This window comes from Chenopodium quinoa, unplaced genomic scaffold, assembly GCF_001683475.1.
Source record: "Chenopodium quinoa cultivar QQ74 unplaced genomic scaffold, ASM168347v1, whole genome shotgun sequence".
Lineage (NCBI taxonomy): Eukaryota > Viridiplantae > Streptophyta > Magnoliopsida > Caryophyllales > Amaranthaceae > Chenopodium > Chenopodium quinoa.
In genome coordinates this window covers 1,446,132-1,578,357 of record NW_018744874.1, presented here as the reverse complement: position 1 = coordinate 1,578,357, position 132,226 = coordinate 1,446,132, and the positions used below count along the sequence as shown (strand labels likewise).

Genomic DNA, 132,226 nt, shown 5'->3' with positions numbered 1-132,226 from the left:
GCTTCAGGAGCTAGATTAATGGCGGTTCGATCAAAACCCTCTTCTTTTTCTCTCACTCCAAAGCAGCTTTTAGCTTCCTCATCTTCAAACAGACCCATTTCTTCCGCTTCTAGGTACCCCATTACTTCACTTCATTCATTGGATTTTTTAAAATTTATTTTTAATTTTTTGTGTAATTTTATTTATTTATATTGGTTGGTTTGTTACTTTGTTGAAGGTTGGCATCAATGTTGGGAATGGTGGAGTCACAGAAGCCGCTTCATAGTGCAATTGCTTCGGCTCGTCTTACGTCGATTCTTGCTCTTGATTCCAGCTGCTGGAGCTGCCTTTCTCTAGGTGATTTGATTTAATTTTTGAATTTGTTATTGAAATTTTATGATTGAGTTTAGAATCATAGATTATAAAATGTGGGTTTGTGGGCTGATCTTATATTATGGTATTGATGTGGAAGTTGTTAGTTATGGTTTAGGCTTGTATGAATGTAATTTGCTACTTTGATTCTGATTCATGTGTGATCTCTGGGATATATATTTGATGAAAAACCGTCCGATACTAGTTGATTCTATGGTAAGATTGATTGCTGTTGTAACTTGCAATTGTGTTATTAGTCAATGCCTTGACTCTCGATGTTCCTTTGGGTCTCTCTTTGATTGGTTGGAGTGGGGGGGACGGGTAAGTTTTAAATTGAGATCATATACGCCTATAGTGGTGAATTACCATGGATGACGGAATGAGAAGGAATGAAACTTGATAACATATGTAAAGTGAAGAGAGGAGTGACCGAGTGAGGAAGAAGAGGGATTGTTGGAATTGTACTAAGTGTGGCTACTTGTATTTTTGACATAACTGTTGAACTAACATTATGTGATAACAAATTAATAGAAGTGAAGGGAAAGGGAGGCGAAGGAAAAAGAGGGAAGGGATAGGAAGGTGAGGGGAAGGAGAAGGTTACCTTCCATTTTCCTTCCAAATCTTTCCAACAATGGAGGCATTTGGTTTATTAAATAGGGAAGGAAAGTGGATCCTTCCAATTCTCACTCCTTCCCTCCTTACATTAGATATCCAAGCAAATGATAATGCATCCTTCCTTTTCTCTTCTCTTCTTTTCCGTCCATTTTTTTCTATCCAAACATAATTGGTTAGCAATTTAGATTATTACAAGCAATGTAGTTTGCTTGAGAGCGGAGAAGAAGTTGTTAAATGGATCTTCTAGTTCACTTTTTAGTATGCATTAAGCGAGCAGCTGCAACATACCTTCTAGGAACTTGTAGCAAGTGAAAGACAGTCAATCTCCATATGCACGTCTTTCTCTTAGAAAAAAGGTATTCTTTATCCTTGCGTAAAGCAGAATGTTAGATTCTCATTATGAAAAAGATTAGGTTTAAAGATTTGAAGGTCAATTCTTCCAATACATGATCAACCATGTAATTCTCAGAGATACGTTTACCATAGTTCAATTTTCTGTGATTGTGGAAGACTTGTCACTTGTGCATAGCACTTCTCCAGTTCTATTTTCAGGATTCCCCAGTGGACCTTCACCTCATAGAGATAGTATAAGCTCCATCCTGCCTGTATTAAAAGTGCTATCTCAACAGATTGAGACCCTGTATAAGATCTGAAAGTGGAGAGCTAGCATCTAATGTATGAGGGGTTGGTAGTGGAAATGTATAAAGAAAGATCAAGGGGCAAGGAGGTGATGAAGATCCTGCTGTGCCCAGGCGTGCTTTGGTGTGACTCTTTGATGTAAGGCACTCATTTTAAAACTTTTAAAGAAATTTGCATATGTATGCCTCAAGTGTGCCTCGCCTAGAGCTAAAAAGGCGCTCTACCCTAATTGCTCAGTGCCTTAGGTGCACCTTTTTATACACTTCGGTAACGGAGGGTGCAAACTCATTTAATATAAGTATACCACTTTCATGATTTAGCTCTTTAGCAAACTTACTGTGACAATATCTACCATCTCCATTATATTCAACCTATAACCCTAGAACATGTTGTGTATACTATATGCTTGATGCGTTGTATTTAATTTAAACATTAAGATTCCACTTTATATGTGTACAGAGTCACAGCCAGTCGTCATATTGTCATATACCTAGTTTGCTGCAATATTCTTTAGAGTAGTGATCATTTCCAGAGTGGACATACCTTGTGACAGTAACCTAAGGGCTCAGTTTACCTGGAAAACCAAGGGGTAAATTGTATTAGTAGTGATCAATTCTAGACTGTACATACCTGGCAATCCATGACTGCCTTTTCCTTTTTTTTTTGCCCCTCTTCCGAAATTCAGGATTAGGCACACCAGGTAACAACTCCATGAAAATCTCTTCACACAAATTGGCATGTAAAAAGGCAATTTTAATTGATGGAATATCCTACCATTAGTTGCTTCGAAAGAAATGAGTTCTGATGACAGTCATCTAGCAAGCGCTCGCTGTGTAAAAAGTCTATGAAAGTCAACCCTACCTTTGAGAGATTCTTTTTGCAACCAACCTTGATTTTGAATCTTTCCAAGAAGCCATCAGCCTCAACTTTACTTTGTATACTCACTTGCCGGCGTGCAGCCAATGGCTCTTTATACTTAAGTTCAAATATTATTTCATGAATTAGGCTTCTAATTTTTGTCTATAGCAGTAATTTGGTCAAAGATTTGTAAGGCCTCTTTTTAGGTTATTATTAATTAGAGTGACAGGTAAATGGTGAAAGTAGACTAGACTACAATGTCAAATTTTTGTGGGGGTGCATATATCATTCTGAAGATATACGGGTGCTTTAATCCTATATGTCATTCTTAAGATATATGGGTGCTTCAGTGGATCTATAAATATGTGTGGCATGATAAGATAATTGTTTGTGTGAAGTTGTGAACCTAAACAGTGTTTTACTGAAAGCAACTGATGGTTAAATGAGTTAATTCCTTGCATTTATATTTTCTTAAATGATTACACCTATACACCCTCTAAGTAGAGCCCTTATTCATGTTGGGGGAAGAATAATTCTTTATGGTGCTGAGCTGCTGGCCATACACAATCTTAATTTGCTGCTATTCTAATAATTTCAGTAGAAAGGGTATTTTATGCTTTCTATGGAGAATAAACAATGAAAATACAAGAAGAAGAATATTAATGTTCCACATACTTGAATTTTAAGCCTGTGTGTTTTACTGGTTTTGCAAGGAAGATGATGGTGTTCTTTTTCCTTCAGTGCACTGACTTGGTTCATCTCTTTGTTGCTATAGGATTTTCTTTGCCTTTGTGACGAGCTCTACAACACCTTTAATGGAGCAATTATATGATTAGGTGTTCATGGATCTTTTCTTGTAATAATTGAAAGAGTTGTGAGGGATTCCATGTCTGACAATTTGGACTTGTTCCTTGAGTCAACCAGTTACTTTTTCTTTTTATTTTTACAAAATTTTGAGCTCTGTATGATATTATTATCCAATTTCAATGGATTTAAGCCTGTCATAATTTTGCAAAAATACTATATTGCTATCTACTTATCTAGGTAGCTTGATTTCCTAGGTTTGATACATGCTGTGCTTTGTTGAATCTTCTGTGCTGGTCTTTTGAGTAGGAGAAGAGGAATACTTTAAAAAAAGGGATATGATAATTATGTGTACTTTGAGGACTGAGCTATGTGGGAGTACTGTGGTGCGAAAAAGAATTTTCAGGCTTGAAGTTTTGAGTCTGACATGGTTTTAAATCATGTATACTGAAGTACCATGATCTTCAAGAGATCCATATGATCTCAATATTCAATCACCATTCACATACTGCTCTAGGAGTTATAGGTAAATAGTCTGACATTAGTGAAGATAACCCATAGACAGGAGTGGCATTAGGCCTTTTTAGCCTTTCTTTAGGATACAGTATCTTATTTAACCACTAGTTCCTTTCATAAAAGCATCAATTGATCCAAATTGTTAGATGTTTGTTCTAATAGTTCCACATTTTATCGTAATATCTTGTTATTGTCTTGCCTTTTTTCTCTGTTATAGTGTATTTTCTATTCCTTTCCCTTGGTGTTAAGTCTTAGCTGTTACTGTAAGGATGGTCTCTCAAGCAGTCCACTAATTTTCTGTTATTTTTCTTTTCTTGGGATTTTAGACTTTGCAGTTCCTCGGTGACCAGAATCAAGATGATGTGTTAGTTTGTTTCCCTTGCTGGTGGTTCAATCTCTTTTATGAATCTTGGTTTAGGCTCCCACCTTTTAAGCAGTTTTGTTTCCTTCTTATTTCCATGTCCATTCTCCCATGTTTGTTGATGTAAGTCATCCAAGCTGGCTAAAAGCTAAATAATGCATTTTTCTCCCTTGAAATTGTTTTATTATGGGTTGGGAGCAAAAATTACAGCTGTACGGAGAATTTTCTTTGTTTTTTTCTTTTCAGAATGATTCTCTTTCTTGCTACTCTCCGCCATCGTTTTTCCATGGCCATTTCAGTTTAGTATTAACATTTCTTATACTAGGTGAAAACTTATGTTTAGCTGTATATTTTCTTTGTGGTTTTTGTGCTTGTGGAAGCTGAGCCTACAGTCCTTTTCTGTAAAATCACCTTTATGGTAACAAATACTCCGTATGCCTTTGAAACGGGGTGGTCATTGTACACTTATGTTAGTATGTACTCCTTACACGGTTCTTTCAGCCTCACATATGTGGCGAGTTTGATTACTGAGCTCTGAACTCTAATGAAAGTAGGGGAACTTATGGGGGCTTAGAAGTCTTTTTCTTTTTATGGATTGGAAAACCACATAGAGTTTAAAAATGGATCTTTTGCTGTGCAAGGTAGCATGTTGTGCCATGTCTTGCACTGAGATAGGCCCCATGAATTGGGGAACTTGAATTTTATTGGTTATGAGGCCAATGTTTGATCCTTTGATTTACATAATGTCTAAAAATGAGGGGCCGGACCCCTTGAAGGCTAAACAAATTCTGTCGTTGGGCTCCATGACCTCCTACGATTCACTCATGCATACTATGGTCTTGTGTTCAGAGGATCCCAACGACTGAGAAGAGAATGACAATGCAATTGCGCATTGCCGTTCCCTGTACCATGTTTATGTGAGGTGTGAAAGCACTCGTCATGACCTTTCTAATGCAACCGACCATTACCGCTCACTGTACCATGTTTATGTGAGGTGTGAAAGCACTCCTCGCAACCTTTCAAAAGTGTATGATGTATTGTTGCTATCACTTCCCAGTGGATGATGTAGAGCACTTGAACGGAAAATTCCAATAGGCACAAAGACCATCTTCAGCCACAAATTTAGTACATATTTTGTAGAAAATCTTGTGGGGTTAGGAAACTAATGGTCACTAGATTTGATGTTATAAGGAAACTTAAGCTGTGGTTGAGAAGGTTTTCTTTGTCAAATACTTCCAGAGTACATCTTTTTCTTTTTCTTTCTTTTCTCTCCTTTTTTTATTATTTATTTTTAGATTAATTGATAAGGGGTAGTTGTTTTGTTGGCAAGACTAATTCAGCTGAAGTGTTATTAGTGGGTAGTTTGTTTCTAATTAAGAAGCTTTTAATGTCATTTTCAGAGTGATTAACATCCTTTATACCAAATCTTAACTAGATTAATTGATAAGTTCGCCAGCATACGAAATTGTCAATGTTGTCTATGATCAGGTTATATAGGCGAAAAATTAATTGATGTTGCAAGAGAAGTACGACTTGTCAATAGACAATTTATATAAAGTAGTCCATATTACATTGAACTTTTTATCGTAATCAGTTTAACACAGTAAGAAATTATCCAAGAGTTAAAGTTTCGAGCTTTCCTTTTGGTTTAAATATTTTAAGCGAACGTGTTATTATTATTATTATAAAAGAGGTTTGTTTATCTCCCCTTATTGAGGACTCTATTTATGCTTGTGTTTAAGCAGAGTTTGCTCCTAAATTGGGGGCAAAGAGGCTTGGCTTCTCCAACCTCCATGTATGTCTCACGTGAACTACTGTTACGATCCGTGGACTTCACGTGACATGGCGAGGGATTTTTTTTTCCCCCTAAAATTTTGTTCCGAGGATTTTACTGCCAAAAGTACAGAACTCTATTATCACTGTCTGAAAGCAGAAAGCATGGGCTCAAGTTGCCAAAATACATTGTAATTTCATCTTCCATGAAAAAAATTATCTGGCTAATTTATATATTGTGGTTATTTCTTTATTCTTTCACCAATAGGGGAAAAAAAAAAAGGGAAGAAGAATTTTTGTTGATCCATAATGAAAAACTGCCAAGAAAAGGAATTAATGATTTTACATAAATGAAAGATGATTTACCAAAGATGTATACTCTATTAATAATGACTTGTGAGGATATTTAGCACTCGTTCTCATGATTATCCTCCTAAAGTCCTATTATTCCTAACAAAGAATGTGATGTTGACAATTTTGACATACTAAAATTGACGTTTAACTTTCCTATTTTATATGTAAAAATGTATCCAAGAGCTTAAATAGGATGAAGAAATGAAATCTTTAATATTATTAAAACTCAAGGGGAAAATATGTTACCATCATGTGTCATCATTTCTTTAATATGATTTGGTGCTATATGAGCGCTATGTGTCATCACTCACCACCCTAAAACTTTTCATATGTGTGACCTTCGTATTTGATTTTCCCATATAATGTAACTTCTAAGTAATTGCACAATAATCTTCATTTTAATTGACATTAATCACACATACACTAATGGTTGTTGATTCCTTGGAAGCTGTTTTCCTAGATTGTATACCAGTTAAATAATTATACAAAGTAATATTTACATAAGTTATTAAGTAAAATTAATAAAAATTAGCACCCATTAGTCTTAAATTTATCATTATTTTACTATCCACTTATAAATGCATTATTGTTGAACACTACACTTTAAATATAACTTTGATCAAAATTACAAATTATAGTGATCCGGGACATCACCCGGTCAATAACTAGTTAAATATTGAAATGCGTACCATAAATTATACTTCATATGAAACAATATTGATACATGATTTGAATGAATGCGGTTAAAACAAAAGTGCAATAAATTCATTATAATTATCGATGTATCAATTGATTACAAGGAATAATCACAAGTCCACAATGCCCTTAATCTACAACCATAACTATTTTAGTGAACATTGTTGTAATTTTGTTCTTATGTTCATGTAAAATTGGACATTAATTTTATTTTATCGTGACATTAAGAGTCTAGTATAATAACAGGAAATAAAATTAAGTAAAATATTAAAGTACCAAGAAATAAAAGTGTGACCTATTCTAAGACATTTTTTTCCCCAAAATACATTAATTTAACAAAACTCAAAGTGTAATCAAACTACAAAATTATCACTACTAGTATATTAATAAAATAATTAATTGTCAAACTTTATCAAAAAAAGGGGAAGGGTCAAATATCATCCATGTACGTAATCTAGGAGCTCCTACAAGTAAAACACATGATTTTTATTTTTTTTTAGACAAAACATATTTTTTTACAAAAATTAAAAACAACAAATACAACAACCAAATTACCAAATTCAGGATCTGGGCACTTTCTATCCAATTCCCTCTTTATCTGTTTCATTGAAAAACCCTAACTCTTAAAAAATCAATTGCCCAAAAAAACTTCAATTGGGCGCAAATACAAGTCAATTGAAGAGTGGGTAGAGCTCAGGAAGCACCCAAATCCTTGATATATTTGGTCAGTTTCTATATTATTTATTTGGGAATTACTGAAATTTCTACTGTTTTTTTTTTGCTATTTAATTATTGTTTTGATTTACCAATTGATCACACCTATGCACATATCGAAATTTGTCTCTTTATATGACGCTGGATGAGTCGGCAAAATTGTTGATCGTATAACTGAATTCAATGGTGGATTTTGTTTTGATTGATTAAATTGTGGTAATTGATTTGTACCAATTTTTCTGCTGTAAAATTCAGTTAATAATCAATTTTATTTATCTGGGTATAATATATGTCTTTCTTTTTTTTATTTAAATATAGTTGAAAATTATCTGGGTTTTTCCATTTGAGGTTGATTTTACATTTTTCTCTATTTTTGGATTTAACCCCACATCAAAATTTGACACTTTTTCCTCTTATTGTATTTTTTCTGCAGTTTCCATTCTTTCTTATCTTCTTTTGCAGGTTTTAGCAATTGGGGTTTAACTAGCTCTCTATATCACTATTTATCTAGATTATTGCAATTTAAAATGTGTATTATGAGCTGAATAATCCAGTTTCATCTCCTGTTGGGCTGTGTGAATTTGGAATTGAATAGTTGTCTCTTGTAGTCTGAATTGGTTAGGGGGTAAGGTTGCGTACATTTAAACCTCGCTAAGCTTTTGAGAGGTTTTATGGGATTGTTGGTATTGTTGTTGCTGTTCTCTTGAGCTTTTGAATTTACTTTCTTCTTGTTTGGTGTTTTATTTGGTTTTGGATGGTGTTATGCTTGATTTTAATCTTAGAGTATGTGTTCTTACTGTGCTTTACTTTATTGGTATTGCAACAGCCTACAGGCTTCCTATGTTTTCACAAATTTCATCTTCACTTTATGGTGTATCTCGAGTCATTCCATCCAACATCCTTGAAGGATTTCAAATAGCAAGAAGGATAGTACCTCTCTGGTTTTAATGGATGTGACTGTGAATGGAAATGGGTTCTTGGGCAACAATGGTCACTTGACTTCGAGACACTCGCCCCGTCTATCTTGGCTTGATTTACGAGTCTTTTATGTGAGAATTAGCAAGTGTGAAATTGATGATTCGACCCCTGAGAACCTCACTTTGAACCATATCCCATTGGATCCCAACACCCTTCTTGAAGTAAATGGAGTTAGAGCTAGTATATATTCTGATGGAGTATCAACTCTTCTCCGAAGGGATCGACTTGATAAGAAATCTGAAGAGGCTACATATGTGAGCACAGACAGTATTAGGATAACAGGTAGCGTGAAGTTTGAGGTACTTGATAGGGATGCTCTTGTCCTTTCTGGGTATTTAAATAAGTGTGAGAGCAATGGTTATATTGATGGTAGTGAATCTGATCATGTATCTCGGATGTGGAGCATGAATTGTGAAACGGATGCAACAGTGGGGACTGGCTTTTTAAAAGGGAAACAGTTAATTGGATCCGAATTAGCTTCACCGACCATAGAAGTGTATGTTGCTGGATGTTTCTTGGGGACACCTATAATGTTAACTAAAAGTTTGCATCTTAATTCTCGGAGAAAGCAAGTAAGAATGGCAATGCTAAATTCAATTCCTGAGAATGACTCAACTGAAAGTGAGAAAGAGTCTCCACCTCGGCTTCCTGTGCAGGTATTTTTTTGGACTAATTTAGGGTTTATTGATTTGTTAATGAACATGTTTCTCTTCAGGTATCTTTTCCATGAATTTAGTATGACCCTGCTGTAATCACATTACAAATGTGTCATATACTTGCATGATAGTGTTTACTCTTGTATAAAAAAAAAGGTTATTGTCGGTCTGTAAAATAAAGATCCTTATTTTTAAGGTGTCGATGTGATATGGGCTCTAGCACATTTTATATTTGTTATGATATGGGGATGGTGTAATTCTCTTTGTTCTCTGTGACAATGGGCAATTTTCTAATCCTTGTTATTTATAAAAACTATATGTGACTTGAATTGGGTACGGTGGAATAGGAATGGTTGTATATGCCATATGGCAATTTGGACACTTGGTATCATGTTGGAACCTGGCTTATATGGGTTTCTAGCACATGTTATGATGTAGGGATGGTATAGTAATCTCTTTGTTCTCTGTGACAATGGACATTTTTTTCCTTCATATCTATAAAAATTTTCTGTGACTTGAAGTGGGTACTGTGGAATGGAATAGGGATGGTTTTATATGACTTTTTGGTTACATGCTGAACTCTGGTTTACATGGGTTTCTAGCATATGTTATGAGATAGGGATGGTATAGTAATCTCTTTGTTCTCTGTGACATTGGTCATTGGGCATTTCTTTCCTTAATATTTATTAAAACTTTATGTGACTTGAAGTGGGTACTGTGGAATAGGAATGGTTGCATGGCAACATGGTTTCATGTTGAACCCTGGTTTACATGGGTTTGGGTCTTTGAGATCATATATTCCATCTTGTGCCCCACAGCCCACCTCCTTACATTGACATGTCACCAACTTAAAACCGATCGGAAATCTTATTGGTCACTGTGGATGAGTGACATTGCATAATCAAATATCATGGGTCATAAGATGATACATAGACACCTAGTGCTTGCTTGGTTGGTATAAAAGAATCATGAGAAGTAGATTTTCCAAGGAAGGGAAAGATTGTGGTATTGTTTGGTTGGCAAAACCATGGAAAGTCACACTTTCCACAAAATGGAAGAGTTGCAAAACTAGGCCCCCTCCCTAGGTTTGTGGAACTTTTTACTGGAAGTTTTACTTCCTATTCTCAACCGAACAACATTTTTTTACGTCCAATGAAATTTCACTTCCCAAAAAATTTCACTTCACATGTTCAACAAAACTACCACTTAGTACGGGATAAAAGTCCCTTTTGGATGAAATGTTATCTTATTAGCTGGATCGGGAATATATGCCTTCTAATTATACACTATATAGCTGTTGATTGTGTGCTTGGAGTGAGGGTATTGTATCAAGGGTAAATACATGAATATATGAAGAGAATGAAAGTGGGGGAAGATGAATTGAGATATTGATTGTGTTAGATGGAGGGTGGGGGAATATTTGAGGGTAATAGCTACCCACTATCACACTACCTGAAACTGAGGGTGCTTGTTTTTCTTCCCTCCTTCTCTGCCTTTCAGTATGAAAAAAATGAAGAAAATAAAGGTGGATGAAGGACTTGGAGGTGGTGGCTGATGAATTGAGATAATGATTGTGTAAGATGGAGAGTTTTTTTTTTTTGTTGTGTGTGTGTGTGGGGGGGGGGGGGGGGTGGGTGGGAAGGGTAGAGGGTAATAGTTACCCAGCACTACACTAACAGAAACTGAAGGTGATTATTTCCCTTCCCTCCTTCAGATTATGACAACATTAGCACTTGACCACCTCTTAAACCTTGTAACTTCTCTATTACTTTATTAAGGCCCTGATAAATTAGATGGTTTTATCCTTTAGAAAAGAGGGTCAACGACACTTAACCTTTTCCTTTACGTTTTTAGCTTGAACATGTACTGCTAGATGGTTATTAGAATATAAAGATTTGACATCATGTTTCATAATATGGTTATTTCTCCAAAAAAAAAAAAAAAAAAAAAAAAACACTGCTGAAATATATGTTTTCTTTAAATGCCTCAAAATTGGTTTTCAAATAGTGTCTTCCATTCTACTTTTCATTTTGTTTTATTTTTTTGGTAATTTGGGTGGATGTTTGTTGACCTCAACTATTGATTTTGTTTCTGGTTTTACTCTCCTCATTGTGAGTCTGAAAATAGACTGCAAATGCTGATTGTAACATGCTTAATCCTTGTATTTGCTTTTTTAAGATGATAGATCACTCCATGTTGTGTTTATTGTTTTTTACAGGTGGAAAATGAAGGATACAGCAACTATTATCCAGGTACCGAGTATTTTGAAGGCGAAGATGGTGAACTCTCATTTTTCAATGCAGGAGTAAGGGTTGGTGTTGGAATTGGCCTTAGTGTCTGCCTTGGAATTGGAATAGGCGTTGGATTGCTGGTTAAAACCTACCAAGGAACAACACGGACTTTCAGAAGACAGTTCTTCTGATCCATGACCCCCCAATGCTCAGTGATAGGTCTTCTCTCATTTGCCCTTTCATCGAATTGCTGCAAACTTATGTTTTAGATCGCACAGCAAGTAATGTTTCTGCTGTGACAATACATGGTAAATCGTGCACCAAGAACTTGCATACAAATGGCCACCCGCTTTGAGTGCTCTAAGCTTGCGGCTCAGCTAATGAAACACTATTTGGTTTGTATAGGTTTGTTAGCTTGTTTCATTGTGTAACACTCAAAATGCATAGTTATCTTACAGTAAGACGCAAGTTTTTCAATTGCTCCAGAATGTCAATTGCTGACAAGTTTTGTTGATGAGATTGGAAATGTGTAAAATTCCATGGACATGCTTTTTGAGTTGTAGATTTCTTAGTTGTGTGTATATTATGGTCCAGAATAATCAGTTTCTACAGAATTACTTACTCCTAAAACAGTCTTGTTATCTTTTGTATCATTTGCATTTTCTGTGGATTTTCAGTTCAGATATCAATTCACAATTCATGTTTGCTGGTTCATAGATGATTTACAAATCCAATTAGGTGTTGCAGGTGACGATGACAAATTGCCAAAGTTCATAGTTTTTATCACAAAAATATGGCATAAATTACAGGATTATACTTTGAACAGTTTATCGCTGCATGTTCCCCGGCCCATACACGAGTTGCCGAGCCAATGTAGTAAGGAGGGAGTCGTATTTTAAGTCAAGAAACACGGAAGCCCTAAATTCGATATACCTTGTGATACTGATTCGGATTAAAAAAAAAATGATTACTTGTGTATAAAATAACAACATGAAACATACAAACCTCCAGATTGAATAAATCCTTTGGGGTCGGGGTGAGTATTTGACATGCTAGCGAATTTCATAGTTTTGATTAGAAATTATACTAACCGAAATTAGATTGTGTGTTTGTGTTTTTGTTGGCCTTGTCTTTACCTTGACCCTATGATGACCCATTTTTAATGGAGAGTAGTGAAAACAGGTAGAGAGAAGTTTTTCAGGTGATGAAACATATTCATGATGGGCATGAGTGAAGAGTGAATCATGCTAGTTTCCATAAGTTTATGATTTGTTTATTGCTTTAATTATTTTATTATATTATGCTTGTAAGACTAACACAATGGTTTTAAGTTGGTTGGTTTTGTTAAGGGCTTACAATGATTCGAAGTTGTAGGTTGACTTCGTTTTACTTTGGTTTCACTTTACTTTCGTTTGGTTGACTTTTTAAGTTGAATCGTTTTGAATGTTTTTAAAAGTAGTCTTCCGCTGTGTGTCTTAGATAGTTGCCTTAGCCATTTTCAAGGTGGCAGTAATGTCTTAGATTTCCCTATTTCGAGTTTTAAACAGAGCAAAACAAATATTTTACAAGAAAAGAATTTTTTAGGGTGATACAGTTACGGAGTACGGACTAGTTCACAATCAATAACCGTAAAATGAACTAAACATGGCCTATTCCAGAGTTAAGGTAAAATACTATCCCTGAACTACTTTGGTATTTGTAGCATTTTAGTTTCTCAACTTTTGAACGAGGGAAAATGGTCCCTCAACCACCAATGACTCGCTTTTCAGGTACAAATTATCTAACTAAGCATAGTTTAGGGACCTTAGTGCACATGTGGCAATAATTTAATGATTTTAAAATAAATAGGGACTTTCAGCTGATGAGTTGGAATTAATTAAATTAGAAATAAAAGTTTAGGGCCCTATTGGGTGAGGTGGCTAATGTAATTATTATAAACCAAAGTTTAAGGACCTACGAGAATACATGATGCTCCCATACAAGAGTGGTTATAAGTTTTAACCCATAAATGTAATTTAGTTCTACTCCGTGTTAAATTAATTTGATTTCAACAAAACCAAATTAATTTTAGTAAAATTATTAACTTTATAAAAATATATAAGTGAAAGATATTTTAAGTGTGAAAATCATAGTCACGATTTACTTTCTTGTACTAAAATATGTTAATAAATCTCGCTAAAAAATCTAGCTATAATACGAAATTTTTTTGTGAAAGAAAATTTCCTTCTTAGCTCTTACTCATTCAGCTAAACACATTTAGTTAATAATGTAGGGCAATTATTATTTTCTCCTTTTTTTTTTGAATAGAATTATTATTTTATCCTAGAAATTAACACAAGATAAAAACAAAAAAAGAACCTTAAAAATTGTCACATGAATTGAATTTAATTAATTACATGAAAAAAATTGAAACCATTTTAGAAAATAAACTCATGAAAATAAATTGTCAGTTTGAGAGAAAAGTGGGGTGGTATTATTTTTTATTCTAGTTTTCAATCTTTTCATATTTCTATTTAGTTTTATATTACAAAGTTGGGTTTTATCATAGACACTCACTTTGAGAACACATAATTTTTTTTTTTTTATTATTTTTTTTTTTTTTTTTTTTTTGTGTGTGTGTGTGTGTGAAATATATAAGTGGTAAGGACTTAGAATTTGAGAATGTATGGTTAATGAGTTTAGTTGAGATATATTGTAAAAAAAAATATGATTATGAAAAAAAGTTAAGAAGAAAAGGAGTGATAAGAAATAATAAATATATCATGATTATCAAAATTTATTAGGAATTTTTATTCTTGCCAACTCACTTTATAATTATTTAATTGGTAAAAAAAAAAAATCTCACTTTATAAATCCCTAAGCTTTAATTTACTTTATATTTAATTTAATTATTTGACCGGTGAATTATGATCTAACAAGTGTTTAAACTTTTGCTTGAAAATAAAAATAAAAATAAATGACACATCATATTAAATGGTCCCTAAACTTTGCTTAGTTGGTTTGGAAGTCTCTAAACTTTGCTGATTAAGCTTTTCCTCCACGAGAAATGGTGAGGCTTGGGTGATTGATTCTGTCTCAATTAAAAGTTTAAAATACAACAAATACCAAGTTTAGGGGCTGTATTTCACCTTAGCTCGCCTATTCCACGTGTCAATCCTTTCATACTGTTTCTAGATAATGCTATCAGCACCCAATTATAAAGTTCGAAACCATATCTTCATTTCTCAATTTTTTTTCTCTCTTAAAACCAAAAAAAATCATTTTTCCTCTTCAAATCCCTCCAAATGTCACCCTACAACAACAACAGCAACAACCCAATCCCAAAGAAACGACACCGTATCAACAGCTCCACCCGCCTCTCCTCCCTCTCCTCCGCCGCCGATTCCTCCGTTCAACTCCTCTCTTCGCCGATCTCCGGCGGCTTCAACGATGCTCCCACCGCCGACATCCTCCTTCGCCTCTTCCACGACTCCGATTCTCTCTCCTCCATTGCCGAAACCTCCGATCCTTCTTCCTCCGATGAACTCCAGGTTTACCTTCATTCTTCTGCACTTTGTAGGGCCAAGTATTTCTCCGCTTTGTTCTCTGATCGATGGAGCAAAAACGATGATGATCGGAAGAAATTGAATTATCAGAAGGTAAATCTAGCGGTTTCGCCGAAATCTGGCTCGATTAATTCTCATTTGGTTGTTCTAAGGTTACTATACAGTGAGGATTTGTCAAATGCTGTTAATTCTGCTGCTACGGCGATTTCGATTTTGCCTGTTGCGATGAAATTGTTGTTTGATGATTTGGTTAAGCAATGTGTTAGGTTTTTGGAAGCTGTTCCTTGGAGTGAGGAGGAAGAAGAGGAGATTTTGAATTTGGTTCCATTTTTGAGTGAGGAAGAATCGAAGGAGCTTTTAGCTAGGGTTTCGACATCGAAATCGGATTCATGTGAGCAAATGCTTGATAATTTGCTGGTTTCAGCGAAGCAGAATCATCCGAATTTGGCGCCGGTGAAGGCGTTTGTTGCGAGGTTGTTGAGGGAGTTTTCGTCGAGGGAGTCGGCGAGGAGAGCGCTGGAGAAGGCGTTTCTGATGAGTTTGAAGGTGGTGAAGGGATCATTGGAGGAGTATTCGAGTCCAGACTTTCGAGGGGATCATGCTGAGACTGAGGCTATTCAGAGGTTGAATTTGCATACTGCATTGACTAATGGGAAGCACTTGGTGTGGCTTGTGGAGAGGATGATCGAGCTTCGAGTTGCGGAGATGGCTGTCAAGGAGTGGAGTGAGCAGGATTCCTTTGCTGCTGATTTACAGAGGGCGTTTCGCGATGATGCTTGGAGGAATATCGTGCCTGGGCTTCCTACGGTTGTGTTGAAGTGTACGTCGAAGCTTGCCTGTGCTGTGGCTTCAGGGAACATTTTAGTTGCTCGGCAGGTATATACTCTTTTGGATTAAGGTTAATGTTTGATACAATGTTTGATTTTTCGAAGATTATTGCTATGCCTAGCTATCTAATATCTATGACAGACTTTCAGTAGATGATCATTCATTATCGAACTTGTGATGTGAAGATTAAGCACACGAACTTAGATGAATAGACCTTGTTTAACAATACTTGCTTTTCTGGACCCTGTATGTCGGATGCCTTTGGTAGTTGGATTGAGATGACATCGGTTCTAGCTTTTCTAGACCTTGTTTCTAATGCTTATGGTCATTTGTAAGTGATTTGGCCAATTCTAACTTTTTCAGACCATGTTTCTTAAGCTTATGGTCTTAGGTTTGTAATAATGTGATCGTTTCTAACTCTTCCCGACCTTTTTTACCTCATACTTTTGGTCGTTGATCAAGGTTGCAGTTAGTACGTATTGAGTTGGCCTAATCTAATGTCAATGCTAACTAGTCACTACTTTTGCTTCTATTCGCATTTATGTGATCAATACTGTAATTTGGAGATGAAAGTGCTTGAATTGAAGTTTTCCCAAGTTTAGTGATGCTTTTGGTTTTTGGAAGTCCAGAGTTTCCACATGCTGAGTTTGTTTGTATGGAGTGACTGATTTTTATTGCTTCATTGTGACTGAAGGTATGATTAACATCAATTATTTGTGTTTTTGAGTCCTAGACTAATCTTTATTGCCTTGGCTAGTGTGTGCTTTAGTTTGTTTTGAATAAATGGGGTATGAAGCTGAAACTGCTTTGTATATTTAAACCTTGGAAATAAGACTAGTCTGCTAGAGAGGGACATCAGAAGTTCTGATTTCTTTTGTTCGTGAGAAATTTTGATGGCAACTGGACAGGGTTTATGACAGTTTCTTGAAAATTTTGAGGTGAGAACGTTCAAAAGAGATTGCATGCTGATATACTTGTATGTGCTTATAGACTTGTTACATACTTACATGTGATGATCGGCTGGATAAAACATAGACTTGTGTGTGCTTTTAGATTTGTATGATTTCTGTTTTGCTGGTTATTTTTAGTATATCTGCTGCTCTTGTGTTGGATTGCACTTTTATGTACTCGTTGGCTCATTGCATCCCTTTTAGGGGGCGTTTGGTTCGCAAACTGATATGGGTTTGGAATCAGGAATGAAACCATAGTGGTATGGGTTTGGAACTTGATTCTTAATACCATATGTTTGGTATGCTTATGGAATGCAATATTTTTCTTTTATTTGATACCTAAAAGTATGGGAATGAGCCAAACCCACCTCCTCCCAAGGTTTCTAAACCCCATACCTTGGGGGTTTGAGGTATGGGTTTGAAACTCTTAAAATCATAAAACAAACATAAGGTATGGGTTTAAATCATTCTAAACCCATACCTTGTACCTTAATTATGTGAACCAAACGCCCCCTTAAAGATTATGGCTTTAATTTGTTAGCTTAATATCTCATTGATGTTTATATTGTATATCTTTTCTTGGCTATCTTTTTAGGTTAGAAAATTTGTTAGCTTAATATCTCATTGATGTTTATATTGTATATCTTTTCTTGGCTATCTTTTTAGGTTAGAATGAAATTCGTGAAAGATTGGCTTCCTGTGCTTATTATATGCAAAGACAATGCATCTCCTGTGCTTCCCAGCCACAAGCCAGTTCTTCACAGTTCTACTACATTATATTTAGAACTTGAAGAGATATTCTTGAAGATAATCTCCACATTGCCCATGGACGATGCACAAGAGCTACTGCAGCAATGTCTAAGTTTCTCAACCCGAGATTCAGAAGACTGTCCCCATTTAATTACAGCCTTCAATACCTGGTTTCGGTGTGCAACCCGACCATCTTTGTCAACAAGTTTCTCATAGAATGCTTTACTCATGCTTTTCTTTTGTCGTAATGCTCTGTGTGGACTGGACTGGCTAGGATTTCGTGTGTTGATAGTCCTGTATAGACTATAGATGTAATTAGAACTTTGTTAATGAGCTAGATTGTGGTTTGATGTATTGATTCCACTTATGTACATTTGTAAATTGGACATGGTTTTTAATGAGAAAACTTGTTACGTTTTCTAATTTTGGTCCTGCTGAATGGGTGCATTTCATTTTGAATGCTAAGACTTCAAATTATAGTACTGCACACCATTTTATGACCTAAGGTACTCATATGTTCTTCGGATTTTTTTCTTTTTGCCAATAATTTCGTTTAGGCCAGAAAACTATTCCCAGAGCCTATTATGTACATTCGGGTGTACTATATAACAAATTCTAAGTTATAAAATATTGTACTCGGATAAAACTTTCAACTCAATCTCAAGAATCAAATACCAATCATTAAACCATCTTATTTATCAGATAAGACTAGCTTTTTGATTAATTGCTAACCCAAAAAATTAGCATAAGTCAACATAGATTCATAAAGGTAAATTGGGTGTTAGGTGAACAGAATAAAATAAATTCAGATTGTCACATGTAAACAGCAGAATAAGTTGAATATTAATGAAAAATGAACTATCAAAATAAAAAATTAAATTGCTAACATCCAAAGCTCCTACATCACGCATGAAATTCGTCAATTGCTGAAGTTTAAAACAAGCATGCAGTTCATCTAGGAATCTATAACGAATAACATAATTTAAATTTTAATAAGGTATGGTCAAAGTGATACAAAGATATAGTTTCTTTTACTGAAAAAGAACATGTTTGGTGCTCAATAACTTTCTACAATTTTTTGTAACAAAGAAGTTATGAATTATAATTTCGAATTCTAAGTATATGGGTTTTATTTGGCTTTAAACCTAAGACAAATACATAGTTAGCCAACTTTAATTTTATTTAAAAGAATTAATCCCAATCTTTATCACTTTGACAAAAAGTAAAAATTGATGATGAGCTTTACTTCTATCAATTTAAGAAAAGTTATATTTTAATACACAAACTTGTAAAAAAAATTAGGTCAATATAGTTACCTTCTTCAAAGGAGTACAATTAGCGAAAGTAAGTATGTTTCCTCTATTTCAAAATGACTAGAAATTAATTACTCCAAAATTGTTCGTTGTATATTGATATTACTGTAAACCAGGTTTATACAACTTTGCTATTATTTTTTATTTTGATTTGTAGAAAAGAAGGGGGAGATACAAGGACTCGAGTACAAGACTAAAAGTAAAATTTGACAAGATAAGAAAGGGTTTTATCTCTTGTATTTAAGAAAAGCTAAACATTTTAATAAGCTATAAGGTAAAGATTGATATAGTACTAGATCACAAGACCACTACTGTAAAATCAAAAGTATCTCACATTCTTACGTCTATAGACTTACTTCGTATATACTTCCTTCATTCTAGTAATATTGCAACAACTGGACTTTAACACTATTTATCACGCTTGTTTGACCACATGTTATGATTTAGACATAAAGTAAAATATAGGGCCTGTTCACATTTACTGAACTGAGCTGAACTGAACTGAAATTAATATTTTATGAGCGAGGGAAATTAGGAGCTGAACTGAACTGAACTGAAATTAATATTTTATGAGAGAGGGAAATTAGGAGCTGAACTGAACTAATTGGAGCTGAATTGAACTGAACTGAACCGAACTAATTGGAGCTGAACTAAACCGAACTGAACTAAACTGAAATTAAGTAAATGTGAATAGGCCCATAGTCATATAAAGTATTGTTAGATCCATCTCATAAAATACCTTTCACAATATCAATTTTTTATAATTTTTACTCTTATATAATTATAGATATTTAACATATAAAATAAGCTTTTGGGTTTGTAATTTCATCCTTATTTCAATATTTATAAAACAGAGGAAGTACCAGAGCATCAGGTTGGAAATTTCTCCTTCATCCACATCATTTTCACCAAATGTTATTACTTTGGCATATATATGCTCTTACAAGACTCACCCCCTAATTATTAGACATTTAGCCAGCTTCTGAGCAAGGCCAAACGAAATGAAAAAGACTTGGCGAGGGTAGTACACTAGTACCCCAATGTTGCCATTTGCTAATGCTCTAAGAGGCTATAACAATTCAATTGAAATACGTAGTTTAAAAATTAAGACTTTAGGGTTCCATAAAATCGTTGTTAACATGTCAATAATTTATGCCACGTACAAAATTATATTTAAACTTGTTAAGAAATAGATTAAGAATGTGGGACATAGTTTAAGACTATAAAAAGTAAAGGCACAACCACATAATTAAGCTAGAGAAGTTGATAGCTCATACTAGTCAAGTATTCAATAAGTGCCATTTTACATGCCGTTAGAAAAATGCTCCTATTTACCCATGCCACGTGTAAAAAGACAAGATTAGCCATGATATACTCCCCTTTAATTGGACCACCATACACGTAAACCAAGGTCATTTTCGTCCTTTTATCCATTTGGACCTCCTTGGCTTCATTAGCCCTCAGCTGACTAAAACGGTCATGACTAATTAAAAAATTGGAAACTCTAGATTTATAACAACAATAATGTATTAGATGTTGATTGGTTTAGATCTCTTTTATTAATTGTTTATGCTTTGATCATACATTAAAAAAGAATACTTTTATTATAGGTAGTATGAAAAATAATAATACTCTTTTTATATGTATAACAGTTATATAAATAGATGCAAACATGACGAAATTTTATTTTAAATCACTAAGTTCTAATTTGTGTAAGTGGAAGATCTTTGCTTTCCCTATTTAATTGATTTAGCTTTGGATGTTTATTTACCTTCATTGATTGATCTGACCAATGTTTCTAAATTCAAATGTACTTTTAATTCATTTAGCTTTGGATGTTTGTTTACCTTCATTGATTGTTCCTCTTTTTCAACCCATGTTTCTAAATGCAAATGTACTTTGAATTGGATTTAGCCTTAAATTAATTAATAATTTACTCCGTTTTAGCCAAATCTAAATTTGATTACCCTACCTTGGTTTTCTCTCTTGATGTATGTTAACTGAAAATGGATGCAAAATTAATTTTTCCTTCTTCGAAAATATATTGTTGTTTGATAGGTTGAGAATGGCCTAGTAATCTTATAGTCACGAATTAAATAGTTGATATGTGATAATTTACAAAAAATACCAATCATGTAGTTTGATTAATAACCTTTGATCTATATTGTTTTATATTTTCATCTTCATTTGACGCACATGATATCCATAAACTTGTACATGTAGATGAGTTACATGTATGTCAACATCATAACTGGTAAGAACCATGTTTAAAAGGGAATAAACATTAAAAAAGCTCTATCCATAATGACTTGCGAGACATATCAATAGTAAAGTCTATTGATTATAACAAAGCCTAATTAATGAAAGCTAACGAACGTCCCGGGGGCGTTGGATAAACTAGCTAAAAATAGAAGGATTAAATTAAAAATTAACATTAATTACATTGATCGATGCATGATTTTATCATGCTGTCCCAAATTAATACCACTTTAGGTAATATTTGAAATTCTTATCCAACGCTCGAGGGCGTTCGTTACCAAAATCCTTAAAAAAATAATTAGGCAAACCACATAGCAATTATAGCAAAAATAATGTTATACACACAACTCAATATTCAAGAACAAAGTGAGTAAAAAAACAAGAACTTTCATTATTATATCCGTTGAAACCGCTCTCTCAGAGTCACACTCTCTCTGTCTCACTCACTCACTACTCCCTCTCATTCTCTCTCTCTGAGCTCAGCTCGCTCACTTGCTTTCTCAGAGAGATACCTTCCAAATGACTCCATCTTTCTCTCTCTTCTTCCAAATCATCTTCTGAATTTCCCCTGAATTTCCAATGGCAGAAGAATTTACCCTCTGAAAAAAAAACAGAATCCCCTGTTTTTATTTTTATTTTATCTTTTTCTTTCTCTAAAAGTTCCCCTGTTTTCAACTATGGCGACGGAAAACCCAGATAAAACCATGATTCAAACATTAACTACAACCTCAATTCTCGGCATAAAACTCTACATTTTGATTTTAATTTTTGTGGGTCTTTCGATTTTTTCTTGTTTTCTCATCTTCATCTGTTTAATCAGACGGAAAAACAAACTGGGTGGTCAAAATCGGGTATATTTGCGACAAAATTCGGGTATAATTCCGCTATTTTCGTCGGAAATTAAAGCAGTGAATGATGAAAATGGGGTTAAAAAGAAAATGGGGGAGATTTTAACGGGAGATAAAACAGAGGAAATTGGGATTTTGGTTGAAGGAGAGAAAAATAGAAGTAAATCGACGGAAAGTAGCGACGGAAGTTCTTCAAGTAAAGCGTCGGTGGTTTCATCGGATATTCCAAATATTGGGTGGGGCCGTTGGTATAGCTTGAGGGAGCTTGAGGTTGCGACACGTGGATTTTCCGATGAAAATATTATTGGTGAAGGTGGTTATGGTGTTGTTTATAAGGGTGTTCTTGAAGATGGGTCTATTGTTGCTGTCAAAAATCTTCTAAACAACAAGTATGTTTTTATTTTGCACATTTTTCTATGAATTTGGTCGTTTAAATCTTTGAATTTTTTTGGTAATTGTGTGAAATTTGATATGGCTATTTAGCTCTAAAATCGTGCATTGATAAGTGTAATTAATGGTTACTCTCGTATTTAAAGTACAGTATTAATTTTGTAACTTAATGGGGTATAAAATCAAGTATCGATCAGTGTTATTAATGTACGGAGTAATTAAAAACTTGGGTGCGATAATTTGTGATCAATTTCTTATGCATAACCCTTTAAGCTACCTCTAGTGTCTTTCTTTGATTGATTGGGGGTGAAATGTTTGGTTTAGAAAATGTGAAATCTTTTCTCTTGTTTTCCAATTGTAAGCTAAAATGTTTGATTTCAAAATTGGGTTGAAGTCTATTGGGAGGGATTACTGCTAATTTTGTCAAGTATTTCTGGAATTGTTTGTGCCACATTCATCAAACTTTTCTCATAATTCATGAATATATATTATGTTGAATTCAAGAATTTGTTTATATTAATGTTCATGGTAAAGTAAGCAAATTTTCACAATCTTTTAATGCTAAATAATCATCATGTTGTTGATTTTAATTTTAGTGGGTCTTTTATTTTATGCCTTAATATTGTGTGAAATATTAATAGATATTTACATGTTTGTGCTCAAAGTCATCATGTCGGTTTGAAGATTTTGATGGGGCACTCTTTAACTTTGCTTAGATCTAACGGTGCTACTTGCAATTCCATGTGTCAGTACTTGATAGCAATTTCTTTATATTTTTCATGAAAAAAAAAAATTAGAAAAGTAGTTTGAAAAAAATTAAATAATGTTTATCTAAATCTTTTTTTTGTTATTTTGTTCATCTTTGGACTTGAGAAAGTATAATGCTCAATGAAATCTTTACTCCCTTTTTGTCATCTTCATCATATGGTTTTTGGAGCTTTTGCTTTCTCTTCTTTTAATTTCTTTGTACTTTTTCTTTTAATTTGTTCTTACACATGTTGTTTCCTACTTTAATGGAACTCTTTACTTGACAAAGCTCTTTGCTTTTAAGATTTATAGAACATTTTTTTGGCGTAGTGAAGCTAAGCTTATAGGCCGAATAATTGGCTGAAAACTTTTAAACTAGTTTATGGCTTGTAAGAATTTTATTTGCATTGTGGTTTTTGGATCTCAGACTGTAAATGTGTAGTTACGGCCATGGAACTACTTTTACGGGCAATGTGGGTGTCTGGTCTATCGTGGTTATATATAATGAATTCATGATCACAATGTGGTGATGTGATTGAGATTAAGTACCCTAATCTGCTGTGAGATTATGCACAATATTGTGTGACTGACTCTAAAATTCAAATGGCTATGTTTTAATTTCAAAACATGGTTCTTGAAAATAAAATTTCAAATGCTGGAACTTTTCTTGCTTTAAATTAATGGTATTCAAAATTCAAAAAAAAATGGACCATTGAGGTGTTGCATTTATGACATGTTTCCTAGAGTAGTACAGTGTGCTCAAAGATGCCTAACTGAACACTGCATTTACTATTACTTGCCTTCTTTTGTGACTTCTTGTGACACTTTTAACCCGTGAAGAAACTAATCAGCAGTGACAGAAACGAAACAAACTACTCACTTATGAAGGATGACATAAATAATTGATCAAGTGACATTGAAATAATTCTGTTTTCCCTTTGATTGATCACTCAATGGACATAATCTGACCATAAACTAAACATTCTTGCTCCGTATTAATGTAAGATGTCGGCTTACCAATGCATAATAACTAATCAGTTTGCACCTCCTTAATTACGAGTATATGTGTGTGCATAATAAAAAAAACATTTGTATGAAAATGTAATTCTGATTATACTAAGTTTAAATGTAGGGGGCAAGCGGAAAAGGAGTTTAAGGTGGAAGTTGAAGCCATAGGAAAAGTAAGACACAAGAATCTAGTTGGTCTTGTTGGCTACTGTGCAGATGGAGCTCAAAGGTGTCCCTCTATTCTACCTGCCAATTCGACTTCACTTTCATCAGTCTGTTGTAAATGACTAATGTGTTGCTCGTACATATTCTTTGTTTGACAACTCAGGATTCTTGTGTACGAATATGTTGATAATGGCACTCTTGAACAATGGTTGCATGGAGATGTTGGGGATGTAAGCCCTTTGACCTGGGACTTCCGTATGAAGATTGCCATTGGAACTGCCAAAGGGTAAGATATTCATGTCCATATTGAACATTTCCCTTGTTCGATCAGCTTGTTAAGCCAATAACTCTACTGTGTGCTCAAATTCAATATCTGAATGTGTGAGCCTGGGACTAACTTGAGTTCCTTCCTCGATCTAGCTTTTTATGATGTCTGAAACAAGTTTCCATCGTTCCTTATAAATTATTTTTGGTTAATGATTAGATTTTCAAATATGCCACTACTTAGAATTAGCGATGAGGAGAAGATATATTTCATCCCCAACTTTCATTCTTTCATTAAGGACCTTTGTGTAGGAGCATGTCAACTTAGAAATAATGATTTATGAAAGATAAGAACAGAACGATTAATTGCAGGCAGTTAATTATAACATGATTGGCCGATTTTCATGACCGATCAATCTTGTATATGTAGCAGTTAATATGCTACAATACGGTGCCTATATCCCTTTTAGGTAATAACAAACTAAATAGTGGTAATGGACTAATGGGTGAGGCGGGGAAGGTCAGTGCTCTCCAGCTGATATTATGTTATGCATTTGTGCGATGAAGTAAGACTTGCATGCACAATAGAGCTATATATTTGAAGATTCATTTCATCATGTCATATAACTGATAAGGCAATGCTTGTTGGACTTTGGTGTGTAGTAGCTACAATTTTTCCTGTGATTACTTTCCTGTCCTTTGCTTCATCTTTTATCAGATTGTAACTCATCTCTTCCACAGGTTGGCTTATTTGCACGAGGGATTGGAACCAAAGGTTGTTCATCGTGATGTCAAGTCTAGTAACATCCTTCTTGACAAAAACTGGAATGCAAAAGTATCCGACTTTGGGCTAGCCAAGCTTTTGGGATCTGAAGCAAGCTATGTTACTACTAGAGTAATGGGAACATTTGGGTTCGTCCTCTCTCTAGCATTCGCTCACATGTAGTCTTGTAAACTGAACCAGACACTTTGGGATAGGAATGCTATTAATGTTTGATTCTAGATTTCTAATCCTAGGAATTGATTTTGCAGGTATGTCTCCCCAGAGTATGCTAGCACCGGTATGCTTAGTGAGTGGAGTGATGTATACAGTTTCGGTGTTCTGCTTATGGAATTGATCTCAGGAAGGTGCCCAGTCGATTATTCGAAACCCCCTGGAGAGGTTTGTTGACTTATTGTTTGCATAGTCTGTAAAGTGAAATCTTCATCTGCTCTTCTCTAACATTGCTTAAATATTCAGATGAACTTGGTTGATTGGTTCAAGGGAATGGTAGCAACTCGACGTGCAGAAGAAGTGGTGGATCCATTGATCACTGTTCAACCCTCTTCTAGGGCACTAAAGCGGGTTTTATTGATCTGCCTTCGGTGTATAGATCTGGATGCTAATAAACGGCCAAAGATGGGGCAGATCGTGCATATGCTCGAGGCAGATGAATTTCCCTTTCGTCCTGTAAGTCATATTCTATGTTCAAGTTTTCATATACTTACTGGTAGGGTATTCGTTTGTAAATATATTCTCGTCTATCCAGCAACCATTTTGCCTTGACAGCTCCGTTCTGCTAGTCCTATCAAAGCTATCAGCCCTTACGTGTAACCACCATTTTTTTGCCTTAATATCACAGATAATATCTATAAGAGTGAATGAGACTATAAAAGTAGGACTACTTTAATCAATTAAATATTTAGTCTGAAATAGTATTTAGCTAAAACACCCAAACTTATCCAGAAAATGAGAGAATCCCATATATGAAACAACCACCATGCTACATAAGCTACAATTATGCAGTGAATTAATTGAAAGTGTATAGTAGAATTGATGGATGCTCTGCCTCACACTGCCTACATTATTCTGATTGGATTATGCGGCTTTGCAGGATCATCGACCTACACGACAGGATGCTCCTCTGACTTCTGCTACCGAGAAACTTCAGTTATCCGATAAAGGGTTCTCTAGGTGAACATCCAAAGAGACTCTCGAGGAGTTCTATTAGGATCTATTTAGTGTCCATTACACAAGATTACAGGTGATGAGCCTTGGGTGGCATGTTTTGTTGGTTTATTCTTTTTTTCCACATTATCTTTATCTGGTTAGAAAGAACTGCAATTGAATGAGCCTTGTATGTACAGTATATACTTATATAGTAGTATTTATCGGCTTCTAGAAGTAAGAATTTTTCTTTGTTTTCTGTAAAATTTGGAGGCTCAAACATTGTTTATAAATTGGCTTTTGCACAGAGCACTTGTTTTTTCGAAATATTGTAACTGTTTCAATATTTTACAGGAAATTGATGCAAGTGTTTATGTCAAAATTCTGGTATTATTTGATCATCTTATAGGCTGCAGTAGCTTAGAAAATAAGTGTACAGCTGACCTCAAAGCTCCTAAGTCGATTAAAACGATTAGTAAGGACTTTAATGCTTACAAGGCTATGATTTATAGTTATCTTGCGACATCTCAACAAATTTGTTACTCCTTCTGTCGGAAATTAGTTTTAAGAACTTCGTATTACTTTGTCATTCACAATATATATGGAAGAACCCTACCTGAATCAGGAACAATTAATTCCCAATACCAACCCAACAAGTAGAGAACATTAACATAATTATCTGATGATTCGAGCTTTAAAGAAGTAGAGAACATTAACATACAAATCATCAATAAAAAAAACTCGAACAAATGAAACACATTAAGATAATCAATTTCTCAACAATTTGACAAAATTAAACAATTTAAGATCCAAAATAAAATTGAAATAACTATAATCCGTAGGTTTTGCTGTTCTTTACCATTAATGTATTCACAGCACATCAATTCTTGTTCCAATTCGCTGTATAAAACGTATGAAGAGGAGATCTTTATGTTGTATTTTTACCAAATCAGCCAACACGATAATGTTTTTCTTCATCATATTCTCTGTGTACAGTCTATGAGCTTCGAGTTGTTGAAGCCTCGATTTAACTTGTGTAATTTCTTTCTCTACCATGCCAATAGACTCCGTGTCTTCCTTAGCAAACCTTTCAATGTGCTTAGATACCTTATTGCGCGTCCCTTCTAGTTTATCTATAAGTTGCAACTTCCCAATAATATTTTTTACCTCCTCTTCGTCGTTAAACTTGTACACACACTTGGTAATTAGATCCTTAGATGCCTCACGAAGTTGGTCGTGTTGTTTGGTATACATTTCAAAGTTGTTAAGGTTGAACCTTAGCATTGTATCCATGTTACATTTTCGCGATTCAAGCTCTTCAAGTTCTTGATTTCATTCTCTATTTCATTTTGAAACATTATACACTCGTCTGTTTCTTCTATAAGGTTGTTGATTATACCGGTCACCACGTTAAACTTCTCCGCCCAATCCTCGAATTGATCATTGGTTTCGAAAGCTCGTCGAATCAAGAATTGGTTAGAATCGTCCTTACTACTATTCTCTTGGTAAAGCAATTTCTCAACAGTCTCAAGTAATCCCATTTGTATTGTGAATTTGTGATGTGATTTTGTTATGCCAAACAAACTTTTATAAAATCTTGGACTCAATTTAAGGGAGAGTCAAACGAAGCTATAAAAAATCTCTTGATGATCGGATCAAATATCCTTAAATCCTTAAACCTTATAAAAATGCAAAAGTTTTAACTGTAGCTTATGAATAGTACCCGCTGGTGCTATTACAGAGATGTCCTTGAATTCATTGAATTGCCGATTTTGCCCTTTATTGTTTTGTTTCTTTGGTGGCCTGGCTGTCGCCAGCTGTCTTCTCTCTCTTAACTCTTAAGGCTTCTTCCTTCTTCTCATCTCACTATCTTTCTCTCTTCTTCTCCTCTCGGCGTTCCCACTCTCTATCTCCTCCATTGGAGCAGTTTCTGAGGTACAAAACAAAAGAATTTATGATTTATTTTTTGTTTATTTCTTTTGTTCGTCTATTCGATTAGATTTTTCCTCTTATAAGAATGGAGGCGGCAACAGCAGCAGCGAAACCAATAATCAATGTCGCTGCCATTTGCGGCTCCTTTCCATACAACATAGACCTCCTCCGAGCAGGTACTTTCTCTCTCCCCTTCCTCCTCCACAATCAAATTTTAAGACCCAAACTTTGTTCAGAATCAATACAAACAATGGAAATCAATTACATGGGTATTTCGTCATCGCCGATAATTATGTTAGAATTCAAAGTATATAATTATAACAATTAATAGATTATCATATTAATGTTAAATTAAATGTTTAAAATTAGGAAGCATTTGTGATGAACCATATATCAATATATAGCTAGAACTGTCGATAATACCAGTAACAAATAATTTAACATACAATCCCAAGTATTGTGTGTATAAAATTAAACAACCTTTAATTTTTATTTTAATTGTTTTGGTATGAAAAACTTTAATTCAGGTTTGGGACCCTCATTCCAAAACTCTTATTACCAAACTGCAGATTAATATGTTCCTGTTGTTTTCGAATGTTTTTGGTTGAATCTTTGTGGGTGTATTTGTGCGAAATCGTTTCGTTTTTAATAGGAGTTTATTTGATCGATTTGTTTTCGATTTTTTGGGTTTATTTATTCTATTGTTTTTCGATATTTTAAGGGTTTATTTGTTCTATTTATTTTCATTTTTTGGGTTGAATTTTAGTGCTTCTTCGATTGTGTGGTGGTTTTTTTTTGGGTTGGATTTGATTGATTTATGTTTTTTGGGTTGATTTTTTATATTGTTAGTAGCATTATTGTCTGATTTGTAACAGAATTGTTGATCTCCAGGTACAATTCTATCTCTCCTTTCTCTTTCTTGTTCAAATTGGTTCAATTTTCATCTAACCTTTAATATGAATGTCTTTTTTTTTTTTTTTTTTTTTTTTTTTTTTTTTTTTTTTTTTTTTTTCTCATCCTCCAGTTTCTCTGTTTTTTTTTTTTTTTTCTAAAATAGGCGGAAGGAGTAAGACGGAGCAAGGTTTGGTGGATTCGAGTTTGAGGTGAAGAAACTCAGACATTATTGCATGGTCGATTTGTTTTTAATTTCTAGAATGTAATGATTTATTTATGATCTGTGCTGTGATTTGTGTGTTATTGTTGATGTTTGTTTGTGTTTTGTGGAATTGATGGAATTTTAATTTGATTGATTGAGAAACAAGCTCAGTTGATGTTAGGCTACTTTCTTTTTGTCAAATATGAAGTGGTACATTTAAACGATTGTACCATTATTGTTAAATTCGGTTTGAAATTTATTTATTTTGTGTTCTTTTGTATGAGTGATGTATGAGTAATTGTTTGATGAAGATTGGGTGGGCTTCATTGTTTCTTCCTTTAAGGTTGTGTTCATTTCCCTTTTTTTCGTTGTATTTCTTGTACCTTGATTATGAGCGGTGCTTTAATTTCTATATATGCAGAAATGGAGGGTGAAAAATTATTTCAGAATTATGGGGTGGTTTTGATTCAATCTATAACCCTTATAAAAATGCAAGACGAAACTAATGTAGTTTATGTGGTGGTTCATTTGTAGGCTTTACTGCAGTTTTCGATTGAATTTGATATCAAATGGCTCTTACATAGCAACTTGCTACTAAGGTATCTCTTCATTGTTCATTCTCATGGTTTCCTCTATTTAGTTTGTCTGTACATTGGGAACTTTTCAATTCAATCTGATGAAATTTCAGGCTTTTCCATATTTTAGTTCCGTTCATAAATTTAGGGGTTTTCTCGATTCAATTATGGTCATTTTAAAATTGGAGCTTTTCCGAATTAATTTAATTAGTTCAAATATTTGGGGTGGTTTAAGCATTCTAAAGCTATTTCTTATGTTAGGATATCTGTAATGATTTTCTTATCTGTGTTGTGATTTGTGTGTTGTTGTTGATGTTTGTTTTTGTTTTGTGGAATTGATGGAATTTTAATTTGATTGATTGAGATCTGGAATGGTTCTACTAAAGGGCTACTTTTCAACCTCCGAACAGGTGCCACTATTTTTTTAGCTTCCTTTGTTTTTGTTGTCACATTAGATGAGATGAAACACTCCATATTTTGAAATTTGGAAATTCTGTTTTTCATTGGAAGGTAAATATATCATGCCACCTAATGCTGCTAACCTGATCATTTATAAGAATGTAAAATCATGTTTATGTGACAAGCCTAATGGTGGCCAATAAGATCAGAACCGTTTAAATGATCGGTAGAGTAGTATTGTACCATTGGCTTTAATAAAATCGTCACTATTCCTCAGGTTAAAATTTTACTCTTCCTTGTCATCAAAAAATAATAAATTGTTACTCTTCTAATTTAAAATTAGGTCAATTTACTTCTTTTTGTTGTGTTACAAACACACTACTTAATATTCCTTTCTTATGGAGGAGGAGAGGAACTTCTGATGCAGAATTTGCTCCGCATCATTTTTAAACTTTAACTTAATACAAGGAATTAAATATATTAACATGGGTAAATCCTGTATCGTGTAGGCAAACATTTTAAAGAAATGTCGTGACCATGGAATGGGCCCTGTAGGTTTCTATGAGCCTTGTTTTCGTGAGGGAGGGAAGTTGCATTTGAGCATGATGTGTTTTGGTCAGTTTTGGGATCCTGATGCCAGCAAATATGTAAAAAATCATCGGCCAATTGATCAAGCAAAACCACCGTCACTTCCACATGAATTTCTAATGTTAGTTGAAAGAGCCATCAATGACTCTCACTCTCGGTTGTAAGAGCCATCAAAGAGCTAAACAGTCTGAGGCAAATAATGTAGAAGATATTCTTCTCCCAGTTGTAAATTATTATACACAAACTGGACAGCTCGGTTTACATCAGGCTCGTAATTCGAAAGTTTTATCTGATTTTTCTTGTATTGAAATTACATGGCTTAGCTTTCAGTGTGACAACTAACACTTTCATGTTGAAGAAACATCTGGACAACTCTTCTATAATACCTATTAGAAATTGTCTTACTGTTGTTATGACCTTTTTTGTTTGCTTGCTTGTTCGTTTGCTGTCAAATGGGATCTTGTTAATTCTTAGAAACAAGTAAATGATCTCCAAAATTGAAGTTAATGGGCATTGTATCACACAATAAAGAACATCTTTTGAAGTTTGGTAAAAAAAAAAACTCCAGCTTCTTTACTCATAGTCTCTAATAAGTAATGACCATCTAATCTCCCAAAATGTAGAATAAAATTAGAAAACTGGTGTTTGCTGACTTGCTTTATGCTCTATAGCCTCTATACTACAGGGCCAAAGTGTCTGCCAGCTTAGTAAGTTAAGGAACTAACACCTTAATAGGTTAAGAGTAAGTTGCCTATCTGGAAATTAACTTGGCTTTTTTGTTCTACAATTATACGATTCTATAGTCTATAATGTCAAGCAAAGTGAAGCTCTAGGACCTCATTGCCTTGATTGATACATTCATCTGCTTGTTTCAGGACAAGGATTAGATGATGTGTATTTTGACGGTTTATATTTGATGGAAGGATTTGAGTGATTTTAAGGGTGGAAATTTGAAAGATAGTCTTAGAAGGCAACGACTTCTAAGTTTGATTTTAGGAGTAACGATCCCAAAACCCTAGTTAACAACTAGTTTGAACCTTAACAAAGTTCTCTTCAAGCAAAAGCTCAATAATCTCAAATTATAATTCATAAAACATCTTGTTAAAATAATTGACATACAACTAGTATATATAGGAAAAATAAATCTATCCTACTTGCCCTGCAAGCAAACTAAATAAAAAGCCCTAATAATTAATTAATGAACCAAGAGAGCCCACTAATTAATTAACACAACTTTGGAAGCCCAAGGCCCCATAACTACTACTAAGAAAATAATAAAAACATTATTAAAAACTCACTTGTAAAACCCCTACTTTAAGAGTAAGGCAAAACCAAGAGAGTACCTAAATAAAGCAATAAAAATAGTTATAAGGAAGGGGACTCGATTCACATCATTCCCTCCCTCTTAAAAAAAAACTTGCCCTCAAGTTTCGTTCGGAAGACAAGGTACCAAGTCACTAGCCCTCATAGTAGCGCAAATTCCCGCTCCAAGAAGTACTTGAAAAGTATCATAATTCTCCCTATGCACAATCTTGAAAGGTCCTTCCTCTAATGGTTCATTCTTACCTCTAGAATTATTAAAGATTTTTTGAGCATTTAAAGATAAGAAAACATACTCACCAATCTCAAAAGGGTGTTGGTTTCTCAATGACAACATATTAGCCCTTCTTTCCTTTTTGTTAAGTTTAGGCATAATCAACAACTCTCTAGCAGGAGCTTGAATAGGTGGCGCCTTAGGGGGTAAAGGATGTAATTGGACTCTCTTATCCCCAACCTTCACTGAATAAACATTTGTAACACCATTAAATAACACCCCTCGATCATATTGCCAAGGACGACCCAAGAGTATAGAACAAGCAGTCATAGGTAAAATATCACACCATACACTATCAGAATATGAACCCATGGAAAAGTTCACCAAAGCTTGCCTTTTAACCTGTAGTCCATCTCCATCATGTAACCAATTAAGCTTGTAAGGAGTAGGATGGTCCCTAGTAGAAAGATTCATAGTGTCAACCAACTTAGTAGATGCAACATTGGTGCACGATCCCGTATCTATAATCAACGAGCAACTCCTATCACCCACTTTGCATATAGTATGGAACAAATTTTCCCTTTGCTCATGTGTAGTAGGAGGAACAAAATTAGCATGCAAAACTCTCCTTAAGATACCGATATGGTGATGTTCAGGTTCAGGAGTAATCTTTTCTTGACCCTCAAACTCTTCAAAATCAAACTCTTCCTCTGTATTGAGCAAACATGTACTCTCCTTCTCTTTCTCTTCTTGGTCAAGATAAGCCAACAACATTCTATGTTCCTTCTTGGATACCGTCACTTTGTTACCACAATCTCTAGCAATGTGTCCCATGCCTTGACACTTGAAACAAACTTTTTTCGCCAATGCAGCTTGTTCGGGAGTAACAACAATCATCTTCCCTTCATTGTTTGAATTGTTAGAGTTGATATTCGAACCCTCACCATTAAAGAATGACTTCCTCTCCTTGAAATAAGAAATTTTCTTTTCTTTCTCCTGTTTCTCAAATCTCTCTGCCAACCTTAAGACATCATCAAAGAACACATAATTTGATGTTTCCACCTTGTGAGAAATCGAAGGTGTTAACCCTTTTATGTATCGTCCAATCTTCATCTCCTCTTTTTCCTGCAAATCACAAAGCATGCACAATTTCTCAAACTCTTTAGTGTATTCAGCGACACTAAGATTCTTTTGTTCAAGATGATTCAACTTCAAGAATTGATCTTGGATAAATTCCCGTGGTAGGAACCGTTTCCTTAATTGTCTCTTCAACTCGTTCCAAGTATTAATTCGTGGCTCATCTTCTCTCAATCTCTTGGCACGTAAATTCTCAAACCATAGAGAAGCATATCTCGTCAGTTTTAGGTTTGCAACCTTGTAGGCTTTTTGCTCATCAAAACCTTTATAATCAAAGACCTTTTCCATCTGACGAACCCAATCTAAAAAGTCTTCGGCATCCCCATCACCTGTAAATTCCGGAAGTTCCAACAACTTCAAATCTCGATCATTGTCAATTGGAAAATTTCTCATGATTCCCCTAGGTTGTTCGTTGTTGATTATTCTTCCTTCCCCAATCACTTGAGTAGACAAAGTTTCAACCCTTTGATTGGTTTGAGCAATTTCTTGTGTACTCTTCTCAATTTTCTCATTCATTCGTTCAAGACTCGCATTAAAATTTCTCATCATATCAACAAGCATAGTATCCAGATCTTCCTTTGTTAAAGTACTCATGATGTCAAAATAATCACAGTCCTATTCGTGGCCAATTATCTCCAAAAATAATAATCTTGCAGCAAGTCGTACTAAAGGCAATAAAAATATTTTGATAAAGCAAACAAAGCAACTAATTACCAAAATACAATCACCTTAAATTAGTATGCTTTAAAATTCAATTAATACCACCGACTACGATAACTGCAACACAACAATAATGACGGCACAACTTATTCTTCTAACTAAACCAATACTTTGTAATTTGGCAGCAATTCCACTAACTCACCAAGCAAATTAAGAGCACATACCAACAAGTAAACTACTATGTAGAAGTTACGAGTACCTTTTGCACAGATACCAACGAATTCTGCAATTCATCCGCTTGAGTACGAATAAGGATTTTTTTTTTCTTCTTATCAATCGTGTAAGTCGGGAGAACTTACAAAACCTGGCTCTTGATACCAATTTGATGTGTATTTTGACGGTTTATATTTGATGGAAGGATTTGAGTGATTTTAAGGGTGGAAATTTGAAAGATAGTCTTAGAAGGCAACGACTTCTAAGTTTGATTTTAGGAGTAACGATCCCAAAACCCTAGTTAACAACTAGTTTGAACCTTAACAAAGTTCTCTTCAAGCAAAAGCTCAATAATCTCAAATTATAATTCATAAAACATCTTGTTAAAATAATTGACATACAACTAGTATATATAGGAAAAATAAATCTATCCTACTTGCCCTGCAAGCAAACTAAATAAAAAGCCCTAATAATTAATTAATGAACCAAGAGAGCCCACTAATTAATTAACACAACTTTGGAAGCCCAAGGCCCCATAACTACTACTAAGAAAATAATAAAAACATTATTAAAAACTCACTTGTAAAACCCCTACTTTAAGAGTAAGGCAAAACCAAGAGAGTACCTAAATAAAGCAATAAAAATAGTTATAAGGAAGGGGACTCGATTCACATCATTAGAGTCGGGAGAGTCTTGGGAAAGGAATACCTATTGTGTCTTTCTCCATTGGTGACTCTGCAGAATTTTTATATGGTGATCAGGCAGATGCTGAAAAGGCTGATAAGATTAAATTAGAATCTGGAGATGTTCTAATATTCGGAGGTAAATCAAGACGTATTTTTCATGGTGTCTCTGCAATTTTTTTGTGAAGTTGAAGTGTTTTTAGTGGATTGGTAAGTGAATTAGTGAGAGTTTTGAGTGGTTATTTACATATGGATGGAGAAGTCAATAATTTTTGGTAATGCTTAAGTTAGGGTTTATTTTGCACTGTTGTTGTTATATTCGGTTTCAAATTTTCTTAATGTTGTGTTCTTATGTTGAATCTACTTGTAAAAATGGCCAGGGAAGTTTATATTTGGTTTTTTCTTTTTTTTTTTTTATATATACTTCAGAGCTTTCTCTAACCCCCCACTAAAGCAAAATAACTTTCCTCTCCATTGAAGTAACTTGAAAGGTAATTTGTTGATTTCCCGATCCGACGTCCAAGTATAGTTCTTTTTGCTTTCTCTCTCTTGTTCTAATTGGTTCAATGTTCATCTCTTTGTTTAGATTTTTCCTTTTATTTGAATGTTAGACTGATTTAATGTTTGTTCATTTCTGGGTTTTTATGCAGTTGGATTTTCTGGGTTTTTATTTATTTATTTAATATTGATTCTGAATTTAATTCAGCTTTACTAGGTGTTTTTGTGTTTAAAGCTTGATGCTAATATCATTGGAGGAACTTAGTTATAGAAAGGCATGCCTTTTTATTGACAGAAGTGAATAAGTTAGTTTTTTGTAATTAGTTTGATAGAAGTAGAATATCATATTGCTAAAAGTTTTCTATTTGATTTGGTATAGGATCTTCACTAATTAAAAGGAGATTATGCCAGTTTTCCAGTCAATGTGATCTTCATGGATTAAAATTGACATACCAATGAAACTCAACATTCTATATTTTTTCACACAATTAACATGGTTGGCTGACTTGGGAGGTTTAAAAAATATCTCTAATTAATGGATTATGTTTAGTATCTGCCTGAGATTGGTGTGCTATTATTATTGTATGGACGAGGTCGTGGTGAAAGTAAGATAAAGCTCTAAAACGTTCAATGTGATGGCAAAACCATTTGCTTGTATCTTATACTCGATGTAGTATAGTTGTATATAGCCTATATTATTTGCTTGAATCTTATACTCAATGTACACTAGTAGAATAAAGCAATTGGCCACCGGTTCAAAACCCCCCTATGCCACCGGTTTTGAACCGGTGGGCATTTGGGGGGTGGCAATAGTCTAATGCAAAGCCACCGGTTCAAAACCGGTGGCAAAAACAAGTATTGCCACCGGTTAACCGGTGGCAATTATGCTTCCCGCTTTTTTTTTTTTTTTTTTTTATGATATTACATATAAATGCCACCGGTTAACTGGTGGCAATAACATACTTTTTTTTTTTTTTTGTTTTTGTTTTTTCTGCTATTTGCTACAATAATAATAATAATTAAAAAAAACTCTGTAAAATATAAGGCAAATAACATCACAATCAATATAAGAGCGCAATGAAATATACTCACATTTATATTCAAATAATAGATTGTTATTGTACAATAAAAAAAAATTACAATGAAGTATTAAGTAAAAAAAATTACAATGAATTATACAGTACAAAAAAAAAATTAAAACATTAAAAAATAACAATATTCCAAAATGAAAGTCTTGAATCCAGCATCAATTAACACCTGCATCAATTAAAACTCAGAAATTAATAAAACTCAAAAAAAAAAATGTGAAAAAAACCCAGAAACTCATGCATGTATACGGTCACCCGCAAAGGATGAAACAGAAAGAGAAAAGGCTTAAAAAAACAGAAAGAGAAAAGATGAAAACCCAAAATTTTCGCCCAGTGAAACCCAGTAAATTCGAAAATCAAATAACCCAAAAATTTCGAAAATTAAATAAACCCAATAATTTCGATTATCAATTAAAAACAGAAAATTTTCGAAATAAAAAACCCAAAATTAAAACAGAAAAATTTTGAAATCAAAAACCCAAAACCCAAAAAACAGAAAAATCAATTTCGAATTCCACCAAAAATAATAAAAACCCACCCACCATAACCACAACCCCCACCAAAAACCACCACAACCCATGAACTCCACCAAAAATAACAAAAAACAAAATAAAAGTAAGAAAAAAGAGAAATTACTTGAATTTCAGCAAAACCCCCCGAAATTATCTTGAATTTGTGTTATAAAGGTCTAATTCGACCATGAAAACTCTAGATCTAGAGTTTTCATGGTCGAATTAGACCAGAAAACCCATATTTTCATCACGAGGAGAGAGTAAGTGCGACAATAAGCTTGATGGTTAATGGCGGTGGTTGTTGATGTGGCGGTGGTTGTTGTTGCGGCGGTGGACGAGCCGAACGAAGGAGAGAGGAAGATACCGCGAGAGAGGGAGAAGATTAGGGTTAAGGAGAGATAAAGAGAAGAGAGATCAGGAGAGAGGAGGAGGTTGACGAGAGAGATTCAGGGTAGAGAGAGAGAGAACAGAGAGGGGGAGTAAGAACGAAGGAGATAGAGAGAAGGAGGAGAGCAGGGGGAGAGGTGATAGAGGAGAGAGAAGATTAGGGTTAGGTATATAAAGGAAGGGGAAAAAGAATGGTGGGATTTTTTTTTTATTATTTGATTATTGCCACCGGTTCAAAACCGGTGGCCTTTATCATTTATGCCACCGGTTCGGTTTGAACCGGTGGCAGTGTACATATGCCTAATCCCGCCCATTTTTTAAGCCACCGGTTTTCAAAAACCGGTGGCCATTGAGCGGTGCCTTTTTCAATTTTTCTACTAGTGGTAGTATAGTTGTATATAGCCTAAAATGTTCAATGTAATGTCAGACTTTATGAACTATTCAGAACTCCAAGTCCTAAGCTTAATTAAACCCTTTAGTTGTGTATTGTTTCTTATTTGGGTGGTGGATTGTCCGTTTGTTATTGAACAAGAAGTTTGTTATTGCCTGATTGACCAGATAAGTTTTGAGATGCTACCTACATTACAACCTTGGAGTTGATATTGATGATACAGTGTAGTTATATCATCACCCCTTCTCTATGGATAGCCAAAAGGCGAGGCTTGCACTTGAAGAGAATCAAATTGATTATACATTTATTACATGGATGCATCATTCTTCATTATGTCATGCTGTCATGTTTAAATACAAGGTAGGAAAGTATTTTTGGATATATTTAGTTAATCAGAAGTATATATTCATAGCTTCAAAGATATGAAAAGAGGAACATGGTTAAGTAGAATGTCTTCATGGCATTGAGAGTCGCATGAAACCTATTCTTGGTTGAGTTAATGCATGCATCACCAAGTTAAGTGGGCTTGCAAAATTAAAGATGCTATTACCGTTTACATGCGAGCCTAATTTCGATTGGTAATACGATATATAACACTAAGATGCTATTACCGTTTACATGCGAGCCTAAGAACACTAAGATGCTATTACCGTTTACATGCGAGCCTAAGAACTACAATCGCTGAAATCGTACATAAAATGATTTATAGATAAATAACCAATAAATAAAATTTAATATATAAACATATGATATTTCTCATTCATTTTATACATTCCATATCGATTACAAACTCTAATTACTAAAATTTTCAATAGAAGAACCACTCGAAAATTTTCTACTTTAAATAGTCTAACAAACAAATATACAATACTTTTGTATATTTTACATTTAATCCATTTTACATAACTTTATCCCTTAGTGGTGCATTCCCTTATAACTAATCCTTATTATCACAATCAATCTAAGACGAAGCTATTCGAAAAATATTTAGGTACTCCTCAATAGGAAACTATTTTGCGTTCTACAATAATGTCTAAAACAATAGTATATTTTTTTTTAAGAATCTTTAAATTATCAAATTCTAGATAACTTCACTTATAACAATTGTTTTTCCATAGATATTTCCCCATAGAAACTTTATCACTACTCCTTCTCAGTACTTATAAATTCATGCATCCTTGCTATTACAAAACCCGAACACAACCACGAATATCACAACAACCGAACACATCCACGAATTTTGCTTATCTTGCCGGTTGCGCGTGCTCCAACGACTAGTTAACCAAAATAATAGGACGACCCTAACAAGAATAAAATTATATTTTTTATGAAAAGATAGATTCAAATAAAATTATTTTTTCGAAAAAAAAAGAGTATCATATACGCAGTATTTTTTTGTTTGTTTGTTTTTTTTTTTTTTTCCAATTCTTTTATGATTTTTTTTCTAAATGAAACTAAAACCTCCTTGAGTGGACGGATTTAATTTATAATTTCATTAGAAATCATGAAAAAAGAAAAGATAAATTCTATTTCCTAAAAAAAAAAAAAAAAAACAAAACAAAACGTAGTAAAAAAAATTCCTTTTAAAAAATTCCGTTGCCGGGACTTGAACCCGGGTCTCTCGGGTGAGAGCCGAGTATCCTGACCAACTAGACTACAACGGAGTCGCTTGTTAACATTTCTTCACAAATTATAATAAATAAAAATAAAATCATAAATCCTCATTGAATGACACGTGTCCGTAAAATTCTCCAATTTCCCCTAATCCAAACATACCCCGCCCAAAAATCAACCTGAACACATACATTCCTTTCTCTTCCCTTTCATTTCTCTTCATTTTCTCTATCCTCCACTTTTTCTTCAACAATGTCTTCCATATAAATACCAAATCCTTCAATTTTCATCCTTCAGATCTACAAATTCATACATTTCATCTGATAATCAACAATTTTAGAGAGAGAAATCAATGGAGGCGCAACTTGTTGAGAGGTTGGAGAAGGCAGTTGCTCGATTGGAGGCGATTTCTTCATCTTCATCTTCTTCTAGAAGCGTCGATTTTTCCGGCGAAGATGCGGTGGTGGATCCTTCGATCGTCGCTTTGGATGATCTGATCGCCAATTATGTTGGTAGGGTTTACGACGCTGCTCAGAAGATCGGCGGTAAAGTGTTGGAATCTACGGAGATTCTTCGTGATGCGTTTTCTGCTTTGCGTGAGCTTCTTGTTAAAGTTAAGCAGACTCAGGTAATTGTATTTCTGATTTTTGATGTTTGATTTTAAAATTTTGTTGATTTTATTTTTGGATTGAATTGTGGAGTTTGATTTGATTTTGATTGAGTGATTTTATGTGAATTTTGTGCATTGTGGAAAATTGTTTGACGATGATAACTGTCTGATTTAAGGAATTCACATTTCAATTTTATAGATTTAGATTGAGCGTATTTTTGTTGATTTTGATTGGAAATTGTTGTGTAATGTGGATGTCGGATAATGATGATGAGGAGGATAGTTCAAATTTTGGAATTCAAAATTTTAGATTTATAGAAGCTTGATTTGATTTGAATTGATTTTTTTTTGTTTGTTTTAATTTAAATTGGAATAGTGCATATTTTGGACGAGCAATGTGTTGAATGTAAGATAAAGAATTTCTTGAATAACTCGGTGAAGAATCATTGAAGCTGAGAGATTTTTTCGAAGTTCTTGATTTCTACAGAATTGATCTTGTTTTTTGTATTGAGTAATGAATATCTGAAATTAGTATTTTAAGAACCTTACTTGTGTTGTATGCTCGCTTTATATTCTTCACTAAGCTTGCAATTTGGACTGATCAACAATTTTTATAGGCAAATACATTACAATATATTTTTTGAATGCTATCCAATATGAGGGAAATTGGATTGTCATCATGAAATTTTTATGCATGTTAGATTGTTTAGGAGAAATGTTAACAATCAACGGGATTAGGAATGGAAGGATTTGACATTTTGACCAGTAATATGATGGGGTAGTGGTAGGATAGAGATTTAATTTGCTATCGTAGCATCTATGTAAGGGCCCCTTACGGTTTGAGTGCACTATGTCTTGTTTGTGTAAAAATACTCGCAACATATTCTTCTTTTTCTTTCTTTTTTTTTTTTTTTTCCTTTATTTTTTTTGGGGTTAAGTTCCAATCTAGTGTGACTAACAGCTCCTTTTATATGTATGCGTAACCTTAAAAGACACAAATATTGGAAGGAAGTGCTATGTTACAAACTTTGCTTCCCTTGGTTTATTTATATTTGAGGTTTTTTAATCTCAATTAGTTGATATTTTACATTCCATCCTAATTATTCAAATTGGCAACTTTCGCTTTTTAGAGTTATGAGGTTCTCCTTTTGTGTGTTTAGAGCTAAAACATATTATCTCCATTTATTATTTGAATATGACTTGCTAGCCTAAAATATCACTTATATTGAAATAGAGGGAATTACGGTTAATAGATAATGGGCATGGCTGGATATCTTTGCCGAGACTGGTCTTGTTTGAGTTTGAGATGTCCAAGTTTCATATTCTTTCCAGTTACGTGGCTGAAACTAGTACTAGGTACTGTGGTGAAGGTTTTGACTGGGGTGCCAAAGTGCCAAACTACTTGTGCACTGTGCTAAGATTTGTTTTTTAGTGAATGCACTTTTTTTTTCCTGCAGAAACCTGACATGGCCGGGTTGGGTGAAATTCTAAAACCACTGAATGAAGTGATTATGAAAGCTAATGCCTTGACTGAGGGGAGGCGGTCTGATTTCTTTAACCATCTGAAATCTATTTCCGACAGCCTTGCAGCTTTGGCATGGGTTGCATATACTGGCAAAGACTGTGGTTAGTAATTAATACTCTCTAACCTTCAAATGCTGATTCATTTCTTTATCCCCTCCATCTTTTCCTGGTCTCCTAAATCATATCTTCTTGGTAGGTATGAGTATGCCTATTGCACATGTGGAAGAAAGTTGGCAAATGGCTGAATTTTATAGCAACAAGGTATTACTTGACTTTTTTGGGCTTATGAATATAGATTATTTTGCAAGTATCTCAATATTGTAATTACAAACAACAAATTAATTGAGCATCTTTGGCTGAGTTTGAGTAATGAATTTTAATTCCAGTTTTTTTTGGTCTTATCTGCTTCAAGGGGATATATTTTCATTGTGCACACTGATCTGATTCAAACTGTTTGAGGCCTTTGAGCTTTACGGAAGTACTATCACTAGTTCACTACTTTGTATGCATTTTCTGATTTTACAGATTCCTTTACTGTTTCTTTAATGTTCAGGTTCTGATTGAGTACAAAAATAAGGATCCTAATCATGTGGAATGGGCCAAGGCTTTGAAGGAGCTCTATTTACCAGGTTTGAGGGATTATGTTAAGAGTTTCTATCCACTGGGACCAGTTTGGAGTACCTCTAGCAAAGCTACTGTTGCTGCTGCACCTAAAGCCTCAGGACCAGCTGCTCCTGCACCACCACCTCCACCTCCTGCTTCACTCTTCTCTGCTGATTCTGCTAAACCTTCTTCATCACAACCAAAGGTAGGGATGTCTGCTGTTTTTCAAGAAATCAGTTCTGGTGGAGCTGTTACATCAGGTATCTACATTACTACATGTTCCTTTTCCCCTTTTCCTTTTTTTTGGTTAATTTTTGGTGACCAATCTCTTTCAATTCCAGGCCTGCGAAAGGTTACAGATGATATGAAGGCAAAGAACAGGGCTGACCGTAGTGGTGTTGTGCCTGTTGTGGATAAGGAACCACGTGCTAAATCTTCTGCATTTTCCAAAACAGGGCCTCCAAAGCTGGAGCTTCAGATGGGTCGTAAGTGAGTGTCTTCCTATCTTTGATACATGTGCTGTCCCTTTTGCTGTTGTCAGTTGTCACTGATCAATGCTTTTATCTTCAATTTATTTGGTAGGTGGGCTGTTGAAAATCAAATTGGGAAGAAGGATATGGTAATTAGTGAATGTGATTCAAAGCAGTCAGTTTATGTTTTTGGGTGTAAAGATTCAGTTTTGCAGATACAAGGTTTGTTGAGTTCTTACAAGTTGACTTCTCTTGGTTTGGGGACTCATATCTATCATTTAATTAACTGTAGTAAGCTCAGATTTTATCTTTGATTTATTACAGGAAAAGTTAACAATATCACTGCTGATAAATGCACTAAGATGGGAATTTTATTTAAGGTCAGTTTGCGGGTTTTTTGTTTTGAAAACTTTGCTTGTGTAAATTTTTCTGCATCATACTAGACCATGCTGATCTGACTTATGCAATTGATGACTTGTACTACAGGATGTTGTAGCAGCCTGTGAGATTGTTAACTGCAATGGTGTGGAGGTCCAGTGCCAGGTAATTGTTTCACAATAAAAATGAAATATAAAGAAATGATGATGGCATATGGTGGGAAATTCTGAGTTTGGTAAATTTGAAATGCAGGGTTCAGCTCCAACAATTTCAGTGGACAATACATCTGGATGTCAAATATATCTGAGCAAAGATTCTTTGAATGCATCTATAACCACTGCCAAGTCAAGTGAGATCAATGTGATGGTACCTGCTTCTGATGCCGATGGTGATTGGGTATGCAGCATGAATCTAATTATTTGGTCTAGTACTGCTTTTTGGTAAATTTTGGTTTAGTACGTGTGTTTTTTTTACCTTTGTTTGTGTTGTAAAGAGTTTAGGTTGGGGATGAGGTATAGGTTAGTTTAAATTTTAGGATACTAGTGCTCAGTTCCTGGTAGTTAGAGAGCACAAGTACTGATGATTGTTAATATAACGTTAATTAAATAGTCAAAGATGCCAAAGTTGACATAGACACCCCTTTGTATTGATGAATAACATTGAAAGTAAATTCTATGTGTAATTTTGCTCCAAGCAATTTTTCTTTCTTTTATTTTTTTTATTAGTGCTCAGTTCTTGGTTAGTTAACTCTAATTTCTTCGATGATCCATGGCATAGGTCTCATATCAAACTTTTTTATTTAAGAATTACCAAGCAAATTATAAAAATAACCCATTAAGAGTTTAGCTTGGTATAGGCTATAAGCGTCAGCTTAGGGTACTAGAGAAAGATGCCAAGACTATGGCCAAGGTCGCGAACATTGCGTTGACCAACAGCTGAAATGTAAGCCTACCCAACCGTATAGGATATCTAGAGAGTCTGGACACATTAATGGACCCTTGCAGCATAAGTGAGACATGTTTCTTACTCTCCTAGTGCCCATTAAACTGTTTTTGTCACAGTGGTAAACCTGCCCACAATGTTGATTTAGCAACTTTCTCTTGAGGAATTTTTCTGTTAGGCCCTGTTTGTTTAGTTGGAAAACTATTTTCATGGAAAAACACAATTGTGGAAATAGTTTTCCTTTGTTTCCTTACAAGATAAATTATTGACAGAGGAAAATGGGAGTGGAAGGGAGAAGGGTGAAGGGGTGGATGGGAGAAGATGAAAGGGTTCATTGGAGTAGGGAATGAAATGTGACATTCCTTTCATTTTATTTTATATAAAAATGCTTTCCACTCATGGGAAAACTATTTTTCACCTTTGGAAAAATTGGTATCCACCCTTTATAAACCAAACAATGGAAATTCGGAAAACCATTTTTCTAGAAAATGTTTTCTGAGCCTTAGACTTTCACATTCTTTTTAGGGTTGAGCATCTTCATTTGTTTCTTAAACATCATGTGATTGAAGACAGTGAATAATTTATAAAGTTACTAAATGGAAGTATTTATCTGAAATGTTAGAGTTTTAAACGTTTTCTCTATTTTCAACTTGTAGGAAGAGCACTCCCTTCCGCAGCAGTACATTCACACATTCAAGGATGGTCATTTCGTGACATCTCCAGTTTCCCACTCTGGTGGCTAAACTTTATAATTTCCGGCTGCAGATTTAGGTTATCCTTTAGTCATCTCATGATTAAGTTTTTGTTTGTCAAGGCTAAGAAGTGCATATTCCATAATTCCAGTCTGTCTTGAATATGTTGCCACTGGGTTTTTGAAACAAAGGGTTTTGCATTCGGCTTTCTCCCCCCCCCCCCCCCTAATTTATTCTTTTATTGATTCAGCTGTTGTATTATGCATTCTGTTTGTGGGTGAGGTTGTTGCTTTATACAAGGTGCCTTTGTTTGATTTTTCAAGTGCACTCCTGTAAGAACTCATACTTTGTATCGTTGTTTCTTCAGTGCTGTTATTAATAGTGGCTTTTTGGTTTTGTTTAAAGTTCTTGGAATAGTGTTGTTCATTCATAGCTCTCTGCCTTGCCTTGTTGTCTCTGATATCCTCTCGTTTTTTTTTTTTTTTTGAATACTTGATACTCTGCACATTTTGGCGCAGCCTCCAATTTGAATAAAAGGCAGGGGGTAGAAGCTGTAAGACACCTTCCCAAAAGTAAACAGGTAAATAAAAAGAGGTATTGGTATGATTTTAGCCTTTTGGGCTTTTATGTAGAGCATATTGACTAGAATGCCCTTTAAATCTGTTAAGTGATGTAAGTTTCCACGTTTTTCTGGTTGAAATCTGAGGTTATAAGTGTATTTCCTTAGAATGAGGGTCATATGTGGACCTTTATTTCATTTTAGTGATTGATTAATCTCAAAATGGAAGCACATTGTGGCCTTTTTTAGGTAGGCTTCAAAGTTTAGTATGTTAAGGAAATTGACTGGGGTTACTTTTAAGTTTTAATTTTAAAAAAATGGAAAAGGAAAAGAGAAGAGAGTTAGGTTCATTTTCTTTCTTTGCTCTAAAATAATTTGGCTACTTTATTAAGGAAAATAGAAGAGATTTAGGTTTAATTTTCTATCAGCACCTTAGTTGTTGCTTCCTGTTTACTTATTTATTGCAAATTTTAGTTGTTGTGAGCTGATAAATGCAGTGATATTGACTTAACAGTCTCGAGTTTGCAATTTACTTTACCATTTTCCGTCTATACTCTATATTACAGATATTCTTTACGGTTAAGCTTTTAAGTTGAGAATTAACGCTCAGTCTAAACTTGGAGGATTCAGGTTTGGTGAGTTCAATTCAGTTCAATTTATGAAGACCGGGGCACGAGGGTATTTTGAGAATTTAGCAAAAAAAATCGGGGATGTTGGGAAGATTCATGGCGGAATTTAGAGGGACCTAATTAGTCAAAAAGCTATTCATAATTTAGAGTTTCCCAAATGACAAACTACCCTTGTCTTCGCAGCTAAGGAAATCTCCAAGCAATGTCCTTTTGTAGGTAGACTTAAAAGACTTGAATACAAAAAGTCTTTCTAGTTTCTACCGCCATCCTCATATACTGTTAAAAACAGCTAACGGCTAAGTTTCTAACTTTGGAGTTTTTGAGTTATAGTTCCCGACATCACTTTACTACGTACTGAGCCACCATATGGTCCCCTCTTTTAAAATCATCCACCATTTCATTCATCCCAAAAGTTATATCCTCCGTACACTGCACTAAAAATAAAATTAATTATTAAAAAAAAATTGAATATTTTACAAGCTAAGATACCTTTTTTTTTGGGTTTCTATTTTAAAATTTTTTCCGCACTAATTTCTATACCTCATCAATTTAAAATTGCTAAACTTTTTTTTCTACAACAAAATTGATAAACTTAAAGAAGCGACTTAATTTGACTAAACTCCAGTAAAACCAAAAAGAAATTCATAAAGATTTAAGCAAGACAAAAATTTGTACTTGTGACCTTGCCTCTTATACGATTATAGTCGTAATTTTAAATAGATTACTTAAAAAACTTTTTTTTTCATCCGTATCTTTATATGAGAAGTGTTATGCTCAGGACTAGATTATGAATACTTTTAAAAAATAAAGTTCTAAAAAATACTTAAATTTGACCATTATTAAGACTTATACATCACCATTTTACTACCAATATTACCCATTTATAACATTCTCTCTACCATATTTTTTCAAAAACAAAAAAGGAGAGAAAAAAAAAAAAAAAAAAAAGCATATATTACACGACCAGAAAACAAGGTATTTATACACCCACATTTAGCCATCAAGTTTGAAAGAGAAAACCAACAACATATCATCATCACCAAAGAAACCATGGAAAAAACTCAAAGAAGCCACCTTCTTCTTCTTCATCCTCAATCAAAACTTCCCTTGATTTTCTCCTTCCTCCTCTGTTCACTTCTTACAGCAGAGTCTCAATCCTACCTAGGAATAAACTACGGCCTGTTAGCGGACAACCTCCCGTCACCGGAAGCGACGGCGAAACTGCTGAAAACAACACCATTTACAAAGGTTCGGCTTTATGGAGCTGACCCTGGTATCATAAAAGCACTTGGTAATACCGGAATTGGCATTGTTATTGGTGCTGCTAATGGTGATATTCCTGCTCTTGCTTCTGATCCAAGTCATGCATCTCAGTGGGTTAACTCCAACGTCTTGGCTTTCCCTGATAGTAAGATCATTCTTATTACTGTTGGTAATGAGGTCATCTCCTCAGGTTAGTTCGTTGGTTCATTTTTTTTTTTTTTTAATTTCATACTTTTCTTGTACTAAGTATAGTTTATTATTTTTTTTTTGAAACCACTTAAAGTATAGTTTATTATATTATATCAATTTTCGTTGGCTAATATTATATAAATTTTTGTTGTCTTTTATAATGATTTATTGAGGGTTCTTAAAGTTAGATGATATACATGTTCTTTTTTTTTTTTTTTTGAATAATGATATACATGTTCTTGAATCTTGATTAGTTTATGGGAACAAATTTGTTCTTGATCAATTTTGCCGGTTATTCCATGTGATGTTTTGCCTTGATTAGTTGTGTGTACAAATTTAATTACTACGTATTTTCTTTGTATTAAATAACAATGGGTTTATTACAAAAGGATAGTGGAATTTGAATTAACTACCAACAAATTTAGTTGTCTCGAATTTCTTAATAAAATTCAAATTTCATGACTGTTTGGAAATTAATGGGAAGAGATTGGTAAAATTAATAATAATAATAATAAAAAAGAAATCTTTTGGTAATATTATAAAGCTGAATGATTCCATGATGATTCAAATTAATCAATCTAATCTTGGTAAAAGTATAAAGCTAACAACTTGTGCGACTCAATTAAGTTATATCCTCAATTGGAAAAAAGGTGAAAGAAAGAATGAAAGGAAGGAACAAAGAAAGACCATAACTTGAATTGGGCATCTTGCAATTATTTTAGTTGTTTGTACTAAACTTTAGAATTTTGTGTGCTAAAATTAGTTTTTAAATTAATAAATTTGGATGGTTAAAGTATATCCCCAATAAAAAATAAAGGTTTTTTTTTTTTTTTTTTTTTTTTTTTTTTTTTTTTTTTTTTTTTTTTTTTTGTGTGTGTGTGTGTGTAAAATATTTGTTGACTGATAACAAATTATGATATGCAGGGGACCAAGACTTGATATCTCAGCTAGTACCTGCAATGCAGAATATTCAAGATGCTCTAGCTGCAGCTAAACTAGATGGAAAGATCCAGGTCTCAACGGTCCATTCCATGGCTGTTATGGGTCAGTCCGACCCGCCATCATCTGGGGCATTTGTCTCAGAGTTGGGTGACACCATGAAGAAACTACTTGAGTTTCAGAAAGAAAATGGGTCCCCATTTACCATTAACCCGTATCCGTTTTTCGCCTACCAGAGTGATCCAAGGCCTGACACTCTTGCATTTTGCCTGTTTCAACCTAATGCTGGACGGGTTGACCCGGGATCCAATATTAAGTACATGAACATGTTTGATGCTCAGGTGAGGTTTTATTTCACATGGGTTCTTTTTACGGAGTAGTATTTTAAGTCTCATGTTTCATGCACAAGTTGTTTACTATACACCCAGATGTATTACGTGCACGGTACACTTTTCCCTTGGGTGTTAGGTGATGTTTCCAAAAAATCATAATTGGTGAAGACAAGAGTCAACAAGCTTATTTAAGCCAATCTAGACTTAAGAGTGACCCTATTTAATTAATTTCTTTCATCAATCATGTTTTGGTTTGATTAGTATAGTATTTGACTTTTAATTTAAATAATATCATACAAGTGTAGTTTGTTCAGAATAGCTTATTTTGGAAGAAAATAGTGATACACTGACACGTACACATTTTATGCTTAATCATGTGTTTATGAATCTAATCTAATAGTTGATTTTTCATGCATGATTATGACATTGTACTGTATGCATAATCGTGTAGTTATCAATAATGAAAATCATCCATATATCCTGTAATAGCAGCCTTCATTATATTATACATTGCATCAATTTATCAATTGCTTTTGAGATGATTATGCCAGAATTTAGCTATATGTTTGTCTTGTAATTGCTTTGAAGTATTGCCTAACATCTTCACTGTCTGGCTTTCCTTTTGAATGTTTCTATGTAGTATCAAAATGCACTGATAATGGGACGAACATACCACACGTTACTATCGTAGTTGGGCTAATGAGTATTAGAGTTTTCTTTTGCTTGAATGGTTTCTGAGGATAGCATATCTGTTCTTTTGAATGATGTGAAGATATGCATTATAGCAATAAAGACGAAAACTTTATATTTGTGATTTGGACTAGGACCAATGTTCCACTTCAAATTTGTTTTCCCTCTTTGGCATTTAAAGAGTTTTAAAGTAACTAAAGATTGATAACTAAAGCTAGCATTCTTGTACATTCATTGCTTTTTCTATTTTCATCATCTAAATCATGGCTTTAAAACAGTTTATTTAGGCTATTGATTGTATTACATAATCTTTTGTTAAACAACTGACTTATATGAGGTATTATGGGCAAATAAAAGAATAATAGTGATTTGAGAAAAACCAAAAAAGCCAGGTAACACCTCAAAAGTAGACAAAAAAAGTGGGGACTATATATTTTTTTCAGCATGATTTATACTCTTTCTACCCTGTATTTAAGTTAGAGTCATCCATTTTAAGATGTTATGCGTGTAAATTAACTTAAACTTTAGATAAGTTTTCTCTAATAATTTTTAACTCCCCTTAATCTTGATGTTAAATTGACTGGTAGAGTACATAACAGCCCGGCGTTATCCTTTATCTTTGGTAGACTAGTGAGTAGTGTTACTCAATGAATATCCCTTTAAAAATTTAAAGAGCTTATATTCATCAGTTAATCTTTTACATGAAAATATGTAATCCCATACCTGAAGCAATACCTACATATCTCTTATGCTCTACCCCGTGGTCCTCGTCCTCATGATAATTTCCTGAATCTGTCTTTTAGGCATGACTTAATGTGCAAGTATCCCTGAAATTTGGCTCCGTTCTTTTAACCTCATTATTGATGGGAATATTTGTGGTTTTAATGTGTCCTGTTTAAAGTGATTGATTACCAAGCTGGCCAAAAAGGGCTAGTGCAATCAACTCATTCCTTTGTTTCCTTTTTGTCCTACTTCATGGTCCATCTAAGGAAAAAGAATAGAAGGTTACAGCGTGGAAATCAGCAGAGAATAACTAGGACAAAAAAAAAAAAAAAAAAAAAAAATCAATGTATCATCTTTTATAAAAGTCGATGATCAGTTCATGCAATTTTGGAAGTTGTTCCTTTCATTTTATTTTCATGATTTTACTTCCTAAACTAAGATTTCTTGAAGAATGAGCAATAAGGATTTTACTCAGTGACATGATACTATTCTTTCTCCCTGAATTTGGATACAGATGTTGCATTCAAGTTCGCGTCCTGGTCTCAAACTAAGCCCCATTTTATGAAAAAAAATTGCTTATTTTTTTGCCTCAAAAATGAAGTGTAAGTGTTGTTATCCATGTCAGTTTTTCGAGTATGAAGTGCAGACATATGAATTGATATAGTATTTAAAGTAATTTAGCACTGCTAGTAGTAGAAGTAATATACTTGGAGTAGTATTGAAATTGTTGAGGCTTACCAGTTGGGAATTTCAGGTTGATGCAATACGCTCTGCCCTGAATGCATTGGGATTTAAAGACATCGATATAGTGGTTGCTGAGACTGGGTGGCCATACCGTGGGGACAGCAACGAAGTTGGTCCTAGCATTGAAAATGCTAAGGCTTATAACGGAGGCCTGATTTCACATCTCAGATCAATGGCAGGGACCCCATTGATGCCTGGAAAGTCAGTAGATACATACATTTTTGCTCTGTATGACGAAGATCTGAAGCCTGGTCCAACCTCTGAGAAGTCATTTGGTCTTTTTAAGCCTGACTTATCTATGACCTATGATATAGGTCTCACCAAGGGTGGCAGCCAGGTGAGAATTTATTCACATCAGTTTCTGATATAATCTGACTTTTGAGAATTAGCTTAATCCTTTGGTGGTAAATTGTTCTGTTACTGTCATAAAATAATATACTCGTGTAAAACAGAACTTCCTTTTCATTACAGAAATATTCAGGAACATACGTTAGTTCACTCTACTTGCAGTAATGAATCTAAATCATTGTGCATCGTATGGATTATTATGCCTCACTGTGTGGGTTAATTAAGGAAGTGAGTATTCATTAGAAATTGGATATATAACCAATACAAGTATCATGTCCATAAACCAGTAACGAAAAATCCTAAAATGTTGTCTGATTTTAACATAGCATTCATCAGTATTTGAGTCATGTGTGTTGGTGTGCCATATGATTTTGTTATACATTATTTTTCAATATTTCAAACTAAAAGGGGGTCAATGTTGATCAGAGTATAAAACTCTATCATTGGATTTAACAAGTGCTAAGGCAGTCTGAAAAATTATGTCAGAAATTCCCAAAAAAATGGTCCTGAAATCACACCCTACTGATTTTGTGGTTTGATATTCTTGTGTAGCATAGAAATGTAAACTTACGGTGTTAATTAGTAGTAACTAGTTGATTAAGAAACTGATTGAGCATTATTGTCTTTTAGGCCCCAACATCATCTCCATCAATAAGTCCAGCAAATTCCTCAACAAGTCCAGCTCCATCAACAACTACGTCTCCCTCAAAAATTCCATCAGCTCCCTCGAAAACTCCATTAGCTCCCTCAGCAACTCCAACAGCAGTACCAGGGACTCCTCCAAAATCTTCAGGAACATGGTGTGTGCCAAAGAAAGGTGTCTCAGTCACCCAATTGCAGGCCAATCTGAACTATGCTTGTAGTCAGGGCATTGACTGTAGCAAAATTCAAGCTGGTGGACCTTGTTATGACCCCAACACAGTGGCTTCTCATGCAGCTTATGCCATGAATCTCCTTTATCAGAAGGCTGGCAGAACTCCCGGGAGCTGTGACTTCACGCAGACAGCTACAGTTACATCCACTAATCCCAGTAAGCTCTTGTTAATTTATCAGTTCATCCTTAACTATTTTGAGAAATTTTTTAAACTCAAATTTTTTATTTCTAAACTTCACTTAAATCATTCATGTACTCAATACTTTGTTATACTATTACTTTCTTTCGTGTGCTTACTTATAATCAAGTCTAAAGCTCTTTTTCACATTTTGTAGGTTATGGTTCTTGTGTATATCCTAGTGATGGGAATGCCAGAGTATCGTTGGGAGCTGGCTTAAATAAATCTAGTGCTACAAAAGTTCATTTTAGTTGGCATTGGTCATGCTGGTGGTGTTTATGTTTCGTACTTTCCTCTTTCTTCCTTGAATTCTGAAACCCCGGCTACCTCCCTCTCCCTGATACACGCTTCTCTCTTGCTCGCGGCTCACCCACTCTAGTCTTGCAGCTCACTGCTAATTAGTAAGGAGATGAACATTTGGTGACTAAAATGAGTCACTAGCTACATATTTTTAGGGTTTATATATAGTAACAAACTTTTGAGTTTTGCTTGCACTAGTTTGTGGTTGTAAAGTTGTATGCAGGAAAATCTTGCTCCTTAATATCCACTCTCATGGGTGTTTTAACTAAATTTTCTATTATTGTTTAAGATTTATTTGTGAATGTGTAACCTTTGTTAGCTTCTTTTATCTATTTATATATATTTTGAAGCTGAAATACTTGTAGATGTTAAAATGTTATGTGCCTAGTAATCTAGTATTACTATCGTCAATTCATTTTCAATATTGTTTTGCCAAGTATAACACCATATCCAAACAATACTAAATATTGTGGAGCATATTATTCTTGTAGATGTTAAATGCCTAGTATAATTTATCGAACAAAATTGAATATAAAATTATTTGCTATCGTGTTCTAAAAAAAAAAATTGTAATTTTAAAGACAAACTAGTTTGTTGAATACTAAAGGAGTGGTCAAAGGAAATAGGTAAAGTAGAACAAAGAAGAGTTGTCAAAACTCAGAGAAGCACTATATATTGTAATCTTCTAAATGAGATTACATGCCATTGTATTAGTATATGTATATGCACTACGGAGTATTATAAATTGAATTCACTCAACTAGTATTAGATTGTTAAGAAGTAACATAAAGTGTAAAATGATAATAGCGTGGATGTGATTCATTTTTAAATACATGTTTTAAGTGTGAGTTTACACACATCGATGCGTGACATATTCGACAAATAATTTTTCTTAATTTTCAACACTTTTACAGTAAGTCATTTGAATAAATCTTTCTTTGAATGAACTACTCCCATTGGAGCTTTTAATCAACCAAAAAACTCAACCCAAGTCAAATGTCAACTACTCCATCCGTTCTCATTTTTAATGTGAGCAATAACTACTTCAAAGCCATCAACTTTTAAAATATCTTATGCAACCGTTGTATATTCTACAATCCTACATAATGTATCCAAATCACCTATTAACTAATCAAATCATTAAAAATTCCTTATTTTAACTTAATCATTTTCCTGAACCGTTAAACTTTTCAAATCATATTAAGAACAATGTATAGTCATGTAGCGTAACCGTTGTAATACGTAATACGGAGTAATATTTCCCGACGGACCCTACACATACTTGTATTAACAATCAATTTGACACCATGTCATCCTACTCCGAACCTAATTTCTAACACATTAAGTCCACGTCACACGCCTAATATCAGGGCCCCGGCGGCTGTTTTCAGTCAACTTTCCTCTTCACAAGTTTGTCAGCTAATCATCTCTCACAAAAACACCAACTTCTCTCTCTTCTCTCTCTCATTTCATTTTCTAACATTTCCACCACTTCCACTTTTCTTCTTACATGCTCTCAACTTTCTCTCTCCTCCATTTCTTATATTTTTCCAGAACCCTAAAATTCTCGCTCAATTCTCGCTCATTTTGAATTTCTGATTTTGTTTGCTACATTTTAACTAATTTCAGGCGATTTTTGATTTTAATTAGGGTTTGTGAGATTGTTTGCAGTTTTTTGGAGGATTGTTCAGCTTGAGAATCGATTTCTGCTGTTTTTTTCAGTTTCGTCTTGAAATTGCCCTAATTTTAGTAAATTAGGGTTTGAATTTGAGGAATTTCTGCTTCAATGTCGTGGAGATTAGATTTTTGATTGTTTTGGAGTGAAATCAACGAAGATGGCGGAGGACAAAAAAGAGAAAATGTCGGTGACAGAATTGAAGGAACGTCATGTTGCTGCAATAGAGCAAGTTAATTCTCTTAGAGAACAGTTGAAGCAACGACGTCGTCTTCTTTTAGATACTGATGGTTTGTTCCTGATTTTTCTCTCTTAAAAATGAATATATCTGATATTTCTGGAAAATAAAATGTGAGTTTTCTATTTTTAGTAAGAGATTTTAAGGTAAATTGAGGATGTTTTGTTTGTGGATTTTGTTGCAGTTGCTAGTTTTGCGGCGGCGCAAGGGAAGACTGCGGTGAGCTTTGGACAGACGGATCTTGTGTGCTGTAGAACATTGCAGGGTCATACCGGAAAGGTAGCGCCTTTTCTTTCATTTTTTACACCTTTTAAATAAAATTGAGGAATTCTGTTTTATAATGTACTTTTGTTAAGGTAATTGATTTTATGTCACCCTGATTTCTAGTTTTAGTGATTGGCATCTGAACAAAATGAAATTTGGTGCTTTAATTTGTGGAGCATAATGCTGATTATGTGAAGAAATTGTGAGAAATTTTAACCAATTTTATTCTTATTAAAAATTTGGATTAATTTAATTGAAATTGTATTGGAATATTAATTTGACATTGATCATTGCATTAGTAATATGGTGTATAAAATATTTTGAAAATAATTTACCATTATGTATTGAGTGACATATAATGCATGCTTCTAAAGTTCTAGCCAAAGTGCCGTTAACATGGGAACTTGTGGTTTCTTTTGGATGCATCATGCATGTAATGCATTGTGAATGCTATTGAGAGTGAGGATGATGCAGTGAGAAAATTCTAGGCCAGTTAATTCTACTCTAATCAGAAAATGATTGTTACATTGTCCTACCCTTTAATGACATACGAAGTACTATTACTAGAAAATCCTTTATATTATTAGCTGGAGAATACTTATACTTTCCATTTACCAACGTTCCTCAGTTTAAGTAGGAGCCGATTGGAAAATTTAATACAAGTGATAGATTACTATCTTAGGATAGGATATGGCTTTTTCTAACATCCTATAATTGTGTTTATTTATTTTTGTGAACCATTTATGGACAAAGAATTTATACATCGTGTTGCTCTTCCTTTCCATAATAGAAAAAATTTGAAGATGCAGGGTTGCAATCGAGTTGTCGCGGTAACGGCTTGTAATGGACAAATAAAACAGATCGTGGCAAATGCGGTGTGAATTTTTGAAATAATTCACATTAATGGATGAAGAGGTGTTTATAGTTTTAAGTTAAATAAGTGTTCTTTGAATATAAGATACCATATTTATCAAAATAATAGCATGTAACATATTTGGTGAACAGTAATACTCAATATCATATTTATCGACTAAATAATCAATTACTATAATATTAAATGGATGTAACGGTTTAAAAAATGGTTTAACACTGCGAATCACCGTTACGGAACGGATGACACGAGGTGAAAGATGTGATTTTGTCGCGGTGTTATATAACGTGGTTTTGTAGAACGGAAAATCCAAAATCTGTTACAGAACGGTTGAGTTTTAATTCCATGCTGTAAACTGTCATAGTGTCATGTAAAGTCTGCTTCAAACTCCATTTGGGGCTAATTGAATGTGAGGAGAGGGAAATTTATGCCGAGGAAGCAACTTAATGTAGGACATATAGGTTTTTCTTTGAGTGAGTTTTTGATTCAATTCAACCATAATTTGCTGGTAAAATTAGCTGCTGGTAACTAATTGTATTTTACAACGATAGCTGCCAGATTTGGCGAATTGCTTTTTTCCTTGAATAACTTTTTGTCCTTACAATCATGAATTTGCCATTAATTGTAAAATGCATGCCAGGTGTACTCACTAGATTGGACCCCTGATAAAAACCGAATTGTTAGTGCATCTCAAGATGGACGATTAATTGTCTGGAATGCCCTCACTAGCCAGAAGACTCATGCCATCAAGCTGCCTTGTGCTTGGGTGATGACATGTGCTTTCTCTCCTACTGGTCAATCAGTTGCTTGTGGGGGACTTGATAGTGTCTGCTCAATCTTCAATCTTAATTCTACCACCGATAAAGATGGGAATTTGCCTGTTTCAAAAACTCTTAGTGGGCACAAGGGTTATGTGTCATGCTGTCAATACATTCCAGATGAAGATACCCACTTGATTACCAGTTCCGGTGATCAGACCTGCATTCTATGGGATACAACTACGGGATTAAGAACATCAGTCTTTGGAGGTGAATTTCAATCTGGCCATACTTCTGATGTCTTGAGGTACTTGAAGTAGAATTTTGTATTCTGTAAAGCTTGACTTTCTTTTCCACTTTGGGGGCATAAAAAGAGTGTATTTCTGAAAATAGTTGCTTGTGGTGCTTTTTACTGTGAAGTCTTACTTAGTCTTTCTCTGCCTTAGTGTTCTTCCGGTGTTCAAATTGTTTGCCTGGTTCCTTTTGTGGTTTGATTGCTGTGGGTAGATTCTGGAATCTATTGGCTGAGAGACCAGAAAAATCACTATTAACTAAGAATTAATTTTCTTATATATTTTATGGGGCTATATCCTACTATCATAGCTGTGATTCTTGGTACACAATTGGCACGCAGTTATGCTTTAGCTTTCATGCTGGCATTCTCCTATTTTGCAAATATTGAGAGAATCAACTATATAAACTATTTTCAAGCTCACTTAAGATAATACGTAATCATTATATGTGGAACATGCATAGTTCTATTGTATGTAATAATAAACAGAAAATAAGTTGGACAAGCTAGTTCGGAATTAAATTTAACTTCTCTTCTGCATTACTTTTTAACCTTTAGTCTCTGCTAACAAACAAACATATCAAGAACCTATGTAAAGTTAGATAATGGGACTTTTTGATCGTATAAATGTTTAGATTTTTTTTATTACTTACAAAATGGAATCATCAAATCCAATATCCTGTCTATAAAGCATGTGAAAACAACAGCTTCGTTTCTTGTCACTTTAGTTTTCTATGTTTGCTTAATTACCTTGTTGTCTGCTTTTGGACATGTATATTGTTTCATTTATCTTCCTGTTGTTTGCAAAACTATATGAAATAGAATACTATGGTTGATTTTTTGTAGTGCTACAGATGAAAACTGTTCTTCTGTGTACATTTCAGCATTTCGATCAGTAAAGCAAACAGTAAAATGTTTGTATCTGGCTCATGTGATTCAACTGCTCGATTGTGGGATACTCGTGTTGCAAGTCGCGCTGTGCGAACATTCTATGGCCATGAGGGAGATGTAAATACTGTGAAGTTTTTTCCAGATGGTAACCGATTTGGCACTGGATCAGATGATGGCACATGTAGATTGTTTGACATTCGTACTGGGCATCAACTGCAAGTGTACCACCAGCCACGTGATGAAAATGAAGTTCCTCAGGTGAAAACCATTGCTTTCTCCGTTTCAGGAAGACTTCTGTTTGCAGGGTATTCGAATGGTGATTGCTATGTCTGGGACACTTTACTTGCAGAGGTATGAATTTCTGCTGTCATTACTTGTTTTTACAGTTTCTATGGGGATAGCCAGCATGATGCACCACATAACTGAGGTCCTGGGATCTATTGTTTTATAGCTAGTTTTCTTTAACCAAATTAGAGATTATTGATCATAAACTGAACCATATGAAAAAAAAATTTGCTGTTGACAAAAAAAAATATGGCAGAAATCAACCATTGATGAAGCATTCAGGCTCTTGATCCGGGGGTTAGATTATAGCCTATTGTCTGCTATCTCTGTGCTGTCCTTGAGAAGATGTGTTTATCTGCTTTACATACTTGACCAGTCTCAGTATGCTCTGAGTGCGATCTGACCTGTTTCATTTAATTGTGATACTAAATTATTAATAGCTTTTTATTGTAAATTTGTAATAATGGACAGATGTGATGTGTTTGTTATCGCAGGTGGTTCTTAATTTAGGGTCTCTTCAAAACACTCATGGTGGAAGAATCAGTTGTCTGGGCTTGTCAGCGGATGGGAGCGCCCTCTGTACTGGAAGTTGGGACACAAACCTTAAGGTTAGCACCTTCTCTCTCCCTCTGTGTGTGTGTCTGTGTTCGCAGAACCTTAATTTGCCAGAGATTTTTACTGGGTCATTTTTGTAACCCAATCCACTAATCCTGAGTCTTGATTTTAGATTTCGTGTTTATTAAAGATTTCTTTCTATTAAAGATTTCATGTTCATTAAAGATTTCGCAGAACCTAAGTCTGAATTATCATTGATTTCATGTTTATCAAAGATTTCTTTCTATGGCAGTTTATATGTTCTTTTGCATACAATGCTAATCAAAATTGTGAATTAGTTTTTGTTTGTTTGAAAACTCCTAATCACTAAGAATTTTAGATCTTTTTTTTTTTTTTTACTTCTTCTCTCATTTAACTGAGCTTCTAATTCATCTGAAATTGAATCTAGTGATCATTTTGTTTTTTGTTTGTTCCGCAGATTTGGGCTTTTGGTGGTCATAGGCGGGTGATCTAATCTCTAATGACAGCTAAATGATCTCATTAATTATCAGACTTATCGTCACTGTTTGAACCAAAATATTCAAGTCTACTCACTTATATTGTAAATTAATCCTTTGTATTTCTCTTTTCTTGTAAACTTTGATGGAGATGCTAATGATTTAGTTATAGTTATCATCTTTTAGTTACAACACTGCGAATTTTGGTGTGAAAATTTGCTCAATGAGCTTTGAATGGCAAGAATCCCTGGTTTATCATAAAGTCGAATTAATTTTTGTTGTGGAATGCATTCTGCTTTTTAGATTGTTATGAACTTATGACTGACAAAATTGCAACAGCAGCCTTGAGTAAATCCCGCCATAAGAAGCTTAAGGAGATCAAAATGTTTACGCTTACCAGTATAGAACCTGTTAAACAACGGTTTCTGAAGAATCTGAACGGCTGAACCCTGTTATTTGGATCAAGGCTTCTATGTTTTGTGTATTTGAATTTTTTGTGTTTGGATGTGATGGCATATTGGCATTCATGTTAAATACGAAGTAAAAGAAATTCTTTTTTTGATGATGCATAATACAGTTTATTCCATAAGCTTCCTTTCATTGAACTACACATTGGTCTACTGTTTTAACCAACTATAGGCTATTTAAAATTAAACAAATTATAAGTACTTAAGTAGTTGTGAAAAAATGAGATTTATTCAACAAATTTTCTTTGATCTAATATTCCATCTAATAAAACTCAAATACATCAATACTTTCTCCATCTCATGATATAGGTCCTAATTCATTTTAAGCAACCTTCAAAAAAATGTTTGAATTTGAATACTACGTATTAAAGTTAGTTATGCTTTAAAAAAAAGTTTAACAAAGCTAGCAATGTCTCTCAAAAATGTATTAAGACTTTTTATTTTGTTTTTTTTTCTTCTTTTTTTTTCATGTATTACTCTATAATTAGAAGAGTCTTAGGTTAAAGAGAGAAAATACAACTTGTCTTTAAACGGCCAATTTACCGGTTTACAACTTACGCCAATTTCATTAACTCAAGCCTACCACAAATATTTATGACAACATATAATGATCATATATGGTTCCAAACGACATTATATGAACCCGAAATGTATCCCCTAAAATCTAAAGGGTTTACTACACCAGGCTCCGAAACCTCCAAAGTTTCTCAAAAAGCGTGGATATTAACCTTCAATTTTGCTTTTTTTCACCCGAAAATAAATATTGCCAAAATGTTTATCATGGTCCATAATACCCTCCGAGAGTCCAATTGGGTGGGTGGAACCATCCTATTTGCCTTTAAACGGCCAATTTATCGGTTTACAACTTGCACCGATTTAATTAACTCAAGCCTACTAAGAACATTTATGACAACATATAATGATCATATATGGTTCCAAATGGCATTATATGACCCTGATATGTATTCACTAATATCTCAAGGCTTTTCGACAACAGGCCCCGACACCTCCAAAATTTCTCAAAAATCCTGGATATTAGCCTTCAATTATGAAACTTTTTAACTTTTTTCACCAGAAAGAAAAAATTGCCGAAATGTTTTACCATGATCACTAATACCCTCCGGGAGTCACATTGGATAGGTGGAACCATCCAATTTGCCTTTAAATGACAATTTTACCGATTTACAACTTGCATCGATTTTATTAACTCAAGCCTACCACGAACATTATGACAACATATAATGATCATATATGGTTCCAAACGGCATTATATGACCCCGAGATGTATTTACTAGAATTTCAACATTTTTCGACACCAAGCCCCAAATCTCCTCCTAATAACCTCCGGGAGTCCAATTAGGTGGGTGGAACCATCCAATTTGCCTTTAAATGGCCAATTTACCGATTTGCATCTTGCACCGATTTCATTAGCTCAATCTTACCACGAACATTTATGACAACATATAATGATCATATATGGTTCCAAATAGCATTATATGACCCCGAGATTTATCCCCTAATATCTCAAGCCTTTTCGACACCGGGCCTCGAAACCTACAAAATTTCACAAAAAACATGGATATTAGCCTTTCATTTTGGAATTTTTTTACTTTTTTTTGCTCGTAAATAAAAATTGTCGAAATGTTTACCATGGTCCCTAATACTCTCCGGGAGTTCAATTGGCTAGGTGGAACCATCCAATTTGCCTTTAAACGGCCAATTTACCGGTTTACAACTTGCAACGATTTCATGAACTCAAGTCTACCGCGAACATTTATGATAACATATAATAATCATATATGATTCCAAACGGCATTATATGACCCCGAGATATATATTCCCTAAAATCTCAAGAATTTTCGACACCGGGCCTCGAAACCTCCAAAAATTTACAAAAAAGCGTGGATATTAGCCTTAAATTTTGGAGTTTTTTGACTTTTTTTCGCTTGTAAATAATAATTGCGAAATGTTTACCATGGTCCCTAATACCCTCCGGAAGTCTAATTAGGTGGGTGGAACCATCCAATTTGCCTTTAAATGGCGAATTTACTGGTTTTCAACTTGCATTGATTTCATTAACTCAAGCCTACCACGAACATTTATGACAACATATAATGATCATTTATTGTTTAAAACAGTATTATATGACCCCGAAATGTATCCCCTAAAATCTCAAAACTTTTCGACACCAGGCCCCGAAACCTCAAAAATTTCTCAAAAAGCGTGGATATTAGCCTTCAGTTTTGGAATTTTTTGATTTTTTTTTTTGCTCGGAAATAAAAATTGCCGAAATGTTTACCATGGTCCCTAATACCCTCCGGTAGTCAAATTAGGTGGGTGTAACCACTCAATTTGCCTTTAAACGACCAATTTACCGGTTTACAACGAACATTTATGACAACATATAATGGTCATTTATGGTTTCAAACAGCATTATATGACTTCGAGATGTATCCCCTAAAATCTTATTTCTTTTCGACACCGGGCCCCTAAAATTTCGAAATTTCTCAAAAAGCGTGGATATTTAGCCTTCAGTTTTGGTATTTTTTGACTTTATTTTGCCCGGAATTAAAAATAGCCGAAATGTTTACCATGGTCCCTAATACCATCCGGGAGTCCAATTGGGTGGATGGAACCATCCAATTTGCCCCTAAACGACCAATTTACCGGTTTACAACTTGCACCGATTTTATTAACTCAAGCCTTAGCCGAACATTTATGACAAAAATAATGATCTTATATAGTTTCAAACGACATTATATGACCCCGAGATGTATTCCTTAGAATTTCAAAACTTTTAGACACTAGGCCCCAAAGACTCCAAATTTTCTAAAAAAAAGCGTGGATAATTAGCATTCAATTTTTGAATTTTTTTGACTTTTTTTCTCCTGGATATAAAAATTGCCGGAATGTTTACCATGGTCCTTAATACTTTTCGAAAGTCCAATTGGGTAGATGGAACCACTGAATTTGCCTTTAAACGACCAATTTACCGATTTACAACTCTTATCGATTTCATTAATTCAAGCCTACCACGAACATTTATGACAACATATATGGTTCAAAACGGCATTAATTATATGACCCTGAGATATATCTCCTAAAATCTCACGGCTTTTCGAAAACAGCCCCCGAAACCTCCTAAATTTCTCATAAAGCGTGGATATTAGCTTTCAATTTTGGAATTTTTCGACTTTTTTCGCCCCGAAAATAAAAATTGCCGAAATGTCCACCATAGTCCCTAATAACCTCCGGGAGTCCAATTAGGTGGGTGGAATTAGCCTTTAAACGGCCAACTTACCGGTTTACATCTTGCATTGATTTCATTAATTCAAGCCTACCACGAACATTTATGACAATATATAATGATTATATATGGTTCCAAACGGCATTATATGACCCTGAAATTTATCCCCTGATATCTCAAGCCTTTTCGACACCGGGCATCGAAACCTCCAAAATTTCTCAAAAAGCGTGAATATTAGCTTTCAATTTTTGGAATTTTTTTGACTTTTTTTGCCCGTAAATAAAAATTGGCGAAATGTTTAACATGGTCCCTAATACCCTCCGGGATTTCAATTGGCTTGGTGGAACCATCTAATTTGCATTTAAACGGCCAATTCAACGATTTACAACTTGCATTGATTTCATTAACTCAAGTCTACCACGAACATTTATGACAACATATAAATATCATATATTGTTCGAAACAACATTATATGACATCAAGATGCATTCCTTAAAATCTCAAGGATTTTCGACACCTGGCCTCGAAACCTCCAAAATTTCTCAAAAACCGTGGATATTAGCCTTAAATTTTGGAATTTTTTGACTTTTTTCGCTTGTAAATAAAGATTACTGAAATGTTTACCATTGTCCCTAATACCCATCGGGAGTCTAATTAGGTGGGTGGAACTATCCAATTTGCCTTTAAATGGCGAATTTACTGGTTTACAACTTGCACCGATTTCATTTACTCGAGCCAACCACGGATATTTATGACAAAATATAATGATCATTTATGGTTTAAAACAATATTATATGACCCCGAAATGTATCCCCTAAAATCTCAAAGCTTTTCGACATCGGGCCTCGAAACCTCAAAAATTTCTCAAAAAGCATGGATATTAGCCTTCAATTTTGGAATTTTTTTGACTTTTTTCGCCGGAAAATAAAAATTAACGAAGTGTTTACCATGGTCCCTAATACCCTCCAGTATTCTAATTGGGTGGGTGGAACCATCTAATTTGCCTTTAAACGACCAATTTTACCGGTTTATAAATTGCACCGATTTCATTAATGACAACAAATAATTATCATATATGGTTCCAAACGACTTTATATGGCCTCGAGATGTATTCACTAAAATCTCAAGTCTTTTTGACACCGGGGCCCGAAACTTTCAAAATTTCTAAAAAAACGTGGATATTAGCCTTCAATTTTTGAATTTTTAGATATTTTTTCGCCTAGAAATAAAAAATTTCGAAATTCTTACAATTGACCTTAATGCCCTCCAGGAGTCCAATTGGTATGGTGGAACCATTCAATTTTTATCTTTAAACGACCAATTTACCAATTTACAACTTGCATTGATTTCTTTAACTCAAACTTACCACGAACATTTGACAGTATATAATGGTCATTTATGGTTTCTAACGACATTATATAACCCTGAGATGTATCCCCTAAAATCTCATTTCTTTTCGAAACCGGGCCCCGAAATCTTCGAAATTTCTCAAAAAAGCGTGGATTTAGCCTTCAATTTTGGAATTTTTTTGACTTTTTTTCGTCCGGAAATAAAAATAGTCGAAATGTTTACCATGTTCCCTAATACCCTCTGGGAGTCCAATTGGGAGGGTGGAACCATCCAATTTGCTTTTAAACGACCAATTTACCAATTTACAACTTGCACCAATTTCATTAACTCTAGCCTACCACGAACATTAATGACAAAAATAATGATCACACATGGTTCCAAACGACATTATATGATCCTGAGATGTATACCTAAGAATTTCGAGACTTTTAGACATTGGGCCCCGAAAACTCCAAAATATCTCAAAATGGTGGATATTAGCGTTCAATTTTTGAATTTTTTGACCTTTTTTCGTCTGAAAATAAAAATTGCCTAAATGTATGTCCAATTGGGTGGGTGAAACCATCTAATTTGCCTTTAAAAGGTCAATTTACCGGTTTATAATTTGCACCGATTTCATTAACTCAAGCCTGCCACGAACATTTATGACAATATATAATGAGAATATATGGTTCCAAATGGAATTATATGACCCCGAGATGTATCTCCTAAAATCTCAAGTCTTTTCGACACCAGGCCATGAAACCTACAAAATTTCTCAAAAATTAAAGCGTGGATATTATCTTTCTATTTTGGATTTTTTTGACTTTTTTTTCGTCCGGAAAAAAAAATTACCGAAATGTTTACTATGGTCCCTAGTACCCTCTAGGATTCCAATTTGGTGGGTGAAACCATCCAATTTACCTTTAAACGACCAATTTACCGGTTTACAACTAACTTGCACCGATTTCATTAAATCAAGCCTACCACGAACATCTATGACAACATATAATAATCATATATGGTTCCAAAAGGCTTTATATGACCCTCATATGTATTCCCTAAAATCAAAGACTTTGCGACACCGGGCCCCGAAACCTCCAAAATTTCTCAAAAAGCGTGGACATTAGCCTTTAATTTTTGAAATTTTTGACTTTTTTCGCCCGGAATAAAAATTGCCGAAATGTTTATCATGGTCCCTAATACCCTCCGAGAGTCCAATTGGATGAGTGGAAGCATCCAATTTGGCTTTAAACAGCTAATTTACCGGTTTACAACTTGCACCGATTTACCGGTTTACAACGACCAATTTAATTAACTTGCACCGAACCCGACATGAACTGATATTGACCCAAACCTGTTTCACCCGTCAAAACTCGAATTTAACCCGAATTGTTACTAACGTGACCTGAATTCAACCCGAGCTGTTCTTAACCCGACCCCGAATTAACCCAACCTGTTACAAATCCGACCCGAAATCAACTCGACTTGTTATTGACCTGACCCAAATTAAACCCGACTTGTTATTGACCCGACTCGAATTTTACTAGACCTTTTACTTACCCGACCTAAAAATTCATCCCGAAAAGTTACTAACTCGACTCGAAATTAACACGACTTGTTATTGACCCGACCTAAATTCAAACCAAATTATTCCTGACCCGATTTCAAATCACCTTAAATGCAATTTAGACCACCTTATTATTGTTGATCAAAGCATTTTGTCTAGGGAGACCAAGTCGGTCCAGGCCAGCAAAAGAAATGAGCATCATCCTCAAATTTAAGACTTAAATATAGTATATATTTGTTGTATGGTCAAAGGAGATAATTATTTTCCTAAATTATAGACTATTCACTAGTATATTGCCATATATTTATAGTCAAAGGTAATAATTAACTTGATAAAAATGATAATTATTTATTTATAGTTAGTTGAACCCGAATATGACCTGATTTGGAAATGACGCGACCTGATTGGAACCTGCAAATGATTGACTTGAACATAACCCACCTTGAATCCGAGAGTGACCGAACTTGGAAATGACCCAACCTGATTATTATAACCCGCAAATTATTGACTTGAGCTGAACCCGACTCAAACCCGAGAATGACCCGACCTGATTCTAACCCGTAAATTATTCACTTGAACTGAACCCGAGAATTACCCTACCCCGTTCGTTTTAACCCGAATTAAACATGACCTATTGCCCACCTAACCCGAATGTAACCTGACCTGTTATAAACCCGACCCAAACCTGATAAGAAGTATGACCCGACGTGACCCGACTCAAGCATGACCTAACCCAAACCGACCCGCATAGGTTATGGAATTAATCCGAATTGACCTGACCCAGTCTTACCCGACCCAAACCCAACCCGTTTACCCAAATTGACAGCTCTAAGTACAAGTTCAGCACATGGAAAAGCTATAACTTTTGCAATAAATAAGGAAATTTTATGCTGTGATAAATGAAATTTTCATGGTGTTTAATACTTTAATTGGGGTGAACTCATTTAAAAAGCTAGGCAAAAAGTGAAATATGCACTGTAATACTTCATCCGTATCGTAATAATCGCAATATTTTTCATTTACATTCATTTCACAATAATTGCAACAATTATATTACTCCGTAGTAATTTGGTAAGGACCCATCACTATTAACCCCATTTGTATAGATATTTCTATACAGAGTATTTTTCTCTCCCTTTTACCCCACTTGTATAAATATTGTAATTTGTTTTTTTACTAACTATAGTCTAGATTATACGAAGTAAAATTTACCTTACGATCACTATCCTATGAATTTTCTAAAGCTTAGGGTCTGTTCACTTCAACTTAATTTCAGTTTAATTTCAGTTCTGTTCAGTTCAGCTACAATCAGTTCAATTTAGCTCTTAATTTTCGTCTCTTATAAAATATTCAGTTCAGCTCAGCTCAAGTATTATTTTGAAACGAATGAAATATATATGAGACTATAAATTAAAGCTTAAATAATACTGAGTAAAAAAAAAAAAAAAAAAAAAAAAAAAAAAAAAAAAAAAAAAAAAACAGCATCAAAAGAGAAGAAACACAACGAAGGAATCAGGAGTGAGAGAGTGAAAACTAAAAAAGGAAAAATGATATACAGAAAATGGAGTTTGCTCAGCAGCACCGCGGTTGTCACCGCCGGAATTGTCGGTGCCGTCGCTCTCGGAGATCTCCTTTTCAATCGCAAAGTTAGTCTCTTTCATCTCCTTTTTCTAATTCTGCCCTAGATTTGACTTTTTGATTTATCATCAATTCATCATCTTCATCGATTTTACGATTATAATTACGATTACAATTTCTTAAAGTTACGATTTTTAGTTCTATACCTAACTATCAGAATTTTGAAATTATCAATGAATTTGAAGTTGAAATTATATATCAAGTATAATTGATTTTTTAGGGTTAACATGATGTTTTTATTGAGTTGTTTATTTGTTGTTGTTGGGCTATGTTATTTCATTGATTTAGATTTGTTTAGCTAGGAAGAAAAACGATTTCGTTGACAAAATGTAGCCAAACATTCAAGAAAGATTGTTAAACTTAGCTAGTCAATATAGTAGGCTTATTTGACAATATTTGAATGAGAAGAGAGTAAAGTTTTGAGATGGAATTTGTTATAAACATTCAAGAAACATTGATTCTACTGAAATTTCCTATTGATGTTATCCTCATTTATTTTGGCATATGCCTATGTGGATGGCTATTCGAGGAACGGAGTATATTCTTGGTTTATGCAATCGACCCCATCCAATTGGGAATCGAACTTTGGTAGTTCGGTTTTGTTGTCGTCGCTGTTGTTTTCTTGCCATATGCCTATTATGAATGTTTATGTTTGTATTTGTTAGAATACCTTATTGTTTGTCATCAATTTTGAATTTGTCCTCGTTATAGCTTACTACTTTGGCTTATGTTATGATTTGACTGATGCGAATGGAGGGTTTTTCAAAGGTGATTTGATTCTTTAGCTTGGATAGTTCTAGGGTAGTAAAATTGTTTCTTGGAGATTGTTACAGTATACTCATTTTCTTGATTTTGTAAGCTTTGTTAAATTTTATTCGTTTTCTTGATTGACATGAATGAATGGATTCTGACGAGTGGATCAGATTTATTAGCTCGGGTGTTTCTAGGGTAGTAAATTTGTTTCTTGGAGATTGTTAGATTCTATTCATTTTCTTGATGATCTTGTCAAGTTGTTCAATTGACATTGGGGTTTTTGAAGGGTTCTTAGATGTTTCTAGGATAGTAAAATTGTTTGTTTGATATTGTTAAATTATACTCATTTCATGATGATTACATAAACATTGTTTTAACTTCTAATCATAAATACCTTGACATTTAGATTATAAACTTTGTTAGGATGTTGTCGTCTCTTTTAGTTGTCTACGTATTTGGCAGATTGGTATATATTTTAATCTAGAATCCTTTTCTCTAATTTGAAAATGGATTGTTTATTCAATGATATTGTGAGGACTAGTGTAATCTAGTATAACATTCTCATGGTTTTTTATGAGGACTCCAGGGAACCTATATTCCCGTGACAATGTTTTATAATACTCATAATAATAATCTCAGAGCTGACTAGATGTTTTGTTTGTGGAACTGAGAGAAGGTTGGCTTACTAATTAGTAGGAACTTCTCTGTGTTAGTGGTTAATGCTTATGCTGAACTAACATGGTGGGAATCATGAGATGTATTCCTTTCTGAATCTATAGCTAGATGCTTTATCTATCCTTCTGTTCAAATAATCCACAGTTCTAGCTCTCAATGCTTAAACTTATAAATTATGGTTTGCACCAACTGATGTTAAGCTTGTTTGTGTTTTGCTGTAGGATCCTTATCCGGTACCAAAATTGAAGAAAGACAATGCATTGTCATTGAAGTAGAAGTATTTCTCAAGGCTGTATTGTTTTGACCCGAGCTTCTTCTGAAATTTGTTTGTTTTAATGCAATGGAACTGTTGAATAATATCTTACATGAAATTGTAGTTGTGTAGCCGAATAAATTTCACCTTGTGGTTACAGACAGCATTTGGCATATCATGCCTACAAAATTAATGGAAAAATCTTTCTCATATCATTTCTCACTTGCTCTTTTTTTTTCATTGCATCTCTAGCGCATCACAGTGTAAATTTATATTGGATGATATGTTTGCGTGTTATATGCCTACTGAGTTGTGTCACAAGTCATGCTATAATTTGTGTCAAGAAATGATAGGAACAAATCATATACTACGTAATTATATTATGTTATGTTTGGAGGTAGTAATTATATTATGTTCTGTTTAGTTTTGTTTTCTGTCAGTTAAATTTCTTGGGCATTCTGTACTTCTGTTAGCCGTTGCATTTCGTTTGAGTTTAATTGGCCAGAATAAGATAAATTTAAACTCATGTAAGCAGCTATTTTATGGTTCTATCACTTTGGTCATGTAGTTAAAGATCTTTGCATTAGTAATTTAGTACAAAGCAATTTGGAAAATTCATAAAATGCCAATTTTTTTGGGCCACTCACTATTTTTGGCATCAACCATTATCTTATCATCTTATCATATCCCTTCTACCCCTGAATTCAATGATAACTCTTGCTGAAAATTTTTGGAGATGCTACTTTCTTTCTGCCCAACGTCTAAGGTCTGCTTCTCACACCTTCGAAGTTCAAGCTACCAGTCCCCGTTGCCTCCTCCTGCCAGTGCCATTGTCATCTGCTCTCTGTCTTCTTCCCCTGCCACTGCCATCCGCTTCCGCACTTCATACCGTGAAAAACTAGCCTACCTAAGAAATCTTGGCATTGTAGATTCGAATCCGAAAAGCACCAATGTGCCCTCTCATGCGAATTTGGATAAAATTCTCACCATCATCAAATTCCTAAAATCTAAAGGATTTTCAGATAGTGATATCCCAAAACTTACTACCAGTTGCCCTAAACTCTTCTTGTCTGATCTTGAACCAGCTGATATTGGACCTGTATTCAGTTTCTTGGCTACTGAGGTTGCTGCGTCTACTCGTGAATCCTGTGGACTTATTCTTTGCTGTCCTGATCTCTTGTTCTCCAATGTTGACTACTGCTTGAGGCCAACACTCGCCTTTCTTACAAGCATAGGTCTCGAGAGGCTGAATTCACCAACTAATCTCAACGCCCACCTTCTTAATACGCGTGTTAGTAAGTTTGAGACTAAGCTTGACTTCTTAAGGAGCATTGGGTTTACATATGACGAGTCAATAAAAGCATGTGCGAGGCTGCCTGCAATTTTCGGGTATAGCATTGAGAATAACATGGCGCCGAAGGTTGAGTACTTGGTAGAAGGGATGCAAAGGAGCATTGATGAAATAAAAGAGTTCCCCCAGTACTTTGCATTTAGCTTGAGAAGAAGAATAGTGCCTAGGCATATGCATTTGATGCAAAGGAGTGTCCATATTTCATTGAAGAAAATGCTGTTGAGTGGTGATGATAAATTTTATGCCAAATGGAAATGAATATGTAGTCTTTCCCCCATTGTTCAGCTAGTTTGTACAGGTCAAAATTTTCCAGATTTATGTAATTTCTATTTATACTAATCTAAGACAACAGAAAGGCCCCATTTTCCTTTCTTAATGCGTCCCTAAAAATTGTTCCATGATATGCATGTACATAGAAGAATACAATTTTTCTCACAAACATCATTTTAGATACCAGATTTTTCTCTCATCAATTCTACTCGACAAAAGTTTTAAAATGTAAAGTACGATTATAGGGCAAAGATCTGATGACAAGTATAACGCATCGATTTTTGAAATACTGCTTGTGTAGGCAGTATCCCGACTAGAGAAATGTCAGGGGAACCACATTAATATACAGTGCAGTTGAAACCAGCCCATTCCAAGATATAGTACACATTACAAGGTTACGACTTACTGACTTGGCTAGATGTTTAGGTCGAACTTTGGAAGTTAATGATGTTGGCTCAGAAAATGGAGCTTTCAAATACTTTAAGGAAAATAGCCAACTTATATGAAATAAAGAACGAGGTTCATACAATGCAATGATTAAAATAGGAATAACATTTTATTGTTCAACTTTTTAGTGAATACACAAGTATCTCTTGATATTGGGGAAAAATGGATAGATTCATACACAATACTACAAATATAACAAACAAAAAAAAAGAGCTTCAGATTTTCGGCTAAGGGGTACAACCAACCAGGGTATGCCAGTAAGTTGTAGTACCAACCAATCCCCGTCAACCCCATGAACCAGACTTCACTGTAGACAGAATTTGCGTAAACTCAAAAGGAATCTGTAATGAATTAATAGGGCAACCTTGCTCTGTATGGGAAAATCCTCATCTCTACAACTAGCATCTGTTTCCCACCCCACACTATGACTTTCACCTAAAAAATCAACATATATAATTTTAGCCGCTTGCAACAATTTCATGAATTGTGTCACTGACAGCATCATCTTCTGATCTAACAGCGAGTTTCATCGCCACTTCTCTGTTTGAATCAAGACCAAATTGTAATCGAACAAGAACCTTCACATTACCAATGAATACGCCAGAAAGAAGGCATGTGTGTGACCTTGAATTGCTTGGCACCACATCAGTACCCTAAAGATCATACACAATGGGAAAGTCATTAGCATTTTCATTTAGCCTTTTGCCAGTGGAAAACAATATATAGTGACAGTCCGAAAAAATAAACCAAAAGAATTAACCAGAGCCAGGAAGCACGAGCTCTCTTTCTCTACCTTAAAGAGGCTGATAAGTTGGCTAAGCTAATATAATTTGATTGCTTCAATGAAAAGAAACAGAAGTTGGCTGAGACACGCTAATATCTGCAATACCTAATAGCCAAAGCAGTTTTCCCATGCCCCAACAGATTTCAGAGTTTGGTTGGCATTTATGGAGGGGAGGGGACGATAGAGATGGAAGAGAGGTGAGGGAAGAGGAGTGAAGTTGCATATTAATAAAGGGGAGGAGAATGGACCCCAAAACAAGGAAAATTAAATCCTGCTCTCCCTTGATCTTCAACCGGCAGTATGATTAGTTCATTAGGAAATTTTCAAAGTAACTAATTTCTGTTAGCTTACCTCACAAGGTTGCATGCCGAGAAGGCTGATGACAGCATTTACTGCTTCTGTCAGGTTTTCCCTTGGGCCAAGACCATATTCATCCACTTTCTCAAAGTCATCACCAATGCTATCCCAAGCATTTCTGAAGTTAGATACACCAACCTTCAACATGTAATCGGCTGCCACAACATCCACATCCTCAAGCTGGTAGTCTTCTTCCATACCATCCTCCTCTATAACCTCGCCAGTAGATGGGTCAACCTGCACCAACATATAAAATTATATTACTGAACCTAACCTACTTTTCCATGAGCTTACCCAAGCTTACCAACAAATATAATTGTATTACTCAACCTAACCTATTTACCAATACTGCTTTAGCATGTCATTTCATATTACAAGCATGTATACCAGACATACTTGAGGATCAACCGATCAAGGTCATTGGGTGGATCCATGCCTTTGTTGGATTGTTGAGTGTCCAACATGCATACAAAGGATACATTAAAGAATTGAAGTTACGTACAGGAAACAAATAGGTTCCAGACCAAAAGGATGAAATTAGATATTTGTACAACTATCCTATTTGACATCAGCCAATACTATTAGCTGAAAAAAGGGACCAAAAATGACTGTCCTAGACGAAAGTAGCATGCTTACTACATAGGCAGAAAGATCTCTGGGTAGAAACATTAATGCAAAGAATTCAAAAAAAAAACGCTGAAGTAAGCACAAGAGAACCACATAAACTTTACTCATCCCTGTGTAATTTACCAAGCACACAGTAGAGAGCTACAACAAGTGAGGGGCAGCATTTTAGATTAAATATGACAAAAATATACAGGAAGGACTGGTGAGAGAAATACATTCATAAATGTTTGTAAAAAGTATACCTCCTTAACAATGAATCTCAAGTTATTTGAAAACTTGCCCACAGCAGGCACTCCCTCAGGCTTCTGGAAGGCGACAAATGTATGTCCAGGAGTGTCATATGGAAGAGACCTGAGAGGCTTAGATGCTATTTCGGCAAATTCTTCTGCTTCAGAAGCATCCACGGTAACGGTAACCTAGTAGAAAACATACAATACCTCAAAGGTCAACAGACAAGATTGAAGAGCATACAGAAATCATTTTCTGACATATCAGAGGCCTTACATCTTCTAATAATTGCTCAGGAATGGTGTTGGTGCAGTTGTATTGGAATACAACGTGTCCATCATATACATGCTTGACAACATTAACTGCATACTCTGTCTCAGCTTCAGTGAGCTCAACAGGAGCTGAAGACTGAAAAAGTAAAGAGCATAATTAAAAAAATTTACAGCAAAAACCAAAATTATTAATCACCCAATATCAAATCCCGCCCCCCCCCCCCCTCTTCCCCTCCCCAAATTAAAAGCAAGGGTTTAGTCAAACCTTAAAGAGCTTGCCAAACGACGAGAATTCTGAAATAGAAGACAGTAATTTCTCATAAGCATCCACACCAGTTGAAGCAGCAGCAAGAGGAGTATCCAACCCAGGGTGCTTCTTGTTTGTTGCTTTCTTCTCAGCAAGCGGCTGAGACTTGACCTCCTTGGGAACAGAGTTAATGTCAAATGGTTCTTCAGAGGGCTCCTGGATAAATAGCAAACCAATGAACAGACAGCTTCAATGAAAGCAATGATCAAATACATTTAAAAGCATGCTTACATAGTTCTTTAGACTAGTTTCCAGATTGGATAGAGGGACATCCAGAGATCCGAAGAGAAATTCCTTAGCATCTTCGTCAGTTTCAACTACTCCACCATCACCTCCCAGCGTATTCAGATAAAGTGTAGCTCTATCACGAACCTGTAAACAACCCCAAAGAGTTAGCTAACACTCATAAGAACATAGCTATCTTAGGGTAGATAAAGCCTAGCATTACCAAATAAATTAAGAGAAGCAATTCTACATCTATGTACACTCATATTCTACAAGCCAGGACAAATGGTGTAGAATGAATAGCAGACGATAAGGAGGACTTGGCTGGTATGTATGAAAGACAACAAAGAGTATCCATCACAAAGGAATTATGAGGTCAAAGAAATGTCGAAAATTTGGTGACTGAAACATTTTTTATTGTGACTGTAGCCATTCACAGTTTGATTGTCAGCCCTCAAATGTCATGTACCATATCCTTTGGTGAATTCATCATTTTCATGATTGACTAAAGAATCATACACAAATTGAAATATTTTTTGGACAGGATTCATCACAAATTGAAAAGACAGTTCAAAAAGATATCGAGATTCGAGAGAAAGCAAAAATATGTGATCATGCCCTCAAAGAGAAGAGTTGCCCTTAGAAAACCTAGTTTGTATTACCAACTCTGAACAAGATATTATTGGTGTTTAGAGAGCCACAAGGGCGGGTGATGAATATCGATCATAAGATCTCTTGGAACCAGGAGAGAGCCTCTAAACAATTGAGCTATCCCTCACTCTCACCAGCTCTGAACAAGATAAATGTACAGCAGTTCCATAGAGCTATTACAATACTATTTTTTCGGTTAACCAGAAATATTAAATATGTAGTTTGAACTTCTGGTTAAAAGGATGTCCCTATATGATAGAATAAAGGAGAAAAATAGATGCCTTAGTCTCTAAATGATTTCGGGTCATGAATCGCCAGCAAAAAAATGGACCAAAAGAAGAAGTTGCTGTATGATGGAATAAAGGAGTAAAACAAAATTCGAGCAAAGAAAATGAGCTTTACCTCATCATCACTGTCAAATAGGCAGCGTCTCAACAGAATAAAGATGCGGGGCTGCACAAGAAAAAGCTCACCATTAGAGGTCATCAAGTTTCAATTAGTATACATTTGAAAACCAGAAAAACCAAGTTAAATACCTTCAGTGAATCGACCATGGCACCAAATTTCGCCAATGTGCTTACAGCACTGGCCCTAACAGTGGCATTCTCAAGAATAACTCTGTTGTAGATATACCGTATGTATTTGCTGGGATCTGCTGTCTTTGGCCCCTCAACACCCAAGAAATGCAGAATCTGGATAAGCAGTAACATATAAAAAAACAATAACAGATAGTAAGTTGCAGCTTAGAACCAATTGATTCACTAAAAAACAATTAAATATAAATCAATCACATTGTAGAGAAGTGTGGACTGTAACCTGAGTGGAAAGGTACGTAAATTCACAGTCCTCAATGAATTCACAAAGGTGCAAAAGCCCACTTTCTTTTGCATCTGGGATATCTCTAATCAGTATGACAATAGAGTCAACAATTGCCTTCTTATAATCAAAACCACCTTCTTCTCGAAGAATATTGCTCAGGAAATTCATGCTGAAATAGTGTTATTGGGAAAGATCAGTAATAACAAATCCAATAATAAAAACATCTAGATACTAATCTACAGGGGAAAAAAAAAAAAAGAAATGTAGTAACTGTTTATAAAGCAAATGAAAGTAGTACACATACAGTGATCTATATTTCAGAGGGAACTTCAGACAAAGAGATCTAATGGCATCAACAACAACAATCTTGAACTCATCAGCAATATCTGACATGAAGTTTGTGATCTGTTTCATGAGGCGGTCTACACTCGATTCATTTCCAGTTTTTAAAAGAGTTGTAATGGCAAGAGTGGCAATGCTTCTATTCTGATCAGATATTAGGCTTTCCATGTCAATGTTGCAGTTCGTCACTGCCATTGGATGCATCATAGCAACCTGCACCAAAACAAAGATATTGAATTAACATGAGTTTAGATTCAAACCCAGGCCAGAGATGGATTACAAAAGAAAAAAAAAAAGCAAATAAAAAGAAAGGAAAAAGAAAAAACAAATGCTAGTGATATTATTTTCAAGAGTTGAGACTGGCATTTGTGGTTATAAGAAATGGCTTTTGAAATTTGCCAAAGAAACAAAGGATGTTTACAAGATATTAAGGAGATAGCAAAGTTATTCAAAGACCATAGAGCAAAATTGAAACAAAATCTGATGCAGCAAGACACAAATAATAATCTAACACATAAGATTGACAACAAAGAGTGGCCTGGTAATCTGGTATGATAGGATTGATAGCAGTACGAACAAGAGCAAATAAAGAAAAAGGCATACCTTGTTCAAAGTACGAACAGCTGCAAACCGAAGGACTGGCTTTGAAGAGCTGAGAAATAGCTGTAGGACAGTGATTGCTGGAGTCAACTCCCGGCTTGTTACACCGCTAAGCTCAGTAATTGCTCTTGCAGCTTCAAAAATAACCATTTCCGCCTTATGACGAAGACAGGCTTCAAGATAGTCATAAAATGGCCGGTCACCTGTTTGGGTACTTCCAGATTCTTGGATAACCTGCAATAATTTTATTAAGTAAATAGCCATCCAAGATGAAATAAGTAGACATGACAATACCAAGGGACAGAGATCTAGCAGCCTTGCACCTGACTTATAAAACGAATTAAGAGACACTGTGCCAATGGAGAGCGCACTGTTCCTCTAGTCAAGTTTGAAACTAGTTTGCTCACAGCCAGACGGTCATTTTGTCTAATCTGCAGGTTCCAAAAAGCACTTGGACTTCAGATAAACACAGGAAAAGAAAGAAAAGCAAAAACCCAAGGCAATTGCAAATTGCAAAAAGTACTAATGAGTAATTATACGTGATGAAAGGTTAGACATTGGGCATATGCATCACCATGAAAATTTGCTGCACAGAAAATTGAAAAAAATGCTAAACATTGTCCAATTGCATCTAGTAGTACTAGTTCATTTGGTACAGCTACCCACATTCAATAGGAAGTCATCTGATCATATCCATCAACACTCAATACATTCTCACCAACAAGCAAAAATTTCCAATGTAAAGGAAGAGATGGGCCAGTTTGAAACACTTTAGTGATTGGGATAATATAAGCTCCTGCCCCATGATGTATTAAGCCCACACAGAGGAAAAGTAACAATTACTTCTTTCTCAATAATGCATCATCTGACTGAACACATCTACCAACATGATATTTAGGCCATTGATATCTTCAATTACGTTAAAATCTATTAACTATTACTAAAACAAAACATGCTGGCATCATTAAAGGACAGGAAAAATTGCTCCCATTAATCTGAACTTTGCCTCGTCCGCCGAAATTAATCTCAACTTCCGTTTATTATCTATCACTCCCAACTTTAGGGGGTATTAATTTCTATTGCACCCAATTTACCTGAAACCGGTTAATCAGGTTAACATTTGTGAATTAAATTTTTTTGCACACGTGTCAATATGTAATTGGTTGGAAAAAAAAAAAGAATAAAAAAAATAAAAAAAAATGAAAACAAAAAAAAATTAATTTCCTAAAACTAATCCAGCACTTGCCCCACCTCAACCACCGCACCACCACCACCAGCGCACACTCTCCCCTCACGCAGCCCAGCAGCAAGCCACCACACGCACTCCCTTCGCCACCAGCCACCACACACACTCCCTTCGCCACCAGCCACCACACGCACTCCCTTCACCCACCACAACCGAAAACCCATCACAGCCCCCTCACCAAATTGACCACCACAATGGCCGAAAATGGCCAACCACCACCGCACCACCACACGACCGTTTCCCCACCATAAAACAACCCCCTTCCCCAAAATCGACCACCAAAATTGGCCACAAATGACCGAAATCAGTCGATAATGGGCCTGAATGGTTGATTTCAACCCTTTATCGGCCGATTTCGGCTGTTGGTGGCTGATTTCGTTGCCGTTTTTGTAGTGTTTCGAATGTTAGGGTTAAGGGTTAGGATTTGGGGAATTTGAGTGGTTTGCAAGGTGATCGAAGAGGAAAGGGGAGGTGGTTTGCAAGGTTGTTGCTGGTGGTCGTGGTCGCAACGGGAAGTTGGTGGAGTTGCAGAGAAAGGGAAGCATGGAGGTTGGTGGAGTACGTGTGTGAAGTGCGCAAGGGGAAGGGGAAGCGGGGAGGTGGGCTGGGAGGCGGCGATACGGAGGTGGGGGAAGGGGAGGTAGTGCTGCCGCCGGCTGATTGCGGGTGGCCGTGAGGGAAGGGATGTGGGGAGGAAGCAGAGAGGGAAGGGGGAGAAGGGAGGAGAGAGAAGGTGTTTTTTTTTTACTTTAATTTTATTTTTTAACTTTATTTATTTATTTTAATTTTAATTTTTTAAGCGAATCATATGCTGACACGTGTCTAGGTAATCTGCTACATCAGGTAGTAGAAATTAATACCCCCTAAATTTGGGAGTGATAGATAATAAACGGAAGTTGGGATTAATTTCGGCGGATGAGGCAAAATTCAGATTAATGGGAGCAATTTTTCCATTGGACACGTGTCAACTTTCTATGAAAAATTTTCCCGCCTAAACTATTTTGGACATCATTCCTTTTTTTTTCTTCACATTAATGATTAAATAAATATAATACTTCTTTCAAAATAAATTAATGAAATTATGATTACATTATTTTTCAAATAAAGAATACTAACTATTTTAAACAAATAATAGCTATTTAATTCGTGCAACGCAGGGAACTAAACTAGTAAAAATTATAAAATATAAATTTACACACACACTTAGAGATTAACCCAACAAGTAGAATAACAACATTTATTTTTGCATATCAGTAATAAAATATACACAAATTTATATAGGATTAGTATAAAAAGTCAAATTGAAACATCTATTGAGAAACGGATGAATTACAAACGGATGAATTACAATGTGAATTAATTTCATAGGCATCCTATCTAAATTGCAAATCAATTATCAATTCCCTTCTTTCCTACACTATGCCTCTCCAAGCAGCACCAGAGCAAATTCAAGAAGCAGCATTTTAAATTTCTGCAAATGCAATGTTTTAGACATAAACTCAAAAACTGAACATGATCCACAACCTTCACCCTTGGTTACAACTAAAAGCCAATTATAGTTACAGCTAAGAATATGTGTAGGTGTAAAAGATCTGATAAATTAATCTCAATTTTACAGCATTACAACATAAAAGTTAATAATAACTATGCATGCACATCTATTGTCCAACCGTCTCCTATATTTCCTTCTGTGAAAACCTAAACTTCATTTCTCTTCTCTAGTACTTATCTTGTTTGCAGAATCATCCAAGGAAAAGATGAAATTTATCTTCTCAACAAATATAGAAAAACAATTTCACTTATTATCCATAAGCAATCATTTCTTTTTCTCATCTAAGGAAGAAGGAAGTGGAGAGATTAACAAAAAGTATACTTTGTATATTCTAAGGTAAACGGTATGGAGTAAATTTTATCAATGACCCCTGCATGCGATAAAAAGGTCAAATTGATTTTTATATAAAAAGCATCAAAATAGAATAGCACAATGCCACAGATAAAGCATTTTAAACATTCTCAGGAGGTAGATTGTAGGGATCAGAAAATGATGAGCTTTAGTCACTTTAACAAATCATGTTCTTCCTTCATTTTAGGTGACTAACATGCTACGAACTAGCCTAATCATTAATAGAATAATCCAAAACTTGATTACCAAATACAGCAACACGTATATTCTACGATTTATACCTATCCCGGTCATTCTCATGCACATAGACAACCGAGAATATAACAGAGACATTACCTGGTGCAGCAAAGCTAAAGCATGAAATTGCACCAGAGCAGCACGTGACTGAACAGCCTCTTGCACCTCATTACTCCATCGTTTCACTATCTCAGGGTTGGTCTAGCAAACCATCAAAAAATAAAAGCAACGAAACAAAATTATGGATGCTAAAGTAGCTGGTGAAGGTGTGTTAACAAACCTGGAGCAAGTGAATACCACTGACTAGCGCAGCACTGGCAACAACAGGGTTCTTATCAACAATAGCTTGTTTCAAATACCTTTCAATCTGAGTGAGGAGTGTTCCATCAGTAATTCTACAAAGCACACGAATAGCATTTGCTCGGTACATATCAGTCTTGCTGTTCATGTCCTTCATTAAGGAACTTGTAACAATAATAACCTACAAAAAATAGGGAAAATATGTCAGCATCGCAGATCATACTAGTACATTGTATCACATTACAAAACTAATACTGGCACAATAACAATCGCAGCACATAACCTCATCAGCAGAAGGTGAGAGTTCCTTTATCATCAAATAGACCATTCTTCTCAACCCGTTATCTTTTGATTGGAACAATTTGGTAACAGAAAAAAATACTTCAGTTGCTTCAACCTACAGCAGATCCCATTGAAATAATTTCAAAAAATGATTACATTCAGAGCTAAAAGTAATAATGTTCTGAACACATGTCGAATCGACGAATACAGTACTTAAGCACTAACCTTTGTAAACGACTCTCCTTGATTTAGCAAGTAAAGAAGTTTTGTAATGACCTAAGCACATCAATGTAGTAGACAACTTTAACAATGCGAAAACATAATATTCAGAAATTGACGCAAAATTGAAGGCGAAAAATGTCGAAAACCTGAGAACATCTTCTAGGATCAAGCTGAGGATCGTTGAAAACCCTAGCTTCCTGAAGCACAGCTCCCTTCTCGATCCCCAAAAAGGGAGAATATTCAGCTGCAAACAAATTTTCCAGATCCAATTACACAACAATTCAATCGAATTGCATAATTAATTCCTAGATCTAACCTAATTCTTGCGATCAATCAAATCAATTCAATTACATCAAAATGCACGATTATAATGAAAGATTTCAGCCCTAATTTCATCAGATCCGACATTCCAAAAATTTGATCAAATGTCGGTAAAATTAACTTGAATAAATCACGAAGAAAATTCTACAAAAATCAATTGAAACAAAATGGAGCAAAATTAGGGAGAGAAATGTTTACATTCATCATCTCGATCGTCATCTTTCTTAATCAGAGGTTGCGCCATTGTTGGTGGATCTGCAATGGTTGAAATCGAATTGCGTAGATCGTCTCTCTCTTTCTCACTCTTATCGGTGGAATAGCAAGTGAAGTTTGTAAGGGAGAAGCTTATAACAGAAGGATGGGGACGAAGATCTCTTTTTCTCTCTCCTCAACCAAATATATTTACCCAACAGTTCTTTAAAAAAAAAAAATTATATGCCCAACACTTACTTCACTTTACCTTAAAAAATTAATTTCAATTTAGTAAAAAATACTTGTAATATATTTAGCACAAATAGAGTGAAATGAATAGAGTTGGATATATCTGATAACTGTGTTATCAATTTCGTGTTTTTTTATATCTGGAGAAAATAAAAAAGAGTATATAGAGTGCCGTATGCGAAGTAATTAATTTCGCGTTTTTTAGGGTCCTTTGGTTGGGGTTAATCATCAAAGGGAATGGGAATCAACTGCCCTCATTCCCTTTGCTGCTATTTGTTAGACCATTTTCCCATTTCCTTTACCCTCTTCATTCCCCCAAAACCCTCTAAGTTCATTCCCCACCCCTCTCCCCTAGGTATTTCCATTCTCATTCCCTAGCCACCTTCACACCACCACATCACCACCTTCCTACCAACCAACACCATCGGAAAACCAGCTCACCTTCATACCAGACCACCGTCGCCCCTACTCAGACCACCGCCGCCCTCCCCTCCCCCGCAAAAAAACCCACAACCCCCGTTAAACACTAGAAACCCCTCCCTATCCCCGTAAAACTGTCGGCCAGCCCTCCCATCACCCTCGAAACCTTAGCGGCTAGGGTTTCGAGGATGGAAGGAGGGTCGGGTGGCAGTTTTACGGGGATAAGGAGTTGTTTTTAGGGTTTTGCGGGCTAGGGGAGGTTGTTTCGGAGGAGGGGAGATATGTGAGGGTGCGAGGAGCGGCGATGAGGGGCGGGGGAGGTGCAGCGGTGGTCAACGAGTGGTGGAGGAGGCGCGGCGAGTGGCTGAGTGGCTAGGTGGTGGCTAGAAATTGTGGGAAGTAAAGCAATGTGGTGGTGGTGTGGTGGTTGGACTGGTGGTTGTGTTTCCTTTGTTATTCAAAACAAACAACACCCAAAAATTGGGGGATTTTTATCGCATTCCAATTCTTTCCCTTTGTTCAATTCATTTCGATCACCCTGTGCGATCCAAACGACCCCTTATTTTTTGTACGGGTAGAAAAATTGATATTGATAATCTTAATTTTAACCATTTATTATAAATTTTCTTAACATTGAATATTATTATTAGGAAATTTTGTTAGAAACCACCCGTTAAAAACAGTTTTTTTTGTCAAAAACCACCCTTTTTTTTTTTGTCTAGAACCACCCAATTTTAAAAATTTGTTGTCAAACACCACAAGAGTCTATTTTCCGACATTGACCTAGAACTCCGGCGTTGACCCTACCCACGTGCGTTGCAATTGAAATTGAAAGTTTAAATCACTGATAAACAAGTTATAAATCACAATCACACCTAAATTAAGTGTTAATCGTAATCGCAATTAATTTAGAAAGGGAGTTAAATGGGGGAGAAATCATAGGAGTAGACCCCACAAATAGTACAATTGGACGGTATCTATTAATGGGTAGTGCTAGACATGCGTTTGTTATCTTATGGGTAGTTGTTCACAAATAAAAATAATTGGGTAGTTGTTCACAAGACAGCCCCCTTTTAGGATGGTCTTCACAAAATTTCTGATTAACAAATACTCGTAACAAATTAGGAGTTGTCGGGACCCGGTGTCAGAAATTCACGGAATTGTACGAGATGCATCTCGAGGTCATATGATGTCGTTTGGACATACGGCCATAAGTCGGCTTCTTAAAGGCCCCGTACAAGTTTATAGCTAATACAAGAGGCATGTACGAAAACGGGTAAACTCGATGCTTAGAGGCAAATTGGATGGTTCCACCCACCCAATTGGACTACCGAAGGGAATGACGGTCTATAGATAGCTTCTCGGCAATTTTTGTTTATGGGTAAAAAAAGTCAAAAATGGCAAAATTAAAGGCTATAATATTATACACGTTTTTTTAGCGAATTTCGGAGGTTTCGACACCCGATGTCGAAAAGTGTCAAGATACTTGGGGCACATCCCGGAGTCATATAATGTCGTTTGGAAGCATAAGTGATCATTATATGTTGTCATAAATGTCCATAGTAGCCTCGAGTTTATGAAATTGGTGCAAGTTGTAAACGGATAAATTACAGTTTTGAAGGCATATTGGATGGTTTTACCCATCCAAATGGACTCCCGGGGTGTATTAGGGTCCATGGGAAGCATCTCGGCAATTTTTATTTCTAGGTCCAAAAAAGTGAAAAATTGTCCAAAATTAAAGGTTATATAATACACGATTTCGGGTCAATTTTTGACATTTTTTCAAAAAAATATACTGAATGCGTGAGGTCATAATATGATGTGACTCGACAATAATGATGTAACTTGACTCCTGGACACATATAAGGTGGTTTAAAACCATAACACACTTATACAAATATTTATAAAGTACCAAGAATGTTAAAAAATGATGTAACTTGACAATAATGACGTCATATTATGTAATTATATTTATAATGATGTGATGTCATAATATGATGTGACTCGACAATAATGATGTCATTAGAGTATATATTAGGAAAATGGTGTCATATAACTATAATATTGGTGTGATTTGATTTGACTTGACACTATGACTTGAAATTGGAAAATAACACATGTTATGATGTAAATATGGATAATCATATCACTATTCGCATGTGTGTTGTTGATTATTAATGTGATGTGATGTGTTGATAGATAGACTATGGATAATAATCATACTACTATTTATGTTTGTAATCGAAGTATCACATCTTATCTCATATTTTATCATCAGGTAACACAAATTGTCCCTCAATAACTCTGTTTTAGGGTCAATTGACACATTCCTGGTCAAAAACAACCTCAAACCTCCAAAAACGCGCAAGAAGGGTAATTTGGGATGTAACAAAGTGTCAAAAACCCATCCGATCCCCCTACTATTCTAAACCTTTTCCCAATCTTCTAGGACTGTTTATTAGCAACTTCCTTGTTTTCCAATTATCGCATATTTTCCCGTATTTTTCATTTTGGGGCCCACAAAAAACATTTTATGGAAAAAAACGACTTGGAGGCTTTCATTTTTTATTATTGTTAGTCTGACACAACACTTAAAAATACAATTAATTTTCAACTATTTGCTTATTGAACCATGTATAATTCGCTTTGTGCATTTACACCTTGTTCACTTCATCTTATAAAAATAATATTCAGTAAAAATAAGTTCAGTTTAGCAAAAATAATTTCAGTTCAGTAAAAATAATTTCAGTTCAGTAAAAATAATTTCAGTTTTGTAAAAATCGGTAATTTTAAAGAAGATATATAATAGAAAATCATTAAATTTAATTTCAATTCAGCAAAAATAAAGTGAACTGAACGGGGCCTTATTATATTTATTTTCTCATATTATATTTCATACTACGTATTTGTTAGTTATTTCTTTTCCACACAAATCCAATACATAACCCTAACTATATTGATTTGTCTTTACTTTCATCATCATAACATTACCTCTTATAGGGAAAAAAAGAAATTCCATATATGTACTGTATAATTTAGTCCATTTTTTTTTTTTGTAAGATAGTTCAATAAGTTAACAAAGTTGAACATTTATCAATAATATTAGGGGTGAGAATATAGGTTTATCAATGAAATCCAGAGTATATGTTTTTTTAAAAGAAAATGATAAAGTATATGTTTTTTTTATTTTACAAAGATAAAGTATATGTTTGACGATTATATCTTACAAAAAAAAAAAAAAAAAAAAAGAATAAATCATATTTTATGTTTCATTTAACCATCAACTTGTTTCCATAACACAATATATAAAACTACAATCTCTCTATCAATAAAAAAAACGTGATTGAAAACGTACATTAAAACAAATCTTAAGTAGACACCTAAATCACGTAATTGTTTCAAGTTATGTTACACTTGAACAACAAGAATGGGGTTATCAATGAAAAAATATACAGTAGTTCACGAAAAATCTGATCGTTCCCAATTCATCCCTTCCTTATTCCTTTGCTGGAGTAGAACGTCTTGCCACATTGTCGAAGTGTTATTCAAATTGTACAATATGTAACCTCCCTTCTAGACAAAATGGTTCGGCGAAGGGCTAGTCCTTTTGGGCATTGAGGACGACATCTCGGCGCTAGAACCGGAGGTATGCCCATACTCGTTAGTTGCTCCATACTCACTACTTGGATAATCTGTACTGTTAAGCGCTGCTCGTCTAAACTTCTTCATGTCATTGTTGTATGAAACGGTATCATAGTCCGAGCTACCGCCACTAGAGCCAACTAGTGTGCTACCATTTCTAGCCTTTGCTCCTTCATTCAAGTCGTCCAATGATACATCACCCTCTAATGCTCTTACAATCTGTTATTTACGTAACAATTTTCACATATTATTAAGTGGCACAAAAATCAATGCATAAAATTTTAAGAGGAGATAAACTGAAATGTTAATTTTTGAGATTAACTGGAGCTCCTTCATATTTTACTTCATTAGATGATTATTTTTAAAGACCGTAATAAATCAATCAAATGTATTTATAATTAGTGTACGTGAATTTGTGTTACTTGTGTTATTTTTATAAGTATATGTTTGAGAAGACGTTAGTAAGTAATTGAAATAGTTAGTGCACATAATTATAGTACAAAGATTAATACGAGTATTTTTACCTGGCTCATTTTCGGCCTCCTTTTACCAGAATGTCTTATGGATGCGCCAGAACATGCGATCAAACGCATCATCTCTTCGGAATCAAATTCACCTTCTAAACGTGGATCGACGAGTCCACTGAAATTTCCTTCCTCCATTGCTCGTGCAATAAGTGGTCTAGCCTGTTTATGTGTAACACATACATTAGATATTGTAGTTATTATTCATATGATGTTTTAAGTACTAACAAAAATCATGTTTTAAACTTATGTATCTAGTTAGCAACAAGTAAATAGCAACAAATTATGTGCAAGGTTAATCAAACTAAGATTTAGCTATATATGCTCGATTTTTATGTAATGAATTGAACATTTGAACCAATGAAAATGAGACACTATTATGTAAATAAAATGACTAACCCAATCTACTAAGCTATCCTCTTCTTCAGATGAAGGATCGATAGGGCGACGGCCCGTGACTAGCTCTAATAGCATGACACCGAATGAGAAAACATCAGACTTCTCGGTCAATTTTCCACTTGATGCATATTCTGGTGCCAAGTACCTGGTTTCAAGAGATTAGATATTAAAACTTCCATATTGTACTCGGGTACACCTAAAGCTATATATTTAAGTGTATTTTATTACTCATGTAACCATATTATTCTATTTTATTTGGAGAATTTTCAATGAGCAAAAAATGATCAAAGCCTACATATGAAAACACCAAGATCGATCTGTGTGTCAGGAGTACCCGAATACTATAAAAGGAAGATTATGTAACTAACAATGGATAAAATTGAGCTTATAGCAGCAACCAAGGGAAAGGATTGATGTTAAGATTCTTACCCAAATGTTCCCATGACACGCGTTGACACATGAGTGAATGTGTCCGACGAAAGCTTAGCCAAGCCAAAATCAGCCACCTGAATGAAAATGTTATCTCTTATAATGTCAAGTTGCAACAAATTAGCAAATATTGTAATGTTCGAATTACGTATATGAAGAATGTGCGATGTGCAAACCTTGGCCTCGAAGCAATTATCAATCAAAATGTTTGCGGTTTTAATGTCTCTATGTATAATTCGTGGGTGACCTATATGTACAAACATATGTTAACCATTTCTATACAAAAAAAAAAAAAAAATCCTATAAAATGCTTAATTATAATATGAAAGGAACATGTTAGTAATGGTTCATACAATCTTCATGAAGGTAAGCTAGGCCCTTGGCAGATCCAAGCGCAATTTTCATTCTCGTATTGAAATCCATGACCGGACGACCTTTACCTACAAAAAAACATATATGGAATCGAACATATTAAAGTAATACCCTATTCGATAAAAGTAGTTGAAATTATATTGAATACACTTGATTTATTGCAATAATAAAATACCATGATCTTGGCGTAATGTACCAAGACAAAAGTTTATAATCATTCTTAAAATTCTTTTAAAGATGCTGACAAATGCCATTTTATTTTGAAAAGACTTGACTAATAGAAATGCAGCATATTATTTTGATAAAAAGATCGGAATAATATAGGCTTTAAATAGCAGCATACCATGAAGATGAAACTCAAGGGTATTGTTAGGAACAAACTCATAAACAAGCATCCTTTGACCTCCTGCAATACAATAACCCACAAGGGATACAAGATGTCTATGATGCACCCTACTAATGATCTCAACTTCAGCTTGGAACTCTCTTTCGCCTTGGCCGCTCCCTGACTTAAGGCTCTTCACGGCTATTTCCTTGCCATTAGGTAGCAACCCTTTGTGGACATAACCAAACCCTCCTTGACCCAACAATCGTTCCTTGGAGAAGCCATTTGTCGCGGCTGCTAGCTCGTCGTATGTGAAGGTGCTTTTACTAAACCCAAGGGCTACTGATGGGTGAGGTGGTGGTAAGGCAGGACCTGTTGGCCCTGAGGAGTAGTTTGCACTACTCATGTCCGCGCTCATCATAGGCGGGGGTGGCATCATCGGTTGGCCGCCGCCACCGCCCCATTGTGCCGAGGACATACCCGTTGGATCTGTAGCGTAGTTGTTTGAGTCTTGGTGTTGACCGGGGCTTGTGTGCCAAGGTGCATGTTGGCTACTATATTGTTGTTGGCCGTTATATTGTTGGCCTAGTACATAATTATTGAAATTAACCATAAAGAGATAAATTAGTATTGTATTTTATTTTAAAAAATAAAAATTAGAAAAACGAATATATTAATTGAGAAGGATAATTGCTAATGCACAATTGTACAATACAGTACACATTTGATTGTTACGTTACATGTTTATGTGATAGAAGTAATAATATACTATATCTTTTATTCGCAGCTTAAATTAAAATAAATGATAATCTTTATTTAAAAATAAAATGACAATTGTTGGAATGATAGGACATAAGAAGATTACTATAAGTTTCTCATTGTTAAGTTTAATTGAATATAAAGCAACAATAATTAGTTACATTATTTTGTGGATTAAAAAGTAAGTTTAAATATTGTATAAATAATAAATGATTAGTGAAAAAGGTGCTAATGTAGTAATTTGATATCAAGTACTATTAAATTTAAATAATATGTTGTATATAATTAAGACAATGATAATCATACATTAAAAAAAAGGACAATGATCGATAATCAAATAAATTCATACCATTACTTGAAGGACCTCCATAATACTGCATGGTGTCATGTCGCTTGTTTTTTCTCCTCTTAGAGCAAACAACCACTATGACTATCAATAGCAATAATGAAACCCCAAGGGTAACCACAACTCCAACTATTAGAGTAACATTATTATTATTAGACGACGACGATGGTGGAGACGAAGAATCATCACTTAGTGATGGAGGAGAATGCGAAGATGAAGACCGCGACCCTTTCGATGAACTTGGAGGTGGTGGTGATGGAGACTTGTTTTTAGACGAGGAAGGAGGTGGTGGTGGTGGCGGCGAGTTGTTTTTGTTACTGCCATTGGTTTTATTGTTGTTGTTATTGTCCGATGATTGAGGAGGCGGCGGCGGCGGTGGTGGTGGTGATTGTGATGGCGGGGGTGACTTATTAGAAGATGAATCCGATGGCGGAGGAGGGGGTGAATTGTTGTTATTGTTATCGGAGGATGATGATGATGATGAAGAATCCGACGAAGGAGGAGGGGAAGAGTTGTTATTATTATTATTATCTGATGATGATGATGATGAATTATTTGAATTTGGAGGAGATTCAGACGGAGATAATGAAGAATCACTACCATTATTATCTGATGAACCCATTCTTTAATATCTTGTTAGTAAAATTCACCGATTGATATGTGATTTTTTTATGTTGCCGCTTCTCCAAACAAATGACCCCTAAATCCATACAACAAAATCATTAATAACAAAATGTCACGATGAGCCATTAAATCACATAATAACAAATCTTATAAAAATCGGAAAATCAATCAACAAAGTTAGGAAAATCTTCTCTCAACACTTTTTATGAATGCATATATCACGATAATTTACTTATAATCGAAAACGGGGAGAGGGGAAAGAGGAGGATAGGATATGGTAGAAGGCAACCTTATGAGGAGGAGAAGGGCATTTGATTCACAAAAGAAGAGCGAGTAAAAAGAAAGGTCATGCTAATGAAAGATCTAACAAGAAAATGGGCAACGTCATTTCCTACTCCATCCACCTCCTACATAATAGGAACCATTGGTTGGCCTCCTTTCTCTATTTTTGTTTAATTCAATTCATTGTCAAGGATTAAACTAAATTTGAGGTATTTATTATCTACAATGTGTTGCTAATTAATAGGATTGATCACGCGCATATCTTGTTAAAATTTCTTTGGGTACTCTTTCTTAGTGCATATATATACATATGTAATGTTTTTATATATTTCATAGGTCATAGGCCTTTTGTTAGTGGATTACTACATGTAAAATATTTCTTCTCTTTTTTTCTTTTTTTTTTCAAGGTCATATGGCACCAAATCATATTAAATTAAAAGATTCGAATTAAATTACTTATTTTAATAGATCGGGAATTGGATTGAAATTTTTCTGCCAGGACTAAAGACTTCATTTAAGGTTCAACTTTAGACCGAATCTATGATCATAACACATCTACAAAAGTAAATTTAGCAACATTTTTTTCTCTCACAAAATTATCACATATATCCTAATCTTAATATGCAAGTCAATTGGAATTAAAACAATAAAACATATTCAAGCTTAGTTATTTTACTAATAAAAATGTATAAATATAATCTGTCACTAATTTATTTTTTAAAAGGTAAATTGGTCATCAATTTGGTTAAAAAAACACAAAATAAGGTTTTTCCAAGATCAAAAACCATCTGTTCAACTTATCTATTCTATTCGGTATCAACCCAAATTGGATCGTATATTCTTCTTGCTAATACTCCGTATATATACAACACAGGATGGAATCTTAGAGATGATTTTTATAGGGTAGGATAAAATCGTGTTCCTTAGTATATAAAGATGACCCTTCACTAATTAAATTTCTAAAAGAATAATGCACCAAGAAATCAACAATGCGAAAACCTTCGGCTCAATTTCGGAATCATAGACTCATCTAATATTGCGTATATGTAGGGGTGTTCATAAATCAGTCCGGACCGAAAAAATGGACCGGACCACCCTGGACCGGACCATACCGAATTAATCGGTCCGGTCTTCGGGTCTTAAAATTCATTTTTCCGGTCTTCGGTCCGGTCCGGTACAAAATCCTATAAAAACCGGTTTTGGACCGGACCGATTTTTTTATAAAAAATATGTGTGAAACCTTAAAAAACGTTTAAAATTATCCTTAATAAGCTTAGAATACTTTAACTTTATAAATTTTTTTCCACTAAACATACAAAAAAAGACGCAAAAATGACGTTACAATATCGTTTTTCCAATTTTTTTTTTTTTTGTGTTTTCCTTGACTTTATTAAAAATTAATATTCTTTTTAAAAAAAATCTTAAATCGGTCCAAAACGGTCCGGTTCGGGTTTTGGACCGATTCTTTCGGTCCGTTCCGAGTTCGGTCCTAACTTAATTGGTCCGGTATTCGGTTCTTAAAATTCTAATTTTCGGTCTTATCCGGGTTGGTCCGGTCCGGTCCAGTCTTGGACCGATGAACAGCCCTACGTATATGTGTAGGATGAACCAATTTGACTCAACCTTTTAGATGATTTTTATAGAGAAGGGAAAAACGTGAACTCGATAAATTATTAATACTACCTCCGTTTAGGGATGTCAATGGGCGGGGCGGATGTTGGCCTTCCTATCTCCATCCTCGCGGCGGGTCCAGAATTCATCCTCATTTCCGCCCCGACATATACAACTCCAAAACCATCCCCGCCCCGCCCCCCACTTGGATATCCACCCCCACCTAATCTCCATCAAAAACCCGCCTAATCCCCACCCAAGACCCGCCTTTCAAATACACAATCCAACATAATTAATACGGATTACAATAAAAATAATTTAATCTTAATATTACACACGTTTTTGTTTATAATATAAGTGTAGTACAAAGTATTATAATTAATATTTTATTTCACGTAATTATTTTATAAAATAGTATAAAAGTATATGATTTTGTTTTTAAAGATATATAAATGTAGGTATTAGGTGAGGATGAGGCGGGTGGGGTGGGCCGGGGATGGGGCGGGTACAACTTAAAATCCATCCCCGCCCCATCACCCATGGCAAGTATGGTTTTTATCCCCATCCTCGCTCCACCACCCGCCAAATTGAGACCCCATTAGGGTGGGGATGGGGCGGGTCTCCTACTTAAACCACCCCACTGACATCCCTACCTCCGTTACAGGTTATGTGCAACGATTAGACATTTTCCCTCTCTACTTTATGTCAAATCGTTGCCCATAGCTTGTAACGAAGGTAATACGCCCTCCGCTTTTAAATACTTGCTCCAATTCTATTTTTTTGCACTATTCATTTGTCCTACTTTGACTAATGTTTGTGATTTATACATAAGAAAAAATATAGTAATGTGGGTACTTGTTGAAATTATCTCGATGAATAGATTATTAATTTTCAATTGCTAGAATTTATACTTATTGACAATTAAAGATATTAGTGTTCAAAGATTAGCATCGACATGCGTGTCCAAGACAAATGGAGCAAAAATTTATAAATTCTAATTTTAGATACAAAAATTTATCATGACTCAACTTGAAAAATTGATCCGATATATCATGACCCGACCCAACCGGCCAAACCTGACTCCACCTCACCCATCCGAACATCTAATTGAGTATTGACACCTCTAGTCCTAAACAGAGTGGAAATCCTAGTAAGCCACGAATCACGATGCATCAAAAACTCAGAAAAGTCCCAACACTTTATAAACGATGAGTATCACAGTCCCATGATTCACTTTACTTTTTATATATACTCCCAGAAAGGTCCTACTCCTTCATTGATTACCCACCTCCTCGTTTTCTCTCTCTTCTTCGCTGTTCTTCACTTTCTCTCTCCTCTAGATCGCCGATTTCCAGAATTTCAAGATGCCGTCGCGAAGGAGAACTCTCTTGAAGGTCATCATTCTCGGTGATAGCGGGTTTGTACTTCATCTCTTGTTTTTTACTCGCGATCTCTGCAGTTTTTTAGGTTTAATTTCGTGTAAATCATTCAATTCTATGTATTGTTTTTGCTGTTTTTTTTTTTTTTTTTTTAGGTTTGAACTTGATTTGATCTTCAATTGTTGTTTTCATTCTGATTTTATGTGTAATCGTCGTGAATTATATGCAATTGTGCTGTTTTGTAACTGAATTTTGATAATAAATTGCTAATTTAGGTTTAATTTTTTTTGCTGTTTTTGTTATTTACTCTAGATTATTTTAGCTATAGCATGTCAATTGTTTGATATTATAGCAAATCGATAGATGCTGGAAATTGCACCTGAAACATCATGTTATAGTAGGATAAACACTTCAGTTAACTTGGAGATTACACATAATCAAGTTGATTATTGCGGTGAATTGATTGATTCAGGTGTAAGACAGCAATTTAGTGAAGTAGGTTTGAACTTAATTTAATCTTCAATTATTGGTTTCCTTCTGATTTTATGTGTAATTGTCCTGAAATCGTGAATTAATTTTAATTTTGTTGTTTTGTTACTAAATTTTGATAGTAGATTATTAATTTAGGTTTAAATTTTTGCTGTTATTTAATTTAGTACAGAATTATTTTAGCTACAACATGTCAATTATTTAATATTCTTAGCAAATTTTTTAATGCTGGAAATTGCACCTGAAAGAATATTTAAAAGTAGGATCGATAAATTCAGTGAAGTTGGAAATTACATATAATTGACTAATTTAGATTCAATAAAGCTTAGAGAATTCTGATTGATATGAGTAGCAAAATATTTTTTCTCTGAAAAATTATCAAAGTTCACCTCTGATAACTGCAAAGTCGTTAAGCTTAACTATATGGTTGTATGAGTTTCTGATAAAAAATTTGAATTATGTTCATATGGTCATATGAGTAGAAAAAGTGTTTACAAATTAATACACTCTTTCTTTTTCCATTAAATTTGTCTTCTTCATGTTCTCATTTGTCTTGCTGTGTGTTTGCAGAGTGGGGAAGACCTCATTGATGAATCAGTATCCTTGTGTTGTGACATACTTATAAAGTAGATAAGGAAATATCGTTTTCGGTTTTGTGTAGTGGATAGGAAGTTCTAATAATTATATAGGTGTTTGTGCTAGTTACATTATCTCCTCTAGAGTTGTTACCTTTAACTCACGTGATTAGATATGTAAATAAGAAATTCAGCAACCAATACAAGGCCACTATCGGTGCAGATTTTTTGACCAAGGAAGTTCAGTTTGATGACCGGCTTTTCACTTTACAGGTCCGTACTCTGAATTGTTCATCAATTGATTTCCAACTTTGCTTATTTATGATGTTTACAATAGGCCTGTAACCTGTGTCTTGTATTGGTCTAGCTTTTAAAGGTGGAATTTTAATTCCTTTCTCTTTGGGGATAGATTCTTTCTGAATTCCTCTCTTTCTTCTGTGCTATATGATCTTGTAAGTTGGGCTTTTAGAGGACTATTGCATATCAGAATGCTCTTATGGAAGAGTATTTGAGCTGTCTGCCAGTTTTTTTTTATGGTTTGTGTAATTCAGCATGTTGAATGGTTGAGACTTTGGGATTGCTAATTTTGTATTTATTTTTATGCTGACAAATGACTTACATTCTTACATACTGCATGTGTATACTGCGATTGCCATCTTTGAAGGATGAATAAATAAATTGTGTACCGTTTGTCTCATACAGCTGAAAATAGAGACTTAGAGAGTAATCATACATTCAACGCGGGTAATAGAGACTTGGAGAGTAATCTTACATGAGTCGAGATGCTGCCAATTACAATTGCTTGTATTGACGGGAAATAGGGACAGTCTTACTTGCAAAGTGGGGTAAAAATGAACTTAAGATGCAAAGCTTAATGTGGGTATATCATATTTAAATTCTTCACATTCTATGGCCACTATAATGTTTTGCTTTTGGTCATGATTTGAACTCTCAGTGTATATTAGTAGTAGGCATTTATTTTTGTCAGTTGAATGTAGTATCACCTTTCAGCAGTCAGGCTGGCAGATAAGCTGAAGGGATTTCACTTTTGCTTGTTTGTGCCAACTTACTGCTATTATAGTATTATGCAAATAGTTACTTTAATTCTATGAAATTGAGGATGTGATCTAAGTGACTTTTAAGCTTTTGTTGTCAACAATTTGTATACTCATTTTGATTATGCTTGGAGAACGTATCTCTAAACTTGGTTGATCACTCATTCTTGCAGATATGGGATACAGCTGGACAGGAAAGATTCCAGAGTTTAGGCGTTGCTTTTTATCGTGGTGCAGATTGTTGTGTTCTGGTGTATGACGTCAACTCTATGAAGTCATTTGACAATTTAAATAACTGGAGGGAAGAGTTTCTCATACAGGTACACCACCCCCTTCTTAGTTCTCTCTCTCTCTCTGGTGATGCAATCTAGGGTCATGTGTAGGGGAAAGGACTTGCTTCCGTTGTGTTAATTAGCTCTGTTGAATCCTGTTCACTTGCCTATGGTCCAATCACTTGAAGCTTCTTTGAACACTTTGGTGCAGAGGTTTATATTTGTTGGCCAGGGTTATACAAAATTTAATGCAAGTCGACGGGAATTTATTTAGTAGGCTATCTCCTTAATTTCAAATTATTAGAACTACTTGCAAGTTACATTTAAAGAGGCATTGGCTTGTTAATCAAGTTTGAGGCCTCTGCTATTAAATATCTTATATTCGAATCCTTCTAACATCATTTATGCGCTCTTGTGTATGCATGATATATAGATGTACGGCAGGAATGTTTCCCCTCTTATATTTTTTTTCATACCTTGTTTCTCCCCTTTTTATTTCATGTTATGGAATTGCTTGTTTCAATATTAAACTTTTTTCTGTTTTTATGTTACAGGCTAGCCCCTCAGATCCAGAAAACTTCCCCTTTGTTGTCATAGGAAACAAAGTTGATGTTGATGGTGGAAACACTAGAGTGGTAAGTTCAGATTTAGCCAATTTTAATCATTGATATGTGATGGTGATCAATATGTTGGTCGCTGAACATACAGTGCTTCTATTAATTATGTCTAGCGACTAATGATTATCAATTGAATAATGACAGGTTCCTGAGAAAAAGGCTCGGGCTTGGTGTGCATCAAAGGGGAATATTCCTTACTTTGAGACCTCAGCAAAGGAGGGCTTAAATGTTGAAGAAGCTTTTCAATGCATAGCAAAAAATGCTTTGAAGAGCGGTGAGGAAGAAGAGATGTAAGTTAATCTGAATTTCTTGAGCATGAAATTGTCATGGCTTCTTCTAGTTGGCGTTGGAAGTAATCTGATTGTTTGGGCCTCATTTTGTTTTTGGTTTTTTTTTTATTTGTTTGTTGTTGTGTGAAGTGGTAACTAAACTTAGATGCTCTTTATCTCTTACTCAATTCTTACTTAATCTTAGTTTCCCTGCTGATAACTCTTTGTTCTCCCCATGTCTAACTAAATGCAAAAGTCTGCTGTGATACACTGATATTGTGATATGGTAGATCTGATTAGGAGTAATAATTCTCAGCGAGTTATGGGTTTTTAATAATCATTAATATGCTTAGTATCTGTAGAGTGTTGTCTGTGTAGGTTGTCTTCATGCGTATTGGCTGTTTCTAAAATCTTCTGTAGGTCTGTTGTCTGTGTAGGTTGTCTTCATGCGTATTGGCTGTTTCTAAAATCTTCTGTAGGTCTGTTGTAACCGCAATAATCACTGTCACACTCCACATTCTCCATGATATTAACCATTTTTCTCAGTTTTGCTGCATGTCTGAGGTTATGATCATCAGTGTTGTTGAATTTTCGTTGGCTATTGAGCTAGTAGGAATCAGGTTTTATCATGGCATGTTTAGCTGATTGTGTGATGTCCAGGATATCCATCAGTCCATGATACAACCTGACTCGTATTTTAGCTCTTTAGACTCCTTTCAATTGAGCAGATGAACAAGAAAAATAGCCTTGATTGTACGATGAAAGTTGCCATTTTACCCTAATTTAATTGTTTGTTTTTCATGTTTTTAAATACTGACACTCTAAATCTTTCTTATTGTTCGGGTTGTGCTGTTGCTTCTGGAAGATATTTGCCGGATACAATTGATGTTGCTAATAGCAACCAGCAGAGGCCAACTGGATGCGAGTGTTAAAAGAGCTGTACTACATCCTCTCTCTCTCCTCTCTCTCTTTTTCTCATTTTAATTATTTAGTAGCTGTGCAATAAGATTATTTGGAATCAAATGTAGTGTTCGTGAGTTGGTTTGGATTTTTCTTATTTCACACTGAATGAAAACAGTTATGTATATTACAATTATTTATTTGTTGGTTATTAAAAATGCACAATTGTTTATATGCTGGACACAATTGCAAACCACTTGAGATCAACCTGCCAGCAATGAGGACAGCTGTTCTGTAAGTATTTTTGAGACAATAACATTGCTTTTTTGATTTGATTGTGTTGTGTGTCGACTGTAATTTTGTGAAATAAGACCTGATTCCTACTAGCTCAATGTGAATCGAAACAAATCAATCAGTACTAACAATTTACCATCAACTACACGATGAATGTACTCCAATTTGTTGACAATAAAATGTTCCGATTTCATGTGCAAGTATTCTTTACAGTGCATGAACAAAAATAGTTGGGTCAAGTATCGTGCACACTTGGCCCTAGAATAATAACAATTCTGTTGGTGAAGGTAAGAATAACATTTTATTTTGGGCATCATATCATGTCCAATTTTTCCATCTCAACAAAAAAAATTGAAAACTATAAAAATCTAGTTGAGCTTCTTCTTCATCTTCAAGTAAAAAGTTAGAAATTATTTGATTTGGACAAAATTCTCAGCAAAAAAATAAAGCAAAAACCAATGTACTTCGTATTTGGTAATTATTTTGCTGCAGACAAAACCTTTTGGACAGACAAAGTCCTTATACAACATACTTTTGTACTCAAAATTGGTTCAGTTTGAACAAAACTCACGAGAATTGAATTGCCTCTGGTTGCAATGCCTTCTGTACGAGCCCTGTTTGTTCTTTCCCATGGACTGAGATGAAGCCAGTGGCAGTTGCAGCAGATGGAGGACGCCCAACATATTTAATGTCGTCATCACTTCCTCTGTCAACAGATTTCATCGCAGTAGACAAACGGGGAGCAATGTAACTGTAAGCACCCATGTTCATTGGCTCTTCCTGGCACCAAACAACCTCGGCATCTGTAGATGTAGCAAATATTGTAAGCCAGGCCAAAATAAAAACTTGAATTTCTTCATGACCAAGACCTTATTACATACATACAAGATCTTTCTTCAAAGTTAATACAATATGAATAGGGGACACCAACTAGCACTACCTAGTACCTACTCTTTCAATTTTTATCATGGAATATGGGAGAATCAAGAAAAAATATATACAGCCAGACTATGAAAACATATGGCCAATGAGTGTTTCCAAATCCATGATGAAAAAATTGAAAGCAGGACAAAGACGCAATGGGTATTAAATATGAAATTAATTTAGAAACTTACTTGGATACCGCTTCAACTCTCGTTGAACAAGGTCATATGGGAAAGGGCAAAGCTGCTCTACTCTACAGATGGCAACATCTCCGACATTTTCTTTTTTCCTATGCTCATCAAGCTCGTAGTAAACCTACACATTTTCAGAGTGAGAAACACAAAATTGTGAAACAGAGAACACAACTAAACCAACCTCAGAAACATGCAAGAGTAGCAACACTAACACAAAATTTTCAAAAATTAGCCAAACATTTTCGATTTTTTATTTTTTTAGGCACAAAACATGAAAAATGGTAACTCAGCAAAACTTCTAAATCCTACTCTGTATAATTTTAACAAATAATGTTTCCACAAACTGGTAACAAGTGCATTTAAAATCTTCAAAGGAAAACTGGCGAGAATAAAAAAGAATGATGTAATAAGTTGACCAAGTGATTAAAAAATAATAATCAACAAAAAAAAAAACAAAAAAAAAAAAGAACTCACTTTTCCAGAGCACAAGACCAAACGCCTAATGCCCTCCTCGCGATCTGAGTGCATATTTTGATCTTTTATGAGACGCTTGAATCTGGTACCTTGTTTATCAAAACCGGCATGGCCCTTCAAATCATCAAATTCAGAAAGATTTGATTTACATTCTTTGTGACGAAGCAAGTTCTTGGGTGCCATGACAATCAAAGGCTTACGGAATTCCCTGTGTATCTGGAATGTGGCAAAAGTGAATTACGAGTAAATGCATGATCTGTTTTCACAAAGTTTCAAACATAATAGCTACTATTTGGTCTCACCTGGCGACGCAAAACATGGAAATAATTAGCAGGTGTTGTTACATTCACAATCTGCCAGTTGCATTCCTGAATCTGCTTCCGTTGTGTGGGTTCCATCTCAGGTATGACATAGGGGTTGTCATCACTCATCTGTAAGGAGATTTCAAAGCAGACTTAGTTCTGTATGGCTGATTAGTTACCAAAAGTTTAAGTAGCAGAACCATTATCTTCCCAGGCTACGAACTGCCATTACATGCAAATATGCAATATATAGGACAGTTTGAATCTAACATAGCTGTTTGATTCACATACAGATCATTTTAAAACTCTTGATTACAACACAAGTTTTGCATAATTACCTTAACAAGTAACTTAGGCTAATTTCAGTGGCCCACAAGTCCATACCTCAAAATACATAAGAGCAGCTTAGGCCAACTTCAGGCTCAAATCAACCAATGAACAAGGAAGCACATTACAGAAAATTAGGGGAAGGGGAGATTGGGGTAAAGATGTGTACTATGAAGCATTTAACACGTTCCTCCCCTAGGATACCTATTACCAGCAGCATCCAACATATCATCATGAAAAGAGGATAGGTGGAAGGGAAAGAGGGGTAAGGTCGTAAGGATTTAAACTACACGCAAAAACCTGCAGATCCCTTCCACTCCCTTATCCACCAGAATTCCAATCATTTTCTTCAACTACACCTATCAGGGCTATCACTAAGTAAATTGATGATCTAGCAAAGGGTTTAATAAGAAATGAAACTAAAGAAAGTATGGATTGCATTAGAGATAGGCTCAAAATTGCATCATAATTTTCATTCCCAAAGAATTATATAAAATCTTTCTATATCTCTAAGGTTAACCGACTAGGTTATCACAAATCTTCACATAACTGTGTAGGGACAGTCAGACAGCATGGACAAGAAACCTATAACCTATGCGGTATACTATCATTATTTTGAACCTCAAATTGGTAGAGAGATAAAACAAAGAGAAAGAAAACAGTTATGAGATAGGCTAACAAATGGGCTTGAAATAAACATTTGAACCTCAAATTGGTAGAGAGATAAAACAAAGAGAAAGAAAACAGTTATGAGATAGGCTAACAAATGGGCTTGAAATAAACATTTGAACAGGAATTAGCAAACAAGACACCTGAGATATTCACTAATCAGTTTTACAACCAGATTAAAATATACGCATTTTTGCTCTCACACCCATTTTAAGGTCCAAGTCCCCCAAGCTATGATTTGTCACAAACTTGGATAGGAATATACACTTGACAACTGTACCTCTAGTTACATCACAGTGAACCTATATAAACATCAGTTGCCTAATATCTCCACCCACATGCCCAAAAACAAGACATTTGAACAAAAACACCAACTCTATTGAATTAGAAAATGCATCATTCAAATGTATCTAATGTGGGTAAGCTGAACAAATATTCAGCTCATTCAAACAAAGATCTCAATAAAGCCTTCTAGTGTAGAGAGATACCTGTAGGAAACGTTCCATTCGTGCACTTGAATGTTCAGGTCCCTGACCATCATATCCATGCGGAAGTAGCACAACAAGACCAGTTTGCCGCAGCCACTTTGCTTCTCCACTGCTCAAGAACTGGTCAAAAATTACCTGAGCCCCATTTGAAAAATCGCCAAACTGAGCTTCCCAGAGGACCAAAGAATTTGGATTTTCCATGGAATAACCCAGTTCAAATCCAAGGACACCAAACTCAGAAAGAGAGCTGCAAAAAGAGCAAAGTTTGAAAGATTAGAACAACTGACCAATTCACAGATTTGAAGTCAAGAGAATAAATATATATTAAAAAAATAAATAAATAAATAAATAAAACATCTCACCTGTTACTAACAGTAAACATCTCCTCATTTTGGTTCATCACGACATGGTCCAGTGGGCAGTATTTTTCTCCAGTTTCCTGATCATGGAGTACAGAATGCCTATGGCTGAATGTACCCCTCTCAACATCCTGACCACTTAATCGGACATGATTGCCTTCAACTAACAACGTTGCAAATGCTAGTGCTTCACCTACTGCCCAATCAATGCCCTCCCCTGTTTCAATCATCTGAGCACGTTGTTCATAAATCCTTTTCACAGCTTTGTGTGGCTTGAAAGTTTCAGGAAGTTTGGTGATTGCCTTGCCAACATCTTTCAAGATCTCTGGTTTAACCCTAAACAAGAGTATGACATACGGAGACAGTTCAAACCAAAAAAATCCACAAATACAATGTCATAAAGTTAAAAAGTACCAAATAGAAAAGTACCCAGTGTTACGGATTCTAGAAAGCTGCTCAGGAGACTTGAAGCCGAGCCAGTAGGCAGAAAGCCAGTCCCTCCTTTGAGGTACATACTCCTTGCTGGCATCAAACTCCTCATTGAGGATCGTTGTAACCTTTTTCTGGATCTGATCAATATCTTCCTTAGACATTTCTCCAGATTCAAGAACTTTCTTCTTGTAGATATCCAGAGAAGAAGGATGATTTCGGATGACCTATCAAAATACAAACAAAAATAAGAAGATTGTCTTATCTTCCCTCTATCCACTAACCCTCATCCAGTCCATTGATGGTATAAATAGGCATTTAGGCATGAAACAGCTTGTATATGCTTGTCTCAATTTCAGTCAATTTATATTAAAATGAAGTGGCTGAACATGCATATTGTAAGCTAGTTAAGCCTTAAGAGATCCTAAGCAAATAAATTTAATTCCAAATAAATAAAATATACTTATAAAACCCAGAGAAGAAGAATATTTTTGACAAACTTACCTTGTACATTTTTGGTTGGGTGAAAGATGGCTCATCAATCTCATTATGTCCAAATTTACGGTAGCAAATAATGTCTACCACTACATCAGAATGGAAGGTTTGACGCCACTCTGCTGCAAGCTCACAAACATGAACCACGGCTTCCAAATCATCCCCATTTACATGAAAAATTGGGGCATTCAGAGCTTTTGCGACATCAGTGCAGTATTGCGAAGATCTTCCTGCCCTAGGATCAGTTGTAAAGGCAACTTGATTGTTCACCACAATGTGAATAGTGCCGCCAGTAGTGTAATTTGGAAGAGCACTAAGATGGAGTGTTTCATACACCACACCTTGTCCAGCAAAACTACCATCACCATGGATTAAAATAGCCATATTTTTTGTTCTGTCGGCATCATTAGAGTAATATTGTTTAGCTCTTGTTTTCCCAACCACAACTGGATCCACAGCTTCTAAGTGACTTGGATTCGCAACCAGTGAGAGATGGATCCGCTTTCCACCCCTAGTAGGCCTATCATAAGAAGTTCCTAGATGGTACTTGACATCTCCAGTTCCAGTGTAAAGTCCAACCTCGTCTGTAGGCTTTACTCCACCACTAAACTCACTAAATATTTGCCGAAGTGGTTTTCTCACCACATTACCCAGCACATTCAACCTACCCCTGTGAGACATTCCAATAACTATATTCTCAACCCCAAGATCTGCTGATCTATCAAACATTTCCTTCATACCAGGAATGAGAGTTTCACAACCTTCGAGACCAAACCTTTTAGCAGTAGTCCACTTAGTTGCTAAGAAACTCTCAAACTGAGTACTCCATATAAGCCTGTCCAGCATCACGTGTCGCCTTTCCTTGTTATATTCCATGGGAGTCGGGGTTTCAATTCTGTCTCTTAGCCAGTTACACTTCTCACGATCAGCTATATGCATATATTCAAAACCAATGCTCCCACAATAAGCCTGCTCCAGACGGTTAAGGATATTTCTAAGGGTTTGAATAGGACGGTTCTCTGACAAAAATCCAGCCATCCTCCATACTCCAAGGAAGAATTCGCGATCCAAGTCAGCTTCGCTGAACCCATAAACATCCAAGTTCAAATCATCAGGAACTGGCCTTTGCTCCAGACTCAGTGGATCCAACTTGGCCTTAAAGTGTCCATTAACCTGATAAGCTCTCACAAGCAGTAGCAGACGCATACTCTCTTGAATAGTTTGTCCTGAGATCCCCGGTGAAGTAGCCGCCTGGCCAACAAAGTTTCTAAAGAAATTGTCCCATGATTCATCAACACTGTTAGGGTCAGCTTCCCAAGCTCTTTGTAGCTCCTCTAGGTAAACACTACTGGTCCCGTCAAGAAAACTATCAGTAAGCCGTGAAAGGGGTACAGGACGTGGAACAGGAGCCGCATATGGTTTAAAAACCGTGCTATGAAAGAAACGACTCTGCGAATTAACAAAATAACGGCTTTGTGAATCAATTATTCGTGTTCTAGTCACATAAGAACGTCCCTGAGATACAGTCCTCCTAACAGCAAGCTTCGCCACATTAGATCCAGCTCTAAACCAAGCCATAGCTTCGAATCACAAATCACCAGCTTAAAAAGCTTCAACCCTAGCATGCAACATTAAAGCACTACTGTTACACAACGCGAAAGTTTAAAACAATGTTCCAGATTCAAAGCATAACCCATACTAAACAAGTACAAACACAAAATGCATAACTACAATTATTGTTTCATTTTTTAGGATACAGAGAACCTCAATGAATCAAGCAAACATAACGCCAATAAATCCTAAGCAAACCGCCAATTATAAAGCTAATTAAATGAATAATCAAATAATTAAGGCAACTAAATTCGTATGAACCTTCAATTTCGCCGATTATTCGAAACACAACAACTTCATTTCAAATAATAATCTAAATTGAATAGCACTTACATCGATTTGAAGAAGACAACCAGCCAATTCCAAAACAAAATTAAAAACAATAATATAAAATCAAAAGAAAACTAAAAATGCACAAAAATTATCCCAAAAATTGCAAAAAATACCTCCGAACGATCGAAAAGCGCGTAAAATGAGAAAAGAGAATAATATTCTTATCATAGAAGAAGGTTCTAATTTTTTTGTTTGACTTGCATGAAGAACTTTTACTTTTCATTCAAAAGCGACAGCTAAAAGTTTCCAAAACTAACCTCAGAAAAACAAAATTCAAATTCCGCCGCCAAAATCGGCGATAATAGAAATAAAAATCGTCGGAAATCGCCAGAAATATCAGATTACTGAAAAAAAAAACCGATGAGATACCTTTTTCCGGCGAAGACAGGGTTAGCGGTTGACGACGAATTGCACCGGTGAGCGGCGGCGTTGTAGAACGGCGGCGGAGCTCAGGTGGTGGTATGAAAATTGGGGAGGAATATGGAGGAGAGAGAAAAGGTGTGAGGGAAGAAAGAGGTGAGCATTTCCGGTGTGAAACAGTGCTAGTTTGGCGGAAGCGGCATGTAAGAAGAGGTGGGGGCAGAGGGTCCGAAGGAGGAGAGAGAAAATGTTTTGAGGGGTTAATGAGTGGGAGGTATAAGGGTATTTTTGGAAAATTAGGGTAATAAGACCCTGTTCTTATCAGATTATTTTCAGTTCAGTTCATTTCATCTCTAATAAGTTCAGTTCAGTTTAGCCCAACTCTAATAAGTTAAGTTAAGTTTAGTTCAACTATATATAAGTTCAGTTAATGAAAACAGACCCTAACTTGTAAAAATAGGGTGGGAATAATAAAGTTTATCATAAATTATTAAACTTTAGTTTTGACTGATTTTCTTGCTAAGTAATGGTACCAAAAATATTTGATTTTTTATTAAAGAAAAAATTAAATTAGTTGTGCAAGAGTTTCATAAATAAATAGAGTTCACTATGCCTGCGATTTTGAAATAATAGTCACATTGTCTTAATATCTTATGATTAATTATATGACACAATTTAGCTTAAATAGTTGCAATTAAAGCGATATATGATCAAATACATGTAAGCTCATTCAAATTAAAAGAGGTTGATCTTTTCAATAATTAATTTTGTGTTACGAAACATTTGGATGATTTTACAACTAATCATAGATTGTAACAAAGACTCAATTGATGATGGTGAAACTTGATTTGAGCCTGTTTTAAATTTGAGCTTAAAAAACAAATCATCTTTACAAAGTCATGTCAAGACAAGACAAATCAAGCTTGATTACAATAAACCTTGATCAATTCAAGTCATTTGCAACTTGTAAAATATCATACTTGATTACTCTGGAGGGGATTCCTTTTCAAAACCTTACAATGAATTTGAGACTATAATGTTGTTGAGTTGATGCTATCTAAAGAACCATTGATCTATGAAAGTGAAGTTAACCCTCAAGTAATTTCCCTCACTACAAAATCCTTTTTTATTTTATGAGACGACACAAGAGGCTTTTCAATGTCGATTATTACCTTAAATTACCTCTGAAAATTACCTCTTATTAAAAATACATTTCACTCAATATTACATCACTTAAAAAAAAAAAAATTAAAAAATTAAAAAAAATTAAAAAAAAAAAAAAGAAGAAGAAGAAGAAGAAGTGTGGAAATGACCATATAGCCCCTGCCCCCTTGCATTACCAGAGGGATAATTAATAAAAGTCCACTAATTATAACATAATTCATAAAACAACTAAAATTAGATTATTATTAAAAGGTCAATTAGATCAGAAATTGTAAGCATTTTTTTATTAACCTCCATAAACTACATTATCATCAAAACGTCTAGAACAATTGAACTTGACAATGATAACTGACTAGGATTGAACCCTGTGAGTTCTGACGCCGAAAGCATTACAAACATCAGACATCCTTCAGCTTATATACCTTACATATAGGAGTACAACTGTACAAGGTACAACAAAGTGCATTACAGTACCCCTGATCTTTACCGAAGCTTCATTACTCCAACTCCATATAACAACTCTCAGCAGGAAGCTAAGGCGTATAGTTTGACAATCTAATGCCTTCTAGGATATACTTCACATATACAAGGTACATCAAAGTGCAAACAATACTCCTAATCTTCACGGTGTTATAGCTCTCAGCAAGAAGCTAATGCATATAGTTTGCCATGTTCATACAAATGTAAGACATGTTACAAGAATTTAATCATTTGATGTGATGAAACTATATGCATTCACCCAATGTGTTTGTCTTATTGTCAACCTTCAACCTAAGGTTAGCAATGACCGTGCTGGCATCAGCATGGCCAATGGCAGCCATGGAATACGCCCATGGGGCATTCCATGAACTCTGCTCGACTGCTCATGATGGAGTAAAGATGTAACACTATGCATTTTCCAGATTGGTTCAACTACAAATTGATTGTGGCAAGCAGGTCTATTTTCAAAATGGGCAATACATGCCGACTTTGACTTCCCTCTTCCTCTCACATAAAACATTACCAATGTAATCCAAGATGCGGGCAAGATCTTGGATTACAGATCCTCAAACACTAAAGCAAACAGAATTACAACTTTGGAGTGCATGCATGAAGTTTATTAGTGTTTCTAATTAGTCAAAAGAATCAGGATATGAAAATTTTCTGTCAAATAATAGGAAACTTAGTTACAGAATAAATGTTTCAGGCACAACACTGTCAATAAACATTTGGAAGAAAATAACTGAAATACAAAACAAAAAGCAATTGTGTATGATCTCACATTCACATAATACTGCAATTTTGTTGAGCTTCCAGCATTTCTGGTGATCTGCACACAATGAAGTATAGTCAGTCTCCTTTTTATTTAGTCAAGGTCATATATGCTTTCTGAAATTTAGAGGTCTACATCTAATGCTAACTTTCAAGCCATAGGAATGACACTATCAACAATTTTGGAAGAAAGCCTCAGAAATGCAAACCAAGTATTCTGTGACAAAACTATCACGTAATTGTCATGCTTAAATGGGATGAAATAATGGATATAGGGATCAAAAGAAGCAAAAAAAAGTGTACTTACAGTTGGCCAAGAGTAGATAGATCAAAGTCGGGAGCAAGCTCATGCACAATATCATTTGGTGGGTGGCCACATTCTTGCATTTTCTGCATTAGCTCCACAATTTTGGTGAAGTTACCAGGTTCGCTGTCATACACTCCATTCAGCTCCTGTATAAGCTTGTACTGGTGAGAGTAACGATTATAATCTTCTTCACTCAAAGTAGATTTATGCTCCTCCAACCATGTTGGATATCTTTCTCCAATTTCCCTCATGGGCTCGTACAGGATATCCTTGGACAAGAGCTGCTGCATCATTGTCTCCACAATGGACTCCATATCCTAAGAAAAACCAAATCATCATAACAGGGAGTAAAAAAAAATTCCATATGAGTTAAAAGTAAAAAAACAATAATACTCCAGTAAATCAATCCTTTTCAAAATAGGTATGTTGAAGCTATATTTCTTTTCATGCTACGTAGTATAACATAAAGGAAAGTATAAGAATATATAACATGAGAAAAGGGTATCTTAATCCTAAAACACTAATATGGACAAGACAGTCCTTCAGAATACAGAAAAGAACACAGATGGAAACAGCCAAAGCCGAAATTCTGCCTTTTGCAATCTTTTTTGAAGTTAAATTTCCCAGTTTTGTTATACATTTATTAAGAATAAGAAAGCTAAAGATACTCTAAAAAAAAAGATCTCTAACCAATAATGAGATTAATATACTTAAGCATACATGAACTATGCCTAACAAGAGTGAACATAAGAATCTTCAGTTCACCTTCATAGCATAAACCCCTACTCGCTGTCAATAAATTATCTTGTGGTTCACAGTTATGAGGATATTTGACCACACGTACTTTCCTTTTAGGATGAAGAAAGTTGAGAGAAGAATAAATAGCTTCCCATTGGGCTGTTCCCATACAAAATCATGAAATTCACTTTAATAACATCATGTTTCATATATTGTATACAGATGAGAAAGGTGATTCTCACACTCTAAAGCCTCCCACCTTTCCTAGCAAACAGTGAGTCCAGCAAAGGTCAATGTCATGAAAGCAAAGATGATCTAGAGTAACCCTGCGAGGTTGTGAGAAGCAATGAGGAATTTTTTTTTACACACGCAGTCAAGGCATCTCAATACTTGAACTAAACTGAAACTTCAGAGGATCTTTGCTCAGTGCTCAAACTATGGAATATAGCACCATACATAGCGAAGAATTATTCTTATCTCGATGCATTAAAGATGTCTTAAAAATGCATCACCAGTACAACTTATACAAGTACTTCATATGTAATCTGGTGGAGTGGGAAAATAAATTTTACAGACAAGGTTCACCATATATTGCTAGTGATCTATTTCCATGGTTTCGATAAAACTTATACTCAAATTTCTCCTTAAAGGTTCCGACAAGGTTTTTCCTTTCCTCCCTGGGTTGGATCCAGTAGATATAATAATGTTTTTTTTTCATTGCTTTATTCTTCTATCTCTCTCCTTCCTTGAACCATTATAGTACCCACTATCTCTCACCCCATATGAACAACAATCAACAAAAGCTACCACTTTTAGATTCACTTATACTCCACAAAGCCCCACTCTCCGTCTGCCCAAGGGAGACGAATTTTCTTGTGGGATGGAGGAAAGAATATATAGATCTCTAAATTATCAGAAAGGTTTCCCAACATACATACAATACATCAACTTGGTTATGGTTTTTGAGTAGTCCAAGCTTTTTATACAACAACTAAAGTTGGATAAACAGGTAACCAAAGTATCTCCAAACTGTCAGAGATTCTTAGATATAAACTAGGGAAGAATTCAGCAATGATTGGCTCAAAGCTACAAAGTACAAACTATTATATGAACAACGAAGATTCAACTACATCGGATTAGTAACATCTAAAATTGTTACCAAACACTTAACAGCAACAAACATCAGTATCCTTCACTTCAACAACATTATGATAATGACACCCACTCTAACCCCCATAATCCTCACTCAACATACCAAATTACCTCAAACAAAAAGCACTTAATACAATATTAAACACAAACTAAATACAGAAATCTCATAATTATTTGTTCAAGCAAAAAACCCATAAAAACAAATTTAAAATATTATACCTGAGAACCAGCCATCTCCTCAAATTGCTTAACCCATTCCTCCATCATTGCATCCTTACCCAAATCATCACCCGCTTTCGGTGCCCCGGAAATTGATTCCATATTCTTAACTGCCTCCCTTGTCTGCTGTCTAAGCTTATCAAGAGTCTCATTAACATAAGATTCCTTAGGATTAGGATTATTAACCTTTTGTTTGCCCTTTTTTTTGGATTTCAAATCAGGCAACCCTAACCCTAACCCTTGTACATTTATTGGCAAAGACAATTTCTCTTCTTTTTCCTCTTTCTCCTCATTTCTGCCAAAAACCCACCCCAGAATTCAACTCAAATTATCAAAAATTGCCATCAATTTACGTAAAATTGAAAAGGGTAAAATTATGAGAATTACCTTTGAGATGAAGTAACATTAAGGCTCTGAAAATCATCCAAAGCACCTGAAAAACAAAAAAAAAAATCAGCAAAAATTCAGATTAATTGAAATTTGATAATCTGAAAATTGATTCAATTATTGAGGATTGAAAGAGTAAAAAAGAGATTACTGACTGTCTAAAAGCTCGTCCAAATCATCAGTGTTTGACGCCATTGAAAGAACAAAAGATTTCTCTTTAATGGCAGAAAATCACCCAAAATTTTCGACGGTGTTTTATTGCTTTGAAAGAGGAGGAGTCGTGAAGAGATGAAGACTATTGGGGTGACTGAACTACGATATGGTTGAACAGTGTGTAGTGGGTCAAGATCTACAATATTCAAAGACTTGGCCTCCCTCGGGTCTACATTTTTTGACAATGGCTGCAACCGCGGTCCGAGTTCACATTAATTTTGTTTAACCCGTATTTAATTTGGGTCTGTTTGGGAAAAAGTTGAAAGTTGAAGCTGATTGAGTTAGCTGATTTTGACTAGCTGATTTTATTAACTGATTTGACTAACTTATTGTATTAACTGATTGTATAAAAGTGTTTGGTAAATAGCTGATAGGTTAAAGGTGATTGAGTTTGTGAAATAACTAATAAGCTAATTGTGGGGTAGGTAGTTTAGATAGGATTTTAAATTAAATGAGGTTATAAGTGTCATTTCACAATAATTAATGAATAAGCTAATTGAAAAAGCTTCTGAAATGAGCTTTTTCAAAAAAAGCTTATTTAGTGGAATAAGCTCTTTCAATAAGCTTACTACCAAACACTTGTATTAGCTTGTTTGACTAGTCAATCAGCTAAAGTTAATCAAATAAGCTAATATACCCACAATAAGCTTACTACCAAACAAGGCCTTGATCTTTTTTTTTTTATAGTATTTTTTAATTTTCTAATTTCATTTAACCGTCTAATTTGACTAAATACTGACATTTTATACTACCTCCGTTACAGGTTATATGCAACGAGTAGACATTTTTTCTCTCTTCTCTATATGTACTACATAATGAATAGTTAAATTCCTAATAATCTCTTCTCTATATATATAATCTCTCTTAGCTTTTTAGTACGAAGTTAAAGACATTTATCAATTTTTTTTATAAAAAAAAAAAAAAAAAACCCATAAAGTATAATCAGAACTTTTTTTTTCTTTTACGATATGATTAGATCTAGTCACCATTTTATAATATTTTCATTTTTGGGTTTTTGAATGTACACCCGGGAAAACAAAAGGCTTTATAAAATTATAGCTAATACGTGTAGATTCAAGTTGTATCTTTAACGTAGGATTAGAATAATGTGACAATTAGTTTCAACTTGAGACAATAACCTTAATACTTTTACTCATTGATTTGAATTTTTTTTTTTCGGCATACCTACAACAAAAGCATTTTGGACAAATGACTATCAAATCGGATCTATTCTGGACTTATTTTTAGTAATTCAATTTGAGGTCAAGGTTAACTACACAAAAAGCCTTAGTGGTAGCAAAAACAGATTTTTGAGGGCTAGACTGCCGGACAAAATGAACAAAAGATCTCTTTTCAATGTAGTAATTGAATTTAATACTACACAAGTTATTAGCTACTCCGTAGTTAGTTTTGCTTCATGTCGCTTGAAGTAGTAATATGGTTTACATTATTTTCTCCAATTTGGAGGGTACAACTCAAGGATCTACCAAAAAAAAATGAACCGATTATGCTTAAACTTAAGTACTTAACTACTCGGTAATGAAAGCTAATTATCTAATATTTTTTCCCTTGCAAAAACACTACCTTCAACACTAGTCGAAAGGAAAATCTTGATGGCATTCCATGTCATCTCCGCATCTAGGGCCAATTCTTGTGATGCGGAAAGAATCCTCCATTCCATTGACAATTACAACACGGATAGGAGGTTGACCCATGAAGACATAAATGTGGGCTTCATATTATACAAACTAAAAAATTCTAGGCTGTTACGAGAGCTTGAGGAGGGAGGGAGGGTCTAAGGTACATTACACTGTTCACCAAATGCATGAGAGCATCGTTCTAGGGAAATTCATGATTTAGCTTGTCTCAACTGCAGAAGTATTTTCCATGGCTGAAGGCTGCGTTGAACTTCCTCCTACCACCTCAGCTGGGGCAGGCATGTTTGTAGTTGGAGGCGCTGACATCACAACAGGCCTTGACATGGGAGGCCTTTGAGCACCCAAGCCCATCGATGGCCTCAACATTGAATTTATAAAGCCTGGAGGCATCCGATTCATTGGGTATGATGATGGCAACATCCTAGATGAAGAAGATTGTATTCCAAGTCGACTTGCAATGATTTGAGCTCGTTCATTAAAAAGTTTCTGCCTTGATCGCTCTAGCTGCTCCCTAACTCTCATAATACCGTGCTCCATTTCAGTGAAGTAACTCAACTTAATCTCCAACTTCCGCAGCTGCATTTACAAGAAATTTGCATGATAAACTAAGCAGACGAAGTAACTTTGACTTCTTCATGATAAAAAAGATTAAAATTTTGGCTTTGCCTAGTATAGTTTCTTCACTTTCAATTCTTTTGTTTTGTGTGTGTGTGTGTGTGTGTGTGTGTGTGTGTGTGTGTTGCAAGGGTTGATTTACCTGCTTCTCAATCAGTATAGTTGATAGCTGCCTGATTTCATCTTCTTCTTGATTGACAAGAAGTTTAGCCTTCACAGCAGCAGCAGAGAGTGTAGCCAGGGCAGCACGCTTCAACTTAGCTACATTGTCATCTTCCTTTTTCCGTGTTGTTTTTATAAATATAGGATCCCTGCTTTTATCAACTTCCATTTTATCCTCTCCTACAGAGAAGAATTTGCCTTGTCAATTACAAAAGGTCAGGCAGACAATAATCATTAACACCAAAGAGTTTGGAAGATGAATAATGATGACTGGGAAATAAGCTCTCCATGCTATTCTCCATCCATCAAATGATGGTCAACAGACTCAACACACATTCACCAAATCCTCATGGAGTCAAGTATCATCAAGAGTACGCCATTTTAGTGACCCTTTTAAGATTCCGCAATACAAAATTATATGCAAGAATTACAAGCAAATATACCTGCCTCTGACGCAATTTCTATCAATGGAACTGCACCTGCTACCTCCTGTTGCTCTGCCTTGTCAGAAACAACAGAATTGGGCTCCATATCTGAATCCTTTGGGACATCCGTGCATCTAACATTTTCTTCTGTACTCTTCGAGATCTCTGATTCACATTTTGATCCAGGCGGAGGCATAACTTTAGATGCAGAAGTAGCTTGGTCCACTGGAGCCATGAGAGATTGCTCATTCTGCAGGCTGCGATTTTGTGGCTCGTTCAAAGACTTTGTTTCACCCTGCTCAACGTTAGTAACTTCATCATGCTTTTCTTCTACTATCCCCTTCTCTTCATCAGGCTTCTCAGTGATTTGGGACTTCTCTTCAACAGACTCGTTTACTTGGGGCTTCTCTTCATCAGGTTTTTCCGTGACTTCAGACTTCTCTTCATCGGACTTTTCCGTGACTTGGGACTTCTCTTCATCGGATTTTTCGGTGACTTGGGATTTCTCTTCAACAGGTTTTTCCATGTTTTGGGACTTCTTTTCATCAGATTTTTCCATGACTTGAGACTTCTCTTCATCAGGCTTTTCCATGACTTGGGGTTTTTCAGCAGACTTTTCATTGACTAGGGACTTCTCTTCATTAGGTTTTTCCACGAGTTGGGACTTTCCCTCAGGCTGGGACTTTTCATCAGGTTTTCCCACTGATTTGGACTTTTCATTGGACTTTTCAGCTACTTGGGGCATCTCTTCATCAGACTTTTCAGCGACTTGGGGCATCTCTTCGTCAGCCTTCTCAGCTGCTTGAGGCATCTCTTCATCAGGCTTTTCAGTGACTTGGGGCGTCCCTTCAGCAGGCTTCTCCGTGGATTGGGAGCTTCCTGAACATGTATCTTGCTCTCCAGGAGGCAATTGAGGGTCATCACTTGTATTAGCATCCTTCTTGTGATTTTGACCATCTGTAGAATGACTTTCATCCAATAATGGAGTGGACTTCTCCTTGGCATGGATAACTTTGTCATTTTTAGACTCCTCTTCAACCATATCTGAAGCATTCTGATCAACTTTATCAGTAGCTGTGCTGCAAAAGATAAAATCCAACTGACAAATGAACACAATAACAAAAGACTTGTACTATGGTTTTATATTCAAGCAACTTGCAGCAGAACATACCTCTCAGAAACAATATGTTCTTTTTTATCATCTGGTGGATCTTCCAGAATAAAGCAGTGCCTTGCAGCCAGTTGCGACCCAGGAGAACTTTGAGAGAGCGTCTTTAGTGAGATACAGGAGGATGCAGCAGCAAGATCAGGTTCCACTAATTGGGATAGGAATGCAGCCTGAGAAATGGATATATCAAGACCATGATAGAGTCAACATCATCAACAAATTGCAAAACAAACAAACAAAAAATCCAGGGACTTATGGGCTGCAGGCCAATTTCTCAAGATATGTTGTCAAAGCATAACATCAACCCTAGCTTGTATGCCCCAATTTTTCAACTATTTGACTTCTAAGTACCCTATACAGTATCTATTCCTATCATCCATCCCCTTTGTCCAGTTCCTGAAAAGGCAAGTCAAAGTTTCAAAAGACTGCACATGCCCATACAGATTTATGTTTGAAACCACGGATCAGATGTGAAATCCAAAGGTTAAATTGCTCTGCTAGCTTTTAAGAAACTTTCTGAAGAAAACTAATAATTGACACATTCACATAGTTCATCTTACCAATGCCATCACAGAATTACCCGCTTCAGCAAAAGAAAGTTCATCATCTGGAGTAAGTGGGCAACCAGCTACATGAAATGCCTCCTTTAATGCCTTGATTATTAAGTCGTCACCTTTACCCTGAACTATCTTTTCACTGAGACCATCCTCTAAATTTGAAATTTCTTTTTGGGTAGACACAGATTGAGCAGCAACACTATCAGTTTTATTATCTGATGGCTCTGCATTATCTTCAATAGGTTTGCTTGATGATGGTTCAGATTTATCTTTACCACTTTCACTCTCTGCCGGTCCACCTTTATCTTTACCAGCGTCACCTTCTAAGGGTTCTGGATTATTCTTTGGGACAGGTAGTTCATTACTGGTTGAGGCTGGTTCTCCATTCTCCAGAGCAAGAATTTTTGTATCATCACAATCAAGAAAAGTATCCTCTATAGGCATTTGAAGAAAATGCAATATGCACTGAGCTTTAGTTTTTGTGGCAACATGCTCAGCTATCTCATTCCAGTTTTCTTTGAAAAGTTCCAATGCTTCTAACAGGAGAAGTGTCTCCTGATCAGTCCACTTCCCACCAGTTGATCCCGAAGCCTCAGCAGGCTCCATCAGAATAAAGTCAGAGGGGCACATGCCAGAGCCAAATTTTCCATTGTTATAGCACTCACTGCATAAATCAAAATCTGCCTGTGCGCAGAAATATTGTCAGCCATTTAGCATCCAGAAAATAACAAAAAGAAAGCCACTAAGATTACACTCAAGAAGTTAAGAGCAATATAGAAGTGCAAATACAATTGCAAACATGAACTAGTAGCTCAGGACATTTCCAAATTTCTGGCCCTCGGGCAGTCATGCCTCAACCCACCCCCCACCCCCACCCCCAAATCTCCTCCTCTTTCCCTTTACAAGATAAAGGAACCCCTAGCCTTACTTCAAGAATGTAAACCACAATCCAGGTTAAACAGATGTCAGAATCCATGACATACATCCCACTAAGTATTGCTGGCTCAAAAAAAAAAGAGAGAGAGAGAGAGACCATATTTGTGCAAGTCAGTTACCTCCTCCCCTTCCCCTCCCCACCCCCCCCCCCCCTCTTTCTCGCTCCCCAAGAAACTAATTTAGTAATTCAATTAAAAACCTATTTAGTTTTTAATTAAAAACTTAAATACTACCTCTGTTTCATATTTTTTGCAACATTTGCCAAAATTTGATGCTTCATATTATTTGCAACAAATGTTTTCTTTCCTATTTAAGTTGTCATTTCTCTCTATCTTTTTCTTCTAACACTCACTTACAAATTTAGCCTAACATCTAAAGTTGCAAAAAAAACAAAACAAAGGTAATATAAAATAACACACACACACACACATAAAGAACAATCAAATCAAAGAAAATCTACCTGCTTCTGGCAATGGTATCGCTTGCGAGAACAGTCAGCAGAACAAGAGTTGCAATGATACTCAACTGCAGGCCCCTCTTGTTTTACCAACTCTTCAGCAATAGACTCGGGAAATAGGCCAGATGGCACTGCTGCTGCTGCTGACATGTTGGCTCTTGGGACTAACTGTGAAGAGGATTGCTCAAGTTCAAACTGATATAACTTTTCAATTATTGAATCTGTTTTATCTTCCTTATCAGCATCTGTATTTGGATCGGCATCAACATTATGGTCATTCTGAGGAAAAGGATGATAGTTAATCAAACCCCAATGATCTAGAAACTCCATAATTTCTTGCCTTGCATCTAAATCCCCAACAGATAGCTCTGACAGGTCTTTTAATTCAATGTTTGTGCTAGGATTGGCATGAAACCTCTTCATGATCCAATTCCGTATCTCCTTGTAGATGTCTGGAGTTCGATTTTCCAACTTCTCATTAAAGAAAGAACACAGTGTTTGCTTCTCAATTGAATGAATATTTGTCCAGGAAAACCAACCTTAATATAAAAATAAAACTGTATTAATAAAAGAATATTCTAATACATAGTAGCTCACATTAATTGATTACAAAGTTTGCAAAAGCAATCATATGGGAAAAAACAAAGACAAAAGCAGAGTAAAAGAGGAACGGTTTCAACCAAGACACAAAAGATGCTTCTGTCACGTATCAAATTCCATGCCTCAGATCGCAGTCATCAAGTTACATGCAGTAGCAAAAAAAACTGGCAAATACACTTGTACTTGTACAAAAAGCAAGTATATTTACAGACTAGAGCTTATATGTACATTCATAAGATACTTTACAGGCAACATCATAATACATTTTATCCCAATGTGCAAAGTATAGAGTATACTTATTATCTACCTTTATCACCAAAAATAAAAAGTATATATAATACTCCATACCGCCCCCATGTATGTAAGAGTTTGATGTCATGATATGGATAGACAAGTAAGAAAGAGAGGAGGCTGAGTTACAAAAAGCCTTTCACTAGATGCTTAGTCCTTTCAAAATTAAGTGCATCATTCATATCTACAATTGGTATAAAATTTAAATTAAACCCATAATTTACTTCCACTTTCACACACGTGTAACACATCATTTTAATAAATGCTCTATCAACTCTATTTGTCCAATTCAACGGAAACAAGTTCGAATTTTGTAGCAGCCTAAAAGGCAACAAAAAAGACAAAATTGCATCCTTAGCTCATACAACAAGCTAAAAGCTCCACATCACCACCGAAACCATATTTATATAACCTAGATGCTACAAAGACGAAGATGATCCCTAAATATCACATTTCTAGTTCAGCTCATCCCCTTTACACAAAACTCTTGATATAAATACCTAAATCAGGGCAGTACAGATGATCAACAAAAATAAATGAAAATTCATAAAGCAATTAACCAGCTATAACAATATAAGATGAGTACCAAAACGGAAATCACTAACAATCTATAAGTTCACATATTTCGTTTAAGATTGTAAAATCTCACATCATTTATTCCAAAAAGGCCAAAACTAAGCACAACAAGAAGTATAAATTAAAAGTAAATGTGAATCCGAAAAGACAGCAAACCAGCAGAAATGGAAACAACATGAACAACACAAACGTAATTAATAACACAAACATAATCCCTAAAATCTTTCATAGTTAGCAACATTTATGATTTCCCACTGTTGTTATTCAGCATAACAAAATCATAAAGGCGATGAAATAAGAGTGAAAATCTGTAAAGCAACAAAACAAAACAAGCACCAACATCCATATCACTAACACAAACATAATCATAAAATTCACACTTCTCGTTCAATTTCACTACTTTTCACAGCATTTTTACTCCAAAAACCCTAAATTCAGCAGAATAACACATATATCATAACATGGTGTAAAAACGAGTGAAATTCGACTATCCAGCAGCAACAAAAACAACATGAACACCAAAGTCGCAATCACTAACACAAACATGATCCCTACAATTCACCATTCTCGTTCCATTTAGCTACATTCTTACTCCAAAAACCCAAAATTCGGAAAAATAACAAATAATTCATAAAAATGTTGTAAAGCAACAAAAACAACACAAACACAAAAACCGCAATCACTAACACAAACATAATCCCTAAAATTCACAATTCTCATTCAATTTTGCTACATTCTCTCCGAACACCCTAAATTCAGCAGAATAACACATAAATCATAAATGATGTAAAAACGAATGAAATTCAATTAAACACCAGCAATAAAACAACATGAACAACCTAATCACAATCACCAACGCAAACATGATCCCTAAAAATACACAATTCTCGTTCCATTTCGCTAAATTCTTACTCCAAAACCCTAAAATTCAGCAGAATAACACATAATAATTCATAAAATATTGTAAAAAGGAAAGAAATTCAACTAACCAGCAGCAACAGGAACAACATGAACACTCGAATCACGCATTCGAATCTCATCAAACTCAGCATCAATCATAGCCTGAAGCTTCTCACATTCTTCCTTAGCCAATTTCGCTTCTTCACCTCCCTCAGCAACCGCCGAATCATTCACGGCAGCCATAGAAGTCTCATCTTTCATAGCATTAAGAGCAGAAAAGATGGCGGCATTGTTATCGGACAACTGCCGAGCTCTGGTTAACGGACCGTTGTGGATCGGAGGAAGGAGAGAGAAGAATCCGCCGGAAGCGGCGGCTGCTGCGGCGGCGGCTTTCTCACGAGCGTGGCGCTTCGGAGGCGCCGATGATGAAGTGTTGGTGGATTTACGCTTTTGGTTTCGGCGGCGAGGAGCTGGTGGTTCGGTCGCCGGAGAATCGCCGGATTTAGCGGACGATGCGGCGGGAATTGCCGGCGCCGGTGACGGAGATCCGGCTTCTTGGCGTGGTTTGTCTTCCATTTTGGTGAGTCTCTTTTTTCTCTCCCCCTGGTTTGTTCAAGGGTTTTGTTGGGGGAGGGAGTGTGACTGTGAGTATGAGAGTGTAGTTTTGAAGTTCTTCTTTGGGAGTATGGTTTAACAAATTGTGATTAATGTAGAAAATAAAATTAAAATTTTATTTTTTAAAAAAAAACAAAAAAACAAAAAACAAACAAACTCTTTATAAAATCATGGTAGATGTCTAGAAGTCTAACATGTATTCTCAAATCTCAAATTTGTACTCAATGCAGTGTTATTTCGTTTAAGCTGCATTGTGAAGGATTTTTATTTGATTGACCTGAGAAAGTTTGTATTAACAATGGGTGTTTTGGAAACTTGGATTATCTCTGTGTCGAACCAAAGGCTTCAACCCTAAATTGTCTTAGCATTGAATGTTATAATTTATATTTCACTTAGAAGTTACTCTTTATTTTGAGATATGGTGAATGATTCTTCGTGTTTTAACTATACAACTCTATTTTACAGAGTACTATTCGAATGCCATGCAACTACTATATCATCCTTATAAAGACTTTGAAATCAAATTCGCAGTTCAACAATTGTTTACACCGCAATCAACTGATCATAATACCCATTTATTCGTATCATACCCTTTCAGTTTATTTGCCCTAAGAAAAGGCAAAATGCAATGAAAATATTTTTGGTGTTTAGAGAGCCACAAAGGGCGAGGGTGAGAATCGATCCCAGGATCTCCTGGAATCGGGAGGGAAGCTCTAACCACTTGAGCTATACCTCACTCTCGCAATGAAAGTATTGTGTGTATGTGGGAGTAATATATATTCTCATCTAGAAATATATTGTATGAAGATAACTCAAAAGGTAAACAAATTTAGGGGATAGATTGAGTATAAGGGCATTCAACCATTTTGGTATATTAAGATATATATGACCGTGATACTCTACCCTACTTTCTTATCAAATTGCATTTTATCGAGCATGTAATGATTACTTTTTTAAAATCTCTTTTTTGCGACTTTTATTCCATACATTGTAAATCACTAAATCTATATGCTGGTATTTTATTATTTCCTCTCCCTTTGTTTCAAACAATTCTTCACTAATTAAAGGGAAAGATGTGTAGCAACTACTGAGTAATAGATAGGAAAAATACTATCATATACAAGTTTGAAGGAAAAACATCCAAGGAAAGACCAATTGTTGTCCTTCTTTGAAAAATCAATGGGAATTCAACCCCGGCAAAATAATATAAACAAAGTATGTTTCCCCCGGGCTCCCAATATATTATTTCCTTTGCCATCAAATAATTGTATTGTATGCTATATTGGTTTGTCAACAAATGAATGTTGTATTAACTTAGCTTAAACAGTAGTTCACCTTATTATTTACTTATCTTATATTATTTCCTTTGCCATCAAATAATTGTCTTGTTGTTTAGAATAAATCACAAAGATAAGTTTAGATATACTTTATCGTTTTATATGCGGTTATTTATTATTTTAATATATTCAATTTTGTTACTCCACTTGGTACATTTTTTCTTTATTGATTAGCATACATATGAGGTCAAAGTTGAGTAAAATTAGATAATCAGATTAGATTAGAAAAAGTAAATTCATAAATATCAAATCACATAAGTAAAAATAAAGTAAATTAAACATGACACAAGTGTGCTCCGCCAATGTATGTAAAATAGACTCTAAAATTTTATGAGTTTAGTTTTGAAATAAAAGCTAAAATGTTATAGCATCCACAATGATCGAATCACAACTATTGTAACTTTGTTTGCTATGTCAAATCTTTAAATTACAATGTTTTCAAGCCATAGCCTCTCTTACTTAAAACTAACTACATCTTGATCAGTTTTATTGCAACTCTCAATACAAGTTTTTTTTTTTTTTTTTGACAAAAGAGCTATCAAAGAAAAAAAAAAAAAACAACAACATAAATAAACAAACTGCAACTGAAAAAACAACAACTGCCGACGCCGAGCGCAACCAGCTAACTAGTGAGCCTGAGAAACCCAGGATAGAGGAACCTTACGAAGTTGACACACCAAAAACGACTCAACAGTCACCCGCAATTCTAGAGTGAGCCACCAAACCGAAATGTTTACTGGACCTGAATTCGAAAGCAAAGAAATTAAAGAAGGGCTGCATAATCTGAATGAATTCGAACCTTCAAGAATCCTTCGTGAACCGCTGCCTGAAGTCCCCATAAACAAGCGTGTAGCTCAGACTGTAAAGCCAACCCAGACAAAAAAGCCCTACTACCTTCACCTAGAACCTCCGGAGAATAAAGGTCACAAATGACCTATCCTGCCCTAGCCCTACTAGTGGAGCAATCCCAAGCTCCATCGACGATCAAACAAATTGTGGGGCATATGTCAGGTAGTCCCCTCAAACACAACCATGGATCACCTGAATGCACAAGCAAACTAAGCATGTATGATCCCAATACGGTGGTCTTTCAATCCTGGGACTGGACACAACGATTGAACCAATCCTAAGCCAAACCTTCAATTTTCCTGGGCGATCGAACTGCCTGTCTGAACCTTAACTGGTTCCGGGAAAGCCAAATGGCCCAAAAGAGAGCAAATAACACTAGTAGAAAAATACAAAAAGGCAACCCCCAATGGGCAGGGATTTAGACCAAGAACAATGGCACCGGTTCAGCTCAAACCGGTGCCAAAAATATAAAGGCTACCGGTTTGAACCGGTGCCACTGAACCGTTGCTCCAAAAAAAAAACGGCCTTTCCTTTATATATATACACCCTAATATAACCTAACCTACCTCCTTCTCTCTCCTCATTCTCTCTCCTCGGCGCTTCTCCTTCTCTCTCCTCTAATCTCGATCCGCTTCACCTTCTTTCTCCTCTGATATAGATCGCGCGGCGCCGACGTTCCTCTCCTCCCCTCCTTCTCTCTCCGACCTCTCTTCTTTGTCCTCTCTCCCTTCTCTGTCCTCTCTGTCCTCTTCTGTCTCGATCTCCGACCTCTCTTCTGTCTTCTGCCCACCACCGCCGCCGCCACCAAGTCCACTTATTTTCTGGTCAAATTTGAGGTTAGTGCATGTTTCTGGGTTTAATTGGTAAGGGTTTCTGGGTTTAATTATTTATGTTATATACCTTAATTTTTTTGGGTTTGATTGTTGTAATATTGTTCAAAATTGATTGGTGTAATTATAATTCATTGCCTTAATTTTTTTGGGTTTGATTGTTGTAAATTTGCACTTAATTGATTTTTCGAAATTTCTGGGATTAATTGATTTTCGAAAGTTTTGGGGTTAATTGTTTTTCTTGGTTAATTGATTTTCGAAAGTTTCTGGATTAATTGATTTTTGAAAGTTTTGGGGTTAATTGATTTTCGAAAGTTTTGGGGTTAATTGATTTTCGAAAGTTTTGGGGTTAATTCAATGTTTGTGCGGTTTTCTGGGTTTTCTATATTGATTTTCTCTTTCTCTTGCATGCATGAGTTTTCTGGGTTATTGTATCTTGTTTTTTTTTTTTTTTTTTGAGTTTTAATAATTTCTGGGTTATTATTGATGCAGGTGTTAATTCATGCAACAATTCAAGGATTCAAGACTTTTTTTTGGAATATTGTTTTGATGTTGTAATTTTTTTTTTTATTGTTTTACAATTTCAATTTCTGAGTTGAATTTCATTATAATTCATTGTAACTTTTTAATTTTTTTTTTGTATTGTACAATAACAATTTACTTGAATATAATGTGATTTACAATTGTTTTGATGTTGAATATAACAATTTTGATCAAGACTCCGTATTTTACCATTTTGTTTGGTTCGTATTTCTGATGTTTGTTAACTTGTTTGTATATTATTTTTATTATTATTGCAAGAAAAAAAGTTAAAAAAAAAAAAAAAAAAACCAAAAAGGCACCGGTTAACCGGTGCCTTAAAGAGCTTCCACTAAAAAATAATATTTCGCGGAACTATTTAAGGCACCGGTTAACCGGTGCCAAAACCTGTTTATGGCACCGGTTTTGGACCGGTGCCAAAAAGGGGGGTATTTGGCACCCCCCACATAGGCACGGGTTCAAACCGGTGCCTTAGGCCGGGTTTGAACCGGTGCCAAATGCGTTTTTTCACGTAGTGTAAAGCCATAATACCCTTCCAAAATTTGTGAGAACAGAATCGAGAAACGGTGTCAACCAGGCAATCCCCGAACGGCTAGAACTGCCAAAGATCCCAACAACCCCCAATGTTGTCAACCGCCATAAAGATCTTATAGCAGGGTAGTCTCTAAAGGTGTGCGACACCTCCTCCCACTCTTGATGGCAAAAAGCACATATCGGGTCAACCGGACATCAGGTCCTGCCAAGTGTCCCTCAGTTGGAACTGTCAGGGCTTGCCACGTGGCACCGCTTATTCGTCCACCTTGGACCTATTATGTCATGACACGTGGCATACTCCATGCCTAATGGAGAAACCGGCCACCCAGGCCCAACTTCCGAGGGAAGCCCAATCAGCCCAAGGTTAACCTAAACCTAGGATTGGCACGCTTCTCAAAGACTATAAATACTTAATTAATCCTCATTAAAGGGGATTAAGCAATTAAACACTCTCACCTAGAGAGACCCAATCACTTTAATTTCCGCATTAATTACTCCTTAATCAAGTACTAACTTGACCGTTGGAGGCGGATCTCCACCACCGGAGTCTCCGTTGTTTTGCAGGTACAGGCGTCCGGTTCCAGTCTCGGAATTGTAACTCTCCCGCAGGACATCAGAAAACCCCGAAACATTTGGCGCCGTCTGTGGGGAGAGTACTTCTGAGATGGCATCCACGTCTTACCGACTCCTGAAGAGAGGCGTCCCCTAGACGACCCTCAAGTTCAGTCGGACCACGATACTGAGAATGAATTTGAAGTTGAAGCTCACACAGCTTCAGACGGGACCCTAAGGGCCCGACGTACCCGTCATACCGAAAGGAGGGAACGGGAACATCTTCATACAGGAAGCGAGCCAGCAGGCGCACCGCCTGTTCGGCAGCAGCCGACTGATGGGTCTGCTCCCATCACAAGGAACGAACTCATGACCTTCATGAGGGACTTCAAGGGAGAAATTCAAGAGTTGATCAACAAGAAGCCGCCTGCTCTGGACAAGGAGCAGTCGGCTAAGAAACCCTCCACTTCACAGAAGAGGAAGCCAGTTCAAGGGCGAGAGGCGACTCCTCATCCTAAATCTAGGAAGCGGGAGCCGACTGCCTTTGATTTCACAAAATACCGTTTTCCTACTCCAGGAAATAGGAAACCTGTTCGTCATATTCAGGCGGACGGGTCGAGGAAAACATACACAGACGCTCGGCTACTGCTAGAGCAGAAGAAGAGTGACCGATTGTCAGAGTCGGCCTCTACTTCAAACTTCCAAGACAGTCTGCGAAATACCTCGATGAGGCATACTCAGTCGTATCATGAGAGTCAGTCAGGCGGCACCTCCCGTCAGTCCGGCTATCATAGCGACCAGGCGGTACCAAACTTACCATTTTGTACCGCAACAACAGTATTTCTTAACAGCCACCTCCGTTTGGTGGACATGCAGCAAAAAACGTCCAACCTATGGACTGGCAGCTACGGTTGCTTAGACTTGGCGAACAGCCGTCGGCCTTCTCCAAGGAAATTACTGAAACCGCTCAGCCGGCCAAAGTGAAAAATGTATTAGTAGGCGCCTATGACGGCACTACTAACCCAGAAGACCATCTGATGGCATTCACCAACCTGATGTACCTTCAAGGGTTGGATGATCCCACTTGGTGCAAGTGTTTTCCCAGCGACTCTCAAAGGAATCGCACAACAATGGTTCGGCAACCTGCCGACTGGTTGTGTAAATAGCTTCAGGACGCTTGCTTACTTATTCACCTCCAACTTCGCCATGAACATCCCTGCGAAGAAGACGACCCTTGACTTAGGAACAATTCAGCAGGGCGAGAAGGAGGGGCTTCGTTCTTACATCAGGCGGTTTAACCTGATGAGAATACAGATTCAAGGGTTACCGGATGAAGTAGCCTATACTGACTTTTTCAGAGGTCTCAAAGACGGGTCGACCGTTCAAATTTGATTTGGTCCACAAGAGGGTGGCGACTCTTCAAGAGGCCTTGATTGAAGCGAAAGCCTATATACAAGCGACTGATCTTTGTAGTACGGTAAAACAGTCAGACGGGAGAAGGTCCGACAAAAGAGAAGGACGACAGAAACAGTCGTCAAACAAAGACGAGAAGAGAAAAGAGGTATGGGCGGCTGATTCCTCTAAACAGCCGGCCTAGAAAAAGAAAAAAGAATTCAAACCATACTCCCCAAAGTATGCGTTTAACAAGGATAGCCAATTTATCCTAAAGGAAATCAAGGGACGAATCTCAATTGAGAAGCCGGTCCCCATGAAGGGTTCTGCAAACTATCGGAACCAAGAAAAAATTCTGTGATTATCATGAAGATGTTGGTCATCACACCAATGATTGCATCAGTCTCATGCGGTATCTGGACCGCTGGCTGAGCAAGGTGATCTTGACACTTATGTCAAGAAATCTACGGGGAACACTTCCTCGAAAAAGCAGTCGGCCAAAAAGAATCAACAGGCCGACAACTCCGATACAGATGATGCAGTCGTCTACACCATTGCAGGCGGCTTCTCAGGAGGCGGCCCCACTATTAGGGGCAACAAAGACAATATCAGGCGGTTAGATGTAAATTCCGTTCACCAAGAACGACCCTCCAAATATTCATTTCCTGAGATTGTCATCACTGAAGAAGATCTAGGAGGGGTAAGAGGGCCGCATGACGACCCTATAGTTATTGAATGTAAAGTGGCCAACCAGAGAGTTGGCCGAATCCTCATAGATACCGGAAGCTCCTCAGATCTCATCAGTAGCAAATGTCTGTCGAAACTAAAATATCAGACTGATTGCATACATCCGGCATCCCACCCTTTAGTAGGGTTTGGAGGAGGAGTCGTCCACCCAGTGGGACGAGTGGATTTACCCATCCGCCTGGGCGAAAAAGGGGAAGGACGACACATGGTAGTCCGGTTCTTGGTAGTAAAAGAACTCTCGGCCTACAACATGATTCTGGGACGACCAACCCTGAATAATTCCAAGGCTGTTATAATCCCATCTCTTATGTTGCTCAAGTTTGAGAGGGATAATGGAACAGTCGGGTCCCTAAGAGGAGATCAGAGGATGGCCCGAGAGTGCTATCTCTCGATGTCAAGCCCACTGTTATGGCCACTGGGTCGAGTGGTGGAAAAATAGACCTTGACAATGTCAAGGAGAGTGCGCCTGTTCAAGAAGCAAGCGGCAAGAAGAGAAAGGCGGCCCAGACGGGGGCCGCAAGAAAAGACAGAAAAATAGCAATCATTGGCAGAGGAGCGGTCGGATGAATTCCGCCCTCAGCCGACTGGTGAGCATACGGACTTGATCTTAGACGACTCACGTCCTGAGCGAACAGTCAAAGTTGGGATGACTGCTCTGAGAGACCTTGGTGACGACTTTCACAAACTATTGAAAGAATACAAGGACATCTTTGCATTCGAAGTCCATGAAATGCCAGGCATTAGTCCTGATCTGGCGGTACATAAACTGGCCGTGGATCCGAAAAAGAAGCCGGTACGGCAGAAGAAGCGGAACCATGGCGAAGAAAGAAGTCAGGCGGCAGCCGCCGAAGTTAAAAAATTACTTGATGCAGGGTTCATTCGGCAATGTTACTTCCCAGACTGGGTTGCAAATGTGGTGCTTGTTAAAAAGCCGAATGGTACCTGGCGAATGTGTGTAGACTACACAGACTTAAACAAGGCGTGCCCCAAAGACAGTTACCCTCTGCCTAAAATTGATAACCTGGTCGACTCAACAGCCGGCCATGCTTTAATGAGCTTTATGGACGCCTACTCTGGTTTCCATCAAATTCCTTTATGGAAGAAAGATCAGGAGAAGACGGCCTTCGTCACTGATCAGGGGTTATACTGTTACACGGTCATGCCGTTTAGTCTTAAGAATGCCCCGGCCACTTTCCAGCGAATGATAAACACTGTGTTCTTTGATCAAATTGGGAGAAATGTCGAGGCATATATTGATGATATGATTGTCAAGTCAAAACTTCAGAAAGATCATCTGTCGGACCTCCGAGAAACTTTCGCCACACTCAGGCGGCACCATGTCATGCTCAATCCCAAGAAATGTGTCTTTGGAGTTGAGTCTGGGAAATTTCTCGGATTCCTTATCAATCAGAGAGGAATAGAGGCGAACCCTGAGAAGGTGCAGGCGGTCATCGACATGCAGTCGCCTCGTACCATCCGAGAGGTTCAGAAGTTAACAGGTTGTCTGGCGGCCTTGGGAAGATTTCTAAGCCGATCAGGCGACAAATGCCTATACTTTTTCCAGGCAATTAAGAAAAAGGCAAGGTTTGAATGGGGGCCGGATGCTGAGGCCGCCTTCCAGAAATTGGAAGTTCACTTGCATTCCTTGCCGAGGCTGGTCAGCCCTTTGCCCAAAGAAGTACTCTACATGTACCTGACCGTCTCTGATCATGCGTTAAGCGCTTTTCTCCTTGCTGAAAGAGACGGCTGTCAGCTCCCGGTCTACTTTGTCAGTCATGTACTGAAAAATGCCGAGTTGAGGTATCCCTTAGTGGAGAAATTTGGTCTTGCACTCTTCATGGCTGTTAAAAAATTGAAGCCCTACTTTTTGGCACATGCAGTCGTCGTGTATACAGACCAACCTATCAAGCGGCCACTGACCATCATGGAGTCGTCAGGCCGAATGATCAAATGGGCCATAGAAATACAGAGCCTCGAAGTTACTTTCGAGCCTAGAAAAGCAGTGAAGGGGCAAGCCTTTGCTGACTTTATTGTTGAGATGACTCGTCCTCCTGACTCTCAAGTTCCAGACCAATCTGGAAGGTATATGTGGATGGAAGCTCTACTTCAAATGGTTGTGGAGCAGGCGTCATATGTCAGTCGCCAGAGGGTGACAGGTACGAGTATGCTCTACGCTTCAGTTTTCAGGCCTCAAACAATGAGGCAGAATATGAAGCTTTACTAGCCGGAATCCGCATGTGCAAGGCGGCAGGGGCAAGAAAAATAGACGCCTGTTCCGATTCACAATTGATAGTGAGTCAGTACAATGGCGAATACGAAGCAACCCATCCGGCCATGATCAAGTATTTACAGGCGGTCCGACAAGCAGTCGGCTCCCTTGAGGATTTCCATCTGACCCAAGTGCCGAGATCAGAAAACAACCAGGCGGATGCACTGTCAAAATTAGCATCATCCGCCTCCTGTGATACTCCTCGAACTGTTTTTTGGGAAGTAATGGAGAGGAGAAGCATTGAGGAAGAACCTATTGGAATCTTAGACAGAAGCTCAACCTGGATGGATCCAATCAGGGCATATCTGACAAATGGTACCCTGCCGGATGATCATCAACAGGCGGCAGCACTGAAAAAAACGAGCAACCAGTTTTGAAATAATAAAAGGAGAACTTCACAAAAGGGGGTACCTTCAACCCTTCTTAAAGTGTGTTACTCCAGAAAAGGGGCGAGAGATTCTAGACGATCTTCACTCTGGTTACTGTGCTTCCCATATAGGCGGTAGGACGCTTGCTCAACGGGCAAGGCGGCAGGGCTAATTTTGGCCTACTTTAGAAGCAGATGCAATGGAGATGGTGAAAGAATGTGACAATTGCCAAAGGTTTGGCAAGCTAATTCACCGTCCGGCTACTGACCTGACTACCATTCATAGCCCACTACCGTTTGCTAAGTGGGGAATGGATATTCTGGGTTCATATGCGCCTGCTACAGGCGGAAGAAGGTACATACTTGTTGTCGTCGACTACTTCACTAAATGGGTAGAGGCGGAGGCTGTAAAGGGAATCAAGACGAAGGATGTAATTTCATTCATTTGGAAAAATGTCATCACTCGGTTCGGGGTTCCCATGTCTATGGTTTTTGATAATGGTCTCCAATTTGAGACGCCTGTTCTCAAAAGCTGGTTGGGTGACCAAGGAATTGCACACTACTTTGCATCTCTCGGCCGTCCACAAGCAAACGGCCAGGTAGAAGCCTTTAATAAAATTATCTCAGACGGTCTCAAGAAAAAGATTGAACGTGCAGGCGGCCTATGGGCGGATGAATTACCACATGTTCTCTGGGCCATTAGGACGACTGAAAAAGGGGCGACTGGAGAAACTCCATTCCTCTTAACTTATGGTGCGGAAGCTGTTCTTCCAATAGAACACTACGAGCCGACTCTTCGAGTAATGCTATATGACGAAGAGGCAAACTGGGAAGCCATGCGCCTGGCATTAGACTCACTTCCTGAAAGGAGGGGCAATGCTGTCTTGCGCCATGAAATTTACCGCCTGAGAATGACTAGATCATACAACAAAAAAAGTACACAGGCGTCCACTCAAAGTGGGGGACTTTGTACTTAGAAAAATGGAAGCAGTTGGTAGGGCTAATGAGTCTGGCAAACTAACTCCCAACTGGGAAGGACCCTACCGAATCTGTGAAGAAGTCAGGGACGGTACCTACCGTCTGGGAACACCAGACGGACAACCGTTGCCTCGAACTTGGAATGTAGATAATCTTAAGAAATATTTCTTTTGAATGATGTAAATAGTCAAGGGCTACTTAATAAAAGTTTGCGTACTTAATATTCAATTTTGTACTAAGAGGGGCATGCCGTCTGTACCTTTACAGTCGGCTACTCTCCATTGAGTATTTTACTCTATCTTCAGAGGGGCATGCCGTCTGTACCTTTACAGTCGGCTACTCTCCATTGAGTATTTTACTCTATCTTCAGAGGGGCATGCCGTCTGTACCTTTACAGTTGGCTACTCTCCATTGAGTTTCTCTTTCAGAGGGGCATGCCGTCTGTACCTTTACAGTCGGCTACTCTCCATTGAGTATTTTATTCTTACTTCAGAGGGGCATGCCGTCTGTACCTTTACAGTCGGCTACTCTCCATTGAGTATTTTACTCTCACCATAGGGGCATGCCGTCTGGACATATAGTCGGCTACTCTCCATAAAAGAGGGCCGACTGGTTCCAAACACACGGCCACCCCCCTTATACTTAGCTAAAAAAGATTAGGGCCTGGCCGACCCTGTGCCTAAACAGGCGACTACCCTCCTCTTACTTAGCACCTACGTTCACCAAGAACTAACCAAGGCCACAGGCCGAATGATCAGACCAGGCGCCAAGCCAACTGATCCAATCTTCAATACTAATACGACTTGTCCCAACATCATAGCAGGCGTCCGGCGGCATCCCTCCGGATGAAATTCGTCGTAGAGAGCAGCTCCCTTTTGGGTGGAACATTGCTCTATAAACTAATTACACGACACCTATACGGCTGTCCCCAAGGGCAACCACGTAGCCGTTTTTGAGACAAGGATAACTCTATCACTAACCAAACCAGTGGTAGCAGTTGACATCTGAGTCAGATGACCGCCTGTATTACTTGGGATAAATGCAGGGGGTACCTCTTGAGTTAATAGCCAACAAACATTGGGGAATCAAAAGGATCAGCCGGTCTCTGTCGCCTGGTACCTTTACTACTCAAGCAGGAGTGACGGCGACTGAGTAACTCCAAAGTTAACTCATAGTCACTCTCTCAAACTTAGTATGGAGCCTAAAAGGTATGAGTCGTCCGTCTGTTTTTAGCAAACAGGGGCTCTCAACCACTACTCCTGCTAGGTTAACAACCTATGAGTTAAAAGCCAACGAACATTGGCGAATAAAGGGGAACAACCGGTACCAACCGCTTGATACCTCTACTACTCAGTTACTTGGCGACTAGGTAACAATCATGTTTACTTGGTCAAACCACTTTCCTACTTGGTTAATTTTACAAATGACAGGACCGCCTGCCTAAAGGGGATCCAGTCTTTAAAATGGTTCGAATACCGATTGGATAAATGGCCGACTGATCGTCTAGCCTGGAAACAGACAACCAGTCGTCCAGGGGCATAGGCGGCGTGACTAACTATCCGTACCTATCTGCAACTATCGGCCATGTAAAACAGTCGGTATAGTGTACAATTGGATATCAGAATATTCAATACTTGAACAAATTTGAAGCAAAACAAAAATATTCATTAAAAAGAAGCCGGTCATTAAAGACCGGCAAAATATTCAGAGCCCCGGCCCCCTGGCCGGGTAAATACAAAACAAACGGCACGCAGGCCGTGGAAAGAAGACATAAAGCTTAAGAAGGGGGCAAATATTCAATATCAGCAGCTGCCGCCTGGTCAGCACTCTTCTTGCTGGACTCGGCTTCAGCTGCATCCTTCTTTGATGCATTACCCCCAAGCGGCACAAGCGCCACTACCGGCTGCTCCTCCTCCTCCAACGCGTCCTCCAACGCCTCTTCCTCAGCAGCCGCCAGGATCTCTTGATTATATCTATCAGAACACTGGCGGTACGTTTTTTCCCATGAGGCAAAGTCGGCATTGGGGAAGAGGCGGCCCCAAGTCATGCGCTGGATTTGAGCAGAGTCTTCCATCATCTCCCGGACCAGCTCTTTCTTTTCTTGCTCGGCCTTTTCCGAGAGCTCCTGAGTAAGACTCTTCTCCTGGGTCACCAGGCGTACCTTTACGCTCGCCAAGGATTTCTCCAAGGTTTCGTATGAGGACATCTTTTGGCGAAGTGGTCTCAGCTCGGCCTTGAGGCTGTTGATGGTCGCCTCCAGCTCGCTATTCCTCTTCTGGGCCGCCTCTAACTGAGCCCGGATAGCGGCGGTAGCCTGCGCCTGATAATAAAGAATATCAATGGTCAGAACTTCATTTTGGGCAATTTGAAACATTGCCTTATCACAGTCAGAGGCGGCCATAGCTTTTGCAGCCTTTACCTCTTTGTTCTTCCGGTCAAGCGGCTTGCGAAGGCCGTTCACTCGGAGCAGGGCCTAAGTAAATAGGGGAACAGGCGTTAGTTTCCAAACAAAAAAGAAAACAGGCGTCCTGGAATTCAAATACTCAAAAATATGCTAAGTATACCTCAGCAAGGACCCCTGCAATCCCGTCTAGGTCAAGGGTGCCGACACCCCTGACCGCCTCCCTTTCAGCTGGAGGAACGACCTTGATCATAGACTTGGCCACCTCGACCAAGTCAGGCTCCTGAGGGTCGGCTGCATCAAGCATAAACAAACGGATTAGACCTAGTAAAGAAGGGAGCAAGTCTAAAATTTACAAGGACAATTTCATACTTCTAGGTGGCCCAGCTGGAGTTTTAGAAGAAGTGGCCGGCTGTTTCTCAGCCGCCGCATGTTTCCTGGCAGAACCAGGAGAGCTCGCAACAGTCGTCCTCCGGACCTTGGGGTCCGGCTGTTGGGAAGAAGAAGCTCTTGGAGCGCCCGTCTAAAAAAGAAGAAGTCAGTATATGCATAAACAACTCCAAAAAGAGGGTGAAAGGTTCGAAGCCCACCAAGGGTGCCCCCTTGTTGGGGGATTCGGTTGAAGACTGTTGCATGATGGAGGCCCGCAACATGGCCGCCGCAGTCTTGGAGGCGGTAATTTTGCTCATAGCGTCCGCTGCAAAAACAAATAGCAAAGTTAATAAGTCATAACAAGAAATGCATGGAACAACAAAGTATTCGACAGGCCGGCTACCTCTTGAGCACCGACTGCTGAGGCCACAGGCGGCCAAAAAGTACTCGTCGTAGAGCCATTTGAAGCTCGGGACGCAGTGCAGGGGTACTTGCTCTCGTACCCCTGAAGTAGAGTTCACCTTCGACTCTACTTTGAAGAGTCCTTTATCTAGGATCTCTTTCTTAGCCTTGGGGGGAACAGGCGACATGCTGCGGCCGCCTGCAAGAAGGGGCGGATTCCTGTTCCACCTGTTGAAGCGCTTGTTCAGCTCTGTGTCTGAACTCTCAATGATGAGGAAGGTGCTCCGCCAGTCCTTCCATTTGTTTGCTTTACCTCTCGTCATGAGGTAGCCCCTGTGGCTCGTCAATTGATACCAGCCGGTACCGCCTGCCTTAGGGGTCCGGCTGAGGTAG

At 36.2% G+C, this 132,226-nt stretch overlaps 14 protein-coding genes, 4 long non-coding RNA genes and 1 other non-coding gene across 24 annotated transcripts; 11 read left to right on the top strand and 8 right to left on the bottom strand.

Annotated features, from left to right (window-relative positions):
* Window positions 1-7,393: 7,393 nt before the first annotated feature.
* LOC110705084 (uncharacterized protein At1g01500-like) lies at window positions 7,394-12,196 on the top strand. Its single transcript, XM_021882917.1, has 3 exons — window positions 7,394-7,691; window positions 8,508-9,315; window positions 11,534-12,196. Exons 2-3 carry the CDS (start codon window positions 8,629-8,631, stop codon window positions 11,735-11,737), a joined length of 891 nt encoding a protein of 296 aa, XP_021738609.1. The 5' UTR covers window positions 7,394-7,691; window positions 8,508-8,628; the 3' UTR covers window positions 11,738-12,196.
* Window positions 12,197-14,744: 2,548 nt separating this feature from the next.
* LOC110705083 (BTB/POZ domain-containing protein At1g63850-like) lies at window positions 14,745-18,042 on the top strand. Its single transcript, XM_021882916.1, has 2 exons — window positions 14,745-15,967; window positions 17,536-18,042. The coding sequence occupies exons 1-2, from the start codon at window positions 14,831-14,833 to the stop codon at window positions 17,833-17,835; spliced, it is 1,437 nt and encodes a 478-aa protein (XP_021738608.1). The 5' UTR covers window positions 14,745-14,830; the 3' UTR covers window positions 17,836-18,042.
* A 3,453-nt stretch (window positions 18,043-21,495) lies between these two features.
* On the top strand, window positions 21,496-26,849 carry LOC110705082 (probable receptor-like serine/threonine-protein kinase At4g34500). The gene is made up of 7 exons (XM_021882915.1): window positions 21,496-22,428; window positions 24,309-24,413; window positions 24,513-24,635; window positions 25,355-25,525; window positions 25,646-25,775; window positions 25,854-26,063; window positions 26,488-26,849. The coding sequence occupies exons 1-7, from the start codon at window positions 21,869-21,871 to the stop codon at window positions 26,569-26,571; spliced, it is 1,383 nt and encodes a 460-aa protein (XP_021738607.1). The 5' UTR covers window positions 21,496-21,868; the 3' UTR covers window positions 26,572-26,849.
* Window positions 26,850-28,209: 1,360 nt separating this feature from the next.
* On the top strand, window positions 28,210-32,019 carry LOC110705079. Of its 3 annotated transcripts, none has more exons than XR_002508035.1 (4): window positions 28,210-28,648; window positions 29,530-29,575; window positions 30,103-30,167; window positions 31,052-31,535. It is a non-coding gene; the product is annotated as an uncharacterized LOC110705079 (long non-coding RNA). The 3 variants fall into 3 exon arrangements; XR_002508036.1 differs by lacking the exon at window positions 31,052-31,535 and adding an exon at window positions 32,006-32,019 and having other exon boundaries at window positions 28,213-28,648; window positions 30,115-30,167; XR_002508034.1 differs by having other exon boundaries at window positions 28,216-28,648; window positions 30,115-30,167.
* A 2,863-nt stretch (window positions 32,020-34,882) lies between these two features.
* On the top strand, window positions 34,883-35,848 carry LOC110705081. The gene is made up of 2 exons (XR_002508038.1): window positions 34,883-35,496; window positions 35,787-35,848. It is a non-coding gene; the product is annotated as an uncharacterized LOC110705081 (long non-coding RNA).
* Window positions 35,849-36,905: 1,057 nt separating this feature from the next.
* On the bottom strand, window positions 36,906-38,116 carry LOC110705080. The gene is made up of 2 exons (XR_002508037.1): window positions 37,580-38,116; window positions 36,906-37,112 (listed from the first exon to the last, which is right to left on the bottom strand). It is a non-coding gene; the product is annotated as an uncharacterized LOC110705080 (long non-coding RNA).
* Window positions 38,117-39,824: 1,708 nt separating this feature from the next.
* Window positions 39,825-39,897, bottom strand: TRNAE-CUC. Its single transcript has one exon. It is a non-coding gene; the product is annotated as a tRNA-Glu (tRNA).
* A 156-nt stretch (window positions 39,898-40,053) lies between these two features.
* On the top strand, window positions 40,054-45,465 carry LOC110705078 (cyclase-associated protein 1-like). Its single transcript, XM_021882913.1, has 10 exons — window positions 40,054-40,475; window positions 41,915-42,083; window positions 42,178-42,242; window positions 42,535-42,844; window positions 42,926-43,073; window positions 43,167-43,276; window positions 43,379-43,434; window positions 43,541-43,597; window positions 43,685-43,828; window positions 45,031-45,465. The coding sequence occupies exons 1-10, from the start codon at window positions 40,200-40,202 to the stop codon at window positions 45,115-45,117; spliced, it is 1,422 nt and encodes a 473-aa protein (XP_021738605.1). The 5' UTR covers window positions 40,054-40,199; the 3' UTR covers window positions 45,118-45,465.
* A 96-nt stretch (window positions 45,466-45,561) lies between these two features.
* Window positions 45,562-53,190, top strand: LOC110705076 (glucan endo-1,3-beta-D-glucosidase-like). 2 transcript variants are annotated; one of them, XM_021882911.1, is made up of 6 exons: window positions 45,562-45,646; window positions 46,192-47,707; window positions 48,631-48,986; window positions 51,145-51,471; window positions 52,113-52,512; window positions 52,692-53,190. In XM_021882911.1, the coding sequence occupies exons 2-6, from the start codon at window positions 47,305-47,307 to the stop codon at window positions 52,847-52,849; spliced, it is 1,644 nt and encodes a 547-aa protein (XP_021738603.1). In that variant the 5' UTR covers window positions 45,562-45,646; window positions 46,192-47,304; the 3' UTR covers window positions 52,850-53,190. The 2 variants fall into 2 exon arrangements, with proteins under 2 accessions (XP_021738603.1, XP_021738604.1); XM_021882912.1 differs by lacking the exon at window positions 45,562-45,646 and having other exon boundaries at window positions 47,161-47,707; window positions 52,113-52,493.
* Window positions 53,191-54,235: 1,045 nt separating this feature from the next.
* On the top strand, window positions 54,236-59,441 carry LOC110705075 (guanine nucleotide-binding protein subunit beta-2). Its single transcript, XM_021882910.1, has 6 exons — window positions 54,236-54,799; window positions 54,932-55,026; window positions 56,523-56,947; window positions 57,817-58,174; window positions 58,603-58,716; window positions 59,142-59,441. The coding sequence occupies exons 1-6, from the start codon at window positions 54,670-54,672 to the stop codon at window positions 59,175-59,177; spliced, it is 1,158 nt and encodes a 385-aa protein (XP_021738602.1). The 5' UTR covers window positions 54,236-54,669; the 3' UTR covers window positions 59,178-59,441.
* Window positions 59,442-67,199: 7,758 nt separating this feature from the next.
* LOC110705074 (transcription termination factor MTEF1, chloroplastic-like) lies at window positions 67,200-70,819 on the top strand. Its single transcript, XM_021882909.1, has 2 exons — window positions 67,200-67,419; window positions 69,061-70,819. Exon 2 carries the CDS (start codon window positions 69,829-69,831, stop codon window positions 70,699-70,701), a length of 873 nt encoding a protein of 290 aa, XP_021738601.1. The 5' UTR covers window positions 67,200-67,419; window positions 69,061-69,828; the 3' UTR covers window positions 70,702-70,819.
* A 414-nt stretch (window positions 70,820-71,233) lies between these two features.
* Window positions 71,234-81,279, bottom strand: LOC110705072 (coatomer subunit gamma-like). The gene is made up of 18 exons (XM_021882907.1): window positions 81,082-81,279; window positions 80,709-80,806; window positions 80,566-80,616; window positions 80,342-80,455; window positions 80,039-80,239; window positions 79,858-79,959; window positions 76,696-76,803; window positions 76,376-76,606; window positions 75,735-75,985; window positions 75,428-75,599; window positions 75,148-75,303; window positions 75,014-75,064; window positions 73,967-74,107; window positions 73,694-73,891; window positions 73,433-73,564; window positions 73,171-73,344; window positions 72,296-72,538; window positions 71,234-71,813 (listed from the first exon to the last, which is right to left on the bottom strand). The coding sequence occupies exons 1-18, from the start codon at window positions 81,125-81,127 to the stop codon at window positions 71,619-71,621; spliced, it is 2,664 nt and encodes an 887-aa protein (XP_021738599.1). The 5' UTR covers window positions 81,128-81,279; the 3' UTR covers window positions 71,234-71,618.
* Window positions 81,280-84,607: 3,328 nt separating this feature from the next.
* LOC110705073 (putative proline-rich receptor-like protein kinase PERK6) lies at window positions 84,608-88,012 on the bottom strand. Its single transcript, XM_021882908.1, has 6 exons — window positions 87,454-88,012; window positions 87,092-87,178; window positions 86,739-86,985; window positions 86,310-86,454; window positions 85,911-86,072; window positions 84,608-85,605 (listed from the first exon to the last, which is right to left on the bottom strand). The coding sequence occupies exons 1-6, from the start codon at window positions 87,911-87,913 to the stop codon at window positions 85,318-85,320; spliced, it is 1,389 nt and encodes a 462-aa protein (XP_021738600.1). The 5' UTR covers window positions 87,914-88,012; the 3' UTR covers window positions 84,608-85,317.
* Window positions 88,013-88,422: 410 nt separating this feature from the next.
* On the bottom strand, window positions 88,423-89,597 carry LOC110704871 (proline-rich receptor-like protein kinase PERK7). Its single transcript, XM_021882685.1, has 2 exons — window positions 88,544-89,597; window positions 88,423-88,448 (listed from the first exon to the last, which is right to left on the bottom strand). Exons 1-2 carry the CDS (start codon window positions 89,160-89,162, stop codon window positions 88,423-88,425), a joined length of 645 nt encoding a protein of 214 aa, XP_021738377.1. The 5' UTR covers window positions 89,163-89,597.
* A 2,694-nt stretch (window positions 89,598-92,291) lies between these two features.
* On the top strand, window positions 92,292-96,847 carry LOC110705071 (ras-related protein Rab7-like). Its single transcript, XM_021882906.1, has 7 exons — window positions 92,292-92,474; window positions 93,496-93,522; window positions 93,674-93,773; window positions 94,729-94,875; window positions 95,382-95,462; window positions 95,589-95,734; window positions 96,579-96,847. Exons 1-7 carry the CDS (start codon window positions 92,422-92,424, stop codon window positions 96,643-96,645), a joined length of 621 nt encoding a protein of 206 aa, XP_021738598.1. The 5' UTR covers window positions 92,292-92,421; the 3' UTR covers window positions 96,646-96,847.
* A 333-nt stretch (window positions 96,848-97,180) lies between these two features.
* LOC110705070 (2-oxoglutarate dehydrogenase, mitochondrial-like) lies at window positions 97,181-104,138 on the bottom strand. 3 transcript variants are annotated; one of them, XM_021882902.1, is made up of 9 exons: window positions 103,882-104,138; window positions 101,578-103,186; window positions 101,074-101,300; window positions 100,648-100,980; window positions 100,286-100,532; window positions 98,802-98,930; window positions 98,500-98,715; window positions 98,023-98,146; window positions 97,181-97,710 (listed from the first exon to the last, which is right to left on the bottom strand). In XM_021882902.1, exons 2-9 carry the CDS (start codon window positions 103,144-103,146, stop codon window positions 97,475-97,477), a joined length of 3,081 nt encoding a protein of 1,026 aa, XP_021738594.1. In that variant the 5' UTR covers window positions 103,147-103,186; window positions 103,882-104,138; the 3' UTR covers window positions 97,181-97,474. The 3 variants fall into 3 exon arrangements, with proteins under 3 accessions (XP_021738594.1, XP_021738595.1, XP_021738597.1); XM_021882903.1 differs by lacking the exon at window positions 103,882-104,138 and adding an exon at window positions 103,626-103,706; XM_021882905.1 differs by lacking the exon at window positions 103,882-104,138 and adding an exon at window positions 103,513-103,616.
* Window positions 104,139-106,148: 2,010 nt separating this feature from the next.
* LOC110705069 (peroxisome biogenesis protein 19-1-like) lies at window positions 106,149-109,444 on the bottom strand. The gene is made up of 5 exons (XM_021882901.1): window positions 109,246-109,444; window positions 109,091-109,136; window positions 108,704-108,998; window positions 106,595-106,911; window positions 106,149-106,345 (listed from the first exon to the last, which is right to left on the bottom strand). The coding sequence occupies exons 1-5, from the start codon at window positions 109,283-109,285 to the stop codon at window positions 106,300-106,302; spliced, it is 744 nt and encodes a 247-aa protein (XP_021738593.1). The 5' UTR covers window positions 109,286-109,444; the 3' UTR covers window positions 106,149-106,299.
* Window positions 109,445-110,638: 1,194 nt separating this feature from the next.
* Window positions 110,639-118,328, bottom strand: LOC110705067 (SWI/SNF complex subunit SWI3D-like). The gene is made up of 7 exons (XM_021882900.1): window positions 117,738-118,328; window positions 115,285-115,820; window positions 113,892-114,572; window positions 113,335-113,501; window positions 112,182-113,242; window positions 111,719-111,918; window positions 110,639-111,537 (listed from the first exon to the last, which is right to left on the bottom strand). Exons 1-7 carry the CDS (start codon window positions 118,222-118,224, stop codon window positions 111,160-111,162), a joined length of 3,510 nt encoding a protein of 1,169 aa, XP_021738592.1. The 5' UTR covers window positions 118,225-118,328; the 3' UTR covers window positions 110,639-111,159.
* Window positions 118,329-121,240: 2,912 nt separating this feature from the next.
* LOC110704910 lies at window positions 121,241-121,971 on the top strand. The gene is made up of 2 exons (XR_002508020.1): window positions 121,241-121,285; window positions 121,772-121,971. It is a non-coding gene; the product is annotated as an uncharacterized LOC110704910 (long non-coding RNA).
* The last annotated feature ends 10,255 nt before the right edge of the window (window positions 121,972-132,226 follow it).

Bases quoted from the DNA above. Each gene is read 5' to 3' on its own strand.
- LOC110705084 (XM_021882917.1), top strand. From the start codon at position 8,629: ATGGATGTGACTGTGAATGGAAATGGGTTCTTGGGCAACAATGGTCAC. The intron at 9,316-11,533 runs GTATTTTTTTGG...TGTTTTTTACAG, and splicing joins CACCTCGGCTTCCTGTGCAG to GTGGAAAATGAAGGATACAG.
- LOC110705083 (XM_021882916.1), top strand. From the start codon at position 14,831: ATGTCACCCTACAACAACAACAGCAACAACCCAATCCCAAAGAAACGA. The intron at 15,968-17,535 runs GTATATACTCTT...CTATCTTTTTAG, and splicing joins ACATTTTAGTTGCTCGGCAG to GTTAGAATGAAATTCGTGAA.
- LOC110705082 (XM_021882915.1), top strand. From the start codon at position 21,869: ATGGCGACGGAAAACCCAGATAAAACCATGATTCAAACATTAACTACA. The intron at 22,429-24,308 runs GTATGTTTTTAT...GTTTAAATGTAG, and splicing joins AAAAATCTTCTAAACAACAA to GGGGCAAGCGGAAAAGGAGT. The intron at 24,636-25,354 runs GTAAGATATTCA...TCTCTTCCACAG, and splicing joins GCCATTGGAACTGCCAAAGG to GTTGGCTTATTTGCACGAGG.
- LOC110705078 (XM_021882913.1), top strand. From the start codon at position 40,200: ATGGAGGCGCAACTTGTTGAGAGGTTGGAGAAGGCAGTTGCTCGATTG. The intron at 40,476-41,914 runs GTAATTGTATTT...TTTTTCCTGCAG, and splicing joins TTAAAGTTAAGCAGACTCAG to AAACCTGACATGGCCGGGTT. The intron at 43,435-43,540 runs GTCAGTTTGCGG...CTTGTACTACAG, and splicing joins AGATGGGAATTTTATTTAAG to GATGTTGTAGCAGCCTGTGA.
- LOC110705076 (XM_021882911.1), top strand. From the start codon at position 47,305: ATGGAAAAAACTCAAAGAAGCCACCTTCTTCTTCTTCATCCTCAATCA. The intron at 47,708-48,630 runs GTTAGTTCGTTG...TATGATATGCAG, and splicing joins TAATGAGGTCATCTCCTCAG to GGGACCAAGACTTGATATCT. The intron at 48,987-51,144 runs GTGAGGTTTTAT...TGGGAATTTCAG, and splicing joins TGAACATGTTTGATGCTCAG to GTTGATGCAATACGCTCTGC.
- LOC110705075 (XM_021882910.1), top strand. From the start codon at position 54,670: ATGGCGGAGGACAAAAAAGAGAAAATGTCGGTGACAGAATTGAAGGAA. The intron at 58,175-58,602 runs GTATGAATTTCT...TTGTTATCGCAG, and splicing joins GGGACACTTTACTTGCAGAG to GTGGTTCTTAATTTAGGGTC. The intron at 58,717-59,141 runs GTTAGCACCTTC...TTTGTTCCGCAG, and splicing joins GTTGGGACACAAACCTTAAG to ATTTGGGCTTTTGGTGGTCA.
- LOC110705074 (XM_021882909.1), top strand. From the start codon at position 69,829: ATGCTACTTTCTTTCTGCCCAACGTCTAAGGTCTGCTTCTCACACCTT.
- LOC110705072 (XM_021882907.1), bottom strand. From the start codon at position 81,127: ATGGCGCAACCTCTGATTAAGAAAGATGACGATCGAGATGATGAAT. The intron at 76,804-79,857 runs GTAATGTCTCTG...TGGAACCTGCAG, and splicing joins CTTTAGCTTTGCTGCACCAG to ATTAGACAAAATGACCGTCT. The intron at 72,539-73,170 runs GTATACTTTTTA...ATGTTGGTGCAG, and splicing joins TGAGATTCATTGTTAAGGAG to GTTGACCCATCTACTGGCGA.
- LOC110705073 (XM_021882908.1), bottom strand. From the start codon at position 87,913: ATGTCCTCGGCACAATGGGGCGGTGGCGGCGGCCAACCGATGATGCCA. The intron at 86,455-86,738 runs GTAAGAATCTTA...TCTTGAAACCAG, and splicing joins CGTGTCATGGGAACATTTGG to GTACTTGGCACCAGAATATG. The intron at 86,073-86,309 runs GTTAGTCATTTT...ACACATAAACAG, and splicing joins AGGATAGCTTAGTAGATTGG to GCTAGACCACTTATTGCACG.
- LOC110704871 (XM_021882685.1), bottom strand. From the start codon at position 89,162: ATGGGTTCATCAGATAATAATGGTAGTGATTCTTCATTATCTCCGTCT. The intron at 88,449-88,543 runs GTATGAATTTAT...TAAATTTAATAG, and splicing joins TGGAGGTCCTTCAAGTAATG to TACTTGATATCAAATTACTA.
- LOC110705071 (XM_021882906.1), top strand. From the start codon at position 92,422: ATGCCGTCGCGAAGGAGAACTCTCTTGAAGGTCATCATTCTCGGTGAT. The intron at 93,523-93,673 runs GTATCCTTGTGT...TCACGTGATTAG, and splicing joins AAGACCTCATTGATGAATCA to ATATGTAAATAAGAAATTCA. The intron at 93,774-94,728 runs GTCCGTACTCTG...TCATTCTTGCAG, and splicing joins ACCGGCTTTTCACTTTACAG to ATATGGGATACAGCTGGACA.
- LOC110705070 (XM_021882902.1), bottom strand. From the start codon at position 103,146: ATGGCTTGGTTTAGAGCTGGATCTAATGTGGCGAAGCTTGCTGTTAGG. The intron at 98,931-100,285 runs GTATCTCTCTAC...ATCTCCTTACAG, and splicing joins GAATGGAACGTTTCCTACAG to ATGAGTGATGACAACCCCTA. The intron at 98,716-98,801 runs GTGAGACCAAAT...GCCACATTCCAG, and splicing joins TCCATGTTTTGCGTCGCCAG to ATACACAGGGAATTCCGTAA.
- LOC110705069 (XM_021882901.1), bottom strand. From the start codon at position 109,285: ATGGCGTCAAACACTGATGATTTGGACGAGCTTTTAGACA. The intron at 108,999-109,090 runs GTAATTCTCATA...GGTTTTTGGCAG, and splicing joins AATGTTACTTCATCTCAAAG to AAATGAGGAGAAAGAGGAAA. The intron at 106,346-106,594 runs GTAAGTACACTT...CATTGTGTGCAG, and splicing joins CTATCTACTCTTGGCCAACT to ATCACCAGAAATGCTGGAAG.
- LOC110705067 (XM_021882900.1), bottom strand. From the start codon at position 118,224: ATGGAAGACAAACCACGCCAAGAAGCCGGATCTCCGTCACCGGCGCCG. The intron at 114,573-115,284 runs GTAGATTTTCTT...TTCTGCGCACAG, and splicing joins GATACCATTGCCAGAAGCAG to GCAGATTTTGATTTATGCAG. The intron at 113,243-113,334 runs GTATGTTCTGCT...TATCTTTTGCAG, and splicing joins GAACATATTGTTTCTGAGAG to CACAGCTACTGATAAAGTTG.